At 45.7% G+C, this 141,335-nt stretch overlaps 5 protein-coding genes across 15 annotated transcripts; 2 read left to right on the top strand and 3 right to left on the bottom strand.

Moving 5' to 3' along the window:
- Positions 1-43,824: 43,824 nt before the first annotated feature.
- Positions 43,825-84,171, top strand: tnrc6a (trinucleotide repeat containing adaptor 6A). 9 transcript variants are annotated; one of them, XM_088936807.1, is made up of 25 exons: positions 43,825-43,974; positions 45,379-45,426; positions 50,307-50,397; positions 50,776-50,797; positions 61,226-61,549; positions 63,112-63,159; positions 66,698-69,355; positions 70,337-70,543; positions 70,890-71,065; positions 71,526-71,606; positions 71,918-71,969; positions 72,259-72,401; positions 73,099-73,269; positions 73,471-73,605; positions 73,722-73,850; positions 74,739-74,813; positions 75,437-75,650; positions 77,275-77,412; positions 77,862-78,023; positions 78,275-78,415; positions 79,221-79,328; positions 80,059-80,277; positions 80,931-81,001; positions 81,367-81,506; positions 82,089-84,171. In XM_088936807.1, exons 1-25 carry the CDS (start codon positions 43,970-43,972, stop codon positions 82,462-82,464), a joined length of 5,934 nt encoding a protein of 1,977 aa, XP_088792933.1. In that variant the 5' UTR covers positions 43,825-43,969; the 3' UTR covers positions 82,465-84,171. The 9 variants fall into 9 exon arrangements, with proteins under 9 accessions (XP_088792933.1, XP_088792928.1, XP_088792929.1 ...); XM_088936802.1 differs by having other exon boundaries at positions 75,437-75,884; XM_088936803.1 differs by lacking the exon at positions 63,112-63,159 and having other exon boundaries at positions 75,437-75,884.
- A 466-nt stretch (positions 84,172-84,637) lies between these two features.
- On the bottom strand, positions 84,638-99,266 carry vap (vascular associated protein). Its single transcript, XM_088936813.1, has 10 exons — positions 99,088-99,266; positions 94,654-97,563; positions 93,939-94,051; positions 93,652-93,710; positions 93,212-93,372; positions 91,297-91,459; positions 90,560-90,751; positions 89,038-89,262; positions 87,694-87,847; positions 84,638-84,989 (listed from the first exon to the last, which is right to left on the bottom strand). The coding sequence occupies exons 1-10, from the start codon at positions 99,128-99,130 to the stop codon at positions 84,915-84,917; spliced, it is 4,095 nt and encodes a 1,364-aa protein (XP_088792939.1). The 5' UTR covers positions 99,131-99,266; the 3' UTR covers positions 84,638-84,914.
- Positions 99,267-100,843: 1,577 nt separating this feature from the next.
- Positions 100,844-104,393, bottom strand: LOC148818468 (acyl carrier protein, mitochondrial-like). The gene is made up of 5 exons (XM_088936801.1): positions 104,180-104,393; positions 102,729-102,851; positions 102,507-102,594; positions 101,842-101,954; positions 100,844-101,052 (listed from the first exon to the last, which is right to left on the bottom strand). Exons 1-4 carry the CDS (start codon positions 104,345-104,347, stop codon positions 101,863-101,865), a joined length of 471 nt encoding a protein of 156 aa, XP_088792927.1. The 5' UTR covers positions 104,348-104,393; the 3' UTR covers positions 100,844-101,052; positions 101,842-101,862.
- Positions 104,394-105,131: 738 nt separating this feature from the next.
- Positions 105,132-116,432, bottom strand: palb2 (partner and localizer of BRCA2). 3 transcript variants are annotated; one of them, XM_088936798.1, is made up of 13 exons: positions 116,074-116,432; positions 115,846-115,928; positions 114,875-114,934; positions 114,560-114,656; positions 112,950-114,413; positions 110,380-112,406; positions 109,381-109,545; positions 109,158-109,243; positions 108,485-108,646; positions 107,971-108,090; positions 107,502-107,589; positions 106,174-106,328; positions 105,132-105,715 (listed from the first exon to the last, which is right to left on the bottom strand). In XM_088936798.1, the coding sequence occupies exons 2-13, from the start codon at positions 115,891-115,893 to the stop codon at positions 105,403-105,405; spliced, it is 4,785 nt and encodes a 1,594-aa protein (XP_088792924.1). In that variant the 5' UTR covers positions 115,894-115,928; positions 116,074-116,432; the 3' UTR covers positions 105,132-105,402. The 3 variants fall into 3 exon arrangements, with proteins under 3 accessions (XP_088792924.1, XP_088792925.1, XP_088792923.1); XM_088936799.1 differs by having other exon boundaries at positions 109,158-109,240; XM_088936797.1 differs by lacking the exon at positions 116,074-116,432 and having other exon boundaries at positions 115,846-116,048.
- Positions 116,433-116,565: 133 nt separating this feature from the next.
- dctn5 (dynactin 5) lies at positions 116,566-130,869 on the top strand. The gene is made up of 7 exons (XM_088936800.1): positions 116,566-116,712; positions 116,978-117,046; positions 121,271-121,389; positions 126,019-126,130; positions 129,757-129,859; positions 130,032-130,153; positions 130,591-130,869. Exons 1-6 carry the CDS (start codon positions 116,665-116,667, stop codon positions 130,127-130,129), a joined length of 549 nt encoding a protein of 182 aa, XP_088792926.1. The 5' UTR covers positions 116,566-116,664; the 3' UTR covers positions 130,130-130,153; positions 130,591-130,869.
- Positions 130,870-141,335: the final 10,466 nt, after the last annotated feature.

Here is a 141,335-nt window from a genome sequence, read left to right as displayed (position 1 = left end):
GGAGTGCTGTGGTTTAATAATAGTGTGAATTTACCACTTAATTATGAAAAGGAAAGCTATTCCTGTAGTGTACTACTAGAGACCTTGAGGAGACTCTCTTAGTGCATTTCCAGTAGCTCGCTGGCAAGTGCCCAAAACACATGTGCAGTGTTTACTCTGTAAAGTGGTTAACAACCATTGCAAATGTTTTGCCTGCTGTGTATTGTTCTGCTGAGTGTCCACAACCACGCAGCGGGGGGGTTAGTTTCTATGTTTGCAGTGTAGAAAACACCATGTGACACAGCGACAAGATGTGTTGCTGTGTTAAAGCTTGGCATGTGGGACAACGGTCATTTTTGCAATTGTTTTCCGTGTGTCTCATCTTGGTGAAACAATATTTCCTTATGATGACAGTAACGAAACTTTAGGTGTTAAGTCAGCACTTCATAAGTGCATGTACTGATGTATTGTGCAGTGCTACAGTAATGAGCTTTAGACAGTACATCAAGTACAAGAGTCTCCAACCCCAGGCTTTGAGAGATACATGGCTTTCTTTGTTCATAAAACACTTTCTGGTATTTTATTGGAACAACCCTTGGCTTAATTCGTCTGGATTGACCTGGTCTTAAGCTTTCTCTGAGTGAGGACATGTTAGGAAGCTGAAGAGCTGGGGCATTTCAGGATCAGTGTAGGAGCACACTGACGTAGCAGCGCAGTGTGCATGATATTTTGAGTGCTCTCTCTGTATGTTACCTGGTAAGTATTCAAGCAGGTAACATATTGCTCGGGTGTCTGGTGCTATAAGTAGTTACCTGCTTGTTGGGCCTTGTTCCTCAGCTGCTGAGGGGTAAACTGTGCGGGGCTGTGTTTAAGCTCACCAGACTGAGTTCAGACTGCGATTACCATCACAAAGGCAACAAGAGTAGGCGACATCTCATTGTAATGAATATGTCTGCAGTTTTATGTCCCCGTCGTTTGATGAATTGCTGCAAGGGAAGTCTGAGGGTGTCCTGTGATAGGGCACTTGTCTCAGTGAGTTTCTCCCTCTTACATTAGTGCAGTTGTTCATTGTACATTGTACAAAGTTCATTAAGTGTGTCGTCCTCCATGCTTAACAGGTAAAACAGTATGCGTGAATTTTCCTGCATCTTCTTAATTCTTTTGTTTAGCTTGTTGAGGAAAGTTAATTGTGCCCTTATGAAACATGTAGTCCTTGAAGTAAATGCTGTTTTACTGTGCTTTCAATTTCCGTGTTTGGATATTTCCTTTTTTAATATTTAGATTCCTGCTAAGCAGATCACAGCAGGAATAATTGCTAACCGAAACTGTAAACTAAACAGTTGACTATAGTTTGATGAAAACATTGTAACTGAGGTTGTCCTACCTTATGTTATTTGAAACATGTTGGAATCCGCATGGTTTTAAAAATTAATGGATTTGTAATAGAGCGCACAGAATAGTTTCCATTATTTTAATTTAAGAAAAAATATATTTTTGTTGATAATCACTCTCGGCTCCTGCCACCACCTCTACAATTCATTAATGCGTTGGAATTATGAATTAATTATAAACTTAAATGCAGCTGTTTAAAATTAATGGCTTAAGGTGTATTGGGGGCGGGGGGCATTATTATTGGAGCTGTTGGCCAGATGGAATATTAAAGATGTTGGAATTTGTGCTTGATTGCCTGCAGGAGAGCCTGGCAGTCACAGAGACAGAGGGCTATTGTGTCTGCCAGCGTTTCTCAGGTTTGACATCCGTTCTCACACTATTCCTCGGCTTCCAGCCTTGCCTAGAAGAGCACAGCACTGAATCCCTGCTCCTCATTGCCAAGCCCCCACGGGCACCAGCACCTCTGAGTAATTGAACTGTAGTTACACCTTAGGATATTATCCGTGTAATAAAATGGAAGGCGGAATGGATTTATTCATGGCACGATCATGCGAAACAGAGAGTCGTGGATTGTTCTTGTGTTCTTTCATGTTTTGACATCATCTAAAAATGTAACATTATAACACTGAAATATATACATTTATGACCTAGCTTTTGAAGAGGAGATTGCAGGCGGCAGATCCTGAATAGGAGAGAGAAAATCCATACTTAAACATTAGGAGCTCGCAAGACCGCAGACACCAGAGCAGGGTATAGTAGGCTTCTGTGGGCTCAGTCCTTCTCAGCAGTTGAAGCGGTTCGTTCCTCCCTCTTTACCAAACACTTTCATTTCCAGTCTTGATGCTTTATAAAAGAGAGCATCATCTTACCACGGGTGGTACAGTAATGAATAGTTTTGAGCAGCGAAGGGTTTTAATTTTGAATGAGCTGGTTCATCTAAAATGATAATAATATTTTAGGGGTTTTCATCTTTGTACGGCTCCTTCGTTCTGGGAAACAGATGATAATATAATCGAACCCTGATATCATTCTCCATTTGTGGAGACGTGTGACAGTCTGGGTGCCAGACAGAAGCAGCATGTCTGTGTTACAGCACGGCAAGGTTCTGTTGTCTCTCAGCTGGGCAGTGGGAAAACATGCTGACTTTCCTTCATGGCACCTGCATAGAACAACCCTACCTGATGAGAAAAAAAAAAGAAAATTGTCTCACAGTTCAGTACAATCAGAGCAGATCATATAATAATTATACCAGAGGTTAATTAAAGGAGAGTCTCCATGGCGGAGCAAGAGTTCGGTGCTGAGGTTCACTTTCCTCTGGAGAGATGCACATCCTGCCCAGATGTAGTTTTACGTGTACGGGTCTGTGCAAAACTAATTTCTCTTAATGGAATTCTAACGGAAGTTCGGGAGGCATGAAGGCAGCCAAACTAATTAAGTTCTGCTGCTGCAGCTTGCAACTAATCCTGACATAATTGCCTCAGCTCCCGTACATACCACACATCACTCTCTCCTCTTCCTCACTCACTTTCACATCTCTCCTCCACCCCATCTCAACCTTTGCAGTTACCCCTTTAGTTGCCTTTTCACCAGGCCTGGGAGTCCTAGCCTCTTCCTCCTGTGACCAGGAGGTCGGGTAACGCCAAAGATTTAGCAAAATCCCGTAAACGATGCTGCTGCCACACAATCTTTGGCTGCTGTCATTCCTCATGAGTGTTGGTTAATGGGAAATACGATACCGGCGCTACTTTATCCTTTAATGCAAATCATCTTGTATGTGTCAAGTAATGATTGCTGCTGTTATAAAAATAGCTGAATTAATTAGTTCTAAAGCTGTGCAGTAATAATCTGTTTTTGAGTTAATATCGTCACAGAATGTTTTCTGAGCTCTGTAACAAACCTGTGGTTATTAAAAGCCTTCAATGCAAGCATCTTGAGGTGTTGCAGGCCCAGCTATGGAGAGACAGTGTTATCAGCCAACCTGTCAGCAGAAGCCCACAAGGGGGCCTCTATCACCTGTAATCCTGTATCACACTGGGTGGTGCTTAATTAAGCAGATTATTGGTGTAAGACTTTAAAGTGCACATTCTCACGTGTGTGAGAAGTGATGTTTGAGGATATAACGGGCCTCACGGTGTTAAATGGGGGGGGGATAGGGAGGCAATCTGAGGAGACAGCTGCAGAGTCTTAATTGTGTAAATGTGGAAATAAAGCTTCCTGCATGTTACTTTATTGTGAGGCTTAAGATCATCAGATCCCTGGAGTTACCTTGGTGAAGAGTGGGGTCTGTTACACAAGGGTTTAATCTTTCCAGCACCTTAAAGCAGAGCTTCCTCTGTTGTGATAGAATAGCAGGGGAACCTGTGTTGGAGTGGCTCAGAGAAGAGATCCATCGGGTGGGGTCTGCTGGAAATGTCTTTGGAGGCGAATTATATCCCTGGAGTGGGTGTCAGAAACTCACAGTGCCCTGTCGCTGCTTTCTGTTAATCATTATAGCCATCTTTATTGAATTAGCTCACATGAAAATGTGCTGTGATGACTCCCCCTGCTTAATCAGTGTTAAGACAGCAGTGAAAGGGAGATAAGGCTTCCTCTAATCGCCTTCAAATGACTGCCAAATGGGTACTCTGGAAGCCGTGACAAACGACAGGGAATGATTGAGCTAATTTAGCCGTCTCGCTGCGATCAGGTACTGTCTAGAGAGAGCCGAGTCTTGCTGGTTCTAGAGCTTGGCTGAATTTCATACCCACCGTTGTGCAGCTCCCCTACACTGAAATAATTGTTGCATGCTGTGCGTATGGAACCTATTGATTTTTGTTCTGGACGAGAGACTCGACAGCAAGCTCCAACTGAAAGTCGTTTTCAGCACGTTACAACTACAGTGAGGGGGCTAGTGAGGACAGTGATATCGCCAGCCTTCGAAAAGCGGATCGCCCGTCATAAGGGACAAATGTGGGAATCTGTGTTTTTTTTTAATTTCAGGCATTGGTCTGATTGAATTAACTGGAGTCAAAATGATTCTAAGCGAAGTAACATTAGCAATACGGTAGGGGAAGACAGTCCCCAGGTCAGGAAGAGATTGCATGTTATATAATGTTCATTATAAAGGAGGAAGGCTGGGTGAAAGTGCAGCTAACCAGTAACTCATTCTGATGTATTGTAATTCATTTGTTTAAATGCTATTAATTTATGAAGAAATGCAGTTTGTTGTAATTTGTAACAGAAAGGTTAGGTTGCTTTTTTCCCTGGGGTTTGAGTTTAAAGGGCTTTTTTTACAGTCATGCTTTCGTGCTTTTAGACAACATTCCACAAGCAGTGCTGTGTGCTAAGGCTGTAACATTCGCCACATTGTTTCCTCTTTTGCACTTGACCTTGCTTGTTAAGGTTGGGGTTGTTCAGCTTAGGTAAGGTGTGGATTGAGGTAGACCGGCATGGCTGTAGTTACGAAGGGTGCTGTATTTAGCAGCAGTGGTAACGGCGAGCTTCAGAAGGAGCTGCCGACAACAAGAGCGTTCTATTAGATAGCAAAGTAGTCTTGCCATGTTCCAGCCGAATCTTGATGAACTGCTTCTTAAATCCCTCACAAGCTATACTTCAGCACACTGCATTTCTTTGTATTTATGCTTGTTCCATGAAAACCTCTCAAAGGCTTAAATAGCTTGCCTCAATTACAATTCTCTATTAATTCAATTACCAACCCAGGGCAGATGTGTCGGCAGAGAGCAAACGTGCACACAGGCTTAGCTAACTAATGCATTGAACTGTATTCAGCAATTTGAAAGGAAATAGTCTTGGTGTCGCCCTTCCCCCTGTTTTAATGAAGTGAGAGACCTATCTTTTTGAGATGAAGAATGAGCATCAGCCACCTATTTCTGAAGCTGGAGATTCCGATTCATTCTGCTTGCATGCGAGCTGAGCAACACGGGGGGGGGGGGGGAACAGAATTATACACCGTCTGCCAGCATCAGTTCCTCCCCTTGTTTTTGCTGCCAGTTGTGTGCCTCTTTTGAAGTGGGCAGATCATTATTGTTAACAAAGCTTGCGGTTGAAGCGAAGAAATCGGTATAGCTGGAAAGAGAATTTTCTTAATATTCCTATCAGAATATCCCTTTGTCTGGGTTTGCACACCCCCCTTCCTTTTTCTTTCTCATTCAATCATGCACTTGACATTTGGACTCGTATCAAGGGTGCCGTCGACTCCATTTGTAATTAATATCGCTCTCGCTCGTCATTGTTCGTGATATCTTTTCACTCTGTGCTGCCTGATTGACACTTGCTTTCGCCACATGGCAGCCATGTGCTTCTCTTGCCATCTCCTGTCTCCAGTTCCTCTGTAAGAAAGGTGGGGTCAAGAGGAGCTTGTCTCATGCGATATTAATAGTCCGATATGAATGCCGATAGGAACGTGGACCTGTTTAGAAAATAGTTGTTCTGTTTATTTTTTAATCAAGCAATTGTTTAATTATCTTCTAAAGTTTAATTGGCTCTTTGATCACAGCCTTGTGTGTACCTGCAAGGAGAGATCAAATTGAATCGGAAGAAATGCTGTCTTGCGGATGACATTTGTTGAAGGCTGTGATATGTGGTCTGTCTGGGGAGTTAAATATCATCTCTTCCTTCCCTGTTTCTCTCATAACTTGCTGCCTCCTTTTGGCTGATTCAGTTCTTTAAAGAGTATTTTGTTGGAGCAGATGAGGGATGTATGTATCTCATTACAATGACTTAACCACATACACACACCGCTCTGTCTTCAAATTGGTCAATCGCTCTAGATGAGAAATGTCAGCTTTTCTTGCAAGTAAAATTGCAAGACCACATAACCAGATGTTAAATGACAGATCTAATTTGTGTGCATCCATTTTAAAACAAAGGAAAAAGATCAGCAACAGTCTTACAAAAAGAGGCTGTTTGTTTCTGGCAAATCATCAGTGGCACAAGTTATTTTGGGGTGCTGGCTCTCAACGACACCCCAGTTGTCGCATAGTGGGCTGTTTTAGGTTCTTGTAAAAAGTATAAATGAAGGGAAAAAATGTCAGGCAGAGATAGAGGGAGACAAAGAGGGAAAGGAAGAGGGCTCGGTCATTAGGAGTCAGCCTCTATGTCCGTAAATAAAGCGTGTTCATTAGTACAGCTTTATTTACACAAAGGCATACCTAAAGATTGTAAATTACCATACGTCTCACAAGAGTGCTAGAGAGTATTGCATTCTGGAGGCTATTATGCCCATTCTGAAAGCCTTCGGGGGGCCAGAAACCTCTGATAATGATGTAACAATACGTCTTCATTCAACAAGCAGCAATTTATTCTCATCTATAATTAACTATAATACTTTCCCCTGCCAGAGTAGTTAAAAACTCGATAACAAAACGCCTGCACAACCAGAGACAGGCACCTCACACACGTTCTTCACACATGCATGAAGATACACGGGCAGTGTGCATTCCTGCCATGCACTTACACGCACACGCTGAGTGCGTGAACAGTAGACGCAGACACGTGTGGCTGTGCGTTCCAAGGACGTTTTCTTCTGCAATCTCAGTGCTTTGAAAAAAAGATTAATGTTGCATTGCTTCTGTTCCTCCTGGTTCAGCGTAATTGTCAGTGCTGTGTTGCCCGGCTCTGTGGAGACGCAGGCGGCCAAAAGTGACTGGATGGATTATGTGTGAAATGTGGGTCAGCAATGTGCTGCAGTTCTGTGCTTTAAAACATACATCACCATGCCGAAGGCAAAGAGTTACCACAACTAAAATCCACTTCTGTAATCAGTAGAGCTAATAGTTATTAAGTCCTGTGCTTCTGTTTCGCTGAGGAGTTGATTGGGAATGGAGGATATTTGATGTCAGTTTTGTGCATCATTCTACCAGCCTTTTGCTGGAATCTTCTCTTTGTACCACAAGCAATAAAAAAACTCGCTGTATTAAAATTCTTCATGGGATCTGCACTGAGCCTTGATGTCTTAAGAGATAGACTGTGCTGCAGATAGAATTAACTTTGGCTGCAGCTTCAGCTAGCAGAGAAACAGGGAAAGCTCAGTTGCTTTCAGGGGAAAAAAGATCTTATGTGTTTTGAAGATGAGTCACGATGTCCTTAAAAAACCCTGTAAAAGTACAAAATCTATCTTTGTTACAACTTTGTTATATTTCTCTCCTGGATAGTGAAAAAGTACAGCAGTACGGCGAAAACTCATGTTTGTGGTGCCTTGCGCACAGGCGGAAACATCGATGATTGTGGTACAGTGGGCATTCCGCCTGTCCCAGGCACCTCAAAGGCTGGCTTAGAGGTCCCGTGGCTATGCCCCCCAAAATAAATATTATGTACATCTCAGCTTGATCATTTGTTTTCATTTTCTCCGACAACATTTTGAAGCTTTGTTTTCAGTTGTTTGCAAATACACAAATATTGCTCTCTTAAAACGAGCGCATTGTAAAGCGTGTCACACTCTTAACTTTCATTTCTCCCCTCTTGTGATGTCAGTGTAGAGGGACGATAGTCAAGGGGCTGGAGAGACAGAAGAATGCCAGATCGATCTTTTCCTGGCTAGACTCAAGAAAACCTTTGAGCAAAGAACCTTATGTATGGCAGTGTTAAGTCACTAGTACTGCAACAGATAGAGTTTTTTTCTGTTTCTGTTTTTTCAAGGCTGACTTGAACCAGTACATAGTCTTTAGTGTTTATTTTCCAGATTCCTACCTTCTTTTCAACAGTCATGAGCAGCCACAGAGTCTTCACTCCATAGCTCAACATTTGTTGCCCTTGAAGTTTAGGCTGATTTGTTGTTATGATGAGCTCTCATCGTTTTGAACTTTGTGCGTGACACTACGTACGCCTCCGTTCTGTCAAGAGCACAATTTGTCCGAATGTCTCATTTAATGGCTGGTGAAAATAAAAATATATTGCGCTCCAGGTGTTAAGTTGAGGTGAAATTGTGATGTCATGAGATTTAAAAATAAACCCTGAAAATAAAGAGCTCTTACCATAGTCTGCTGACAATTGCTGATTTAAGCAGGTTTAAAAGCGCGATAAATTCCTTTGAAAACTTGTGTGAAACTTGGATTCATTGTACAGTTTTTCCCATTTTTCTTTCTCAGGCCTGGGTGATTCCTGTAGTTCAGGTTGTAAACGTCTGTCCAGTGATTGCTGACACAGCCAGATGTCTGAGAAGGCTACCCTTGATCTTGGGTAATGTCAGTCCCTAAAATGCACTGAAGGCGTGTATTTCAGGTTGTCAGCAGTCACTTTGCTCGTTATTGGTGTTATCGGTACAAAAGCTGCAGGACTCGCTGCTGAAGCCCAAGTTAAACGGGCTCTGACATTAATGATCAGCATCACCTGCAAACTCTGCCTGAGGGAGCGATGTGGCAGAGCACTCGGCGGCTGTGACACAAAGTGAAGAGCAGCTTCCTTGTTTCAGAATGAGCAGACTTTTAACCGCTTTAAACGGGAAAACAGAATCAGCGTGTGGTAAATTTTTAAAAGTAAATGCCGAAAATGAAAAAGTACGAAATGTAGCCTGGAGACATCTGCTGATATGATCATGGTGTTTTTTAAAGTAATGGAAATTAATTTAAAGACTTCTATGGAATATGGAGTAATTCGGTGAATGGTGTGGACCCTGGGGTGCAGTGAGGAAGACCTGGTAGGATTTGTGTGTGTAGGATGTGGCATCATTGTATAATAATAATAATTGCTTACACTTATACAGCGCTTTTCTGGACACTCCACTCAAAAAGCTTTACAGGTAATGGGGATCCCCTCCACCACCAGTGTGCAGCCCCACCTGGATGAATCGACAGCAGCCATAGTGCGCCAGTACGCTCACCACACATCAGATGTTAGTGGCGAGGAGAACAGAGTATAGGATAGGTGAGATAATGTCCTTTTTAATGGTTTTTGAGAAATAATGCTGTCGCTCTTGGCTGCAAATCATGTGATAGGGTTCAGTGCTCATTGTGATGTGTGCTCTGTAGCTAAGGTCCATAATCTTTATAACTACCCCACACTGTGAGGGCCTCCCCCTCTCATCCTTAATTAAAAGAGCCATGCTTGCTTCTGGGTCTCTGCAGTCGGGACCAGGATGTTCTCATCCTGAATGAGCCCTCTGAAAGGGAGCCAAGAGCTCTGCACTGAGATATTTTAATGGTCTTGTTTTCTGTTCTGATATGAGTAAGCTGGGTATTTTAATTGCAGCTTGTATCTCGTTTCCTGCACCGAAGAACATTAATTTTGTTCTCTTCTTCAGATATTTTGAAAGAAGAAATCAATCAGCTGTGCTGAACATGAGCTGCCGGCTTGATGGTAGTTAACGTCCAACCTTAAAATGCGCCGTATTACTATATTTCAGGATGTCAGAAGTCACTTTTCTTGTTGTCAGCGATTGGCGTTGAAAACAATGTGTAGAATGAAGGGAAAAGTACAGGCTGGGTAACTCAGCTTGCAATTACCATGTGTGAAAGAGGCACCTCCTTGACAGTCTGCAGCATGTTTAAGGAAGGGAGGAAGGGTGACAGTATTCAGAAATCCTGTTAAACTGCTCTCAGTTCCACCTTCCCAGCAGTCACTGTGTCCATCTCGAGAAGCACTTCACACTCCTGCTGCCTTCTTTTAATCCAATTTGACCTGATGTCTAAGTGGATGAGACAGACTCAACTGCAAAAATATGAATACCTATAAATCACTGAGAACTTGAGCTTCAGCACTTGACAAAAGTACCCAAACAGTGTGAGCTCTGAAAACAAATGAGGAAACTGCGAGGAATGTCAATTTTATGTTTCACTGTATAATATAGAGTATATGAATGTTTTTTTTTGCATGCTGGTGGATTAGCTCATTGTGTCTGTGGTGATATTCTTAATCATGGTAGTGGAGCCCAGCGATGTGAGAGCCCATTGGTGTGTCCTGACTTTGTGTACGAGGCATGTTCCTCATGACTCACTGCTACAGTTTTCACAGAAGTTGGATCTGTGTTTAAAAAGACCAACCAACAGATCCGGGATCCTTTAGGATGGCAAGTGGCAGTGCCAGCAATATGGTACAGGCTAAGAGATGCAAATTCTCACAGCTAAAGCCCATTTTTGTTTTTCAATTGTCTTGCAGATAAGGGAAGGCTTCATCTCCTGTCACTGCTTGGAGAAGGACCATTTCCCTGCCGGCCCAGGAAAATCCCATCAGTATGTACCAAAACAACCTCATTTGTGCTGTTGCACACTTTCAGAGGCCCCTGCTCTGAGGCCCCATGTTTTTTTTAAATTCATAACTAGCTCAGGAAAGTCTGTTGTAAAAACGTGCATCAGTACTCAAGCTTGGCGTGTTCTATACTCCCCCCCACCACCTCCTGTGCATGTTAGCTGTAGCATGATGAGCGCGTGGTCAAGAGCAAACAGAGAGGAAAGACAAAACACTCCAGTTCCATCCGATCAAGCTCCACCATCAGGAAATGTATGAAGTGCGGATTGAAAAGGAGCATGAACCACCAGTCCTCCTGTAGCAAAACTGCTTTTGTTGTTGGCATAAAGCAGCAAGTTAACATACAGTGAGCCATAAGAAAGTGCAGTGATTGAACAGTGCAGCTCCACTACAGTTGTACACAAATATGTGCAAGATATTACCTTTGTAGATACACCTAGTTGGATGCTTAAATTCTTTGCATAATTGTAAATACAGAACACGCACAGCTGAAAAGCATTTTAAAGGAACCCTGTAGACTGTATCGTTCTGATCTACGACCAGAAGATGCCCTGGGGAAAGCTATAATTTCATTGGCAGGGGCTGTGCTGCCATAAGTCACGTGTGTGAGTTTGGGAAAGAACGGGACTTTTCCAAGTCTTGGAGAGGAAGGGTGGCGCTCCTGGGAGGTGTTCCTGTAATGCTTCGGAGAACTATGAATCTGGGCAGTGTGTGGCAGACAGTCATATTAGACAGTCTTTCGCCTGAAAGACCAGGGTGGGAGTTAGTTTGGCAGAGAGAAGCACGGGGCTGCACTGTTGTGTGGTTGGATCCAGAGCAGGTCAATTCAGAGTGTGCAGCTAAAGCTATACAGCACTGCGTTCTCTCTTCTGCACTCCCTGCCCTACAAATGCACATTACTATAGCAGAGGTCTGCGAGCTGTAGTGCTCTTTGTTGTCCTGTAATGATTAGTGGAATTACACTTTGTGACTTGGTTTCATGAAGAAATTAGGGTTGTTGATGTGGATTAAAGAGTTGGTGTGGTGTGCGTTGTTCCAGTGCTTTGTTTAAAGTAACACTGTGTATTGTCCCAAGAAATTAGCAATAGCTCTTTGTCAGCAAGCAGCTAAAGTGGAAATTGGGTCATCTGCAATACGATCCTCAACATTAATAGGTAATACTTGCCAATGAAGTCTTCATAGAGAAAAAAAGAGCTCAAGCCATTACATTATGTCTGCAGAATCTCCCTGGATCTTGCGGTGATTAATATGCAGCTCCAGAGCACTAATAGATCCCAGCTGGTCTGATTATTACAGAACAAACAATAAATGTAAATAATTATGCTTTTGATTTAACTTGTTCAAAACACAGAAAACATTACTAGACAGGAACACGCTGCAGAGCCACTGTAAAGAGCCTCGAGAGAGCCTGTTTTAGAATTAATTTCAGCCTGTCTGGGAAGGCTGAGCACACTGTGTCAGCTCGTGCTTTCAGACAGCAGGCTTGTGATGCACCTAGGGCAAGACCAGCCCTGCCAGGTCTGGGGAGTCCAGACATAGTAGAGGAAGCATCTTTGTCGGTTTAGGGCAGTAGTTAGGTCTCTGATTCCTATCCAGGGGGTTGTGGGAGAGGGATGCTGTTGTAACTTTAAGTAAGGTATTTTGCTCAAGCTGGTCTAGTAAATGCCCTGCTGTAGAAACGAATACCCCCCAGGTCATCATTATAAATGTAAATTTGAACTTGGTTGATTTTTCTGGTTAAAAGCCTCACTGCTTTGTGGGATTGATACAGTAACAGTTCTGGGAGAAATGTCTGTTGTTAGGATATATTCTGGGTAGGAGCGCACTGGTCTTGCATCTTGCTGACAGAAAACAAGAACCAAAACAGGTCATTTGAAGTTAAAAATCATCAACACATGTATCATTGAAGTGATTTGCTTTAAGGTCATATGGCATCATTTTGTAACAGCCCATGTAGCTCATGTTGCTCTCCATGTTCCTGAGCTGAATTCTGAGGGTAGTGTAAGACTACAGCAGAAGTGGTCTTTGTAGGTGCTCTTCAAATAGCTGTTGCCCAACTTTCAAACATCACTTGGGTTCTGAGATGATACATGTGCTCTGGGACCCATGTCAGATAGGGTAGCCTTTGAGAAGGAGTTATGTTTGAGAATTAAGCTGATGTCTAAAGTTTTGAAAGATGACACTAATCTGAAGATTAAAAGTGATGCACTGATTTTTCTTCTGCTCAGTGTCTGTTTGCGGTTGCAGCTTGCTTCTGCACTTGGCTGTGCTGGTCTGTTTTATCACACTTGTGTATCTATGCACTCAGTGTCAGAATGGAACAGAAGGGGTGTTCATGGTCTCTTTTGTTTGCAACGTTTTAAAAACAGCCTTCATGTCTTATATACTTAGGAGAAAAGTTCAGACGGCTCTCGGAGGAGGTTGGTAATGCAATTTGTAAAATAACATCAAGTGGTGGTTTGCAAACAGGCATCACCATCCTTGTCCAGCTACCATGTTGCAGAATAAGTGATAAAGCCAATAGCAAAGCCTGTGGGCTGTTTGTATTGCACATGGGCACAGCGCCATCTCCGAGGGTGTGTGTAACATGTCTGTCTAATGGACAGTGTTGAAGAGGGACAATGAGAGCTATTGGCAGAGCAGCAAAGGGTTGTGCTGCATTGGCTTAAAAACAGTCGGTTTGCCAGGCCCATCTGTGTTTGTTTCAGCTGCTATTTGTTACATATTTAGAATCACATACATCATATATCTGTTCCCCAGCATCCCTTTCCCACAGTAATTTACACTTACTGAAGCATTGGACGAACAGACTTCATTAACTAGGGGGGCTGAGCAGGAAAATATGGCATAATTAGGCAACATGTTGTAATCGCTTTGTCTTCCATCTGCTGCAGCACACACACTGTAGCGCTGCCATCAGCTCTCACACACCAGGCCAAGGCCAGTGATTAAATTGTCCTACAGGTTTCCAAAACAATTAACAAGGCCTGCTAATTGTGGCTTTTGAGAACCAGGGATGTGAGTGGCAGTGTTCAGAGGAAAGCCCTTTAAACCTGAGTGCTGTGTGACCACTGTGCTGTTTTGCCTTGTCATTCGCATTATTGGAGGGGTGTCTGTGCCAGATTTGCACTGATTTTGATCTCTTCAACCTAAATAGGTTGATGGTGCACAAGAAAAAATGATGCTATAATGAACAAGTGGCATGAGTGAGGAGGAGAGGGCTGAGGGCAGATGCCAGTGTGGATACAGACAAGACGGCCAGCAACCCAGGCTGCCGAACATGTGTCAGGACTGTGGCACCTTCTCCAGCTGAATACGTACAACTGCACCATCTGCTCAGGTCACCTTCCACACGTGTTCACATTAGGACTACTGTTACGGATCAGTGCGTCCTGTTTTGGGTGCTTCTTTTAAAACGTCATCGTTCTTTTTCTTCATGCACATTTTGGAAATATGCGGTACATTTAGTAATTCTATGCACTGTGGTCTTTTGTGCAGCTGTGCCATTTATAAATGCTCATCTATGTAGAAGGACAGGCTGTGGACTGGACTGACATACTATATATGGGTAGGAAAACATTGTACAAGAACAGATGTGTCTACTTAAATAGAAAAGGTTAGAATGCAGGATGAATGAATATATGCATACATGCAAAGAGAGAGATAGCAGGTGATGCGAAGAAAAGGTGCTTAACTTGGGTGGCAACCCATAGGTCTACTGAGAGATACACGGCGCATCAATTAAAAGAGGCAAAGCATGTGTAATTTATTTGGCGTTTTTTAATCGCTACATAACACAGTGGTTTAATTAGAGGAGTTTCTTCACATTACAGCAGAGCTCCTGAGAGACAGCAGAGGTCAGCTCCTTAGACAGAGCAGAAACAGGAGAGATGGTGTAAAACCTGATCTATCTTTCGTTCTCCTTTTCCCTCTGCCTCGCATACCAGTAATACAGCACAAACAAAGAAGTGTACTGGAAAGGCACAGCGCAGATGATGGGCAGAGAACCAGCTCCACATATCACTCTTTCAAGTCATTCTGCAACTCTGATGTTTTGCGCATCACAAACAATTCAAGCCACCCCCATCTGATCTGTAGCCCAGTCAACACAGGCGAGAATAATAAAGCCCCCACTCTTTCTGTCTCCTCACTCTGCCATGTCTGATTGAATCAATCTGATATTAAATGCTTTTTAATCATGTATTAGATTCAATTCAGCCCAGACTGCAGGGTGGTTCATTTTATTAGCCATGATTAACATTATCTGAAGCACCATTTAGAGCACTTTCAGGGGTCCCATTAGAAAGAAATAAACTTAAAAAGAGCATGCACAGAAAGTGAGGAGATAGGGAGTGCTCCAGCACGATGTTAACGGAGATGGACTTTTCTTAGTGCTCAGCTCCCAGTGCTCACCCAGGCCAGTGTGCCCCATGCGTCACTAAACACTACCCACCCCCCCACCCCCCCCACCATGACTGGCAGCAACAGCTTTAATTTGCAAACAGCATGAGGCTGGCAATTACTTCTCAATGGGAACTGTTTTAGATTTGAATTACATCCCGCGTTCATTAACGTGCGGGCCGTTGCTCAAGTAATTTTGAGCCTTATTTAATTGAAATTAAGCTGCTGAAACTCGGTCGTGTTTTATCAGTCATTGTGTTTATAAATTAAATGCCTCCTTGCTGAGGAGTGGTAATTCTTTTAAACAAATTAACAGCTATCCAGGCCTGCCTTCGCCAGAGCTGATTGTGCAGGATTGACTGGATGCTGCAGGAGTGAGTCTGAAGAGGCTCTTCGCCACACTCTTTAACCCTTCATTTGGCTTCAGCACTCTGTAATAGGCTGGCTGTCCTTGCCTGCAAGTAAAAAAAAAATCTAAAGAAACAAGCACTGCAAAATTAGTATCAGGATCCATTATCCCTCTGTGCTAGAACTGAGCATCCAAAATGCCTCAGTTAATTCATTAATACATGCAGACACTGATAAATAATACATACCATTTTATACACATTGCAGGGTGGCTGTGCGCCACTCCATCAGGCTTTGGGGATGTCCTCTGTGAGAACATTGCAGTGGCAGCGGCTGTCTGGGAGACATGTGAGTTATTGAGAGCAGGCGGCTTGTTTATTAATAGACTCCGGTTCTTAATAAGTGAGCCGTGTTCTTCCAGGAGGTGTGTGTATCACGGGCTGTGTCTGCGGGGGCAGCTCTGCCTGCACCAGAGAGGGAAGGGGCTAGAAACTGGGTCCCCAGCATGAAGTAAAGGGATTGGGGGGTGAACAGAGCCAAGCCACATCCCGCTCCCTCACTGCGGCACCTGGGCTCGTTCTGTTCAGTTCTTGAGGTTGAAAGAGCCTCTGTCTGCTCCCTGAGGGAAGCCAGTGCGCGCTACTGCTAAATCTCGTTTTTCTGTGTCTTGCGTTCTTATTCATTCTGTATCTCACTTATTTTCTTCTCTCTGTCCCCCCCATTAATAACCTCCTGTCGCTCTTGGCCTCTCTTGCCTGCTGCTTGTGTTTGTGAGGGGTGTCTGTGTGACAGTCTGCCAGGGACTCTCCTGCTTCCCCTCCATCCCAAGTGTGTCCTTTCTGCAGTAGACTGAGTCAGTTGAATGTCACCTGCCATGATGAGGAAATTTCATTTTTTGGATTTGACTTCAGAAGGAGTTTTAAATGCAGTAACCTTATTTCCCCTACCTTTGTGGCCACAAGACTGTTTAAAACTCTACTGCTTTTGTATATGTATTTCAGTGGATGTGGAAAATGTATTTGTTCTTCACATGATAATTCTTGGATCTAAGCAAAGGGCTGAAAGAATAAAAGTGCACAATATTCATCTTTAAAGCCCGTGGGGACTGTAGTCCAGGCTGCTGTTTTAAAGAATGCAGTAAGACAGCTTTATCTTGTGAGGGAATCACAATAAAAACCTCAAGCTAGGGTTGCTAATCTCATTTTAGGAATACTGGCCTCATATATTTAGTTACAATAAAGAAATTTGTCACATGACGTTGTTGTAATCCAGTTGGGAGAGAAGAAACGAGGTGCAGAAAGCTCTCTAATTAATATTTGAATACATAAGTCATATTCATCCAGACTTAGCCCAATGGTAGAGAGCTCTCTGTTCCCATCCCTGTCTTTATCTGAGTGACACGCCTGTCTTCAGTCCCCAGTCAGTAGCTCTGGCAGGAATGAAGCACCGTGATCGTCATAGCAGTGGGTGACCTTCGGCCATTGCTCTTGTTGTCCTAAGCAGAGAATTATGCGTAGAACACTTAGCTTTAACCATTATCTTCAGCTGATTTGTAACCAAGTGCATTGCCTTCTTCAAAACAAGCTGATTTTCCACAAACATCCTTCTTGAGGAATTAAGATTATCATTCTGTGTTTATGAATTCCCTGCCAAAATCCACGTCACGGTCCTGCCCTGGTGTGGCCGCTCTCAGAAAGTGCCGAACTCCAGTCTACCCCCCTCACTGTTATCGAGCGGGCTGCCCGCGCTGCTGCACTGTGCTACAGCTCCTCTTCCTCTCAAGAGGCTCCTCTGTTTAGAAGCCTGTCTTTCCCTAGCCCTGGGCTTGTAACTTCAGAAGTCACAATAAATTCATTCAAAGCAAAAAAAAAAAATCCGGAGTCAAATTCAAAACAATAATGGGAAAAAAAGGTTACAAAAGAATCTTTCATCATCCTGACATCAGCAGTGTGAAGTGCCGTAATTAGGCAGACTGGATGCTGCTGCTCCGGTGGCCTGTGAACTGGGCATGTTTGATTATTGTCTCCCCTTGCAGAATGTTAATCAGAGGCCTGTGACTTGTGTTAGGGTTGAAAAGCAGTAGGAGGCTTTGTGTAGAAAATAGAACAGTAAGATGAAGATAGCACCTTAATGAAAACCACTAGTAGTGATTCCTCTCCCCATCTATTTGACTTCAGTAGATTTGTATTTTTTTTTATCCAATTTCCTTTTTTTCTTGTAAACCTTGTTTGGTTTTGTGCAAATTCTAGAGTGCCTGCCCCTATTTATAATAATAATAATTGCTTACACTTATATAGCACTTTTCTGGACACTCCACTCAAAGCGCTTTACAGGTAATGGGGACTCCCCTCCACCACCAGCAATGTGCAGCATCCACCTGGATGTACTAGTATTTTATTTTTTCAAAATGTTGATTGTTTTTTTCACATCACTCTCTCACTGTCGTTTTCCTGCACGTCTGTATTGTGGGATTGGAAAGCACTTTGTGTTGGTCCTCCTGGGGAAACACAGGGTCTCCATAATACAAACAAAGGTAATAGGATGAGAGTCCCGAGACTGGGCCCTGGGTTTCTATCAGGGTTGGCCAAGGTGGGATGCTCCTTTGAATGAGCTTTTGTGGGGCTGGCTTTGAGAAGCTTGAAATTATGTTCCAGAATGGTGCCCTGATAGCTTTTATACGGGCAGAGAAAGAAGACGATTGGGGGAAGGCTGATGTTTGTTCTCCTCCAGCCTCTCTTTTAAGTGGGAGTTGAAAAGAGCAATGATGAACTGGAGATTCGGAAGACGATTACAGATTTTAAGAGAGCTGTCTGCCAGCTTCAATTTAACAGCAGATTTAAAACACACAGGCACACCTAACCGTGGAGCACTGTTCTGCAGTCACGGACGGAAATTGATACTTGACTAGCACGAGCGGCCCGCAGATAGCAGAGGAAGAGCTTAATTGAGATAAGTGCTTAATTTCTCCTGGTTGCGCTGAGTGGTTGACGCACCGTGGAATGACAGGAGAGCAGCCTGGCTGAGTACAAACTGGTGGGGGGGGGGGGAAGAGCCTCCTCCCAGGCTGGCCAGTCCAGGACGTGAGCAAGGTGTAGACTACGGAAACTTGGAGATAAAAAGGCGGAACATGGAGGAAGAGAGACCAGAGGCGCCGCCTCTTTGTCTTCTCGGGCGGACACAGGAGCGCACGATTCCGTCGCGAGGCACAAGCGCAACGTAACGGTGAAAAGACCTTGACACCTAAATCACCTTTCTAAACAAATGAGAGACATAAATATCCCGACTCTTCAGAGCGGTGCTTTATTTATTACCGCCTGCGTTGTTTTTCAACTTGTCCGGCGCGATGCTGGCACTGCCCTGTGGACGCTTTTTCCACACTCTGCTATCAATCTGCTGTAAGCTGGGGGGAGGGGAGAAGAAAATATGAGGTGAGAAAGAAGCATGAATATTTAAATTAACGTCGCACCAAAGCAATAAAAAAATCTGCATGCCGTGCTCAAGGTCTCCTGACAGTCTACTCCCCAGTGCCCACCTCCCCCTCCCAGCAGGCCACACTTCCCCCTTCCCTCCACACCTCTTATATTGAATCTGCGGCGAGAGCAGAATTGACTTGGACTGGAGAAATACGGCTGTGGACTGGAACTGATGTTCTTTAATAAATAGATGATGCATTGCATCTTGAGCCTGCTCCGTTGTTGCCAAGGTAACGGTCGTCATGTCAGCCCATCGCATACTGCGCTCGTCTCTAATGAGCATCTGGCACCGTGCCAGCCCGGCGCCGACTGTACCGCCCCTCCGCCTGCCCTACACTTTCCCTCTCGCTCTTTATGAGTCCCTCTCTGCCGCTCGCCATGCCTACCCATCTCTGCTTGTGATGGTGCTGTTGCCAGTGTTGTTGTGTCTTCATCTGCTTCACCTGTTGGAGCTCCTGCTGTGTGTATACCATGGTGGCTGCTTTCTGAGAAGCTAATGGCACAATGCAGGGCATCACTATATCTGTTGGCAACATGGCATTTACCATGCAAGGTGCTGATGCCCCTTGAGTGCCATGGCCCTAGCAGTGTCTGTGTACAACAGTTCACCACATTCCCCTGCACGCGGTGCTCTTCTGATGTGTCACATGTGCTTTAACTTTTGCTAAGGGTCCCGTCCTGTGACGTATCCCATCCTGGCTTTGCAGTCTTCAGAACAGGCGCTCTTCACTGTTCTGCAGCGATCTGGTGTTGTCGCAGGAAGGGGAGGCCAGGGACGTCGAGTCAGCCAGGTTTGCTGTGCGGGGCTGTGTTTTGTGCTCGAAGGAAGTGAGAGAGGCAGTTGCTGCAACCCCTTAATGAATATCACACATCCCCCGTGGGCGCCTCTGCTGCGAGCCCTGCTGCTGGAGTTTGCTTAGTGGCATGGATCTGTTTATGCTGATGCAATCTACACCCTGGGAAAGCAAACTTCACACTCACTGACAAACTGCACTCAGTTGCATCATTTTGTAGAATGACAGGGTGAATGTCAAAGAAAATCTTCCAGGTTGTGTGTTGTTCACATTTTGACTTGAGCACTCATCACTGTGACGATGACTTCAGTCCTGATGAGTGATTTGATTCTGTGGCCAGGTGTCTTTGTAAATTGGGCCCAGCAGAGACCGGCCCTTCTTCTTTTTAGAATGAAAAAAACACAACTGAGAGAAAACCAGATGTGTGTTGTAAGCTGTGTTGGCAGACCAGTAGGTGGCACTCTTTGCCCTGGACCACAAAGGTGCGGCAACTGGAGGACACTGTTGTAGGTGGTGCTTTCCTTAAACTACGGCTCTGACTGTTTGGCTTTTAAAGATTCAGTGGAACTGTTCATAAAACTAGGGGTGTTATCCTGACATCCTAGCTAAATGTGCGCTTTAATTTGTTAAATTTCTCACTTTTTTGCTCTTTTTCTGCTGTGTAGTGGGGCTGCTGGCAGACAACTACTGCCAGTCACCCACGGTAGTGCTGAACTCGACTCAGATTCTCAGGTTAGTTCGCTTCTAGAAACCAGAGGGGCTGAATGGCTTCCTCTCATTGGCAAATGTCCTTATGTTCTTCAGTCGTGATGCTGTGCTCTTCCTAGAGTTAAGTCTTGCTTTGTGTCCAGAGAATCAGGTCAGGCTCTGGCTCACCAGGGCCTTCTAAGGATAGAGTGCGTACTGAATATGGATGACTGGTTGTTTTTATTATTTAACATGCAGCGCCGCACAGTTCCATCAGCTCCCCTATGCCCTGCTGTCTCCCCATAGACAGTCAGACTCCCGGCCGCAGGGAGACTTTTACCTTTTTTCCTCATCTGCGTCCTGTGGAGCCGCCACTTTCTGCTTCAGCCCCTCGCAGTGTGACAGGCAGGATGTCGACTGTCTTTTCTGCACAACAGCGCCGTGTTGAAGAGGAGTCTGTTTTGCAGCAGGTCGATTTGTTGCAGCAGTGGGCTCGTGTCTGCGAGGCCACTCACTGTGCAGCTGTCGTCTTTAACTGTAAAATAAGGACTTGGTCAGATGGAGGGGGACAAAGATAACCAGAAAAACAAATAAACCTGTGGGCTGTAGAATGCGAAGAGGGTCACCAGAGATCTCGGGCACTAGAAGATCGTCTGTTGGGCTTGCTATGAGCCTGGCCTCCTGTTAGGTGCTGCGGCACGGTGCCTGGTGCACCTTGATGCAATAAAAGATTTATGGGGGCTGCTGTGGAACGCATTATTGAGCATTCATGAATTTTTGAAGGAGAAGAAGGGGCTCTGCAGCACACAAGCAAGATCATCTTCTCCTCAAACCTGTAGCAGTGGGAGAGGGAGGAGGAACAATAAATAAATAAGCACACAGCTCCAGATCAGATTGTTGTGGTACGATTGGTCCTTTTGATCAATGTGTTTTTATTGCATTTTTGTCTTTTCTTATCTTACCGGCCCCGGGTTTATTCCCTTATATATATGCAAGATTAGAATTCCTTGACACTGAAGTTATTGGGTCGACAGAGTGACAGGGTGACAAGTGAATGCCCATCTCACTGCTGTCATTTGAGTGCCGGTACCTAAATGGTGCATCTCTTTAAAATGCATATATGCAGAATAATGTGCCAAAGTCGGCAATAAAACAGACAGTCCTTTATCATTTTTTTTTCCTTTCCTGAGCATAAGGGAAGGACAGGCGTGCTGTTTTCTCCAGGAGATTGAGATGGATGATGAGGGCTGCGCTCATTAGAGTCGGAGAGAGAGCCGAGGTGCCGGAGTCTTGGATTCCAGAAAGGGCTCCTGCGGAAAGATCTCATTAAGAGCCCTGAAAGAGTGGCTCGTGTCAACTCGTTTGTCTGCATCTACCTCTGCCTCTCTGTTGCTCTTCCTCTGGTCCACATAGTTTCTTCCCTGGTTTTCCAGGGAGAAGGCTAGGAGATGAGTAGGGAGGTGTCAGGAGTGATGTGGTCACTATAAACTTTGCTGTTGGTGTCCAGTCATGTGCACCAGCTGCTGCTGCCTTGTCAGAAAGATTTTGCTTTCCAAGTCATCCCCTCATCCTTGCCTCTTTCATTTTCATCATTATGGTCTTCTCTTACCTCTTGACAGTGAACTTTATATGATTAAACTACTTGTGGCATGGTCCTTACGGGCCTGTGTTGCACCAAAAAACAGTAGCATCCAGATCTCTCAACGTGTAACACGTGTAGCTCTGCTCCGCCCCAGTCAGGCTCAGAGCCACACAGTGGCAGTCCACAGATGGTGGCGAACTCCACAGTCCAAAAGATGGGTTCCTCTGGCGTGGCAGACTTCCACAAGGTCTAGGTTTAGAGAGGGGTGATGTCATGTCTAATATGCTTAGTGCCACTGAGCCCTGTTACACATGTTCTCAATGAACTGCAGCTAACATTCATTTTAGCTGGAATATCCAGGTGTAGCTTACATTTAGTGTATTGTTGATAAAACTAAAACAAAAGATAAAGTGTTTGACTTTCAAATTATTTGTAACCTGGTGATCAGTTTACCAGGAGACAAATTAAAGTGAGGAATCTAAGTAAAAAAGTCAGCTTGACACTTGACACTTGACACTACACGTGTGCTGAGTGTTACTCTCAGGTTGCAAAAGCAAACTACAAATGATGAAATGTTCAGGCTGAAGAGTACTTAAGAAAAATACTTGGGTGTTTGTTTTGACACATCATTTACATCTTCTAGACAATGTTTTGAAGCAATAAAAAGGCACATGTTATTTTAGCTAAAAGTATAGAATTTAAATGAAAGAATGTTACACTTGAACTGTAAAATGCACTAGAAAAACCTCCTTGAGAATGTTTTGTACAATTGTTGTCACCACATTGCAAGGAAAATATTACTGCTCGTGCATCAGTCTAGGAAACTGCAGCCAGAATTATTCCTGAGCTTAAAGGCATGTCCTGCAGTGACAGGCTGAAAGAACTGAATCTTTTTAGTCTTGAAGACACAAGACAACCAAGGAATTATGTATTGAGAACTAAATGATTTGATGGATGAATTCGGTACTCCTTTTCAACCGTTTTTATCATATGTTGATTCATAAAATGTTGAACACTCTTGATGTACACCTGCATTTTTGCTCTGCTACATCAACTTTTAGTTACCATTCAGCACTCGGCGTTCTCTGAAGTTAGCCAAATCTTGTGTCTGAGCTGTCGGCCTGTATTAGGGGGTGCAGTTCCAGGATCCCCATATGTGGCAAAGCCCACAGTGCAGGTTCAGATCAGCGCTAATGTTAAGACCTCTGGTGAGTGCGAGTTGCTTTTGAGGAGTAAATCACAGATGTATACAATACAAGGAAAGGCCTAGGGTGCACCCATGTGGAGTCAGGGCTGGTGAAAGCCGGTAAGAGCAGGGGGACCCCAGAATCCTAGTGTGTGGGCCGTTCTCAGTGCTGTGCACGCAGCCACAGGGAATGGTGGCTGTGCACATGGAAGAAGTGGAATATTACACTTACACTTTTCACCACGGAGAAAAATTGGCTCAAAATAAAAGCTACATTTTTGACAGCTCCCTCACCCTCTGTCCATCTCGCTGCCCAAATATCCAGCAATATGAAAGGCTTTGTGTGCTGCATAACAGCTTATCTGGGGCAGCTCTGAAATTACCTATGAGCCAAAAGCAAGCTATCGTGAAGCTGAGCTGATTGAGAGACGGCAGCAATGACTCCCAGGACATCATATTATACCCCTCGTAAAAAAAAAACAAGATATTCTTTAGCTGTCTGCAGTATGCTGTAATATTGTGTACTATGCAGCCACAGCTAGACCCATCTCTTCTTATGTAGGGCGAGTGTTTGTAATAAAATCATGCTCTGCCAGCCAACTGGGAAATTTAAGACCAAGTGTCAGGCATGATACAGATGATATATTTGTAGACTTATAAAATTCTAATTGCTACCTGTGGATGAACAGGCTATGAATTGCTGCAGCTCAGTCTGTATGAATATACAGTACATACAAATGTATAAAGGTAAATTGAAATATTTTTGTTCTTCATCTTTTTTGCTAAACCAGTTTCACTCTGGGATACTGACCCCAGAGAGCAGATCCATTTATGATGTAGTGAATCCTGGAGAGATTTCCCCCCATATCCAGAGACTCGGGGAGACTCTAGCAGGCACTGCTCAGACTAAGACCTCACTTCTTCACTTGTCTGCCTGACACAGAGGTTCCAAAGCAGTCATAGACAGTGAAGTCATTGGAGTTCCTCTGTCTTTACAGGTCCAGTTCTAAAGTCAGGGAGCTCTTCCAAAATAAGCATCAAGAAGTGCTGACTCTCTGGCTTACGTGTCAGCATACCCAACAGCCTTAGTTATGAATACTAAAAAAAAACATTTCTTACTATGGTATTTCAAGAACATTCACGGCTGATATTTCATTGTGTGATGGTGTTTTCAGTGATTTTTTTGAAAATCAAAAAATGATATTGGCCATAGATCTACAGTATGTGCCTGGGTCAGTAGAATATCCCACATTGTGTTCATTCAGACTATATGGCCGTGTGAGCGTTTTGCATTACTTGTATGCATTACAGGGTATGAATTTTGCAAATTTAAACATTTCATAATAATTTCCACTGGGAGTATCCCCACGTGTAGTACAACAGATGATTCAAACAAAATAATATTGAATATTTGTTTTTTGCATGTGGGTTACGTAGTTAAAAGCTAATCATCCAGACAATAGTTATTACTGCTCCAACTGTCTTCCTTTTCCCAACTGCTGCGAGCTGCCTTTACCGTCCTCTGAGGGAACGGTAGATTGCAGCCCGTGTGTCCGAGACGTGCTGAAGGATCTGTCGTGTGGACTGCAGACTCCGGACTGGGCTTGTGAACGGGAGCCCTTTGTCCAGATGGGATTGTTTACGCAGCACTTTGTTTGCAAGGTCAGAATGGAGGGAATGAGCATTGTAACGTACATTCATTTTTTCCATCGGCAAACCTGGGACACAATGACCCTTTGTGCCAACATCACTGCCGTGGTATTTAAAGAGTTTCTGCATTGGCTTGAACTTATCCAACCCCTCCCCCCCTCCCCCATTCCCCCGTTCCCACCGGCACACCCTGGAAATGGAGGTGCTCCTGCTGGGAGAGAGACAATGAGAGAAGGCACGGAGGCTTGAGAGGTGGAGAAGAAAGAGCCAGAGACGGAAAGGAGAGGAAAAGGGAGTGAATGAGAGAAAGAAGGAGGCTTTCTTTTTTTAGAGTGATATCATTCAGAGTCCACTCACAATGCTGATTTAATAACGCCATAATGTCATGATCACCCCAACATGGCATCCTTGCGCTGAGCTAAGAAGAAGGGCCGTATTTGTGCAGGGCTGTTCGTAAGTCATAAGGGTCTGGGTTGCATTCTGTGGCCCAAACTCTCGAGCCGAGCAACTGAGCAAACTAAAGAGAGTGAAGGAGGGAGGAGCAGGGCTAAGACCGTTGCAGCTTCCCCACAGCCCACTGTGTCAGGCAGTGCACTGCATGGCTGGGGGGGGGGAACGGGACAGGAAACCAGAACAATCCTCGCCCACGCTTTGACTTTTTATGGCTTGATGAAAAGGTGTGAGGCACATGGGCAAAAGTTAATTGCAGCACGAAACAATTTTTAATCTTCTTTTACCATCCTGGCCCGTTTTGCAAGGCGTGTCATTCTAGACTTTGACACCTGTGCCCCAAGTTTTGCTGAAGCTCTGCTGCAGTTATTGACATTGACACCTGACCTCTGTTGTGCCGTCTGCCCTTCAGGCCACTTTAAAGGGAGTGGTACTTATCCCTGGCATAGCGGCTTCTCAGAGTTCTGCTGTGTATTCCTGTTGTTACTGCTGTTGTAGACAGCGCAAGTGTGCTGTGATGATCAATGTCCTGGGCCGGCTGAGAAGGAAAGACGTCAATCAGACTACTGCACGCTGACTTCTGTCAGAACAAGGTCAGGCCGTGCACAGGAGGCCGCAGGGGAGAGTATGTACTTATTTGCAGAATGAGATATTTTCCTTACCCAATCATTTTACTTTTTTTAATATCACCCTTCAAAATTGGTTCTAAGGTGCAAAGATTTCACAGCTCATAACTTGTCTGCAAGATGTCTCTGGTGAACTCAAATAAGAAGCACTTCCTCTCTCATAAATCTGTTCCTTCTATCACAGGAAGCTGAATAAAAAAAGGATTCCAACTTTAGAAAAGAAATATTTAAAAATATGAACGAAGAGGCAAAGATTAATATCCAAATTTAGATTTATGTTATTCAAATGACAGCTGAGTGAATAACGAATGTGGATGTAAATTATTGAGCAGTGGGAGGGATCTCAGCATGCAGATCGGATTAATCTGCACAGGATGAAAGTTTTTTTCTTTAAACAGCCAGGGCTTTTTGAAATGTAACAATTTAAAATATGTATGGCATATATGAATGACAATTAGAAAGGTATATGCGTGGCCTTTTGACTTTTCGTTTGCATGTTATTCCAGAGCCTCTCATCTCCCTTTTAAGAGAGCAGAATGGAGATGAATAAATGATGAAGATTTAAATGTGGGTCATCCCAGAAGATAAAGGAGGGTGTAATTATACTGTTCCTGTTGGAGGCCCCAGCATACACCGGATGGGCACCTCTTGGTGTCCTTGTCCTGTTCATTTAATTCTTCTGCAGGGAACGCGTGCTGGAGATGTGAAGCGATATCTTACCGTCGCTGGGGCAGCCTGATGTTTCAGGTCAAGGCTGCTGATGCTGGAAGCTGTAAATCGCTTTGCTGAACAAAGAGCATGGAGGAGGGAGTCTCTTTCCCCCTACATCGCTCTGCTGCAGTGTCGAGCGGCGAGCGGCCGAAAACCTTTCCAGCTTGTGCCCTTGCACAGCTCAACTGCGATCCTTCATTACCCCTGGCGTGTGATATTTCTCATTGCCTTTAACCGCCTTTTTTGGTTCTTTAGAATAGGTGTGGAGGTGTTGGGAAATAAAGTCAGCGGAAACAATATGCTTTAAAAAATGAATTTAGAAAGACATGACAAGGTTGAAAACGTTTTGTCCACCTTTCCTAGGTGCTACATTAGTGGGTGCCAGGCAACGCTAACATCCCAGCTCCACCAGTTTTGTTTACAGTGTGTGAAATACCATTTTTCAAATGTGTTAGCCTTACAGTCTTAAAATTAGCAGACTTTTATTTTAATACTGTTTTTCATTATGTTTACTTACCGTATATATATATAACCTTGTGGCATATAGATGCTTAATGATCACCCAAGAGCCTAAATGCATCACTTGTTTTGGTGCAAAAGTACCCAAACAAGTCTAGAATGCTCTGACAGATTTGTCAAAAATACAACAGACGCCAGAGTCTCCAATCTCTTTTCTGGCTTCCAGTTAACCAGAGGGAATTTGCAGACCTTATTGTTGGGAATGTGCTTATATAATACAGCCTGCCAGCCCCAGACTCATGTCAGCTTTTGTGACCTGAGGAAGGATTCCAATTTCTGATCTTTTAAGACTTTTTGCCTTAGGCTGCACACACAAAGCACACCAAACACTGGGAAAATGGCTCGTTAATGTAACCAAGATGAATAAGATTTTTGAAGGAAGAGCTGATGTGTCTTTTTCAGTCTATTAAATGATATAAGCATATAAATATTGTTGTGCTTTTTAATGTGGAGTTAGTAGTGTCTCCCAATAGTATTTCAATCATCACTGGTTTAAATTAACGCTAAAGATTACATTTTCTGATAATATAATAGCCTGTGGCTACAGACTTGGTAACTACCTGGCTAATAAGCATGTCAGCCCTGAGATCTGTTAACTGGAGAGTCAGCGAGAGGTGCTTCTGCCTTTACCTCCTCTCCTCTGGGGAGCGTCACTCCAGCTGATTCAGAGCTCGTTATCTCGCCCGCCGTCTGAGCTCGTGTACATGCGAACGAGCCCAGAAAAACCTGTTTGTATTTCCTCGCTCGATCCCCGCGATTCCGCTCGGCGTGCGGGTGAAACCGAGGGAGCAGAGGAAAGGGAAAGAGGAGAGATGGAAGGACACGCAGGAGGTGACAAGGGAGCGAGAAGAAGCGAAGAGGTGATAAATGGAGAGAGCAGCTAATGATCTCAGATGGGAGACAGTGCGGGAGGCCAGCTCTACAGGGGTCACGGTACGCAGCAGCACAGCTCCAAAACTCTAATTACGTGCTCACTGCTGGTACCCATGGCACTGTTGAAACACACAAGGTCGCAGTTTTTTCTTTCCTTCCTGCTTTTTGTCTTCTCGGCGTGTGCTAGATTATCTGTCACTGGAGCTTTGCAGGTTTTCATGCCATGTCAGGCTGCCCCTACCTTGCTCACATGCTTAGACGTGGAGAGCACTTGGTGGGACATCATGCTCGATAAGATACACATACATATTTATTTAGTTCTCGCCATCCGTTTTACTTAAAACCAGAATGCAAATAAACAGCAACCTGCCTTCACTGCCTTTGTAGCTGGCCAGATTCATACAGCCAGTTCTAAGGACAGAACACAAAAAATAAACTAGCACCTCTGGGAGTTCATGGCAACGTGAGTCACCTTTCCTCTAGGCTGATTAGCTCTGGTCTTACAGTGATCATTGAAAGGCTTACTGTTGGTTAACATTGAATATTTGTGACGATCCCCCCAGTCGCCTGTTCACTGGGGTTATAGAAATGTGGGATTTCAGACTACTGGATTCATATACTCGCAGTTCCTGTTCCTGACCTTTGGCTGACCCCCTTCAGCCCTGCTCCGATTTAAAAAAAAATAGAAGCAAGAAAACACTCGTGTTCCTCTACAGTGGAGTTCCTCTGGAGGCAGGAGCCCTACTGTCTACACAAGGCCTCCCATTCCATTGGTGTGATCCCAGCCTTCTGTAACATGCTGACAAAACCGAACGTCAGCAAACACTGGGGTCCGGTAGCACTGAGCTGCGAGACGCCGGGCTCTGCAGATTAAAATGCAAATGGTACAAAGTAATCTCCAGAGAATTTGGGGACTTAATGCCTCTCTTCCTTCCGGACCTTATAATTGCACCCCAAAGTCTGGCTTACCCACCCTGTAGCCTCTTGCCCTGACAGTGCTCTTCTTCTCTTGCTTGCGAACATTCTTCTCCTGCACCCTAACAGTCCTGCAGCTACTCCTGACATGGTTCCCCATCAGGCTTTGCTCTGGATTGGCATCCGCCCACTTTGTGGGGCCCAGTGACACCTGCTCAGTACAGGCTGTTAGGGATCACCCCAGCACTGAGCTCTCTAATCGGCAGGAATGATTCAGATCTCATATTTTTTAGGTCATAACACCACCAACACGCCTCCAGAAAAGAAGACCCCTCATTTCCTTATAACTTGCTGAATATTTTTTCATGGGGTAATACTGGGAGCTGTGAAGTACCAGTGGCAGCGGACAAAAGAGGTGACTTTTGGAGTCAGGCTTATTTTGTTTCTCTGTTTCTCTTCATTCCGATCTTTTATTATCTCCTTGGTCTTTCGTAGCTTCTGGTTACTGTAGTACAGGGACCTGTGCTTTACGTGCACAGTATAAAGGTGTACGTGTGTGGCTATGGACTGTAGGTCTCCTGGGTAAACACTCATAGTGGCAAACTATAAATCCAAGGAAGGACATTGCTGAGGAACGGAGCTGCTGCCTCACTCCCTGGTGCAGGAATGGAAGAGACTGGGGTTCACTGGTGTCAGTATGTGTATTCTAGTAGGCGACAGCTTCTTAGAGTCTTCTGTGTACAGGAGGGCCTGGGTTTTCTCCTTCTGTGTGAGATTGGGCGGCACTTGATAAGGCTGGAAAAATTGGACTAGACAGTAGCAAAAGCTGGATCTGAAGGAGCCATTCTTTCACTTTGCTGCTTCATGTTGTGTGTCTCAGTCATGATCTTTGTAACTGTTCTCGGATCACTAACTTTTATCTCACTGTCAATATTTGCCTGGACTACCTATGCCCTATCTGTATTGGACTATTGATATTTGTGCTGCTTACTGTGGGTCTCCCACAAAAACCATACCCAGACCTGGAAAGCTCACAGCAGACAACTGAGAGCAGGATGTCAGACAGACCCCGAGTCCAGGGAGTGCTCTCCTTGTTGTCAAAATCTCGTTTAGACTTGCACTCACTCTCCTTCTAATTACCAGCCCACTGCTCCTCTCTCCTTGAAGCTCTCTGTCTGTGAAGGCTGTTTGGTCTGTCCCCAGAGAGGCTGCACAGACTATTTCAGTGTGCAGAGTTAAGTGCAGTGTAGGGCTCTGTGTTTAGCTTTCAGATTGAAGCTTCTCTTTCTCTTTTAATCTCCGTTTCATTAGGTATTCCATACAAGGCGCTCCTTCCTTCTCTCTCCCTTTTTTTTTTAAAGATAACCTTTATAAGACTTTCCCTGCACGTCTTTCTCATTTAACTGTGGTGCAGTGCTGGAGAGAGAAACGGCTCCAGCCTTACAGAGCTCCTGTGTGTGCATGCCACCTGGGGAAAGCAATCATCCTCAAACACACACACACACAAAGAGCCAGGCTCATGCACAGTGGCAGACACACGAGCATCGACAAATATGCAGGCACACAAAAACACATGTGCACAGCTGTAAGAAATCATTTCTTACAGAAAATGAATAGTTTCTTACAGAAATGAATAGTTTTTGCTTTCCTCTCTTTCTCTCTCTGTCTCTCAGCTCACATCCTCCTCATTTCTCAACAAGGAGTACCAGAGGTACTGTAGTCTGACATGGTGCCTTAATGACACGCAGGCTTTTCATCTGCATTCAGTATCTTCAGACAAAGTCCCACTGTGCTGGAACAAGCACACACACTTGTACAGACTCTTACAAATTCAAATGCACACATGCAGTGACAGCTCCAGAAAGTAGTTCAGAAGGTTTTCTTGTTTTCACAAGGCACCAGCAATGTTTCATGATGTATGAATTATGAAACACTATTCGTCTATGCAAGTGTGTCTGCCATGGGATAGCATCTGTCTGTGTAAGCTCTTTAGAGATTAGTCCAGGATTCCCTTGGCGGTACATGGAAGGGTTTCTGTATCTCTTCTCCCAAACAGATGATGCACCCAGGTGTCAGACACATGCGCACAAACACGCACATAGCCTCCTTGTCAGGATAAACTGTCCGAACACGAGGAAACTTCATCTCTGAGCACGAGCTCCTGTTAGCACATGCAGATAGCCTAACGAGACAGGCAGGAACTTGATTAGCTATAGCCCAGCAAGTGCAAGGGTAGAGGTTAAACAGAGTGTGTGAAACCTCACACAATACCACTCACAGCTTAAGGGATGTGTTGGTCATCACTTGTGAGACTGGTTTCATATAAAACCCCCAACTCCTGCTCTTCCTCATTGATCAACCAGTACTGTTCTCTCTACATTACTATGGTGGGTGACACAGAGGTGACTGAATGGCTGTCTGGGCTACAGTAAAGTGGGTTACATTTTTCAGAATTATGTGCACTCTAAGAAGAAAACGAATAAATCCCACTTTTATTAGCTTTACTCAAAAACTTTTTATTCAAAAGTCTCTGAGAATTTAGCACCTGGCAGTATTTTGGGACAGGAGCTCCGCACAGACCTGTCTGCCTTCTGTTTTTGGAGCCAGAAAATCCCTCCTGTACTCTGCACTTGGAAAGACTTTTTTTTAGCTATAGCTTCTGTCTGTCTTCCCTCTTCTTACAGTTCTCTCCCTTCTCTCTCTCGTCTCTCTGATGATTCCTCTGTTTTTTTTCACTCCCGTTTCTCTCATCTCGGTTCCACGTTTCTGGTTTCTGCCTCCCCCCCCCCCCCTTCTCTCCTTTCACCGTTTAGCATTTTGGTCTTCTCCTCTGCGTGCTTCTGTACCGTGCATTCAGGGAGAGGAAGAGGGTGACATGGAAAATGGGCTGCGGCGAGCGATATCTGTTTCTTTCAGTTGTGATTAGCGGAGATGCATCGACCCTCCAGCACAGACCCACACGACGTTGCCGCAGAGAGAGAGGCAGATGCTGACGAGCAGCAGCCCCGGACGTAGCAGTGTGTACAGAAACACTGCTCACTCCCTTATGATCAGCTATTTTATTAAATCACTTTGGGCATTGTTTTTTTCCACAGTAATTTTGGTCATTGTTAATGGTGAGGGGAAAAGAGCCTTAGGCCATTTGACTACCTGTGTTTGAAATGCCGGTCTTTGATCACATGTGGAGTTTAAGGACAGTTGATTGAGTGGGCTCATTCTTGACTGAACCGAATGACCACTTGGGTTTGCAGCTGGGTTTGTTAACCCCCCTGGGCGCCTAGCACAAAGAACCAAATGTGTTGGCTTCACATTATTTTGCTTTGTTATTGAGATGCAGTTAACAGTGAAACCACCACTGCTGTTAATTGGTGGGGGATGTTACCCAGAGGTAAAATGTTTCCTCCTTGTCTCTCTGACTCCTGGCTCCGTTGGGGGAAGTCTGGGAAGCAGCGCTGCGTCTCTGAGGATGGAGAAGGCCGTCCAGGGCATTCGCATTTGTTTTCGTGCGCAGGCAGCGCAGAAAAAGGGAAGACTGCGAGACAGGAAGGCACCGACCTTGTAAATAAAAGAGCATATTAACTCTTTTTGTAATTATTGTCCAGTACACTGCCTTGAAATTGTGTACACGTGTTTATAGCGCCTTACGTGCCCTTGACCTTGACTTCCTGGAGGACGCAGTTCAAAAAACCGAAACAAAATAGGAGTAGTTATTAATCTACGAAGGCGAATGTACACGGGGTTAGTGGGAATGGGAGGGAGGGGGGGGGGGGGGGGTTGTGGGTTTTGCTGCAGAGAAGGTATTAAAATCTGTAAATGACAGGAATCAGGCTTGTGTGAAAATGATAAATCCCCAGCAGAATGCCGCCTGGATAAATAAGCAGCGTGTTGGAAGTGGCTCTGGGGCGCGGCGGCGCACTGGCCTGAGGAGGCGGCCGGACAGGTAATTGGCTGGATGCGGAATGTAATTCAGCCTCGGCAAATCCATTTCACAGCTGGCAGATTTCCCACTTCTTAAACCCTGACGGAGTGTGGGGCTGGAAAAACATATATATGAGACGGAGAATAGGTGAGGAGGGGGGGGAGCTGGGGAGAGAATTGGAGAGGGGGAGTAGCACGCAGGAATCGGAGGACAGGGATGAAGAGAGCAAAGGGGAAGAACCTGCTAAATAAGAGGATGGAAGAGTAAAAGACGAGGCTGTGGAGAGGCGCGGTAGAATAGGGAAGGGAATGATGGGGTGCTCTGGCGTGGAGAGGAGAGGCAGTGTAAGGAGGAGGGGGAGAGAGGGAGAGGCAGCATGAGAGGAAGGACAGGGAAAGGGATAGAGGTGGTACACTGGGAGAAACAAGCTGCGGAGAGGCAGTGGGAATTGTTTAGGGATTTGGACGGAGCTGGTGAGAGGAGGACTGAGACAGATACAGCAGGAAGAAAGGAGGTTGAGAATAGGAGGGTAGGGAGGGCTGGTGTCAGAGGTGTATAGTGATACAGTAAGAAAGGAGGTGAGAGTATTTCTTCTCTGGCAAGCAGGGACCTGAAATATTTGAAATTTCTAGCATTCTCTCTTCTTTTCCCCGTCTCTCATTTTGCCCCTTTTCCCTTTTCCTTCACTCTCCTGCACTTCATTTCTTGCCTTTTCTTCCCCCCCTCTCTGTGCTCCTCTGTCTCATGTCTCAGAGAACATTTTTTAGAAAAGCCCAGGTTTTGAAAAACTCTAAGAAAAAAACAGTTCTCTGTAAGCTGTCATCATTTTGTTTTAAAAAAGGTAAAGAACTGGGTCACAAATTAATTCTGAAAAATGGATTTGTGTCACTGATTGTACTGCTTTAAAACAGGGGATTACATAAAATGACAGGTAGCCCCACATGGTGTTCCTCTAAAAAGTCACTGGTGGTTCCGTTTTTATCGTTCATCTCAAAAAAATAATTTTAAGGGGTAAAGAAATGAGAGCGGAGGAGGATGGAGAGGGGCGAGGGGTGGGGGTAGTGCTGCTGTTCATGTCCCCTTTCCTCTGTTGTCCCCTCTTGAGGGTGACGTGCTGTGTGTGAGTGTGCGCACAGAGAGGAGGCCGTAGTGCTGGACTGTGAGGTGGCACAGTCACCCCAGCCAGGGTGGCCCTGTGGACTGCAGGGGTAACGGGGTGTTGGCGCAAGGCGATGCGAGGGGCCGAGCCAGCGGAGCACGGTCCTCACCCAGTGTGCGGAGAGTGCCGGCGCCGAGAGCTTCTGTGACTGATGTGGAGAGGTTAATACATTCTTATCTCCTTTAAACTTAATTGCTGTAGTGCTTTACTTGCTGGTGTGTCTAAGAATGTCAACAAAAGCCTGCAGTTTATGCAGACTTCAGCTTCTCACTTCCCGACTCGAGCTGTGTCATTTGAGCATTTTAGACTTGCCTTGCCATCTCTGCACTGACTCCCTGTTGAAATGAAAGTTAACACTGAAAATTGTTAAGGAACAAGTAATAGGTTTATTCCATGCTGAAAAAAAGAAGAAAGAGAACACAACGTTTCGGCCGTGGAGCCTTCTTCAGGTTGTTACCGTAATTCACTGTTGCTGACCTTTTAAAGTTTTCAGTGGTCTAGCGCCTCCTTCACTGAGTTGTCCTCACTATAAATTATAAAAAATCTATAAAAAACCTTTTAGTTTTTTTTATATTATGCTGTCTTGTACCACGTCTGTGCTCCATACCTGCATTAAGAACTGAGTCCATCTGTTGAAATCCAGTCTGAATGTATTAATTTAATTGACTTGAAGCATTGCGTGATTGTTTTTTTGTACTGTTACTTTTTTCTTGTGTCATTTGTTTATATTACAGATACTACGCAGTGTATTTTTTATTTATTTAATTGACTTTAGGTATGTCAATTGTCAGGTCACACCAGGCACTCTTTTAAAATGATGACCTGGAGACACATTAGTACAGTTGGGTATTGACTAGAGCAGTTTAAGAGAAGTACCTCTCTCAAAGATACAACAGCAAGATCCCACATGGTATTGGCCTTCCTGTTTAGAGCCCTAATTACTGCTCCATGCTGCTCTTTTATTACTGTCCAATGTATAACTTTCTCTATTGTACTGTTAATTTTTAGTTTTTACATAAATTAAGTGGTCATGTACCCTATGTTTTTGTTCTGTATAGGGAGGAGTTTATGGCTCTGTCAGAATGTGTGGTGAGTGGGCAGGGCTTGTGTATTAATCTGTGTGAAGGATTCGCATACAGAGTTGGCTTCCACTTGTCTTTCACTAGCACCCTGTCTAATCCCAAGATCATCATACGAAACTGAATTTTCAGATGACCTTCAGCCAATCATCTTATCACCAACTACCTGTTCTACATGGCCCTCTTGTCCACGGTTGTCTTAACCGATCGTAGCAGGGTTCGACGCCTGACACCATGTATTACAACAGTATCACCTGCAGCTACAGTACATACCCTGCACACGAGTACATGGTCCCTCTGGCCATTGGAAGATTACACAAAAGGAGCATCCAGCAGGCTCGATTACTGCCCTCTAGCAGAAAGTGCCTTATCATTTCGATTTGTGAAACAACCGTTCCAGAGCATCAGAGCAGCGAGGATTCTAGATCTCTCCAAACCTGTGTTCTCCATATCGGCTCTCCCAGGCATGATCACTTCATTCTCAGACATACCTAAAGTGTCTCCAAATCTGAAACAGTTTTTTTTCTTATTTCCACTTTTTCCTTACTCGTTCCATTGCAGGTAGCATGCTGATACTGCCCCCCCTCAAACCTCTATACGATAGATGGCATTTATGCACACATCAATCTGTGTGTCGAAAAGGTGCTGTTCAATATGGGTGTGTTTGTGTGCAGTCGGAAGAGTGTGCTTGTGTACTGTGCAGTGTAGATTTCAGGGCTCTTGTTCTGAAGGTTCTCTGCAATGCAAAGAACAGGGCTCTTGCTTTGATTCCTCTGCTCAGTCCATGCTGACAGACTGCACTTGAGAATCTGAGGGGAAGAGCTGTCAGCAGCCGGAGGAGAGACAATCAGCAGCTGTCTGATGGGGCTGAAAACAAGAAAGGTGCAGTAATTTTCCATCACAGTGGAGCTCCTGTTTTAAAAACACTGAGATTCACACAGGTGAACATCAAGGTCTCATTTGCCCACAAAGAGACAGAACAAGGAGTAATACAAAGAAATATAGTGCAGAAAGTGCAGTGCAGATACTGAGTTATACTGAAAAACAAATACTGATATGTATAAATACTATGGCATCAAATAAAATTAACACAAGGTTCCCATGCTGAAACAAGGTGACCCGAAAGACATTTTTTTAATTTAAGAATTAATGTGTTAAATGTTTAAATTCTACGTATGTCCCCGAATTGTACAGAGATGCCAGTACATGCATGTCACCATTAGTTAATGAAATCTCATACAACTTATTGCACAAAAGTCTCAGCTCCTTGTGTGTGTGTGTGTGTGTGTGTGGGCAGTGGACTTACGCAAGTGTATATTTGTTTAGGTGCGTGAGACTGTCTTGTGTGTGTGCTTATACATCTTGGAGTGTCTATGAGAGACTGAGAGACGGAGAGAAAGTGCCTGTTTATGCCTCTCACAAACTGAGCCCTGGTACTTGTCATGCAAAGCTGCTCTCCACCTCCTGCCATGTCTGCCCTGACACAATAGCATCCGTTTTTTCCCAGGCAGTGTGTTAGCCACGGCATTGAGAGCAAGCAGCCTGCTGGCCTGCCTGTATTGACAGAAACCTGACCCCTGAGCCTGACCACAGCGGGCCTACACACACACACGTCACACACTGCGCTGGGTTCTCACTCGGGACACTATGAGCAGCTCTGCTCGACAACACTGATATACAAAACAAAGTGTCAAGCTGAGGAAAGATGAGTCACTGTAACTTTCTCATTGTAATAATAATCAAATTGAACTTTTTTACTTTTCACAAAATATACAACCTAAACCAGAGTTTATCCAACTCTGCAGCAGAGAGGAGAGTCCCCATTTCTCAGGCAGATCAGCACTGCAGAATGCAGAATTTGGAAAGGAATAGTTGTTTCTACCTTCAGTCTCCTTTTGTGTGACAAAGAAGAAGGCAGGAGGTGAAACATATGATGCATTCCAGTTTGTTTTGTTTTCACTGCAGATAGTGTTTGGAAGGTGACAGAAGGTTTGTAGGCATGGAATGCCTCTGTGCTGCTCCTCACAGAACAGCAACAGGCCCAGCCCTGGAATTCCCGAGAAAGAGCAGTGTGGAATGTGCTCAGGCCGGAACATTGTACAGACATGCTGTGTGCTAACCCCTGCGTTTCCTCTGTGTTTTTAGTGCTGCCTAACAAAGCAACTCACTGCTAAGCAGAAAAAAAGACCCTGTGCGCATACAGATGTAATCCTGTACCTGAACCAGCAACGTAACATCATGTGGTTGCCTTTCTGTCTCCTCTTTGAAATGGTTGGCCCTTTATTAACTCTGTTCATCTGCATTACCTTCTAAAGAGGTGCATTAGAAATGAAGACAACGTGCACCACGGTGCCACCTTTTTTTTCCATACTGTACAGCTAAAACATCAGATGGAGGATATAACTGATTAACAAACCAAACTCGCAGAGGCCTAGCTATGCAAAGGACACAGTGTTGCATGCAAAGCCGTGGAAAACCTTTTTAAACTTTAAATCCTCAGATCAATTAATTCCAGTTACCTAACAAAGTTAGATATGTTAAAATCACTCAACCTAAGAAAGGAAAAACATAAGTTCGGTCAATGACATTAGCCTAGATTTCAGCCAGTGATCTGTGGACTGTCACCCTACAGAGCTGTGAGAGGAGGCTTTTACGCTCGAGTTGGACTCATGTGATTTTCTCTTTGGGGATCACTGGAGTATCCTGTCAGCTCTTTACTCTTTTCTTCCCCTCTGTAGAAACCACACTAGCTGCTTCACTTGATACTGTGTAGATGTAGGTGTGTGACCCGAGTTGTAAAAATGTGTGCTTGTTTTGGTGCGGCAGATTTTTCTACAAGTTCACGATTTTAAATACAAGTGTAAATAGTTTAAAAAGGATTGGTTAAGGTTGAGACTTTACAATGCAAACAGATTTGAGATATTTAATTGAAAATGGCAGAGAATACCTTTAAGGGGAAAACATAAAATGTACCAGGAAGCATATATGTGTCTTTGAGTGTGAACACAAATAGAATAAATCTCAGTACTGCAGATCAAAAACTCAGATTATCTCCAAACTGCCGTGTCTGTATATCTGATGTAACAGAGTTTCACAGAGATAGAGAAACACACAAAGAATAATTGTTGTCATGTAATTACAAGAATAGGCCAGGCTGCCAGAGTTCTTTGAATGTGTGAGCTCTGGAGCTATTAATAGGAGCAGCTACATAAGATTTCCACTCAGTGTCACTCTTGCTGTTAAACAAACCGGAATACCCTTGAGAGGGTGAAATTGAGATGACAGTAATCTGGAACAAGACAAAATAGAAGAACACCACTCTTTCTCTTCAGGAATACTGTAGTATGTGCCACAGTCTGTAAGATGAAGTAACCCAAATGAAAGTGTACTACGTTGCACTGTGGTATACATAAAACTCTGTTAAAAATTTACCAGTTTTACTCAGTACTCTGGTTTACCAATGCTATCGGAGTGAAATGCAGTAAACTATGATATAATTTAAGGCAGATACGAAGATTGTTAATAATTACCATGGTATTATTTTTGTGCTTTACACATGTAGTTTTCTCATGACACTTTCTTGAAAAGGAGAGAGGTGCAGTGAAAGGGAGGGACATCGTCTGCACACCGAGTCCTGCAGAGCATCCAGCAGGGTGACGTGGATACTCTTCATGACGTTTGTGTCAGGGGGCCATGGCTTTGCTTGGTTGGTCATCACAGTATTAAAATATAGATACATTTCGAGTAGTAGATTGGAGTTGCTTTGCTGTGATTGTGTACCCTTAACTGTCACTATTTTGTTTTTTTGTCGTTGTGTCTTCGTCGCTGCGATTAACAAGAAGGGATTGTAAAGCACGCACTCCTTCCTGTCTTATTGCATCTCACCTTCACACTTTGTTCAGGCTGTGCCCAGATTTCAACCCTCATTCAGGTTTTTGTGAAAGCAGACACTGCCCGTCTGTGTAGAATTGGGCCCTCTGTAAAAGGGATTACTACAATCAGGAAGAAAACACAGGGAGGATGTTCCAAGCCCTTCTGTTGCAGGCCTTGTCCACTCTGGGCCTGTCGGCTCTGGCAGCTCTCCACAGCCTGACTCTGTTGCCAGGGAGACCAGAGCCCTGTTTACATTCTGAAGTTTGTCTCTAAAAGTACACAGTGACACTCCAGCACTGGTCCTGTTAGCTAGCACAGGAGGAATGCAGAACTGGCAGAGATCCCCGGGTTCTTTTTAAAGCAACAAGACTATATTGTGTATTCCTGGGCTCAGAGGGCTTATTTGATCATGATATTCATGCACAACCCATAATAATGCCAGCAGTTTTGCATTTAAAAGGACATTTCATTTACTATGCAGTTTTTATCAATATCCAGGTATATTTTTTGAAACTGGGAAGTCTGTGTTTGGTGCCTGTGTTTTAAGAAATTTGATCATATCAATTTTACAGACAGCACAGAAATTTAAGGACCAAAAATTCCCAAACCACAAACATTTAAAACATTAAGTACATTTTGATTAAGTACACTTAATCAGAAATATTTAAGGAGAGCCTTTCTCTAGGTTGTGTTAGTTCATTTTGCACTGAGGATTCTGGCCTTGGGTACCTTCTGTGTGGAGTTTGTATACATGTCCACATGGGTTTTCATTGGGAGTTTCCTTCTGCCTTCTAAAGCCTTACTGGCTAGGTTGATTTTTTCTAAATGTGCGTGTGTGTGTGTGTGCTCTACAATGAGCTGGCAGACTGACAGGGTGTAGCCTTCGATTCATCAGAAATGAAGATATTTTTAGTGAGTGAGAGGTGGCACATTTTTAGGCCATGTGTATATCCCTCATGTGCTCTGCTCTGACTTCCTGAGTGGTCCCGCCCACTGGGGGGGAAGCACTTAGCTCTCCTCCTGTTTGGTTAGCAAGCTGTCAGTCTTACGTCTCTTTCTTTCACGGTGAGATGGGATGTGTTTAAACGAGTTCTCAAGTACTCCCTGTTTCCTGTGCTGACAGAGTTAAAAAGGTGGCACTGGCCGGCGGTGCCTGTGTGGCCAAATGGAGAATCCAGTGTCCTCTGTGTACTTGTGCGTCCCTGACTATTCTGAGCTGCCACAGCAGGCTCTTCTCCTTACTCCCTCCTCTCGCCACCGCATTAGCGCACACCCAGACCTCCCCACGTGGTGTCACCTCCCAGCCCCGTCCTGCACGCACTCTGCCTGTCGCTCCATCGTGGCTGAAGGGTGGGGAGACCTTTCATTTCAAAGACTTTTTCCCAAAATCAATAATTTAGGGTGAAGGTGTGTAGAGTAATTGTGCACTTAGCAATATTTTCACTCGTTTCGTTTAAATGGGAAAAACAAAATCACAGTTGATAAAGGGTTACGGTTTTCCTCTGACCAAGAGCTTGAGTTCTTGCTTGTCACTACTTTGGTTCTCATACAAAGCTCTTTGTGGAACTTGGCTGTTTTTTTTTTTCTTCTCTTACTGTTCTTTTCACAATGAATTGAGAGCTGCAAAGAAAGGCCAGTTTCTGGCAAGATGGAATAGGAAAGTTGTCTTCTCATCCTGTGAACAGAGCGAACTCAAATGAACCTTCCCATCGTCGGTAACCTCAGATTTCCCGAGATCCAGACATGTACAGGGCTCTTTTACAAAGATATAAAAATGGATTAAAACAAAACTCTTTTCCAAACACCACAGAAAGTTTAGCCTCACACACACAGAATAAGAACAGATCTTTAAAGTGTGCTTTCCTTCGATCGTCTGTCAGATTGCTCTGAACTGTGGAGGGTCAATAAAATTAATATAAACTGTTACAGTTACAAGTGGATAATTGAAATGAATTAATGAATTTAATGAGTTTAATGAATGCATTGTGAGCCACCCGGGACCCTGGATTCCCAGGTACTTGTGAGCCTACCCCAGTCCTTGTATGATGTCATTAGTTTCAGACAGGAAGACCCAGGAGTGGCCCATCAGCTCCACATAGGTGTCTGCCTGGTTGAGGACACTAACACACACCCATGCCACAAGTGCAGTACAACTAAGAGCTCATAGACAGGAGTAATAGAACAAGCCTGAATTATGCTAGGAATATCACGATTTTAGCAGGAGCAAGGGAATAGGGGCAGAGTACATGGAAAATGTACAGCAATACACTGTGTGATGCATTGAACAAAGACATCGTGGAATAGTTTTAATTACCAGATTCCCTATCCATCATAGATAAGAAAAACAGCAGTTGGTAGGAATGCTTAAAAATAGTCTATTAAGTTTTTTTAGGACTGTGTTGAACTGACTACATTGTTAGACTCAATTGTCATTTAAATAAACTAAAAAATTTTTCTTCAGAAAACTGAATGAGGGCAGTTTGTTTAAGCCTTAGAAACTGATTAAGGTATTCGGTCCTGCTTGACAGTGCGTCATATGTTTAGGAGCCTGGTAAATTCAAGATCACCCCTGCATACAAGCTGATTAGAATGAATTCTCGGATGCCTGTGTATTGGATATGTAGAATAATGTTTAGGGCTTTGGAGTCCTGACTGTACACTGTACAGTATGAACTACTCAGGCACATAAAGAAGGATGTGTACTTAGCTGTGTCACTGTGCTGTTTCACTGTTGTCACAAATGATAGGGCTGTTTTTTGTCAGCCACAAAGCATCTATCTGTCACCGTTACCCTCTTCATCCTTAAGAGGGCCGTGCTGAGCCAGACCGGGCACAATCCATCTCAGGGCGACACACATCAAAGCCGTAATTTAGAGAACCCCATCAAACCCAGCCAGCATGTTCTGGGGGAACACATAGCCTTAACAATGTTATGGTCCTCATTCAGTCCAAAAGCATCTTCATTTCCCCCCAAAACAGAGAAAACGTTCAACACTGGCGGGGGCCCTGATTTTGAGAATGCCCGTCTACCATCGGAGAGGATGTCCTTGGTGGCGAGGGCTGTGACAGCCCAGGGCCTGCCTCGGAAGTGCCCAGCACGGGTAGGGATTACACGAAGGACCGTGCGCCATCCATCCCAGGGCACACACACACACACGCACCCACGCCATCAGAGTGCCTTCGGAAGGGTGGGGAAACCTGGAGCAAACCCGTTCATTTTCAGGGAGAACAAGCTGAGTTCACAGAGAAGGCACCCCAGCATGGAGCTGAACCCCAGAGCCCACTGGAGGCGAGGTTCCACAGAACTTCTTAAAAACATCATGGCTATAAATAATCGGATGATAAGGTCCACGATGTGTGACTGCACAATGACTGGCAACTGAACTGAAATGCATTACATCGATCATTTAAATGTATTGAAACATGTCTCCCCTGGGGAGAAGGGCCAATTAGGAAGGATTCAGATTAAGCAAACAAGCAAGATGGTGCAACATTCACTCTGTGTAAAAAACTATTGGCTTATTATTGGGACATCTTAAAATCTGACATTTTGCATGATGATGCAACTGTGGGCAAAGATAGTAAACCATTTGTATAAATAGGAGAAAAATTCAAATCTGGAATTGCACCTGTTACAAACGAATGCACTGAGAATGTTCAGTCAGGAAAAATAATACTCATAAACTTCAAATTAAGCAATAAATACATTGTGTCCATAGAATGAATTAAAAATTACAAAAAAATCAGTTTAACATAGGTTTCTGTAGAGGTTTTATTGTTTATTTAAAAGCGGAATCTCATGTTTATTAATGTTAATACGCGGTATACATACAACAAATCTTTCTATAAATACTGTACTGCAGTCGGTTTGTTTCAGTACATGATTCAGGCGAGAGTTTCTGCCTCAGAAACACCCAGGAGTACCTTTCTGTTAATTGTGCTCCACTTTCTAATCCCCACGTGTATTGTTAGGAACTCGTACTTATCGAATTGCTCTGTTGCACAGAATGTTTGTCGCTGTTTATGACGATAATCAGAATATCTGTGCAGTTGGCCATGTCTCTTCCACTGCACCACTGTCCATGCTTGTGCCCTGGACGTCATGCAGAAAAAATAATCTGGGATTTGGTGCCAGATTTATAAATACACTTTTTGCCACCTTGAGAAATAACACAGACACATATGCAGCTGTGCATCAATAATTATATCTCTTTACAAAAATTGCTCATTTGCACCTTTTTAGTCGAGATGAAGACTGCTCTGCGCATCGTCTCAATGCATTTAATTCATTATTTTCAACACGAGGTGGAGGGAAACGGAGATTGTTCAGTTACAGTGCTGTTTTCCAAATCCTTTTTTCATCTTATGAATAGAACAATCCTTACAAATACATAGTATATACATTAACTCCAATGTAAGATGGATGTTTATGATTTTTAAATTTGTTAAGAGTATTGATGAAATTCTATTTGTAATTAGTCTAAATTTAACATTTTAAAGGAAAACGTTTACATTTGTTGTATTTCCAAGTTTCTCTCATACTTATTAAAACAAAGTTGAGATTTTTTTTTCTGAAATACTGTATTGTACCTTGAGTCAGTATTGGAGTAAATTGTTGTAAGATAAGCGTGCTTTCTCTCTCTAGTTTCAGTGTGGAAATTAAAGCCCACTTTAGTTTCTTCAGCAACCACTTTTTTATTTTGGTGCTACGTTTAGCCAAAAAACAAAGTCATGCTCTTTTTTTTTTAAAGAAAGCTAAAAAAAATCCTTAGTTCAAGTAGTAACAGTAACTCCTTCAAGAAATCAAGATGGGCGGTCAGGAGAACTGAAATTGTATCCTAAAATATTTTGGAAGAGAGGACTAGGAGGAGGGGTCGACGAGATTAATCTATTGTGTTTCACACGTGTTACAATAGCACGGCTCTCGCCTTGAATATTGCCGCGGCTCCCCCCTCGTCGGCCATTTTGGGCCGCGCTGCTCGGCAGGCGGAGGAAGTGGTCCGGCGAGCCGCGCTCATCCTCTTCCTGCGGGCAGGGGAGGAGGGGGGAGATTGCGAGTGAAGAAAATGGCGGCTGTGCAGGGTGACTGCTTCTCTCCCAGATGCTGCAAACACATTGAACTCCCGTAGCCTTATTAACTGCTTTCACATTCACTCTGTTGCACTTTAAATTCATGAGGTGAGTGCTCCGTTGCGGCCGGTGGGTTGGAAAGCGGCTTTTGCACGGTTCCGTATTTTAATTTCTCGGGATTAAAATGTCCGGAGTTGGCTTGCAGTGGCGAAGGCTGAGGCTGGTTTCAGCGGAAAGCCCGATACGCTCGCAGCTTGTTAACAGTGCTCTTGGCGACTGGGGCTAGAAAATGAAACGCATTCGGCTCGGATGTCGCCGCTGTGAGTTCGGGCTGACTTTTCCTTCGAAGTTGGGGTTTTCGCCGGGTTTTTTTTTTATATATATATATAAACGACATCTCGACGGTAGGTCGCTGTTTATTTTCTGCGGTTTCCGACCCAAGTTGCGTTGCTGTTAACAACCCGGTGCGGCTGTGCATGATGGTGAAAACAACCGGTCATGCAGGGGCCTCGCTGTTTATGGGCTGTTCTGGGATTTTGCGCCGCAGCGGCCGGATCCGGCTTCTCCGGTGCGCGTTGGGCAGTTCGGACCGTGACCGTAACGTTGCAGGAGCCGTGAATTTATTCCGCTATTGTGGGAGTCGCGCTTTTTATGAAGGAAAACAAGGTCGGCGTTGTATCGATTTTAACTGCCTGCGATGGAAATTGCTCTTTTATCGATTTTTGTTCCTTTTGCTTGCCTTTTTAAAAATGGTCAAGATTTCCCCTTTATTGCAATTTTTTTGTGTGTCCCTGCCATCCTCCTCTCGCATCGCCAATTCGTCTCCGGATCCTGCTGCAGATCGTGAATTGAATGAGAGGGGGTATTTTCAGTGACCTTGCGATAGGACTTTTCACTTCGTTGTTCCTTTTGTGTCACTTTAATCGGCGATATACGTTTTAATTCGTTACGGCTGTGTTTGGCGACTCCCGCAAACTTTCATAATTAGATTAGCAATAATTAGTCGTCTGCTGTTTTTCCACCAAATTGTAACTAGGATTGGGTTATATCAAACCCAGCCGTGTTGTATATGCAGTCACTTAAACTGAACACAAATGCCGGTTTTCTAGAGAAGAAAAATGTGCCATAATTACTGATCCCTTTCATTTCACCGAGCACGTATTTTTTTTTTACAAATATCCTGAGTGTAGCTGTGTCTGAGGTGTAACGCCAATGTGTCGTTTCCTGCGTATGCTAGTTGTACAGGAACCGAGAGGAAGTCTGATTTGTTCAATTCAAGCGCGCTAACGGATCTTATTTTAAAGTCTCTTGCCCCGAAAGCAATGATTTTTGTAAGCCGATGCGGACACGTTTTTGTTTGGCGCTGCACTGACGATTCTAGAAACTCGCCCGAGGTGTGTGAACAAGTCTGCGTGTTCACAGCGCTGGCTGGGCTGTGGTGGACGTGGACTCGGTTATCCCAGCGCTGTGCATTTAAAAGGATGACCATTTCCTTGTTTTTTTTTTCCTTAGAGAATTGGAAGCTGTAGCCACCAAAGAAGCTGAAGAGAAGCAAAACAGGTAAGCTTCCCCCCCCCCCCCATCTCGTTGCATCCGACCAGTTTTTCCTTTTTAAGTGTAAATTGCTCCTAGTTTTATTTTTATTGGCTAGACAAGCTGGGCAAAGCCAGGTCACTTCAGCTGTTGCTGGTGCAAGCATATCCAGATCCCTGTGCATTAGAGGGATCCCATCCGCTGAGTCAGCTACGCCAGTTCAAAATGTTGCACAAAGCACCATCTCCCACTCCTGCCTGGTGTTTGTGTAGCTCATTGTAACAATAGTGTGCAAATCGGAATGGGCAAAAACAATGGCCCCCTGGGCTCCCCCCTCCTGTGATCTTTTCTTTGGCAGGGTGAAATGCCTTTCGTTTTCTGTCTGTGCAGATAAAGCATCGTGCTCTGATAACGTACTGACTCCTGCTTTTTTTTTTACACGGGTCAGAGTGGACCAACCTGGAAGATACAGGGGTGTAATCATGAGTGGGTAAAAGTGGGGAGGAAGGAGAAGCACAGAGATTTTACTTTATTCTTCAGTTGCAAAAAGAAAGACATGAGTTTGGGAGGTAGACTGGGAAAATAACGGCGCCCAGCTTAGGAAAAGCTGCGTTTGGTCAGGCCCCAAGAAAAGAGATTGTATGGGTAGCAAACTCTTCCAGGTCAAAGTACAAAGCTTTGAACCGGAACTCATTTAATCCCTGAGAATTATGAAGCAGGTGTCACTCCTGAACTGAGGCGCAGTTGTATTAGCATGGGTTGTTCAAGTGATATATTTGTTTAAAAGATCTCACTATCAGGTGGTTTAGATGTTTGTTTTTTGATTTTGTTGTGCTACACTATTTAGTTTTAGTGCATTAGAGTTTATCAAATGCACAACCATACAGCATGCAGCAGTAGTTGCTGGCAATGAAATGTCTTTTGTGAGCTCAACGGGGTGGGAGGGGGGGTAAAAAATCACAAAATTAGTTACAAAATAAGAGCAAGAAATGTTGTCTTTTCACATTTCACTGGATGTGGGGCCCGTTTCTGACTCTAAACAAGGTCGTGCAAAGTCTGGGATATGAATTGGTAAATGCTTTTTGAAGTGTTTCATTCGGGTGAACAGAATAAGCTTGAGACTTCAAGTAGTTTGCATTCCCAACTCATGATCCCCCAGGTAACAGGTGGTTTTTTAAAGGTTGTGGTAGATGTTTAATGCCTTTATTCCTTTCATTTTTTTAATTTGAGTTGTAAACGTTGCCACTTTAAACTCGTCACATGCAGCATAGTGTAAAAGCGGGTGAATATGGTGAATACACAACTGAAACTGAAATAAAAACCATCTTACTGTAAATGATTTACCTGGAGCTAGCAGGGAGTGTCATTGATGTAAGGTAGTTTTCTGATGCCACACCTCTCCGGCAGGTAGTTAAAGCATTTCTCAGATTCTTGTTGAGAACGTAGTATCTTGAGAATTTACATCGCTGCTCTCTGCAGCAGTAATGGGGGAAAATGGGTTTTCCAATAAAACTCAGTATTGTCATCTTATTTTGAGCTATGTACTGCAAGGTTGAGTTGGAATAGCTGAAAATTGAAGCCTGTTCTGAGTTATCTATGTATAGGATAATTTAAACATCAAGCATAATACTTTTTAACTTTAGAAAATAGTTGGATTTTTTTGCTGAAACCTGATACAAGTTGTGCCATTTTGATAGATTCCTGTGCTTGAAGAATTATGAAAGGAATGTTTGATTGTGGATTTGATTGTACAGATTTAAATAGAGCAAATATAAATTGCACCTCCATTCAGTACTGGCCTTTGTTAGAAGCAATCATAATTACATCTAAATATCATCTATACCTTTTTGTTTATTCATATCTGCTGCATTGTGCCTAAAGAAATGGGGGTATTTATTGAAGTTCTCTGTGCTGTAACAGAGCCAGAAACTGTCATCTTTCGTATTTTAGTGTTTTGAACAAGCTCTCGACTTGCACAAATTTCTTACCCTGTGACAGAGTGTATGTATATACTGTTATCCTAGTTTTTAACACCGAGATCTGTTCTTTTTTCATCAAGTTAGTATTTCACCGTCTGAAATGCCTGTGAGATGAAAGCATGACTTTTTCAGTGAAGTTTAACAGCACATTCCTGTGGTTTCCAGTCCGTCGCAGTCCTGCGCTGCCGCAGTTCTGACTTTTCCTGAAATCTCATCAAGCGCTCTTCACCGAGCTCGGTAAAAAAATAGAGATGCAGTTTAAGGGGTTGCTTTCCGGGCACATGCAGTATAGAAGTCGTTAAGTTTTACTATCTTGATTTTATGCATGTCTAATTTACATTGTGCACTGATCTGCCTTTTGTTATCCTTGAAAGTCAGTAGGCATCCGAATCCCCATCTGATAGCGATTCAGCTTGATTTACATTCCTCTGATTGACTGGAAAGATAATAAACGTGTAATATAAACATGTCATTGCTGTTGTTCACTCCGAGGTGTATCTCTCTGATCCAGAGGTGGGTTGCACGCCACTGTGTTAAGAGGATTGTTTTACTAATTGATACTTATGTTGTAAAGACCCCCCCCCCCCATGTGTGGTTTGTACAGCTCGGTAGGTTTAATGCTGTAACTTGCAGAAGCATTAGCCTTATTTTTCCAATCAAATGCATGCATTTAAACGAGCACATCCTTGCTTTTAAAACTGCAGTGCCTTCTTAATGTGTTTTTCCTTGATGAAATTTCAGTGTGGAGGGATTTTATGCTCGAACTCGGCACTCTTGACACCAGAGCGCTTGAGTAAGGTGGTTCTGAAAGGGGACTTCGGTTGGTGTGGTCACCTGTGCTCATTGTCCCACAGTCATAAACAGATGGTACTTCAGGACCCTCCTGCAGCTGAGGTGGCCATCTGGTTAAACACTCGACAGCGCCGTGATGGACAGGGTGAAAGTGCAGGACCTTGAGGTCTTCCAGCTGACTGACCATGGGCTGGCGAGAGTACAGCGATGCTTTTCCTAGTATGTTATTAAACTCTAGTATTGAAAAGTATTGTATTTTTTAGTCAGACCTGCAGGTTGGTCATGCACAGGGGGTCCCGTTCGCAGCTCCCAACGTGGGTATTGACATGCTACCAGCAGTTCACATCATGGCTGAGGTTGCTGGTTAAATACATCTTGGCTTGCGTGATTTCGAAGGGTTGGTGTATTTTCCTTTTCGTGCGCGGGAGAGCCTTGTGAAGTTGTACGTTTATATGAGTGCTGATTGTGAATTCCGTGTCGTTGGGGCGGTGTGTTTTCGCAGGTGATTTTTTTTTGCAGTGGGCACGCTTGAAGGCGAACCAGCAGAGGTTTGGGTGGGGGTGCAGTACGCTCATGGACTGTAGCGCAAGGCATATCCCAGACGGGTTTCCTGCTGTGGCTAATTTTGGGTAGCGTCTTCTGAGGTTGGGACTGCTTGTTGTGCCTAAGCCTGAGGGGAATATGGCAGACTTTTCTCTGGGAGAACAATCCCATCATTGCTGGGGGAAACCACCAATTGCTGGATGCAAAAACAGCAAGTTATTGAGCTGCAGTGATGATCTGAAAGAGTTATCAGGTTGAGTTATTGTTTTCAAGGGCAAATGAGGGCAGTAACCCCAAATGAATGGGGTCCTCATTCTTAAAACCTTTTGTAAAAGGTGCTGTTCATGTAACCGCAAAGATTTGTAGATGTTTTTTTGGTCCGTATATTGTCAACAGCTATGAAGTTGGGTACACGAGGAATCAAACAAGTCTCCAGCTCTTACACGAGTTCCTACCTTTGAAAAAGCAAGGCCTGAATTTGAGACGGTAAGCTCTGGCTCATGTGTTTCAAATATGCATTAGTCATCAACTACAAAACATCTCTGGATTTTAGAAAAGAAATGAGGCATGCATCTTCATCAGTGGTGTTCAGGGTGGTTTGTGCTGAGAGTGTTGGTGTTCAAGCCCTTGAACACCAACATTCTCAGCACAAACCAAATGGTCAACAGTTGACAGAAGCAAAGCTGTTGGTTTATTAATTAAAGCATTTTCAACGAGGTCTTGCCAGCTGCTATGCATGTTTTGCTGGGCCATCTGGTCAGAAATGCCGTGCATGTTGTGGTGTCATAGCTGGGCTTTGTTACTGCTGCAGGATTGGAATAAACACCAGGAACCCAGTTATACTGTTTTAGTGTTATGTTTTTAAGGGGGGAGCTAAAGGCGTTGAAGGAGAGCAACAATTTTTGCAACTCTGAAGACGTTTTAAAATAGTCATTCTTTGTTGTATGATTTTGTTTTGAGTGGCACACTTTGTGAATTGGCTATTACAGATATGAGGATTCCAGGATTCAGATTAGTATTGAAAGCCATATATATTGGGAGTGGGTCAGGATTCCCAGCTTTTCCTCAGTCTCTACTGCTATTTCAGGGTTTTGCTGTCAAGGTTAAGACGCATTCTGGTTCTCCTTTACAAATTTTCTTTGTATACGAAAGAGATCGGTGGTTCGATCACAGGTGTGGTTTGGACGTTTTACTGTTGAGAAAGTATAGAAACGCATCGTGATCTGTTTCGTTAGCTTCTCTGGTGATCCTAATTTGAGTGGGAATAATTTTTTAGAAGTTCTCTCCAGAGATGGACCTTTTGCAAGTTTGTTTCTGAGGGTTCTGTTCTGTAAACCAAGGAGAGAGACGTCTGCCCTACAGGAGTAGCTGTTTATAGAGTAGTAATTCAGCAGTTCGTAGCAGTGTAATCCCTTAAGGAGATTAGGGGGAGCTTTCCCTGTTTTCTAATTGCGTTACTGCATCAAGTACTTTGTTATACTAAAAGGGAACTTGCAGTGGTTTGAGGGGGTGGGCTGTGTTTTTTGCCTTGGTAATTGTGGAGAAATGGAGCCTGGGTACAGTGAACGATGACATTCTTTCTCCCTTCCTTAGGGATATAGTGCAAGAAAAGGAAGGACAGTTGATGGAAGAAAGGAAAAAGAGAAAAGACGACAAGAAAAAGAAGGACGCTGGTTTAAAGAAGGTGGGTTGTTCTTCTGGCTTTAAGGCTCGATTCCTGCCAAATAGAGAAGGCTTTGTGTGAACCCGGCTTTTCTGATAAAACTTGCATGTTTATACAGATCTTTGGTTTAAAAAAAAATACACTTCCCAGCCTTTAAAAGGACAGCACAGCATTGCCAAGCTTTTCTTGTCATCTGCGTTTGTGAGCAGTTCTGTGCCTGTGCTCAGCAGTGTAAGGACTGTGTCAGTTTGCCCTTGAGAATTCAGAGGGCACCAGAGTCCAGTTAACCTGCAGTAATGTAGCCTCGCCATATGACTGTCTTTTGAGGTTCTCCCAGTTTTTTTTCCCCCCCTTTCATTTGCAACAGACTTCTTAAACTTGTTTTTCTTTTGTTTTCAGGCCATTGAACAAAAAAACAAAGGTAGGTAGTTGGAACTTTAAAAGCTGCATTTTCTGTTTTCTGCCTGCCCTGCCCCCCTGCTGCTGAATGCTAAGGAGCGGTTGATAGCTCAAACTTTTTCTGACCTTGTCTTCCCTGTGTTGTCAGCGGCTTAAAAGGAAAGTCAGTGGTGTGACTGGCAGTTCAGCTGTTGCCAGACAGGAAGGTTTTTATGGGCCTGGAGGAGGGAGGGAATGTTTTAATAAACCTTCCATTTTAACAAGTAGGGTTTTGCATTCATTAGCGTCTCATTTGAAATTCTCGCTTAAAACGTTGGATTGAGATGCACATTAATCTTTAGCTAAGTTTTCTACAGCAAATCCAGCAGGCTCTGTCGCACAGACCTTGGACACCAGAAACTTCTCGCAAGTTTCTTGGGTTTATAAAGACTTTGCTAGTTTAGTGATCCGATCGGACTTGCGTAACCCTGAATTGTACAGGGAGGGTTAAGATGTATTTGTGTAGCCATGTACATTATCAGTCTTTTCTTCAGAAATTCCCAGGGCTTGATTTAAGGCCGTTCTTCAGGAAGTAGGAAATGGGTTGGGGGATAGGGTGCAGCAAACGCTGTTGTTTTGTTAAAATAATGTGAACTACAGAGTACCTGCAGTTTCAAGAACAAAAGTGGGTCTGTTTTTCAGAAAGAAAAATGGTAAACTTTGCTCCAGGAATTTCTCAGCAGCCCCGAGCTGTTGCGTTTCAGAAGCACGTTTCCTGGAAGAGTCCTGAGGAAGCAGACTGTTGTGCTTTTGCATATCATTGGGTGAACAGGGCTGTAGTCAGAAAAATCTTTACCTACAGATTGTGGTGTTGATGTAAACCTGCTGTAAAGGGACTGGGAAGAGGAAATTGATTCTTGATGGTATAAGTTTGGATTTGAAAAGGGGGAAGGGGCTGCTTGGGTCCGCCATGGGTTGGGTAAAACAAAAGCATGGCAAGAAAAGAGCAGTTTGTTCCAAGCCTACAGTGTGTCTTATGACAGATCTTAGATAGATTTAGATCTTAGATATACCAGATGAGAATGTTGTGGATGTGCGTTTCTCATAAGCACTGTGTGCTGGGGAATCATCTGTGTGATCATTTGGCAACAAACGAGTTGTGACCTTGACAACATGAGGGCTCGCCTAGCCAATAAGTACCCAGGCAAAGCCCATCTGTTTGGCTGCACACCCTGTTATTTCTGTTTGACTAGATGGGGAAATGTACTTTCTCCCAGTCCTGTTGTTAAATATATTCCCCAATATATAATTCTGTAAAGATTTCCTTCTAAGAAAGCAAGACCATGATATAATGAAGCCAGAATGATTAGAGTATGGTTGCCTGGTTTGTTTTGTTGCGTTACCTGATACCAGACAGTAAGGGAACAGGAAAAAGGTGCCTGTAGTTTTGTTTTGGGTTCTTCCGATGCTGTTCTTAGGGCTCTGTAGGTGCTTCAGATTAGTTTGCAGGCTTTTTTCCCAGTTTGTTTGTCTACCTTTAATGACATGCACAAAAAGAGTTTTTGGAGACATTTGCTTCATAGGTTTGTTGTTCCCTAATTGAGTCTTCAAATTAGTTTAGGCAGGTTTTGAAGGGTGGAATGGGATAATAAGCATGTTCCAAGTCTCTGCCATCCCTCCAGTCCTCCCACCTAGCCTGCGGCTTATCTGAAACACCAGATGGTCTTCGGCTTTGGTCTCTTGTGTTTGCTTCATGGAGGGCAAGAAACTGTTTAAAATCTTTTCTGCCCCTTTTGCAATAACCATTAAAAAATTAAGTATAATAAATGGTCTGTGTGCCCATGGCCCTTAAAGTCCTGTGGGGCTTTTATGGTCTTCCTGCTTAGATCACAATGCATTTCTAATAGGTTAGGCTGGATCCACTGGGGCTGTGGTTAAATGATCCATTGTAACCCACAAACAGGCACAGTTTTAACACCTGAGAGAAGACGGGTTACCTCCACCTTCTCCATTTCAACTGTTCTCTCAGCTTGGCCATTTCCTTAGTTCTATCAAGATGTATCTTAATAATAATAGAATATTGACCTCAAGACAAGATCCACTGCACTCTCACTCTTTCAGTGATGTTAAATTGGCCCAGACCATCTGAATGACACTTGCGCATTACAGTTTGCTTGTTGACCTGGTAATGTAGAAAGTGGTTTATATTACATGTGTTTTGCAGCTGCTACAATTTACAGCAAACATGCTTTGCAGTTGAGCTTATTTATGAAAATTGATATAGTCACAAGTGTGATGTTTTGTTCCTTTAGCAGTTAGTCTACAGTAATGCTTAACAAGCTTTCGAGACTCGTGTTATGCCGTGGATCCATGTGATGTAACGTTGCACCGGTGCTATTGAACGTTTTTTAACTTGTCGTGTGCCAATGTATTTATAGGACATTATGCAGACAATGAGTAAATTAATCGGAGTTAATATGCATTAAATCATGCTACAAAGTAGTTTGCTAGTGCAGTTACTTTCTTAAAGGGTAGGCTCTGAACTTTGAGCTAAAAAAGACAGCCTTGAAAAAGCATTCATTCATGATTTGGCATTTCACATTTTTATAACTTTGTGATGGCCTATTGTGCCTAACAATTGAAACGGTAATATTGCAGTCTTTTAAAGGGAAAGTGGCCAATAAACCACAGTTTACTTTGAGCCCTGAGTTAGCTTGTTCTGTGGGAGAGACTGTCCCTGCACCGTGCCTGCAGGATGGAAATATTGCAGTTTTGACCACGAACTGTACAGTTTGAGACTTTTAAGCTAGAAATCATTTTAGAGCGACCTAACGTCGGTGGAAAAATCGTTCTTTTGTTAAGAGGGTTTGGTTCAACTGAAGTTTGCTTAGTACTAGGTGTGCATAGAGGCTTTTAGTTTTTCCTCTCATTTATCCATTCATGGTTTGCAACCAAGGAATGTTTGCGTGTTTTAACCTGCCTATACTGATCGTTAGAAAAGCATATAAAGTTACTTAAGAGATGATAAAGAAGCCATGTCTTCAAAACAGAGAGCTGCATGTTCCAATTTTTAAGTTTTAATTCTTGAATCTCAACTCAGAACGGTATAGACTTTCTTGTATGCCTCTCTGGCTCTACAGATTTAATCCCCTCCTTCAATCCCTAAATAAATTGTAATCCTATTTGAAGCCTGAGAAATGTCGAAACTACTTGTCTGTTGTATTCTGCATGTGGGTTTAAAATTGTGCCAGTTCTCCATATGTATCCTTAAACTTTTTCATGCACCTGCTTTGATTTCTTTTCTGTTGCTGTTTGACAAGTGCTCATTGTCTACCAGCTACTGTTGTGTGTGCTTTTTGCCTTTGGGAGTTACCACCTCTGGACTTTAAAAAAAAAACTGGTTGCATGTTGTGCAACAAAGCCCTTCGCAACTGGACAAATCTGAAGCAAACACAGGGCTGCTGCTCTTGATAGACCCTCCTTTGATCCTTTTGCCCAGATATCCGATAGAGGGTTAATTTTTAGATTTTTAAATTGCAGATGTCACCTTTGCTACAATCTGTCAGTCATTTAAAAAAGCAAATATTGAATTTTCTTTTGGAATCTGTTATATTTGCTGTTATTTTGCTGTGCCTCTCTTCCTGACAGAACTGAAGGAGATAAGATAGGCATTTATTTATACATATCTAGTGGCAGGTTTCCCTATGTTTACGGTCACTGTGCTTTGACCCTCATCCTGTTTATTGAAGCTGTTCTATAAAAAGTTGCAAAGAGGCTTGGCTCTCCTTTTTATTGGTGATTATCCTAATATTTAACAGAACCTGAAGTTTACTTTTATTGTAGAACAGCCAATTAGATGACAGAGGAGAGTTCCAGTTTGTTTTTTTAAAGTTCCTGGTCATGTTTTGCTTTGCCCGAAAACGTGAAGGACAGAGTTCGACCACGGCTGTCAATGCTGGCTTTGAACGAGGTTCGGAAAATGGAAACTTTTTGTAAGATTAATACTGCAGTCTGCAATCCTAATCACAGGCTTGGTTTGTTTACTAAACCCTCTGGCAGTTGCTAGGCGATGACCACTCACAACACTGAGCGAAACACAGTAAAGCCACTGATAAAGGCATGCTGCCTTGAACCATAGTGAAACTGAATCCAGCCCCAGGGCAAACCTTGTTCACATCCATTTACAGGGAGAGGAAGCAGTAGAAACCGGGAAAACAAAACCAAGGAACAGTGTGGTTTGAGGGATAGTAGACACGAAAATAGTTGGACTGCTTTAGTAAAAGACAGTTCTCCCGTTTTATTTTTCTGTGCTTGGTGATGCAGACAGTCCACTTCAGAGCTATTTGTTGGTGTCTTCTGCCCTCGGGTAGTAATCGAGCATTGATCAAATTGTCAGGTTTCCACTTGACTCTGTGCTGTAGTTTCTTTAATGTTTAGTCATTACTATGTGGTCTCATTATCTGGTGAATTTTCCTGACTGCAGCCTGTGTCCTCATGCAGATCTGAACTACATTTCTAAGGAAGGAAAAAAAAAATAATCTGAGCACTGAAACTCTTAGTGAGCCATTCATGAAGGCTCTGCTAGAACAACAGACACTCCTCCCCCTTAATTAGAAGTAGAAGTTTAATTCTAAAGTGTTTTGCGTGAATTGTAGGTTCTGGGAATATCGCAACATTAAACGGAACTGCTGCCAGCAACCTATTAAATGAAAAGGGAAAGGAGCTCAGCTGTTTTGCAGGGCAGACTGCCGTGACCTGTGCCATGCTCCTGTCTTTAGGTAGCACTGGACCAAAGGTGTTGAAGGTGCTTGACACATGCCTGTCCTGTTTGCACGATAAGGCTCTAAACAAACCCTGTAGGGCCCCAAGTACATACCATAGCTTGTTAATGGTCAATCCTTCAAACTTTTCATGAAAATCCAAGTTGTAAATGGGCCTGCAAAGCCGCGGTGACCAGGCAGAAGAGAAGTAGAAGGTTTTAACCTATTAACGGATGTCCCAGGTGCTGACGTCTGTACGGGCTTTCAACATGGTTACAACACCCTCAAGTTAAACCTGCATCATGATGATTACATTTTAATTTTTTTTCACAAAGTGTGCCACATGGTAGTGATCTGCTATATCCTCTAAATCCGGCAATTCAGTTTTTTCACGGCAGTGAAATTTAAAAAAAATAACTATCACAGGACCAGCTGCAACAATGCAAATCATACTCAATTTCCAGTTCCAGGTTGGTGGTCTGGAATGCAAGTTTATCCAGCTTGTTTTGTGATTATAGTAGAAGTGCGTGCTCACCTGACCGTAAATTTACTGCCAAAAATGACATGCACAGCACAAAGTAATCCGTATCCAGTTCATATTCATTATTTTAAATAAATTACATCTGTAAAAAGGCAAGTTTATCTCTCTGGAATTCTAGGATCCCCACTAATCAGACTGAATTTTGAGGATATGTGATTGAAAGAGAATTTAATAGCATGATTGAATTCAAAGTAGAAAATGGCTAACATTCATGACTGCAAACTCAAGGTTTGTTCTAATGATCCATGTGAACTGGGTTAACAGCAGATAACCATCAGGAAATGTGAAAGAGCTGATGGAATAGTCTTGCTGTTTACTTCAGCAATTATGCACTGGATTTGTCTTGGCAACACTAATAGTTTGTGAGTAACATAGTGTAATGTGTTACTTTGCATGGTACTTTAGTTTTTTCCAGTAACAAGAACAAAACACCAGTAATAAACTGGAATATTGCTTGGTAAAGCTTGTTGGAGAGGTTAGTAAGTGGTGTTTTCTCAGTACTTTTTTGCTGCGTTCATGGACGTGAGGCTGACAACCATACAAAAACAAGTCTACATCTGAGTTTTTAAAAAACCATCCGCATACCAGGCTAAAATTTCCTGAACCGTACGTCTCAAACAGATGCACTTAGTGGCTTTGAGAAATGGAGTCCTTTCAGTTTAAACGACGTGATTTAAGAATTTTCCAGCCATTTACTGAAGAATGTGAGTGAGCATGTCTCGCAGGTTTTAAGCTTTGAAAATACGCTGTGTTTTGGTAGTCCGCAACAAGTGCAACAGTTTGGCAAGAGGGTTTGTTGTGGGTGTAAAATTAGTGTGAGGCAGCACTACATCTTTTTGCTCTTCTTTGTGTAACATTGACATAGGGGAAAAATCCAGGCTTATATATCAGAGTAGCTTGTTAGTGCGTTTTGCACAGGATTACCACCACAAATTAAGAATGTCCACTAGCCATCTGCCTTGTTTCATTTGTGCATCAACAAGTGAAGATATTTTAAGAAACGTTGCGTATACCTCTAATCAGTGATAGGAGGCACTTAAATAGTGGAAAAGCAACTTCTGTCCTCTGTAGCCTTAGTGTATAAATGCTACCCAAAGTCCTTGCATACCCTTGAGCTTCTCTGTAGGCTGTTCAGTATTCCCTGCAAAGCGTTATCAGTCTTATCTCTATGTAAACTAGGTAATCACTAGTGCAGAGATTATATGCTGTGTATCCAGTACTTGGAGCACCTAGCAGAAGAGGCAAAGACATGTTTAAGGAGGCAGGATTTTCATTTTTCAGTTTTCGTGCCATTACTGCTCTTGAAGGCCTTGGTGGTTTATTGTCCTGAGTCACTGTACGTTGAAGATCCAGCTAACCTAAATTCCTGCCCCATCTTTGTGAGGAACCTGCATGTTTAAGGACAAGGAGGAATCAGTTCAAATTACATATGCAGGTTATTTAATTTGATGTTAAAGGGCCATCAAAGGGTTTATTCATCAAAATTAATCTTGATGCCAGTAAAGTTCAGTTTGCCATAGGAATAAAAACATGTTTAAGAGGACTTTGACTCTAATTGTTGAAAATTCCCTGAGATAATGACAATCAGCTGTTAGGAGGAATATGTGAAGTTTTGAGGATATCAAGTTTTTTTGCTTTATTTGTGAAAGGTGGAACTATGAATACTGGAATTCTAGACGACTACAGGTAGTTTGTAATATATCAAGTGTTTGTCTTGGGTTTAACGTAACCTAATTGACAGTGTGCAGATCCCAGTGCTCTGTTACAATTTTACTTCAAGCTCAGGCAAGCTGTGAAATATTTCTGTGGTTAGAGGGACACTTATGAAAAAGCTGTCTGTTGGTAGAGCTCTGCCGAGTCCTCTCCCCACAGTTATTCACAGACCCTTCGGTGTTTGATGTGCTAGTATATCACTACAATTAAGGCATAAAAAAGGGGAGAAGGAGAGGGGAGAGGAGCTGCAGCAGGGTTAGAAAGCGCCCACATGAGAGAATCCCAGAGCATGTGTAGACTTTTCTTTTTTAGCCTTTCCGAGGGGCGCCCGATGAGTCAGTTCAGCCCTACGTAATAGAAATACGCATTGCTTTCCTCCGCTCTTCCTCCAGAATCTTAAGGCAGCGGTAGTCAGTCTTTTGTATTTCGTCTGCCCTGCTGTACCCAGCGCGCCGGGGGCCGCAGCCCTTTCTTCTTTCCTTGCCCTGCAAAACAAAATTCCAGCGGCCCTGCAGCTTGCGTGTGCCGGCACGAAGGCTCGGCTTCCTCCGCCTGCCGGTCCGCATTCCACAGCTGACAGCCCGGCACCGCGCGAAAGGAAGCGGCTTACTGCAGAAACGAGACGCAAAGCCGGAGCTCTTGCAGGCAGAACGTTAACGCTGGTGCAGGCGCCTGCCCCCTGCCCTGTATCCTGCTATTTTAAATCTTGATTCTGCAATACCTCGGGATAGAGCGGCTAGTCGCCTGCAGTTGATTTGTGTGGGCAGCTGCTGGAAAGATCCCCCCCCCCCCTGCCGCCCCCACCCCCTTCCTTGTAGCCTGTGTTGTAGCTTCTCTCTGGGGCCCCCCACTACAGGCTGCAGGAGGAGTTGGCAAGCCTTGCTCTTGGAGCGGTAAAATGACACCATGCTTCTCCTCCATTTTCTAATGAAATCTTCCGAGTGGGAAAGCAACAGAAGTTGGAAACGAAACGTCGGCCTTTCCAAACTTATTCTTGAAATCTGCGAGCGGGGTGGGCAGGAGGAGGAGGAGGAGGTGGGAAAACGGCTGATGCCATGCGATTTCCCCTCGGCTGTCAATTGTCGTTTTTCTCCTTCCTTGTGCAGGTTTGTTAACGAGCCGTGCGTGTCGTCTGTCGCTCGCTCATAGTCCTGCGAGGCGCTCTGGCCGGACGGGCGCTCCGTAGCCGAGCTAAAGCGTTTAAAAGTTTAAAAAGACTCGGGGAAGCCTGGGCGGGCTGTGTGACGTGCGTGGAACAAGCAGAGCAGTTGCTTTAAAAAAAAAAAGTGTCTGAATCGCGCTTGGTATGGCAGTGGATCTAGCTAGAGGGAACCTGTCGGGAAAGGTCACAGGTTTTTAATGCAGCGTGTGGGTCCCCAGGTTTGCATTGCAGCTGATCTTTTTTTTAACGTCGGCATTAATTACTGTGCTGTGAAATGTGCTGAAATTATCGAGGGGGGGGAAAAAAGAGCCAGAGGGGTCTCCTTTTCGTTCCGGCGGTGTGCAGTCGATGAGGGGCTTGGGAGATGAAAGGGAAATCTCTGATGAGCAATATCTGGGGTCATGACTCGTTGCTGCCATAATTAGTGTCTGTGTACTTTATTTCATACCAGGCAGACCGCAGTGGCACTGCAAGAGAAGGAGGGTTCAAGGCTCAAAAGGACAAGTGCCCTTGCACGGGCTTATCGCAAACAGTAGTATACTTTCTGATACAGAACCCTGTTTAGAAAAAAAAAAGAGAAGGGTTTTGCTCACATGGTGTCTGGCTCTTTTAGAATGAAAGTTTAAGTAGGACTCTTGCGAAATCAGCTGTTTTCGACAGGTGACGAATTTTTCCTTTTGTGTAAACCTGAAACAAGTTACGTGTATACAGAAAAGCCACAATAAAGGAGTTTAATGAGTAAAATGTAGCAGCACAGTTAATTCAGTTCACTGAAATTATGTAATCAATTATGCTTTTTTTGCTTGTAGCAAATGTTGAACATCCTTAAATCTGTCCTTCATTCAAATATTTCGTTAGGGCAAAGGGATTTTCTTACAGTCAAGTACCCAGAACACTTTTTTACTGTAAGATTTTTTAAAAGATTTTACTGTATTAGGATCTGTTTACATAGCATTGTCCTGCAGTTTCTGATCTATTTTTTCAGTGTTAACATATTTAACTCTCCTTATTTTTTTATTCACATTTGTCTTTAAATATTTTCAATTTGTTTAAACCCTTTTGAAGTAGGCTATGTCTATTTAAGATTTTTTTTCAAATGTAGAGTATTTGGAAACTTGTCTAAAGGCGAATTTTAAGATCTCAACCCTTTTGAAGTAATTAATGAGGTCTGTCATTTCCAAAACAAGCCAGTGGCAATGGACATGCCTTTCTGCATACGTAACCTTTTTTTAAAAAACCATTCCACTTCTGTAGAGGCCTGAGCTGGAGGTGCTTTTCCCCCCTCAACACTATCTCAACACTGAATCAAAATGTTCATTTTGTAACTGCTCCTTTTTTTTAGTGAGTGAAACAAAATTAAAAAGAAATTTCTGGGCCGCCTGTCTGTGGCTGACCTATTGCTTTCTGTCCAAAGAGGTTCTGTTGCTATGGAGAGAAATAGTTCTTAGCCAGAGCCTGTTATATAAATGGACACTCCAGATTTTTGCTTTAATACGGTACACACTTGTCATCAAACTGTTCTGGGGCTGTACATTATTAGTGTCGGGTAGGAATTGACAGATTATTGATGTGAAGCGTGTAGCATCCCGTATTTTGTATTTGCTGGCTTGGCACCTAATAATGGCTTTAACGTGGGAAGGGGGGTTGTGCTGAGGTGGTCCCAACAGAACAACTGGTTTACTTCCTGTTGGTTTTTCTAATTAAAGCAAACCCCTTTGCAGTCCCTGTGCTCTGGAGCTGATGTTTGTCTGGGCCATTTTGCTGCCTGCTGGTTGTCACTCTCCATTCATCTGTGAAATTGAGTAGAATTAGGGCACTGCTGTGGCAGAGGGTGGGGGTGTAGAGGCTAGTGTTAGCTTGCAGTAGCAGCCTGTAATAAATACGCATTTTCTGTGTCCTTGAAACCGATACTGCTTTTCTGTGTCTGTGCGTTTTCCATTGCAATGAAAGCTCTTGTGATACAGCAGCGTTGGGTTTCTCCTGGCACGCAAGCCACTCGTGCTCATGTCAGATTCCTGTTTTCCTAGCTTAAGAGTGATGGAAACGCTGTCTAATTTGGCAAAACAATGTTTAGCATTGTATGTTTAACTGCATAGAGAGAAGTAATTAAAAAAATTGTCAATGGTAAAAGCTTTCAGTCTAAACTTTTCGCTTTTACTGGTAATGCCGACTAGGAAGTGCAGTGCAATAAAAGACCCAGACTACAGGATGTCTCGGTAAATAGCGGTATAAAACAATGCCTGTTTTTGACTTTTGAATGTCTGGCTCAGTCGTTTTTTCTCCCCTTGGTTCCAGTGCCAGAACATATCAAGTCCAGTTTAAGCCAGCCTCAGCCTGCCAACCCGAACAGCGGCACTTCCACCGTAACCAGCACCGTCAGCAATGCCAAGCGGGCCCCAGCCAGCAGCCAGCCGCAAGCCCCGCCTCGATACCCGCCCCGCGAAGTTCCGCCGCGTTTCCGCCAGCACGAGCAGAAGCAGCTGCTGAGGCGGGGTCAGCCTCTCCCTGTCCTTGCTGCCAACCTGGGAACCAGAGCGCAGCCCTCCTCCGGCCAGCCAGGGGGCGCTCCGCCAGCCAGTGAGGGGTCGCTGCAGAACGGCACCAAGGCCCACCACCCAGGTAGGGTCCCTCCAGCCTAGTCTGCAACAGCCCCTCGGCTGCACACCAAAAAACACCACGTCTGCTTGTGAGCGCTGACCGAGCTTCCGGGCTGTGTAATTCAGTCAAGCACAGTACCAGCCTCAAACCTCATAAGCCAGTCTGTTAGAAAATAAAAGGCTAACACCAGCCTTTGCGATGATCACATCAGTTTTCCACCAGGCAGACCTTGATTCTGCTAAACTCACAGAAGCGTCTGCCAAGCAAGACCTGCTGCACCTTCGAGTTATTCTGCTACAACTACAGGAGTACACACGAGCTAAGAGGAAGTAGGTTTACACAAGCCCACTGGTCAGAGTAGGTGCTACCGAAGCCTTGCATAATGCATGCTGACTGCCGTCTTCATAAGCCTGAAAGAGCTCAGTCATATTAATGCCATTACAGAAGGTGAACACCGTTTTGCAAGGTGGCACAGAGTCATGCACGCACCTTGTTCAGCATGATGTGCACAGGCTGTACCTGATTCTTACTTCACAGGGAACTGGCTTTTAAAATGCGTTACAAGGCTTAAAATAAACATCCTGAAAATAGACCTGCAGAAGGACAGCACATCGGTCTTGCACAACTTTGCTGGTGGTTTTGTAAATCGTTCAGTTACATCTTCACAAAATGGGAACAGGCGGAGATGAAGCAAGGTTTGTGTGGCTTAGAGAGCTTGGAGAGTTTTAGGTATGCTTTATTTTCCCCCCAGTAAGTCATCCTTCGCTCTCTTGAACCCCATTTAAACTATTCCCCCACACACAGGAGAACAGACTGCCAGGAACATTGAGCTATCTGCTGAAGTGTGTAAAATGGGAAGGTCTCAAACAGTATATGAAAGCACTGAAGTGAAAAAAGAGGAGTCCTTAAATATGCAAAGCTCTAAATGTTTTTCTGTATTAACAGGAGAATGAAAGTCTTAATGATTGATAAGATGTTAAACTTGGAAAAGAATTTAGTTTTGAAAATGCACAGCTTCTCTGTCCATTTGGTACTTAAATGTTTTATTGCTTGGTGCTTTCCAGAAGCCTTTTGTATCAATGTTTTGTGTATCGCTAAATTGAATCATGGAATGAATTGTACAGGAGGTAGGCTTTTAAGTATGAACTTCTAAATACTGTTAAGTGTGTTCTAACCACAGTGGATAACGGATTTGTACTGCGGTGTGTATTATAAGATCTGTATCTAGCGGAGTGGGAGGGGCACATGTTTTGCAGGTGTGCCCTTGTTGCTTGAAAATGTTATTGCGTATAATTTATTATAACAAAACTGACTTGCAAACTAAGAACCACTGTTTATAATACGGTAAGTAACAGTTTTTTTTACAGCGGTTCTCCCATGGACCATTTTTGCAGGGAAGTGCACATTGAGAAGGGTTGACCCTGTGCTGGATAGCATGTTATTACTAATGTCGGTAAACACAGGGTCATGAACTTTAACCCCTGTGAACTCAGTTTTCTTAGCAGGCTGGTCAGAACAGCTCTTTCTTTTTCACTCACTCTCATATCTCTCTTCTTGTGGTCTTGCTTTTTTTTGTTTCGTAGGCATGCCTCCCATACGGGATTTGGTCAGCCACTCCCCTAACCAGACAGGTGATTACAATTTTTTTACCCCACTCTGGTTTCTTGGTGTCCCAGTGGACTTTAAATTGTTCTGAACAGGTTTATGCAATGTGCTAGGTGGCAGAAAAAAAGTCACTTGAATTGCAAGCTTTTGCTGTATTTTCATATTTTGATTAGATGAAGGGAGTGATTTTTTTTTTTTAAGCCATGGGCCTGGTAGGGAGCTTGGAATTTGTCATCACATTTTGATTACTGATCAGGAATGACCAGGTAGTTTCATTGTTAAGCAAAAATCCTTGATTACTGTATATTTCGGATGTCTTCCCCCCCCCCCCCCCCCCCAGTTTTGTACTGGGGAAGCACTTGAAATATAAAAGTTTATTCATCCAGTTACAAGTGGGTAATCACCATGTTATGAAGTCCTGTAAAGAGTGTGCTGTGGGTGTAATAAACAGGAGCCAGTCAGCTTTGCAACTGGATACATATTCAGTACATGACTTTAGAAAGGTTTTTGCCCCATTTAAGGTGGAACAGTGACAGTCTTGTGTGAGCAAGCCCCTATATATCCAATACAGTGCAGAATCTAGATTTTCATGAAATTCGGCTTTGGTAAACCTTAAGTGTACTGATTTTTAGTTTTAGTTACTGTGGTGAAATCAGTGTTTCAGAGCCCTGAGCTTTCACTCTTAACTTTCTGTATGTTTTTTGTATTGCAACAGTCTATCCTCTTGTGTATGGCAGTAGTCAAATCAAGTGACTTTGATATGAAGGGTGATGGCTGCTCACACCATTGTGCTTTGCCTTTGGTCTTACTTTGCTTGATCTCATTCACTTTAAAAATTCAGATTTTCCATCTCCGCTGCTGCTATGCTGCATGCTTTTCTTCTGTAACTTTGCTTGTGCGATTCTGAGCCCAGTACTTCACAAATACAATACATCTGCTCCAGCTTTGACATTTCATACTTTTTTGCTCTGAAATGTCTTTGGCAGTGTTATGTTGAGGCATCATTCTGGAACCTCACAAAGAATGTGGCAATAGAAGTATTCATGCGAAGGGTACTGTTATTTCCAAATGCATATTCACAATATTGTGTGCTGTAAAAAAAAAAAGCCAGCTATCTCCTACTTACCGCTCTCTGTAAATATTTATATTTGGAACAGCGGTACTGTAATGAATGAAAGAATAGTTTCAGAACACAGCTTGTAATGATTTAAGAGCATTGTTGTGAAAAAGTACCTGGGGAGACTCAAAAGGGTGAAAATGAACAACTGTTGTAAGGCTCAGATAATGTGCATAATGCAGCCAAGTGATCCGATTTTGATTGCTTGTAGGTCGCGTATGTCTATGGAAAGGGCAGAAGGTGTAGGATCTGGATTGTTTTAAAAAAAATCTCTGCTGGGGTCTTCTAGTTGGATTACCCTGAGTGCTTCCTTGCTCCTGCTTTATGTGGGTCAGAGTTGGTGTTTACAGGGTTAATATTTGATGTGCCCCTCAGCTCTCTTATCTTTCCTGCAAGTCGGCGTCCTGTTGTGTAGAAGGGATATGGGGGCTGCACTGTCAGTTTAGTGTTCAGCGCCCTCTGCCGTGCAGTACTGGAGTCTGCTGTGCATGCTGTACACCGTGACTGGAATAGTTAAACACTTTTTCTGGAAGACAAAAGGAAACAAGAAACCCGAACAGCACAGGAAACATCAGCACCGCTGTAACAGCGCAACCGGACTACTGCCAAGACCAAGTGCATTTGTGCTAGTCTGTTTTATAATGGAATTGTTTTTGATTTGTTTTGCTCTACGCAGCCTTATGCCATTCACATACTTGAACTGAAATCAAAAGCTTCTACAAACGCTAATTTCGTAGCAAAATGTTCAGCATACTTCAAAGCATTTATCCAACAGCATGTGAGTACAGCAGGCGTATGTCCGATGATAGAGAAGGTCTGTTCTGTTTTGGCAGCAGTCCTCCCCTCTGCCTTTTTTTGGGACGTCTGCAGAAAAGCTTGCGCATTGCTGTTTGGTTACTGTTGCTGTGATTTCTGTTGGCAGCGTTTCAGTATCGACTTGTGTGCACTGGTGCAGGCTGCAGTTCACCTTTCTTTTAAAAAAAAATTGAGCATGAAATAAAAGCTAAGGGAAAAAAGCAGTCAAGCCTGTTTTTTGTAGTGTTTTGGAGAAATATTGATTAAAAGAGGAATCTTGTGTGCCCGTGTGCTTTTGTTAAGATGCGTCTCTCGCCCTAGACTGGAAGGGAGATGAATCTGAGACTTGGCAAGCGAACAAGAGTTCTTAAGGGAGCTTTGGCAGCCATCTTGCAGTGCAGTTGGAAAGCGCAGTCTAGCAGAAATATGGAAGTTTAATTTCAGGTCGGTGCCGGAGACAGAGAGCGAGACGGGAGTGTTTGCGAAGATGCCGATGAGGGTGAATGGGTGGGGGTGGGGGGGGGCTAGCAGTTGGCGTGGGGGTCACCCCAGCAGTGGAGTGAGAGGAGAACCCCGATGAGGAAAGAAAAGGGGGAGAAAACCCTCCTTGGCTGCTGTACCCTTTTTTCTTCCCTTTCCGCGCACTGCTGGGCTCATGCTGCTGGTACAAAATGGCGACAGCTGCGTTGCGATGGGGAGGGCTGCGCTTTCGGCTGGCACGTTTCGGGCTCCGGCAGGACAGGGTACGGGGGTCGAGGGCTGGGGATGGGACGCGTGCGTGTGGGCAGCCCTGTCCTGTGGATCTGCAGAAGTACGCTGACCAGAGCACAGTGGAAGCAGGGATATCCTTTAGAAAGAGAATCTGCACCCTGCCCTGCTTGCTGTTTGCAGCTCCGAGTCTGATGTTTTGTTTTAAGTGCACTATGGGTTTAATTGGCGTTGCTGTCTGTGTGCCGTCTGCAGCAATTGTTTTTGGACAGAGGGGTGTGTCAGCGCTATCTTGTCTGTAAATTTAGTTTTAAGAATGGACACATTTTATTTTCCTATGGAGTAGAGATATTAGAAGTTTGTTGGATGGAGAAATACAACTTGACATCTTTTGAGCACTCTGAAGCCTTATTGTACAACGCACAGCCTTGAAGGGAAATGATCAAATTCTTTATCAAACCTGCAAAGATAAATCGAATAGTATTGCAGTGTTATTCTTCCAGTTCTGTAGGATTAAAATGCAGTGGTCTGTGTTTTCTCTTCAGTTTAAGTGGCGTTTTCTTATTAAACATTTAATTCCTCATTACACAGTCTTGTTTGTTTGTGGTCTTTGTCTTCTACTATTTATAATTCTAAGAATTATACATTTTTTTCATAAATAAAGGGTGAGCCAGGAATTCATAAAAAGGAATTCAACAGTCTTTCCCCAGTCCCACTTGGTACTGAAAGAACTATCCTCCCATACGTGCCATTACTCAATGACGGACATTTCCTAAAATCTAAATTACGAATAATGCAGTATGTTGGGCATGTGTTGTTACTTTGGCTTTCATTTAAATTCTGTCAAGGTGGAGTTTCCTTCAAAGATGCACTGGATGTAAGTATAAAGGGAGGTTCAGTCTTGGCAGGAATTAACGTGCTTTTCTATTTCTGTCGCTCCTCAGATTTGAATCGCAGTGGTCTGGGATCTCATTATGAAAATTCCCACTGGGGTTCCGGCTCAACTGGCAGCGATTCGAACACCAACTGGGACAAAGTCATCGTAGACGGCTGCGACAAGGAAGCCTGGCCTTCTATCACTGGTAGCGACCCAGAGTTAGCCTCAGAATGTATGGACACTGACTCTGCCTCAAGCTCTGGGTCTGAGAAAAACCTTAGTATAATGGCTTCTGGGAACACTGGTGGTGACGGCGATGGCAGTAGGCACGGCAGTGGACATGGTTCTCATTTTATGGTTGCAAATGGCAGCAATAACGTGGGCAATGGGAGTATTAAGGGGCCATGGGGCTCATCCTCTGGCTCAATGCTAAGCACATGTCAAGGCCCCGGTGAGAATCCCAACAGCAAGCTAACAGAAAGTAGCCATGGTAAATTAAACGCATGGGGTACCCTAGGTTCCTCAACCAATGGAGGTAATCCAAGCACTTTGAACCCAAATGCCAACCATGGTGCCTGGCCTGTTTTGGAAAACAGTGGGCATAATCAGCACGGGTCTGTGGGCAACGGAAACGGCAACACCAGTATCCAACGTAGCACCATAGGTCAGACGCCTGGCAGTCAGAGTATTAACTCTAAGGGGGGTGTCTCCACCCATGCATCCTGGGGCAGCCTCCAGGACAACACCCCCGAGTCTGAAGTCAATGGTACAAGTAAGGTTTCGTTAAGCGGGCAACCTCAAAACCTTAACACTGAAATGAATGGACCAAATAACACTACTAACTTGATGACCTCTAGTTTACCAAACTCTACTGGTTCAATGCAGATGAACGAACTGCCTACAGGGCAACGAGCCTGGCGCGTGGGCACAGGGAGCTCCACTCAGCTCCAGGCCTCTTCAGTTTCTAATGGCACTTCCATTTCTCAGCAAGGCAACAGCGAGGGAATAAATGGTACGGCATGGGGAGCTCCACCAGGCACTAACTATTCTGGAGACAAATGCCCAGTTCCTAAAGGCCAAGCTGTGGGTGACACTGTGAATGCAACTCTAATGCAGTCTGGGATTAACGGATCAGCTGCAGGCGCTGCTTCTTTTAAGAATAATAATAACGGGGTGGGGGGTCGTGGAGGGGGGTGGGACTCGGGGGCGGCTTGGGGAGCAGGGAATGGTGTTGGCCCTGTGGGGATCCCTCGCCCCTGGGGGAGCGCCTCCTCGTCATCCTCATCTTCCTCCTCCTCCTCCTCTTCAAACACTGGCACTAAGGTCTCCAAGGGAGAGTGGAACAGCCTGCCCAACAACAATCAGCATTCCAACGATGGCGGAAATGGGAGCAGGAAGGGAACAAATGGCTGGAAGTCTCTGGAGGACGATGCTCTAGGGGTCGGGGGCAGCAACGGGCAGGCATCCCAATCGAGTGAGCAGGGCGGCATGTGGGCCAAGTCGGGTGGCAGCGAGGGCAGCGGTGAAAGCACGGGCAGCCGCAGCGACAGAATGAGCGGAGATGTGCCCCGTGGTCGAGACCGCAGAAAGGCAAACCCCCAGGGGCCGGTACAGAACGTGATCTCCAGGTCCGACCTGGACCCCCGTGTCCTGTCCAACACGGGCTGGGGCCAGACCCCAATCCGACAGAACACTGCCTGGGACATTGAGGCCACCTCGTGCAACGACAAAAAGACTGACAACGGGACGGAGGCGTGGGGCGGCTCCGTCTCCCAGGCATCTGACTCAGGGGGATGGGGGGACGGGCCCGGCGCCAACAGCAACGATACCTCATCAGTATCTGGGTGGGCCGATCCAAAGCCTGCCCCTGGGTGGGGAGACACCAAAGGCTCTAGTGGCCAAGGGGGGTGGGAGGACAATTCTGCTGCTACGGGAGTGGGCAAGAGCAATCAGTCTTGGGGAAGTAGCAAAGAAGACAAGTCTTCTACATGGAGTGATGCACAAAAGGTCAAACAGGGATGGATGGAAGGACAGAAATCTAACCAGGGTTGGGGGACTCCTTCTGGAGCAGGGTGGGGAGGAGACGCTCCACGGGGGAACCACTGGGGCGACCCTCCTAAGCCAGGTTCAGGCGGCTGGGACAGTGACAGCGACCGCTCGGGATCTGGCTGGAGCGAGACAGGCCGCGCTGGCAGTAGCAACACCTGGAGGGGCAGCGGAGGGGGCAACTCTCCCAATACCGCAGGACCATCTGGCTGGGGAGATCCTAATAAGGCTAACAATCAGGGCCAGGGATGGGGAGAACCTCCCAAACCCAGCCATCCTGCCCAGGGCTGGGGCGATACCGGCAAGCCCCGCAACTCCCCCGACTGGAACAAGCCGCAGGATGTGACAGCAGGGCCACCCTCTTCCTGGGGCACTGGTACCTCACAGCCAGGGCCCTCTACCCCCAACAAGCCATCGGGTTGGCTTGGGGGGCCCATCCCGGCCCCCCCAAAAGAGGAGGAGTCCACAGGTTGGGAGGAGCCCTCCCCAGAGTCAATCAGGCGCAAGATGGAGATTGATGATGGCACCTCAGCCTGGGGGGACCCCAGCAAGTACAAGTACAACAATGTGAACATGTGGAACAAGAACAGCGTTGCTGACCAGGAAACACAAGCTTCCTCACAGCAACAGCCCCCACAGCCTCTACCGCCACCAAGTGCCATACCCAGCAAGGAGAAGGGTAAGTGACTCGGCATCTTCTGCGCTTTCATCTCTAGGCTTTTGCCTTAGTGAAGATTTATTGGCTTATGACTAATTCCTTTTAACTTATTCGTTTAGCTTGTTTTAAGCAGGTAACCCTAACTGTTTGGGGCCCAGCTCTGTGCTGGAGGTAGAATGTTTCTCAATAGGAAAGTGTGGCATTTCTGTACAACCAGCCCTTTTAACTATTGATGTTATCATGGACCAGAAATGCCCCGCACCTTATCCAAATAAACTTGGGTGTATTGCCCTGCTTCTCTAGACCCCTTTTGAGAAAGGGATTACATTATACATGTGGAATTTTGAACTGGATCACTTCCCTGCAAAATCTACACCCAGATACACAGAGCACTTTGCCCAGAGCTGATGGGTGGAGAATCCCAATACTATGAACCACACACCTGTTTGAAAGGATACAGGTGATGTAAGCCTTTTGAAAAAGTTCTGTCCAGGATAAAACCAGCGTGTTGGAAAGTAGTTTGAAGAAAGTTCTGCCGAATTATTTCTTCCAGCCAAGCTGTGCAAGGGGAAAAACAGGCTTGAGTTTCATCATCGCTGATGCTGCAGTCATATGGTGGCAACTTGAGCAGCAGCCTACATAGCAGTGTTGCTATTTTTAAAGGGGAATTTAGAGCATGGGTTTTTTTACATTCAATGAAAGGAAGCTGTGTGTGACATAACAAATGTTATGTCACTGTGAGTGGGGGAAAAATGTTTGGATGTTCAGACTGGCATCAGAAAAGGAGCTACAATAATGTCTGACTTTGGAAAGGTTGAGATTTTAGTTTAAGTTTTTGAAGAGAAGCAGCAAAAATGTTTGGAAGAGCCTATATTATATCTCTCCTGAAGCAAAAGTGCCCGTTTTGTGTGTGCTGAAAATCTTTTATCGAGGTTTAAAAAAAATCATAATACACTTTAATATCTTGCAAAATTGATTCTTAAATGTTTGTCTATGCCACAGGGTGGGGCGAGCCATACAGAGCACCGCCCAAAGCAGAGTCTTCATGGGGAGAGCCTACTGGTCCCCCCATGGCTGTGGACAACGGCACATCGGCCTGGGGCAAGCCCATGGACACGGGTACGAGCTGGGAGGAAGCTGGTGTGGAGAGTGCGGGCACAGGCAGCTGGAGTGGCACCGCAGTGGGACAGCAGCCACCACATAAACCTGGTGAGTCTGTGTCCTTTCTGTTGTGGGGAGCATAGCAAGTGGGGGCCACCTTCTAACTGGGCAGGAGATATCCACGAACAGTTTGGGGAAAGACAGATAGGGTTTAAGCAAATACTACAGGGGTGGGTGGGCGACCGCTGTCACCCTGCTCTGCTTAGCCTGTTCCAGGCTTCACTGCCTGTAGAAATCCTGTCATTTCCAGACATCCAGAAAGTGTTTTGTGCAGTTTTTCACCACACCCACACAAGTGTGGAGGTGCGTGTGTGAAGAGAACCCGCATGTTCTTTTTGCCCTTTGTTAATTGTGCTGGTCAGTGACTTGTGTGCCATCTGTGTCGTGATGCTAGGACCCAAACCTATGCAAGATGGCTGGTGTGGCGAAGAGATGCCCATGCCAAGTATGCGCCACTCGAGCTGGGAAGATGAGGAGGATGTCGAGATTGGGATGTGGAATAACACTCCTACCCAAGAGATGAACCAGTCTGGGAACTGGCCTTCGTGCATGAAGAAGATGCCTCCAAAGGTGAGTGGGGGGTGGTGATTTCCCAATTCTTGTTTTTCCCCGTTACAGCGACCACATGTATGTGGTCAGGAGTGACTAACATCTCAAAAGGCATTAGGCCTCAGAAGGCAGGAGTCCTTGTGGTACAGATTCTACATACAGACGTGATTACTGATCTGAAAAAGTGGTTTTGCGTTAGAATAAGGTATTTTCCCTGAGCTGGGCATTTTTTTTTATTCAGGATCTGTCAGCAGGAGAGCTGCTGTGAAAAATACTTAAGACCATTCTGAAAAGTAGAAAGAAATGTTCTGGTATTGGAACTAACAGTGCTCGCTGGGAGGCTTCATCGCGGGTTTTCTTCTTTTCAACGTGGAATTAACCTCTGCTTATTCTTAAGCGCTTTTATTAGAAATTTAATGCTGTGAATGTAGTTGAATTTTAAAATGAGTCTCATTCAAGGCAATTTTGGATTTTTCTCTAGGGCAATATTAAAGGAGGCAACAAGCAGGACGATGTATGGATCAATCAATTTGTGAAGCAATTTAACAATATTGGTTTCTCTGTAAGTATTGCTTTCAAGGTTTCAGTGTACAGTTGGTTAAGGCAAACAAGATAGTGGCAAACTTCACCCAGTCTTGCATGGGAGTAATTATCTTTTTTTGCCTTGATAAAATTACTATAATAGAAAAAGATCCTGTTTATCCCCAAGATCCCATAGCACTTTATATTCAGAGCTAATGGGACGTGTGTGAAAAGGAGAAAAGGAAACTGGCTAGGGCTCATTTTAATTTCATAAAGTCAATGGAAAGATTTACTGCCTCAGATATGAATGCATGGCTTCAGGCAAATGGAAATGTTTGTTTTTTTTTACAGAGGGAATCTTCAGACGAACCCTTGAAGAGCAATAAGATGGAATTGCCTGGAGGTGTGTTTTGTGTTTATTTACAGTTTTTAAAAATTAGGATTGACAGAGATGCTTATTATATAACAGCTGTCCAGAGTTTTTCAAGCGATTTATTGCATTGATTAAATGCTTGCAAAAAATTGCAAGATAGGGTAATTGTTACATATTAAACATTGTATAAAGATGCATTTAGGAAATGGCTAAAAATATACTTTACGTGTAGTGTTAAGTCATCAGCTTGAGTTTTTGTTGCAATCTCTGTTGGGCTAGTTTATGGAGGTATGGAATATTAAGGTTCTGCTGTTCGCAGGAATGTTACCTGACAAGCGCATGGATATGGATAAGCACGGTCTGAATATTGGAGAGTATAATGGTGTGATTGGAAAGAGCCCTGGCTCACGCCATCAGATTTCCAAAGAGTCTTCCATGGAGCGCAGTCCCTACTTTGATAAGGTGAGAACCAGGCAAATGAGACACAGCCACAGAGCTCTCTCTCCCATGTGGCACCGCTGCTGGAAATCCAAAGCTACATCAGGCTTTCTTCATTTGACCACAGCACCTTAGATATAGATTCAGTCTTCAAGTTAAGAGCTTTGCATGAAATGCTTACCGGCTTTATTAGAGCTTGGAATAATACTGCAGATCAGAGGAATACTGTGTGTCCAGCCAGTTGACACTGCTTGGTTGTGCAGCTGTCAATTTGCAGGTGTTTCTGCCTTGTTTTTTTCTACTTCTTAGGCTTCAGTGCTCCCTGACTAAACTGATTTAATAAGAAAGGTCAAAACATGATGCACCAGAGGCACAGAAGAGATCAAATTTTAGAGTGTTAATTTTAACATTGCAGCTCTGTTAATGTTATAACCGTTGGAATAGCTTTTGTCACTATTGTTGACACAGGTTAACAACCAAGCATAGGTTATATTTGTTTTGTTGTATTATACCAAAATATTACCTGGGACGTGGTTGGGGGACACTGTAGCTTTTTGCATTAGTTCTTGGAGCTGGTTATTCTAACTTGGATTTTCTTTCCTTTCTGCTCTGCTCTCTCTTCCCTGATGACACTGGGTTTTCATCTGGTATCTTAATACCCCTGCTCCTGACGCTGCTGTGCCTCTCTCTGCCTCTTTGCTTGCTGGTTGGTGCTCTGCAGCTATCTCTATCCCTGTCTGGTCAAGATGGCATTGTAGCAGAAGAGCCACAAAATGTACAGTTTTCATCTAATCAAAATATGAAGCTTCCCCCTTCAAACAATGCACTACCTAATCAGAGTCCTGGCTCTGTGTCGGGGCTGAGCCTCCAAAACTTGAATTCGGTCAGACAGGTGAGTTAAACAGGCCTTTGGTTATAGGGAATCGGTAAATTGTTTAAAATGCATTAGGTCACCAAATAAAGCACATTTTAAGCGTTATAGCTGTGTATGTTATTTCAGTTGTTTTGGTGACCAGCTTCATTCTGTTACGCGCTTTCTAAGGGATAATTGTGAACCAGTGTGACATTTTGTTTCCTCTCATGTGTGTTGTAGAATGTCAATCCCGGGTTCAGTGGCAGTAATGCAGCAGCACAAGCCAGGAGCACACAACAGCCTCCAGCACAACCTCTGAACTCATCTCAGCCTAATCTCCGCGCACAAGTGCCTCCTCCATTGCTTTCCCCTCAGGTAACTCCCGTGGTAAAAATGTCAGTTGCAACACAAAAGTGGCCTCACTTCAAAGCAAGCTTGGGGCCGGTTCATGTCCTTAATCTGAGTTTAATGACATTTCTCTTTTTCCTCAGGTTCCAGCATCATTGTTGAAATATCCTCCAAACAATGGAGGTCTGAACCCTCTGTTCGGGCCACAGCAGGTAGCTATGCTGAACCAGCTTTCCCAGCTCACCCAGCTCTCCCACATCTCTCAGCTGCAGGTGTGTAGAACGAGCCAGGCGGTTTAAGCATTGAGAAAACTTGGAAGGGGTCGTTGACTGAGTCAACCTGTCATTTAAACAGAGAATGGACTTCTGAGTGTACTAACTGTGTTTTTTTTTAAATGAAAAATCAGGTCTTTTAACAAATCCTAATGCCTTTTCTGTTTAAAAAAAAACTTAATTTCAGAGTAAATGACATTTACTTTTTTGTCATTTACTTTGCACAGAGGTCTTCTCAGCTCCTGCTGTTATTTAGAATGGACACCGCGGTCCCTATTTCTATTTTAAGAGGATATCTCTTCCCCTACTCTCAAGAAGAGCAATACCAGTGCAGTGGTGATAACCTTTAACAAAGACATATAATTCCCAGTTCATACAAACAGGTGTGGGCTCTGTGCTATTTAGTTGACAAGCTATACCTGAGAACTGGGTGTTGCACAGTAAAGTGGTTTAAAATGTGTTTTAGGTTGAACAGAAAGCCTTTTGCTTTTTATTTTTGGGTGGTAAGAGGCAATTTTGGGGTTACACTAGTACTCTACAAGTAGCGCCTTGCTTTTCCAGATGTGCAGGAGTTGGGAAGAGAGGAAATGGCAGTGAACTCTAACTGGCTTGCTGCCTCTTGAAGTTCTGAAGGGTGTAAATCTAATTCAACGTGCTTGACAAACTGTGGAGGGGAAAAAAAACAAGTTTGTACGGACCGAAGCTCCGCTTCGGACAGAAAAGCATACAGGAGGTTCAGCACCTCTCTCTTTTGAGTAACCTGTTGGTTCTAGCAACCTGACAAGAAAAAAGTGCCTCCTGTTCTCGCTTCCAAATGGCTGTATTTTCTTTCAAATAAGCAGTGAGTTTCAAGCGATGTTGACGCGTCTCCATGCTTGATCATTTCAGCGCCTCCTCCTTCAGCAGAAGGTACAGAACCAGAGAAACATGCCTATTGGTGGCCGTCAGCAGCAGGACCAGCAGGTATGGCTTAGTTGGGCTGTCGCACTTTTTACTTGTTACTTCCATCGTTACACTGATACCAGTGCTTGGTTTTTTTTCCCCAACTCGAGCCGTAGTTATGGAAAGCTCTAAGAACATGAGAAAGGTTAGGAATGAGAGGAGGATTTGTCGGGCTGTTTCACATTCTTCAGGGGTCATGTCACTGGCAGGCTGTGACTAAGTTTCTCCGAGCAGCATGCTTGGCTCAGTGTCAGCCGCAGGGGGTGGAGTTGGGGTTTGTTGGCCAAACCACTCCCTGCTCCTGCTTCCCCAGCCCCAGCAGTGTCACTAAGGGGCATGACAGCTCAGCTGAGGTGCTGAGCCTCCTGTCTTGAAAGAAGCTTAGCTTGTTGGAGGCTGTGTGCACTTGCTCAGTCACCTTGAGTGTTCAACAGAATGGATGTGTATATAATGAAAAGAATAGTAATTTTACTCTTCTGTATGCATCTTTATTTACAACTGACTTTGATTTTCCACCCCATTGATGGAAACTTTCTCTACCTAGCCCATTGTCTCACAATGATGCTCGTTCGCTCTGGATGGTTCTCTCTCTGCTCTGCGTATTCCACGTCCTCACTGCTCCTTCCTTGTCCTCCGCGTCGCAGGGTCGCCCTCTAGGCACTGCTCACCAGATGATGCCGCCCCCGCGCCACCTGGACCCCTCCCTGATGAAGCAGCAGCAGCAGCAGCCTTCCCCCCAGCCGTCATCTCTGCACCAGCCTGGCCTCAAATCCTACCTGGAGAACTTCATGCCCCACAATGCATCTGACTTGCAGAAAGAGCAGAACACACTCAATTCATTCAGTAATTTCCCTATAGGTGGGTTTCCTTCCCATCCTAACCTAGGGCAGGCTGACTCTCTGTTGCACCAAGCTGTGAAGCACCCTCTGTCTGGTTCAGACGGTTCAGGCTGTTACCCAGCTGGCAGTAGCCACAGTCATAGCCTTTTTAGCCCTCCACTGAGCAATGGCCATGCTGGGCCAGGCTCGCCCATCTACCACCGGGCAGGGAGGACCTTTGCCAGCAACGAAAACCACACTTTATCAACAAGAGGTGAATAAGCCTGCTTTTCTTAACCTACCTATCCAGCTCCCTGCATCCATCCTTTTCTGCATTTCTTCAGAAAGCGTTCATTACAAGAAGGTGGGGTGGGGAGGTTATGTCTTGCTTTATCAATGGTGTGACATTGATCAGCTTAGGTGGAAGGGAAAATGAAAGTGTTCCTTAAAGCAACTTGATACATTGCCTGGTGCAAGCCTTTTCTCTAGCCTTTTGATACTGATAGGCTGCCTTTTGTGTATAATGGTTATGGAATACTTGGTCCTTTTATGAACCAGGCTTTTTGCACCCTTTTTTTTTGCACTTAGATGTGTTCATATAAGCTTTTAACCAACGCATACATGTAAAATCAAAGTGGTCACACCAGGACTCCATAAAAAAGCTGAAGCTTGCCATGTTTGACCAGACCAGTACCCTTGGTTTATATGGAGCACCAGAATATCTTAAGAAGTGCAAGATAGACTTTTTACAGAGTGCTTTACAACCAGATGAGCCTTTCTTATCAATTTGTCCAGTCACCCTACCATAGACTTGCTATGCATTGCTTTGCACATTGCCTGCGGCCCAGCATATTTGCTGACCTATATCTAAGTGACAGAATACAAGGACAGGTGGAAATTCTATATATTGTTTTGTTCTGGCTAATAAAATCACACATACCCAGAACAAAACATATATAAAAATGGATCATGTTTGAAATGTGCTGTGTACGGTACAGCATCACCTGTCAGAGCTTAAAATGAGTATTTTGCTTGTTTTACTCTATAAATTTAAGGATGATCAGCAGGATTCTCAAAGCAAATCCAGTCCGGTGCTTAAATGTATGTTTGTGTTGCAGAATGTCATGATCAACTATCAGACAACAGCCAGTAGGTTAGAGACTTGTCTTTACCTAACTGCTTAACCAGTCCTCACTAAAATTCTCACTCTGAAGAGCGTGACATGTTTCATGCCAGCCGAGAAACATAGCGTAAACTTCACCATTTCACGTTTGACGTGAACTTGAGGCTTGGCTGTTTTATTAACAGATTGGATAGCAATGAGAAAATTGTGTCTGGAACCAGTCGTGAGAGAGGCGGGGATTCTTCGCATTTTATGTCCTCCACTCTGGTGCACTGTTATACTGGATTTTCTTTGAAAGCGAATTCAAAGGGGTTGTAGCGCAGAGGCCGGCCAGTTAGGATTTGTTTGCGGATGCAGGTAGAGAAATGTGCCTGGAGTGATGGCGAACCCCAATCCCCTGCTGTGCTGTGCAATGTGGGTCTCTTCTGCCTCCCATGTCTCCCCCGCTCACCTCCAAGAAGCCAGGCAACACGTGCTGCCCATGCTGTTCTCCTGTCATTTATTAAATTAATAGTTCAATTCTGTTTACCCTTCCATGCAGGCTTGAACTCAAACTTGAATGTAAGCAACCTGGATATTGGCAGTATTAGTTTTAAAGAGCCACAGTCCCGGCTGAAGAAATGGACTGCCTTGGACATTTCCGTTAACCCATCTCTAGATCAAAACTCCAGCAAACCTGGTATGTATCATCAGTGCAATGCACGTCATCAGGTTTTTTTTTCAATAATCCGATGTCAACCCAGTTGGAAACACCTGACACCTGTCCTTGTGTAAACTGCATGTTCTCCCCATGTTTGTGTGGGTTTCTGCCAGTGCTGTTTCCCAGTTCCCAAGTGCATAGAAGTTAGGTTTGATCGAGAAATTGAACCAAATGGATATGATGGGATAATTTATCATTTTCTCGACTCGAGTACAGTAGTCCTTTTCCCTTTCTGAAGTCTTAAAGCTGTACTTCATAATGGTTAAACTATAATGCTTGGTCCCTGATGCCTTATTCACTGTCGTAGAGCATTGGTAAAGTTGTTCTGTGCAGATCCCTATGATTGGAAGATAGTGGAGAATAGTGATCAGGTTGATAGGAGTTCAGACATTAAATAGAAGGAACATAACTTTTGGGTTTTTTTACAGGTGCTATTCCTTCTGGGCTGAGGCTTGAAGATTCCCCCTTTGGTCCATATGACTTCATGAACACCAGTAACTCTCCTGTCAGCCCTCCTGGTTCTGTGGGAGACGGCTGGCCCAACCGTGCCAAATCGCCTCATGGCTCCAGCAATGTCAACTGGCCACCAGGTATTTTAACACTGTGTTTTACAGCCCTCAGTGTCCTTACTGGGCAGTACCTGTGGATTAATTTGTGAAGTCCTTTGAGCTTTTGTATAAAACTCTTGTTCTTTTAATGTTTGTAAATAATTCTAAACATTGTTGGGACTTCCTAACTTCCTATTTTACTGTATAACAGGCCTGTTCTCTGACAATATACGGTATAGGACAATATATTTCCTACAGTTAGAAGCTATAACCTATTTTTCCTTATTTTGAAGAATTTCGCCCTGGTGAGCCTTGGAAAGGATATCCAAACATTGACCCTGAAACTGACCCTTACGTCACGCCTGGCAGTGTGATTAATAATCTCTCCATTAATACTGTCCGGGACGTTGACCACCTCAGGGACAGGAACAATGGTATGTTAGACAAAACAATATAGTTTATTCTCGGAAGTAGTAGTCTTTTTTTTGGGTTAATGTCTTAATTAATCTGTATGGTTGTGTATAGCGTTATGCCAACCAATCCTGTGTCCTAACCTGCCAAGGTCAGCATTATAGGAATTCTCTCATTACCTGTACATTGATAACTCTTGCTATATACTGTCTGGTATCAACAGCAAATCTGTTGAATATTTTTGGCCCTGCAGCTAATGTTTGATAGAGATTTTGTCTGCTTTGATCTCTATTGTTAAACCTCTATACTCCATCTAAAAGCACAGTGTAATTATTCCTCTGGTTTTATTTAAAAGATTTCCTTCTTGAAACTGTTCTTTGAATGGAAAAAGGTGTTAAATGCTGAATATTACACATAGGAGTAACAATAATGCATGAAAGCTATTCATATATGGGGAAAAATAGCTAGCATGTTCATACTGAGGTCTAGTATCTAACTGGGCCAGAGCTTATCCTGATTTACACATTTAGACTAACTCCCCAAGGGTAGGATGGTAGAATTTTTAGTGTTACTCCCAGGGATGCTGTTGTCTGCACAGGGGTCAAGTTGGAGCAGCTGGGATGAAGCACCTTTTTCAAGGTTCAGCAGCAGTCTCTGTAGCTTTCATTTTTGAAATCCACAACAATGACCACTGCTTCATAAGTGCCTGTATAAATGCAGTTACATTTCTTAATTTTTTTAATGTTAGTGTCTTTTAAACTTCATTTGAACTTGGTTTATTTGGTGTCCTGTTAGACCAGAATATTAACTCCGTTCTTCTCCCCGAAGGGTCAACCTCATCTCTAAACACCACGCTGCCTTCAACTAGTGCCTGGTCATCCATTCGTGCCTCCAACTACAGTGGTTCCCTCAGCAGTACAGCACAAAGCACTTCAGGTCGGTGTCAGAATGGGCGAGGGTCTTAGGCAGAACAGATTGAGGCTTCATGGTTAGAAATTCTTTCAAACGAGGGCTATGATCCAGTGTGAGTCATGGTCACCCTTCCAGTCGGCTGCAGCGTGGGGAAGAGGCAGGTGAGAATCTGTACTTCCTGCTTGAGTCTTATCTGGAGCCCGGCAGGCCAGCCCTGGTCCTAAACAGCCACATTCTAGAAGGCCTTATAGGTCATGCAGAAACCAATTTCTACATTCTGGAATAATTCTGTCTTTCTATAATGAATGATTTAATATGGCATTCAAAGACCACAGTTGTATTGTTAGTCCATAATAGCGCCAATTAATTGTTCAAGATTCATTGTTTTCCAAGTCTGCACAGATTGATTTAAGGCAGGTCCGGAAGACCTACTTTATCTAGATCTTCCAGGTTCTAAAAAAAGATCATCCCTGATGTACAGCGATGGAGAATTGTAGGGTTTTTTCAGTACACGGGGCAGCCTCCTCCCAGAAAGATGGGTTAAGTTTAAGAATCCATGCTTTTGAGATAATTTTGTTCTACGAGAAGCAACTGTATCGACAGTATTTGTATTGCATTTTTCTGTGTGCTTTCATGAAATCTTTGTGGGTACCACCTGTGTCCTGTCTAGACCATTTATCAGATCAGCATCAGTTTTTGAATGCTCTCACTGGGTCAGTGCTAATCCGGCCTCTTGTGTTCTCCCCATCAACAGCCAGAAACAGTGACTCCAAATCCACATGGTCTCCTGGTCCAGTCACTAACACCTCTCTGGCTCATGAGCTGTGGAAGGTTCCTCTGCCACCGAAAGGCATCACCGCTCCGTCCCGTCCACCCCCCGGCCTGACCGGCCAGAAGCCCCCATCGTCGTGGGACAACAGCTCACTGCGCCTAGGGGGAGGCTGGGGAAGCTCCGACTCCAGATACACCCCCGGTGAGTGCATGCGAGTGCCAGGAAGCAGCTCTGAGCGACAGTCTTGATGCATCAGACTTTGGGTCACAACTCATTTTATGCTGCCTGTTAGTAGAGTACAAAAATAAGTGTAGGTTCAGTGAGGGGTTCACAGCCTGGCTGTAGAAACTGGGGGGAGACCGGTATGTCTGGCCGCTCAGAGAAGACAAGCTCCCGACAGGGAGTAGTGGAGACAGATGCACTGCGAGAAGTACTCTGGGATTAGATGAGCTTTCTCCCCAAAATTAAATCTGATTCCAGAATTCCCACATCTGCCAGAACTGGAGCAGCTTCCAATCCTGCTGGGAGTGGAAACTCAATAGAGCTGCAACCCAATATTGTTAATTCATCGGTCTTCGCCAATAAAGCTCTTTCGATTTGAAGAACACCCCTGCGTTCAAAAGCGCGAGTCCTGCTTGTATAGTTATATAATTGCTTGGTAATATTTCCGAGCAAAAGGCAAGCATCCACCCTTGTAGGATGTGTATAGGCTCAAGAATTAGAGACGTATTTTGCTGCCAGAGCTCAGCTGAGCTTGTAGGGACCTGCAAGACAGTCTCCTGGTTTGGGGAGTGGAATGCTTCTTTGGCACATCTGATAGGAAAACCAGCTCACAGTTTTATTTTTATTCACAGGTTCGAGTTGGGGCGACAACAGCTCAGGGAGAACAACTAATTGGCTTGTTCTCAAAAATCTCACACCTCAGGTATGTACATTTTGGGTCTGCCTACCACAGATGTACCTGCGTTGGTGTTGGTATTGTAGCTGTTAGTCATAAAGGTCAAACCTTCGATTTGACCTTTTCTTATTTCACAGTTCTTATAATCTCATACAGCCTTCAGTCTCTTCAAACCCAGACAGAAGAAGGTCTGTTGTACTTTCTAACAGCTTTTTGCATGTTGTCTTAAAAGTTCTTTGTTTTGAAAACTGTGCAAAACCAGGTTACATTTGTGTTGATGGTCACATTTTTATGGAATCAAGTTCTGATTCTGTGGAAGATAAAGGCTCTTAAGTATGCTGATGTTGGCCCTGGTCTTGCATGTTTAGTAACATTGTTCTTGTTTGGATCAGATTGATGGCTCCACTCTGCGAACTTTGTGCATGCAGCACGGTCCACTGATAACATTCCACCTGAACCTGCCCCACGGCAATGCTGTAGTCTGCTACAGTTCAAAGGAGGAGGCAGCCAAGGCACAAAAATCTCTGCACATGTGAGTACATCCCATTTTAAACCAGAGCTTCAGGTGTCTCCCACTGTCGTTGGGTCATGGCATGGATATCACATGACTCTTCCGAAAATGTTCTTTTTGTAATGCGTAACGTTGGGGACGCTTCTTGGTCTAGTTAGTTTCTCTGCCAGCACATCCCCTTGTGGAGTTTTAGATCAAGATTGAAATGCTGATTTAGGATTATTTTCCACTCAGACTAATGGAAAAGAGAAGCATACTTATTCATTTCCCACTAGATAGTACCTGCATTACGGAGTGTGCCCTGCTGTAAGAGTCAACGTCAGCTGCTGTCAAGCTGTTTTCTCCACAGTTGCATGGCAGTAGGCTGTGTGGTGCACAGTTCAGTGTCACACATCACAGAGTGCAATATTTGACCCGTCAGGCAGCTGGCGGTATGCACATACGTTAGACAGGTCTAGGCAGAGGGTCTTAACAGTTGCAAGATCAACTTAACAGTTGTGACTTAAGCCCTTCAAGTCCATGAACATCAAGAATACGCCTTTGTCCTTATTTCACTTTCCCTTTCCCGTCATTAACCGATGTTTCACAATGCTTTATCCTCAGGTGCGTTTTAGGGAACACTACTATTCTTGCTGAGTTTGCTAGTGAAGAGGAAATTAGCCGTTTCTTTGCACAAGGCCAGTCCATGACTGCCTCGCCCGGCTGGCAGGCTCTGGGTGTCTCTCAGAACCGGATCGGATCCATTGAGAGTTCCCACCCTTTCTCCAACCGCAATGATCCAAATCACTGGAACGGTGCTGGGCTGTCAGGAGCTGGCAGTGGAGACCTTCACGGCACTTCCCTTTGGGGTGCTTCTAACTATTCCACTAGCCTATGGGGGAACCCCAGTGGCAGTGAGGGCCGGGGAATCGGCAGCCCATCCCCCATCAACTCCTTCCTTCCTGTCGACCACTTGACAGGAGCTGGAGACTCCATCTAAAACACCTTTCACCTTCTGACTTAAGAACTGTGACCTCAACGTGTAAAAACAAATAATAAGAAGAAAACAAACGGCACTAGTTTGGACTTTTCTTTTCCACCTTCAAAAAAAAAAAAAGACGGGGTCACCCTGTGGAAACAAGTTACTTTTTCTGCACATTTTTCCACTTTGTTTTAGCCCAAAACATATCAGTTCGAATACTTGAATCATACAGGCCAATATTATAATGTGAAAGGATATATTTACACTTCCAGGTAGTGCTCTTCATACGAGAAAAAAAACTGCTTCAAATGAGCTCATTTAATGTTTTTTCATCATGTTTATTTGAATTCCAATTTTTAATTTGTTTTTCTTTTTATTGCATTTGTTTGCTGACAATGTTGGAGTATGAGCTTTTTTTTAACTTTGCACTGAATGTCGTTTTTCTCAGTATAATCTGCAATATCGAGGGAGCCGACAGTTCCAGTGTAGTTGTTTACTCAAGGATGTTCTTAAGTGTGCGCTCTACTATGCCTTGATATATGTCTACCTTATTGTGGTAGTGTGGAGTTTAAGATCAAGATATAAATGCTGACTTAGGATTATTTGATGATATTAAAAGAAAAAAAAGTATTGCACCAATTTTTTGTGTTTAAAACTAAAGAATTTAGCTCTGCAGTCTAAAAAACTGTAGCCACAGCTGTGACTTGCAAACCCAGCCTGCAAGCCAGGGGGAACAGCACTTTCAAATAGGCTTTCAATTTTGTTTAGGAGGCACCCATGTCGTGCCCTCTTGTTTACAGACTTTTTTGAGGAAAAAAGTGTTTACTCTTCCTTCATTTTAAAAATAAAGTGTAAAAAAGTTAAAAAAATATAAAAAAGAAAAAGTACTAAAAAAAACACAAAAGAAAAAAAAGATGGAAATTATATTGAGGATGAAGACGAAGCTTTCTATCTCTGGGAATACTGATCAGTGTTTGGCCATGTTTGGTTTATTTTTTTTAATCTTATTCCTCTCGTCTGCTAAATAACGAGCATGGTTCTCAGGAAATATACCCAGTTTCCCCCAGTAGAAACTCCTGTAGTTTCTTGTAGGAAAATCCAACTTTTAGCACTGAAACTACTTATAGCTCTGTAAGTTTTTCTCTGCCAAATAACTGCTTTAAGCTGGAGATGTTCTACATTACTGCTTTCTGAAATGCTGTCTTTTTATTAGTGAGTGGAGGTGGTTTGCTGAATCGCTATCTTTGTCGTTTTTCTTCCCTTTATTCCCATTATGAGTGGCTCAGTGTTTTTTGCTCTTTGTGACTTTAACTGTTGTACTTTAAAAAAAAGAGAAAAGCCGAAATCCGTAACTATGCATACTGTAACCAGATACATGGCTTACAGAATCATTTTTTTGTTGTTGTAAAAAAGTTTTAAATGTTTAAGACGTAATTACAGATACGTTGTTTGCAAAACCTTTTCTCACCTTGCCACAAATGGTGTTCTAAACAAAAAAAAAAGCCTCGTTTGGTCGTTCAAGAGACGAAACAAGGTTGAGATTTTATAACAGTGCAAAAGTCGCCCACATTTCATTGCCTTGATTCTAATTGTGTCCGAAGATGCAACAAGTCAAGTGGCTTTTAACTGTTTACAAATAGAATGTGATTGTAATGTGTACAGTTTGGTTGTGTTGAATTCTGAAGTTCCTTACAATATTAATAAATCATGACGTTTTGGCTGCTCAGTACGTGTTTATTGTTGTTGTTGTTGTTGTTTATTTTTGAACGCAGGTTTGTCTTTTGAAATGCCAAGCCTCAGTAATGAAGAGGCTCTGGAAGGCTAGAACAGTGGTGAATGTAATCTTTTACTGGTAGTTAAATGCGTGCAGAAAAAAAATGTACATTATATATATATATACAAACTATTTACAATATTGATTTAGTTACTACAATGATGCACAACTGATAAAAAGCTTCAACAAGAGAAAGAAGTCAGCATTAGGCTAAGCCATGGACCTTAATTCTTTTGTTTTTAGGTAGTATTCTTGTGTTTTAGCTTTATCTCAAAAGGTAGAACTTGCAGCTATTTTAAAAAAGGTGTTTTTGAAAAGTTCTCCAGAGTGAATACAATTCAACCCTTAGTCAAAAGAAATCTTGAGTATTACACAGGCTTAATAGTGGAGTGCCAGTATTTGAACCATTATTAAGTACATTCTACCAAATATGATTTATTTGCTTAACCCCAGACTTGAGTTGCGCATATTGTTACAAACTAGAATACAGGTTGCTTTTAAAAAAATATATGAAAATTAAAGTTAAAAGCCTTGGATTTGCACTTAGTGTATATACAGTACTGAATAAGTTGTACTTGGTATGTATACTTTATAAATAGCAAGGGGAATGCTGTGGATGTTGAGATGCGTTTTGGATAGTCCACTGTAACGTGACTTGTATTTAGCTGTTTTGTTTGGGGGCTCGTGGTTTTCTTTAAGCAGTCCAGGTTCTCTCCAGGTCTACCAGCTCCATTCCCTCGCAGTATGAGTGAGGCCGATGTGTCTTGCTCTGAAATAGAGATGTGGGGTTGAGGCATTATCTATTGCAAGTTGTAACACAACATTGAAAATGCCCCCAGCTCATCTAGATGTAGATGTAGTGCTGAGCATAGGTGGCTTGGGTACTTTGTTTTTTGTGAGTAGACTTGTTCTGTGCCCAAGGTAGCGATCTTTGTTTTCCCGTGAGCTTTTGGTGTGCGTCTCTGTGTGACCATGGTTCTGAGTCGTTTCAGCAACACTGATCTGAAAAGGCCCCCCCCAGGCGACTTGATTTTTCCATAGCAAGAGGAGCTAATGAACACAGAATAGGGAAAAGCCAGTGGCGCCTACAAAGTCTTTTTTTTTTGTTTTGTTTTGTAACATTCTGCCTTCTGGTTTTCATCCGCTTTACTGTGTAATGTGGTAAAGAGCTGTTTGATGTAGGACAATACTGTCTCACAGGGGCATTGTGAAAGGCCTACTGTGATGCCAAATGGGATTGGGTGGGGAGGGGAGAGGGGACTGCTTCTTGTGTAAAGGCTGAACAATGTGTGTGCTGGAAATGTCACCTGTGCATAAACAGCTACTATGAGGGAAAGTGAAAATGGCAATGTACAATCCCCATTGTTCCTCTGCAGTCCTTTTTGTATTGGCAGGTAGAAGTGGAGGAATTAGGGTTGGTCAGACATTCTACTTTTGTATGGGTAAATGTAATTCTTTTAAAATGTGTCCACTATAAGCAAATTTAATGCACCCTTGTCTTTTCAATGGTTCCTACTGTTTAACAATGTGCTAATTTGACTTTTCATACTGTGAGCATTGCTGTCTTGTCATTTTGTAAACCCTAAAAAAAAAGCTTTAGTAAAAGCAGCACAAACAAAAAAACAAAAAAAATTAGCCTGGAATCTTTTTGACTTCTACTATGGGGGTGGGGAATAAGACAGAAAACTCTATGCAGTGTGAAGTTCACAAGGCTGCCGTGCCCATGTGTGTTTGCTTTAAACAATCCTGGCTTCCTGGAGCAGTAAGAGGATTGAAAACTTCATACAACACGTGTGCCATGACTTAAAGTTGTACATGAAAATGAATAAATTGGCCAGCTGTAGCAGAGCATTTCTTTGCGATATTACAGTTCACAGGTGCCCCCAAGCGGACTGTGAATAGCAAATGGAATACTGCGGATTGTTTGTTTTTTTTTTAAGATGAAAAGTTTGAAGTGCTCACTTACAATTCTGCTGTTATGCACATTGCTTCGGTAGACTGTTTAAACAATGTATAGAAAACAATAAGTCTAAATTACCAACTGTTCTTAAATGAACCGGAAGCACCCTTTTACAGTCTTCCTGGGGTCATTTGAGAATTTTATCTTGGGGAACTGCACTTTTTGAAGGACAATCCTTATTTTTATTGGTAAGAATTTTGACTAAAGAATAATACAAGGTAGAAACTGTCAATTGTGTGATGAATGTTTCCACTGATGCTGTCATTTTATTTTTTCTTCATTGCTTGCGTTTAAATTTTAGTGCTCTTAAATATGTAAAATGGTGTAGACTAGACATTAGGTCTTTTGTTGACTGTACTTGTAGACTGATAACTGTTTGTAAAGTCACGCTGATCTCTGCATCAGAACATGAAGCTGTATAACTCGGGTACAACCCACAATAAAACCGTAACAATGTTGATGTCTGTTTTCTTTCCTTGAATTTTGCATTTTATTCTGTGTAAGGCTTTGTTGCCTGAAGGCCTGTGTTAGAATAAATGCTATTTAAACCAATAAAATATTTTGTAAATATTCCAATTTTGTCTGTGCACTTCAGAGGCACATTTTGTTTTACTATGCAGTGTTTGAGCACCAAAAACTATTCACCACACTTCACCGTTCAGCCTGCAGTACACAATTTAGGGGACATTCATGCTTTCCTGCAGCTGTGTCCACATCCACCTGTGAGTATTAGCAGCCTTTGGACCGTTTCTTTGCAGCCCTGGTCCTTATTTAAAGTTCCAAAAAAACATATCAGCCTATGGTAACTTAGCTTTTCTCCATTTCTCCCACACTGCATCTCAACAAAATGGAATGAAGAAACCAGAGAGCGCAGGGTGTGTGCTTCACATGTCTCACCACAACAGCTGTGGCCTCAATATGTCGACATTTCTTAATGAGTTGTGTCTGTCTGGCTGCCCTGCGATGGACTAGCGTCCCATCAAGGGTGTATCTCGCAAGCACTGGGTGCAAGGCCCTGGATAGGCTCCAGCTCCCCTGCGACCCCAAGTGGGATAAAACGGTTGGAAAATGGATGTAATTGCACCCTTGAAAAATACTGGCACTTGACCAGTGAAGCATTTACCTGTACTTGTCTGTAGGACCTGTCCTGCTGCTATTGCAGTAAGCTGTTATTCACTTGTAACTGACACGTTTTTAAGTGAATCATTTTATAGGACAACTACATTTTTTATAATCACTGTTGTAAAATTATAAATAGGGGTCTGATTAATGTCTGCTTCAACACTCGCTAGAAGTAAGACCATCATGAGGAGCTGGAGGTTGGCAGGGACTTGTCATTTCAGTAGTAGAAATCTCTGGGTCTCAACAAAGTTCTCACCACCTCCAGTACACATGACAGCAGAGTTTACTTGACCCCCGGGAAGCAGCACAGGTCACACTCCCTCTAGTGAGCGCTGGGTTAGAGGCATTCGTCCCCCCTGTCCCCCTGTGTGCAGGTGTTTGTGTGACTCACCGCTCTCTGAATGCCCAGCTGGTGGAGGAGGGGGAAGGGTGTCCACTGAATGGGCTCGATGGGCCAGCTGCAGACGGAGAGGTCGCTGGCCTTCCCCGAGTCGGCCATGCAGTCGTTGATGCTGCCATCGCTTAGGCCCCAATTGTAATGGGAGCTACAGCCAAAAGGGACAATGTAAAGAGAGGGATAATGTTAGCAAGCTCTGTTTCAAATCTTGGAAACATCTAGGGTTGCAGCATGCACACAAATTGCTCTTGGGGAAAAAAACAATTGCATGGCATCGTAACATTTCTGTACTTGCAGTGTTTTCAGTGTAACAGAGGAGACCTGCATTGCAAGCAAGAATTATTTGCTAGAAAAGACCAGATTACCCTTGTGAGAAATACCACATTTCACCACCAGAGGGTGCTGTTGGCTGCCTTTTCTTTTGACCTTCTAGCAACTGGTTCCAGAACCTGATCTCTTCTTTCTCACGCATGAGGGACTTCAGTGTATAAGTATACAGTGTTTAGTGTATAAAGGGCTTTAGTTCCCTTTACCTGACATTAAAAAAAAAAATACTGCTTTTCAACATGTAAATTAAGTCCTAGTACCTTATATAACCCCAAAACCTCATGGTCAGTGAAACTCGTCAGAAAATGGTCTTGGCAGAACCAAACAACACTTGTAAGAAGGTTTTCCGTTTAACTGGAACATCTGCTGAGGCTGGTCTGCAACAAGAGGTAAGGATGTAGAGCCTGGGATATACACACACGCTGCTGAAAACAAAGGCTGTTTTCCACAGGAGCTGCCAGCGGTTGGTGGTGATGTTGTTCTAGGCCTGCTGTGTTAAGATGCCCTTTGACTCTGTCCATGCAGGGGAAGGGTGGGAGGAGGGAGCAAAGCGAGAGAAAATCCTAATCCACCCACAGTGGAGAAGGGACTCGGCTTTGATGGGAATGTTGTTCTAAGGGATTCCCGCCCAGTCCATTGTGTGGATGCTCCAGTTTGTTTTTGCAGAGCTCTAACCACCAGCTGCCCCGCCTGCCACCGCAGGATACCACTGAGGGCATGTGGGCAAGTCCTGTTGCATTAGATGGCAGCAGTGTGGCATTTCGATGCCTATGATAACCTCTAGGCACTTCAGCTAGTGCAGTAAGCCTGTTTCAGTTGTCTTTCTGCCTTGAGTGACACTGTATAAAATAATTAGTAAATCGAGACTCTTGAGCATTTAACTTTTCTCTCTACGTAAAAGTGAGATTGTAAGCGCTAAAGATCTCATTTTAAGAAATTGTGGCAAACAAGTCCAATTAAATGTGGGTTTAAAATTAAATCGGCAGAGTCCCAGGAGGCACCCCCTCTTACCTGCGTGAGTAAACGGTGTTCAGGTGAGCCCCACTGCCGGGGTAGGTGGAGCTGATGGAGAGGGAGTCGTCGTGGTAACAGCAGGTGCGATCAAGCGCGCGCAGGTGCAGTAGCTCGTCGGAGCGGCTGAAAGCCGGGTTGTCCAGGGAGTCTGCAGCTGAGCCAGGCCAGGACTGAGCCCAGAACCGGCCCGACAGGTCATCGAAACGGCTGAACCTGCAATAACTACAGCATAAAACACTTTAAGCACTGCAGGTCTCTGGACACCACACAGCACATGCATGTCTGCAATTAGCTTCATTCACAGCTTGTTTACACTGAGCACTACCCTCTATCAAAGTGCTCTGCAAAGTCACAAATTTATCAGGTGTACAGGCAGAGGAATATCTAAGAATAACATGACACCCCACCTCCCACAAGTGGAAACAGTAGACCTACCACCCATCAGCTATCAGTGGGGAGGAGAGCAGAGTGATGAGGCCAGTTCAGAGATGGGGATTATTACTGGTAAAGGCCAGGGAAAAAATTTTGAGGACATCTCAAATAAGTTTCCAGCTATAAAGCCCTCTAATTCCTTCCCACCCGCTACTGTGAAGCTGCTTGCAAGAGCCTGAAGTGCCAGGAGAGAGTGGGTTGGGCTCTCGCTGGCTCTCCTGCGATGTAGGCGAAGTGCTGGGCTGTTATTTCCAGAGGGCAGGAGAGGGCGCGAGAGTGCTGGGGTCCCTGTCTGCCTGTTCCTTCCTGCTGCGTGTGTGTCACGCTGTGTCTCGGACACAGGAAGTGGGGGATGAGCAGAGGCAGGATGCATGAATTCTGGAGAGAAGCTCCTCTCCCTCAGTCCCCCTTTTCTTCCTCATTCCAGATCAAAGTTATTATATACAGCCGAAGGGCTAACAAGATGGGGCACTTAGAGTTGCCCCCTGTGCAAACTGAGCTAATAATCATTTATTTATCATGTATTTATTGTCAGCAGCCATAATACCACTAGCAGCCCACTGCAGGCTAAAGGTGAACTAGGTGACTGCCTAGCCACAGGAGGCCGCCAGGGGGCCCCCTCTCACTGTGCAACACAATATTATTATTATTATCATCATCATCATTGTCAACCCAAACCCAAGGATGCAGTACAGTGATAAAGAAATAAAAAGTAAAAAACAAATCAAACAGAGCATACAGTTTTACACAGATAGAATTCTGGCCACTCAGACAGGCCCTGGTAAAGGGGCGAGTGTCGAGTTTGGATCATGATCCTCCCCTCTCCATGCTATTCCCGAGACGCCCCTGTGCTCTTCCTGACCTGCTCACATGTTGGGCGCTTGAGTGAACCTCTAGCTCGTTGTAGGATCTCTGGGTGTAGATGCCTCTGCTGAACATCCCTCTCTATCAGCCAACCCCAGGGCGCTAGCCTGTCTTCGGGGGCTGTGGGTTAAGAGTTCCTCTCCCTGCCTCACTAGGGTGTCGGCTCCTCTCCCCCTCCGTTTCCGCTGGCACGGCCCCTGGGCCACACGGACCGCGCTCCTACCTGCTGCGGGTCTGGTCCACCTTGGCCCGGATCAGCATGGCCTTGAAGCGCCGGAGCGCCAGGCAGGAGAGGGCGGCCATGAGCCCCGCCAAGGACAGCAGCGCCCCCAGGGCAATGCCCACTAGCCTCTGCCGCGTCATCCTGTAGTCGCACCTGCGGCCCATGAACCAGAAATCCTCCCCTACTGGGCACCTGCGGGACAGGGGCAGGGGTGAGCCGGGGAGACACAGCCTCTACACTACCCCCCGCCTGCAGCAGAAACAAGGTCATAATGCATACAGGATGGACCTTGGCTCTTGCTCCTGCTGGATTCCTAGTTACAGCCAGACCGGCCTCATCAGGGTCTGGACTAGAGGGCTCAACCTGCATCCCGAACAAATCCTTCACTGGTTTGGCCACCCGGGAAACCAGACTTTTTCGGGTTTATTCAACACTCGTGGATCCCAGCAAGTGGTAGCTAAAATATTCTATGAATTGAGTTAACATAACAGGGTTCCAGTGCTTTTATAGGACTGTAGAGTTGCAGGCATGTGTGATGATTTTTTTTAGTTGAATGAATTCCCTATGACATTTTCACTAGCTAGAAAAAAATCTCAGCATTGACAAAAAAAAGTCTAGTCAAAAAGCATGAGTTTCCCTAAACCCATTTAATTCTTGACCCCCTATTTCAGGTACCAGATGTCATTTTCTTTTATGTCTGCAGCTACAATCACAGCAGAGTGCCCTGTGTTACTCACTGGCACAGCGGCTGCTGACCGCTTTGGTGGGTGCAGATGCCGCTGTGCTTGCAGTAGTCTGCGTGGCACAGCGAGGAGCAGCTGGTGTTGCCCCATCCAGCAAGCTGGCACTGGAACCCGGGTGGGCACTGGAACAGCCAGGTGCACAGATCAGACTGCAGCTCTGTGTTGGTGGGGGGGAAGGGAGAGAATCAGCAACAAACACAGACACTACACCGCAAACCTGAGTTTGATTCAGTCCTTAATGAAAGGCCAGCAGGATATGTTCTTTATGGACGAGAAACAAAACAAAGGTGAGTGCAGACTAATTGGAGCTCCAGTGACAGCTGCCTACTTGGCAAATGAATCTGACCGCTACCGATCACGAGCAGAGAGAGACGAAGGGATGAGATAAGTGCAAATGAGAGGAGGACATTCAGCCCACATAGCTCATTAGGCTTTAAGAGCTAATTGGTCTGAGGATCTCCTCCAGTTGTTTCTTGAAAGAAGTCAGGGTATCATCATGACACACATCAGACAACATGGCTGGGAAACTTGTTCCTGACTCCCCCCAGCCCTTTGCATTAATTAAAGCTTCTTGTCCTTGGTTTGAAATCACTTCCCCCTAGTTTTTAGTTGTGTCCCATAGTTGGTGTTTCACTGATGACTTTGAGGAAGGCCACGGAGCTGACTTTGTGGATTTTGAATAAGTGAATCGGGTCCCCTTGTAGTCCACTCTGTTCAAAACAGAAAAGACCCATCATCTTTATCCTGTCAGGGTAGGACAGTGCAGATCGGTGGGGGGCATTAATCACGTTGGCAAGACAATGTATTGCGTTGTCATCAAAGCCATGTTTAAATTTCAGTTTCACACAGTGAGACAGAGCAAGAGAAGAATAACAGTATTATCTAGGCAGTGAGACCTTTCCACACCACTCCACTGGAGAACTCTGGAGCAGCCAGATCCTGACCTGTAGTGGGTAGGCCACCAGGATCAACATTACAATTCCAGCGGAGGTGTTGAGAGAGGGTGTAGGAAGAAAGCCCGAGACAGAGGAAAGAGATGCTCACAGAACCGGAGGGTGGGGCCAGAGCTGTCCTGCAGTCAGGAGGAGGAAGCGGCTGAGGTCCAGAGGCCACAAGCTTATCTCAACGTCTACTGTGTGAAACTGTCAACGCAGCGCACTCCCAGCCCCCCCACGCACAGCAAAACAACTTCAGCTGACAACAGCCATGTGTTTCACACTCATCGCTGTGCATCCACTGATTCTGGAACATTTTTATAACTTTCCTTCCTCCACTAGAAGAGAGATGACCAATCTTACATGTCATACTTTCAATCAGCAATGGACCACATGTTATTAAAGTTGAAGTAAGGATCAGTCACCTGCAGTCCTCCAGTGTGTGCAGAGTGTGTTGCTATCTTTAGTTCTTATGATCTCTATTGTGCTTGACTGAACTAGTCACTTGCTGAAGTGGTTAAGATGAAATTGCTCAAGGTGTGTGGAGGAGTTTAACGGTGACCAGAAAACCTGCTGGACTGTGGCTCTCCAGAAGCTGGGCTGGCTATGCCTGAGCAAGAATCAGTCCAACCACATACTGCTGTTACCCCCCCCGTAAGCTGGGGTATACAGATCGCACCCTCAGACACACAAGTCAGTTATAGAGATGTTAAGGCCTGGCTGTGTTTCAGAGGAACATGCACAGCTCCAGTGTCAACCTCAAGGCCAAAGTGTGAGACTTGACATCCCTGCTATTACAGAACAAAGTGACTGTAGATCAACAGGTATATGAAGTAGATAAAAATAGATTGGAAAAAAACATGCATTAAAAACACATGGATTCTCATTTTTTTCAAACATCTGCACAAGACAAAAAGCTCAGATCTCCCCTAGAGCAAGAATCCACACGTCCCGTGGCACTCTGGCACACCCACCTCCGACAGTGATGCTGCGGACCCTGTCCCCACTGACGTACAGCCCACGCCGTACTGCCTCACTCAGACCCGTGCTGTTCAACAGCCACCCTGGGCGCCCCAGCCAGGACAGCGCTGACCCAGTGCCAAACTGGGCATCACACTGCACCTCTGCTGTCCTACTGTGGAGAGAGAGAGCGAGAGGGGTGGGCAAGGGACACAGCCTCAGGCAGAGGAATGACAGAGAGCAAGGACAGTAGATGGGCTAGAGATCTCATCCACCAAAAGAACAGATTTTCTTCTGTTGGAAAAAATACCTACACACCAAAAATAAAAAACCCAGATCCAAGTATAACAGCGCTGACATACTGTATATACACATGCACTAGAGTATCTAGAGTACATGACAGAAATACAGAGACGAGACACATAAACAGAGACGCACACAATGCTGTCTGTACCTGGTCACGTAGGCCTGCATGCCACGATATCCAGACAGAGACTGGAGAAATGGTTCCACCTGCAGAACAACAGCAGCTCTGTGAGAGAAGAGCATCACGCTGCCTCTGCTAATGCACCCATGTAATTTGTCACACAGAAGGAGACAGTGGCTCTGATTAGCCCCCCCCCACATCATTCCAAACAAACACCACCTTTTAGTGGTCTCGAAATATTTATTTACATAAAGCGTATAATCATCTATTCAAAGAGCTTCTCTTGCCTGTGGATAACATTGTCAGTGCTTTACCTGTTTGACTGCGTCCTGCTCCAGGTTTTCAGGGTGCAGAGATTTCGGGGGACCCTTGTCTCCCCCTGACTCCCTCTCCAGCACAATCAGCAGACGGACTTGGACTATTTCTTCTGGACATCAGAAAATGAGAAAGTGCTTCATTCTCACACATGCACATACCAATACAAATACTTGTAAATATGCAATACAGGATTTTCCATTTACTGAAAGATACAGGTTTTGATTGACTAAAAGTCACATGTAAATGTGAATTACATGTGATTACATTCAATTAAATGTGAATGTAAATCAGAGTTCCACATGAAAAAGCTGAAAGGATTTAAAGGTTTAACTCCTAATAAATGCAAATCTCTTTTACTACTGACTTTTACAACAGAACACAATGGACACAGGAGTCCGGTCACTTTAAGAAGGCAGAGACAGTCTAATCAGGGGTGGGCGAACCTGTTCCTGGACAGCCAGTGTTTCTGCAGGTTTTCTAGATCCCCGCTGCTGGGGTGCTGAGAGAAACTGTTACATTGGTCTCATTCGGGCAGCGACGAGACGATTTAGATGAATGAGAGTCAAGGAAAGATAAAAGTCTGCAGAGGCACCAGTCATCCAGGCCCAGGATTCCCCATCCCTGGTATAAACTTGAGTCTCCGTGTGTGCGTGTGCGTGTGCTGCCGAAGGCAAGACGCTACACAGGGGCGACAGCTGCCCTTGGACTGACCTTTGATGATGGGAGGCTGGTCCTCTGTGATGAAAACCCTCCCCTTGCTCCCCACAGCCCTGGGATTAAGGGATGTGCTGGGGGTTTTGTCTGTGAGCCACGGTCCTGGAGGAGTGCTAGATGATACCCCCTTAGGAGAAGAGGGTACGACAGCTGGGGAGCGGGAGGTTGTTAAAGAAGAATGAGCCCTGGTGCTCACAGATGTGGTAGGCACTGGAACTGAAGAGGTTCTGTTGGTCGTCTTGTTAGGAATGAGCCCAGTGGACCCCACAGGCGCAGCGGCTGTAGGAACTGAAGAAGAGGGAAGGCTAATGTTCCTGTTAAAAGCCTTTGTTGGAAAAGTACCTCTGGAATCTGACCTCCTCCCACTCTTTCCTTCCGACACTGTGGGGCTGAGTGTCTCAGGTACAATGGGTGTCCTTGAGGTGGGGGCCGCAGACAACGGAAAGATGGGACTCCCTCTTGCTCCTGAGTCAGTGACAGTGTCACCCCCAGCTGGACTGGCGTAAACAGAAGGTGACACCACACCGTGATGCGCTGATGGGGTGTGAGAGCTCAAATCCAGACCCTTCCTGGTGGGCCTGGAGCTCTCAGGATCCGCTGGGTTAGTTGGGTCTTTGGGAGAAGCCGTGATGGCACGGGTAGGTGAAAAGAAGTGGGAGTGTCCCTCGGGACTTCTGGGGACGGCCCCCCACTGTCTCGACTGCGTCAGGGGACTCTCCGATGTGCTGGTCACCAGCATGGTGCCTCGCAGGACTGTCGTCTCCGCCTCCAGGCGAGGATCAAGTGCAGGAGGGTCGCTCGGAGAAGGAGGGGAGGAATCCGTCTCGGGAAGAGGTGAATGCCCCCGTGGCTCAATGGAGGAAGAGGAAGATGGAAATGAGGGGTGGCTGGTTGCTATGCGATCCACTATAGTGTCCGTGCCCGTGGATGGCAGTGAGGTAGAGTAGGAGCTCCCTGAGAATGGGCTTGGATTGGTGTCCCTTCTGGAGGTGGCGAAAGGCTCAGGGAATGCTGTTGCAGAGGTGAGGCCATATCTGTCAGCTGACACAGAGGTGCCTGTCTCAGCCTGGGGTGGTACAGAGCTGTGGGGATGTGGCGAATGGTCAAGAGCCTTGCCTGTGCTGCCCACTGATCCTGGCTCTGTTGTGTGGGTCACAGTGGCAGGACTTGAAAACTGGTCAAACTGGGGCAGGGGTCGCTCTGACTGAGTCCTCAGTGTGGGGGATAACTCCTGAGGGGTCCCTGCGTTGACACTGGTCTCCACTTCCCAGAATGCTGTTCCTGCCCGTGGGGAGACAGCCATATCAGCACTGACTGTCTCTCCTGGAACAGCAGGACGCAAGGACACGCTCTGGTCCTCTGTGACAGAGTTACCAGCAGGTGATCTGGGGTTGAACCCCTGTGTCGAGACAGGCGTCAGGACATCTTCGTCAGACACACCTCTCAAAGAGACATTACACCCCTTGTCTTCAGACAAGCTTCTGGTAACCAGAGTAACCACCTTGTGTGGAGATGAGCTGGCAACTACGTCCCCTCTCTCTGTGATCATCACACTGCTTTGGTTTCCTGTGCTGGACGTCCCCTCTCTTTGTCCTTGGTCCGTGTCTGCATCAGTGTCGTGCACTGGGGGCACTTTCACGCCAAATTCTGGTTCAGTCACATGTAATAAAACCCCACCATCCACCGGAAACGAGGAATGTGCATCTGTGAGCCCGAGGTGGGCTCCTCCCCGGGGGGACAGCTGCACAGAGGTGGCGGTGGTTTCTAGAGCAACTGAGTGAGACGCCATCGTTGTTACGCCCTGCCAACTCACAGTCGAGTCAGTTCCAGTGAAGGTTACCCCAGGGGTGTGGCTGTAATGCTCTATACTCAAGTCAGAGACCGGCTTGCTGACATCTCTGCTCTCCACATCAGTTGTTCTCCGAGTCCCCTCGAGCAAGGATTTCAGGCCAGTCTGATCTTGCGCTGCCTCTGTTGCAGAAGGGTAGCACCCGGGACACGCAAGACCGGGAGAGGCGTTGGCTACAGGAGGGGAAGCTGTGCCCCGAGGAAAGGTGTCCATGGTTTTTTGCTGTTGCCCCGTGGTGGCATCGGTGGGATCAGTGGCCCGATGACGCTGGTCAGTCTGCAGCTCAGAAGGCATCTGATGAAGGCCTGGGGTACCGCTGGGCACAGTTAGTGTGTGACGGGCACTCTGGAGGACGATTACAGTAGAGGAGGGCGCAGGATCAACAGCTTGAGACCCATCGGCTCCTGCGAATGGAGTGAGGCCTGTCACCCTGGGCACAGCCTTGCTGCCCAGAGCCCTGATGGACAGATACCAGCTCAGAGACAAAGAGGCGGGGGCAGAGGTGTCACCAGCGGATGGAGCAGGCGGGTCAGTACGGAGAGCTGGCAGGGGCTCTGTACCAGGGGGAGTGGCCTTTACAGCCCGGTTTGCCCCCTGGGTACTGGGCCACGCTGGGCGGTCTACCTCCTTCGCCTGGCTCGCAGTCAAAGAGCCGAGAACAGGGGTAATCTCTGAAAGAGATAGAGCCGCAGCAGACGTATCCGGGTTATTATTCCACTCTTCCTGCGCAGGGGGGGCCACTTCCTTATCAGATGTGGCAGATGTGCCGGGGCTGAGCCAGAGGGTGGGGGCTGTACTCGGGTTGCGGAATGCCGTGACCGTGCCAAGACCCCCACCTTTCTCCTGGGCTCCCAGCAAGAGCGGTGTGAGCCCCCTGCCACCCGGGGGTGCCTCCGAAGACCCCGGACTCCCCGGTTTCCTCCGGTGCTGGTGCTGGGTGCCCTCAGAATTTCTGGGAATGCCTGAAACGTAGGACAAAGGGGTATCCTGGCAGGAGGAAGGAGCAGGCCAGGGTGATGCAGTCGGTGATGGATGCTCCTCTGAGGAATTCCCCATTTCTACACAGCAGGACAAAAAAAATAACAACAACAGAGCTGAATTTCTATGTAGTGCTGATAGGAGGAGCACTGCTGTTGGTCAAGGTCCCGGCTTCTTGCTCACTGCATCAGAATGTGCAAACCAGGGACACACAGAGATTTTATTTATATCCCAGTGTGTTTCAAACAATCCAGTTTGAATCCAGCAGAGAATTGACTCCAGTGAAATACCAACACAATACGTCTCCCTGGCATCTCTACATCTAACACAATTTCTACGGTGCTTTTCACTTGCCTCACGCCGGTTTTAATTAAAAACAGGGGTGGTACTAAAAAAATCGGAGTTAAATGCAACGCGCAAATACAGTGCACGCATATTCTGCAAGAACGACAGAAATGGAAAAATCCTTAGACTACAGAAATACATATATTTTTTCTTAATTCGGGCATTGATGCTATCAAAGATGTTTGTATTGGGGGGGGGAACAGCAAATGGGACTTTAACAGTGACGTTATAGTTATACTATTCTTACATGCGGTGGTGCGCAACACTGATTCCGAGGGAAATTTCAGGCGGACTTACCGGAGGACTGGTACCGCAGATTCACGGACAGCCGAGCTACTGAGGGGTCAGTTACCGCCCAGGTGAGGACAGTTCTGCCTGGGCCGGACAGCAGAGCCAAGCTACCGGGTCCACAAGCGCACCGCTCCTCGCCGCCCTCAAAACCCACCCTAAGGCAGGACCCCTGATCCATTGATACGATTTTCACCTGTACCGTTTGATGGGAGAATATAACCTACGTACAGCTCCTGTCCGGAGAGTCTGGATCGCTAAAGGATTTAGTGGGAGGAGGAGGGGTATTTGTGGGGTCATCGGAATATATATTCGGCGGTATAGAGTACTGTAACCGCTGCTCCGCTTTTGTAAGTCTAGCGTCTCCCCACAATCGCGGTGTACCCAGCCATAGAGACACCCCGTAAAAACAACACGAATGGAGTATCTTCGAGTAACGCGCTCCTCCCAGAGCAGAGAACTCGAGTTTTAATAACACGGCGAACTGCTTTGGCTCCCTTACACCTCAAAACCCTCTTTTAAAAAAGAAAAAATGATGTCGTGGCTTTTCAAGAACTGTCTAAAAAAATTTAAATTAATGAAATACCTCGTATTTCTTACGAGAGGGACACACGACTTGAACTCGAACCCAGTTAATAAACTCTGGTGTCACCTAATTATACCCCAGTCCTGCCCCCCGCAAGGACGAACTTACTGAGCACTAAAGTGCTTCATCGTCAGGGTTTTATTCAGCAATACCAATGACCAAAACTGATTTCAAGGACAACCAGGACGTCAGTAAAATGTGTTTATATATTCCCTCAAAGGTCTTGTGGGTTTAAACCAACATTTTATTGAGACTTAACCGGTAGTTGTTGTTTTTTTCACCCCGCGTCGCCCGAAAAACACAAAGCAGGCAAAATAAAACACTCGCTGGAAAAAAAGGGCCCTGTCCCCAGTGTCTGTGACCTGTCCGGAGTCCAGTCTCTTACCTGTACGGACAGCGAGCAGGAGCAGAGCGATGTGGAGCCGCATGGTGCTGTCGCGCACATCCCACGGCGGAATGTGACGGCTGTCCGTGTTCCATACAGAAGATTGGTATCGCCTCTCCGAAAAGGTCCCCCCGACACGGACGGATAAGTGTGGGCAAGCGGGGCGAGAGACACCCGCAGACCAGAGAAGACCCCCCACTTTCCGGACTGAACGCGAACGCACGGTCGCGCCCCCACCCCCCGTTCCTCTTCACGCCACTGGACAGGACTGTCGGGGCCGTCTCTCCCTTCGCTTTTCCTCCCGGCTGTAAAGGAAATCCCACTGTCGACAAATGAGACACACGTGTGCAGGGAACGCAGGCGTCGTGCTCCGCCCGGAGAGAGGAAACAGCGGGGCGAGAGAGCGGCGGCGGCGGCTCTCGGACCAGCTGCCCGTCATTAACCTGCAGCCCGCAGCGGTTCCGTCCAGCCCGGCCTCGTCACTGTAAAGCCGGTGCCTCAGTGTTTTTTTCTTGCCCACCATTCTTGATATACTGCAGATTTAAATCCGGGTCAGGAAGCAATTAGGGTTTATGACAGGAGAAGACGGGAAGGTCCTGGAGTTTTAATTAGTACTAGAATGCGGACCTCGGGCAAGGAAGCGTTTACTGGGTTTCGAAAACACGTGGGCGAACAGTAAATGAAGTACATAATGTGGGCACAGGGCCAGGGTTGGTTTATTAATACTCTCTATGAAAACTTCCCTCAGTGCACGCAGCATGTCTTTTAGTAGGCCCCAGTCCTGAGTGGTAGAGGAGTGTGGAGATTGTGCACACCCAAACACAAAGGAAAGACCACCTTAACGATCCTGTTTAGACAAAAAAGGATTTAAAGTCCTGGGTAACTGCTCACGTGTTCCCCGTGATTTTATTCCGTCTTCAGCTTCTTGCAACCTTCTGACATGCACCCAGTGGCACTGTACTGACAGTTTTTCCTCCTGCTGTGGTCTTGTACCATCTGCAGGCAGCTGTGAGCTCCGTGCTCCACCAGGTAAAGATCACCAGATAGTCTAAGACACGTTGGGACAGTTGGAAAGACAAATGGAAATACAGCTAGTAATAAAAGGATAACATGAGGAGCTACAGTATAGGGAGAGAACTGGGCCCTTGTAATAGAGCAAGGCAGGGGGATACCTGGCAACACAGATTCCCCCCCCCCCCCCCGAGCTTGCCTCTCTTTGGTACAGTCCACTTGCACACTGCTGAAGCACAGAGGACACCTTCACTGTGGCTTTCACACAGTAGCAGGAGAAAGAACAGTCTCAGACACATATTCTATTGGTGCACAACCACGCAAAATTACATCATTTATTAATCACTATACCAAATCCAGCACTTTCTGAAACAGTTCTGCAACAGAATGAGACGGGTGGCTGTTCATCATTTTACAACTTATCAGCAACATTGAAAGACTAGTCTGCTGAGCCACAACATACAGGACCGGAGCACATACCTTGGTCATGGTGTGGGTCTCACCTGCCCCCACCATGGTCAGACTGAGAAACTGCACTGTGAAATAGCCCAATTAAAATTGTTTTACAACCAAAATAAAACGTTTCAGAGGACAGGCATGCTCCATTCTTTCAAAAATATCCAGAACCCAACAGGATTGAGAGGTACTCTGACAAACAGTGGACACGTCGGTGAATTTCTCCCTACCGCCACCAGGTGGCACCAAAGACCAAGCCCTCTGCTTTAACAGAACAAAAAAGAACAGGTTTAGTATTACATTTTTTTTATTTTCCAAACTCTTGACAAGTTGTAGGTTTTTTTTTTTAAATACAGTGTGGACAGCATACGCGGCATCTGACACTGCAAAGCCATGAACAGCACAAACAGCTTCTGAAAAACAATGTTTTTTAACTGGAAAATATCTCCACCTGAGACAGGTCCTCTCAGGTCACAGGGCAGCGGGGGCAGGGTTTCCCTGCAAAAAGAAGAGCAGCTGTCACTGCAGAGTCCTGCCATGTGCTCAGATACCTCTTACAGCAGCTAGAGACAATGGGACTGAATGCTGGCTGTAGGGTGACAAATACCTAACCTGAACATACAGAGCAGCATTAGTACAGGGGTCTAAGTAGTGCGGTGGCTCTGTGGCTAAGATCTGTGAGTGGCCGGCAGAGGAATCCTACTCCGTTGGGCCCCTGAGCAAGGCCCTTAACCCCAGCTGCTCCAGGGGCGCCGTCTAAATGGCTGACCCTGCGCTCTGACCCCAAGCTTCTCTCCCTGTCTGTGTGTCTCATGGAGAGCAAGCTGGGGTATGTGAAAAGACAAATTCCTAATACAAGAAATTGTATATGGCCAATACAGTGATCTAACCCAAGTCCCAGAAAGCTCAATCCCCTGTCCTATAGGTCAACTGTTTCGACATACTGGGAGCAGCAGCGAGTTACTGATCAAATAAACTATTTAACAATTAATCCGTTCAATTACAGGCATCTGATCCTTGAGGGTGGAGGAGTATTCAGGTTCTAGTCTCAGATGATCTCTAAACCTAATTTAGAAAGGCACCGGAGTTTGGGGATCACAGTGAAATAGTTGCAGCTCTTTCAAAACTGGAAATTTAAGACAAACCTAGTGAGCCTGTGGAACTGGGGTTCTTCACAGCCAGGGCTGGAGACACCCCATCACGCAGGCACCCGTTCGCAGTGAAGCTCCCATCTGTGTGAGCTCTAGCAACAAGGGCTGTTACCCTGGAAGGGCGCTGGAAACTGACCTGCTCTGGGGGCAAGCGCTGTCACTCGTACACGTCCTTCTTGTCTGAGATGTACATTACAATATCTTCGGGGGTCATCAGCTTCTCCGCATCCACGTCTGGGATCTCAAATCCTGCAAACCACCCCCCCCCAGACAACAGCACGTCCATTAACGAGGGCGGATCGAGAGAAAACGAGCCATGCCTGATCCACAGTGCATTCTCCCCTCCCCACCATGCAAAAACACACCTGAAAGGGCCCATCTATATACAAGCACTACTTCTACAATCCAAGATGTGCAGTACACAATATGCTTTACTACATGCTGCTGGGAAATGGGCAAGAGCTGACCTTTTCCACCACTGTAGAGAAAACCCACTTGCTTTACACATGGAAACCTCACCTCTGACCAGTTAAACCAACAAGACAGCAGGGTACAAGTCTCAACTACAAATCTCATTATGGAAAGATGAGCCACCAGCAGAATTCAGATAGAAGTTCACAGTCTTCAGGTAACATTGCACACCGATTGTTCTGACTTTATATTTTATATACTGGAGTTAGTGGTTGCCCTATTAGAGTAATAACAGGCGCGCTGGCAGAGACATGGCCTACTCTGGCTTTGTAACAAAGGCACTGCCTGATTTATAAACAGGTAGAAGGACTGCACGGCAACTACACTCACCAAACTCATCCTCCATGGCCATTATGATCTCCACCTGGTCCAGGCTGTCCAACCCCAAGTCCTTTATGAAGTGGGAAGTTACAGTCAGCTAGAAAAATCAGAAATAAAAAAATAAATAAATAACAAACGAGACTAGCAGGCAAATCCGAGCAAGAGCTCACTTTAAAACCCCAGAAACTCCCCCCCCCGGCAGCACTGGGGAGCAGGAAAGCGCAGACTTACTTGCTCTGGGTTGACCTTGTCGTACAGTTTCAGGACATACAGGACGCGGTCCTCGATGTTTCCCAGTGTGAGGGGTGGCTGGTCCCCATAACGTCGGCACAGCTGGACCACGGAGCCGGAGATCTGGAGAGAGAGGCAGGAAGAGGCATGCCGTCAGAATCAGAGCACAGACTGGGGGCACGGGAGACGCAGATTAAGTACACCAAACAGGGCAGAGAGAGAGAGCAAGAGCTGAACATCCTCAGCTTCGGTTCCCAAGAGTCATCAGGCTCCCTGCTAGTCCCCAAACTGAACAAGCATGGCAGCAGCACTGCGTCAGCGTGCGTAGGTAATATTTATTCCATGCTGAATGGAAAAGAGAAGAGACTCAATGTTTCAGGTCTCTCTCACCCGAAGAAGGCTCCACAGCCGAAACACTGTCTCTTGTCAGCATGGAACAAACCTTTACCTGTTCCTTTGCATCAAATTGAACAGCCAAAGTCCTTCAACTGATCCATGACACATTTTACCAGGACTAGCTTCATCAGAGATTTAACGCTCTTGTAAAACCTCACTGGATCAGCCTCAGGGAGCAGTGCCGAAGCCCCCCCCAGCTCCTTCTGGTTCTCTGACCGCCTCCGAACAGCAGACACAAGCCGAACCGCAGGGACGGTCAAATATCCCGAGCTTCCAATTCATATTTACTGTGGAAAACTCAGGCTGTATGTCTTGGTTGTTCAGGCTTCTTTGCGATTTCAGTCCTGGGCGGTACAGCAGTGTCTCAGGACTAACGATGATGAAAACGTGGACAGGTCCATTTGACTCGAGGAGGAGGACGGGCTGGAGCTAGAGAAACGATGTCATTTCTGCAAGAGCTGGGCTTTCAAAGGAATGCCCTGAACCATGTCGACACACAGCTCCGCCAGTCACACTGCCGCTATCCAGGCGTCCCAACCCTAATTCTGAAGGTCAGCGAGCCTGAGAAGTATATTCCAGCCGTACGCACCCAAATATCACTTTTACCTTACAGATTTTACACTGTCTGGGCCGGCGCCTAAAAACTGATGTCTATAACAGCGTGCGGCGAAAAATAAAGGGCAACCACAACCAACCACAACCAAACTGAAAGAAAGAGTAAATACATTTCGCAAATAAGGAAACCGCAATCTTCCTTCACTTAATGATGCAGTTTCCAGCTCACGCAACTTTATATGTTAAGACGGCACTGCAAGTCTTACAAAACACCGAGCCAAAAATATCATGGGCTAGCGTGTAATTCATAAAGCATCTTTATTGCTGCTAATAATGCATGCAAATGACCGAACACCTAAGCACCCCGGGCGAACATTCGCCTTTCCTTCTCACGCAGACAGAACAGAGCAGCGCTGCAGATGCACTGGTGAGAGACACGGTCTAGGTCACTGCACAATCCAGTACTGCTAGGCCGATCAATGTTACCCGGGCGGCATTACCTCTGTCTGGTAGACCTGCCGTGTTTTCCGGCTGCAGGAGAGAAGGGAGAAGGGTCGCTGGCTGGGGAGCGGTGCAGCGGCGGCTCTGACAGCAGTGCTTCCCAAGCACAGCCTCACAGAGGACTGGGAGAGCGAGCGGACACACCGGCCGAGGACACGGGACGCCATAACTGACAACCAAGATCGATCCCACAATGCAAAGCGACCGGAGCCACTTGCCTGCTTGAGAAGGCGACGGGAACGAGATCGCCGTTAAAGGCACATGCGCACAACTGACTCCATTTTGGATCAACACTGAATCCCATAAGAGCCAACATGGCGGACATCTCTGCGGCTAATTCATTACCCCCGCTATGTCTTTGTTCGTAGTACTTGGTCTTTTACTTTGTGCTTCTTTTTAATTTGCACACCTACAACTTTCTCTTGAGTTTATAATTACGATTTAAGTTAAACCACTAACATTTTTTTTGGTGAACTGATAAGTTTACTCGGTCCCCATTGTTCTTAAGAGAGTTTTTGAAAAGTTGCCCACTTTCTTTCTAAAAGAAATGAATGAGCAAATTATCCTTTAGGGTTCTGCTGGCTTTATATGCTGCACCTGCAGAAAGAATTATAATGGTATAGCAGTCTTTTATGACACCCCAAAAATATAATGTATTTCTCTTTTATAAGTTATTTCTCCATATCAGCCACGAATAATGGCATGAAGTCTCTGTGCAATGTTAATGCATGCTATTCAATTAGTTCTGTACAAGGCCTATATTTTAAAGAAGGCATAACAATATGTAGGAACAATATTTAGGGTTTAATGTTGAGTTTAGACTGGTTATTTTCAGTTTATTAGAAATCGACCTCCCTCAATTCTACAGCAGAACAAACCATAAATATCGCACAGAGCTGAGGGCAAACATTTTTTCTTACATACAGGTAGAAGAAGACCAATGGGAAACCATTTTAAACAATAAGAAAACTTTTTAATAACCTTTTTTGTTTCTTAAAACTGACAGAGAACGCGTCTTTTTTTTTTTCACAATCACATTTGGGAAATCATTTCGAAACGGCAGTCGAGTCTCAAAACTTTTGTGTCCATGTTAAAATGAGCTAAGAGTGTAAACTAGACCCGCCCAGAACCTGCAGAGATTTCTCTGCTAAAGTGTTTAAAATCCAGCCCTTTTTGTTTTTTCTCCCTCGACCCTGGCTTTCTTTCTAAAACGTGACACCTGTCAAGTCTGTGAAGTCGCTGGAGTGCGTTCCTGTCCCGAGGGCTCAGTGACGTCAGGGCTCTGTATATTAGGGTGCTGTTCAGCAGGCTCAGGGCTGCCCAGAGGGGTGTATTGGTACAGGGAGACATCCCCATTGAGGTGTCCTGCCAGCAGGGAGTGGGGTCCCCCCCAGCGAGCCACCTGCCAGCCACCCCCCGCCAGCCCTGGGAGCAGGCTGGCGCCGCCCTCGGCGTCCTGGAGCTCCCACAGCACCAGCGCCCCCAAGTGGAACACGGCGGCCACTGAGGTCCCACACACGTCCCCCCCCACCAACCTGCGAGGAGAAAGAGACAAACTCAACCCCAATCCCGCTTCAGGCAGCCCACAGTGCCAAAAACATTCACGTGTACAGAATTACTGGCAGCCCCGGGGGTGCTGTCTGCGTGGAGTTTGCATGTTCTCACTGCATTTGTGTGGGTTTCCACCCGCAGTGCAACGGCAGGCCGGGAGGTGAATTGGCTCCTGGGAAACCTGGCCCTGGTGTGAGTGTGTGCGTGTTTGCGTCTGTGTGTCTGCCCCGTGAGGGACTGGCGTCCCGTCCGGGGTGTACCCCGCCCAGCGCCAGCTGCTTGCCGCGACAGACCCCTGTGACCCTATACTGGATAAAGGAGTTAGAAAATGGATAATCACTGCAAGCAATTTCAAAACCGAATGAGCAGACAAACAAAAAGAATCGTGTTCCGGTAATCACGCCTCTGTGATGTACGATCGAAGCCCGCTGCAGTGACCTACCGCCCCGCGCACTGCGCCGGCCGAGCGAGGCTGTGGACCGGGCTGGTTCTGGCCGTGACGGGATTGGTGGCGACCAGAGAGAACGGCTCCTGCTCCTGCTCTTCCGGGTCGGGGGAGCCGGCCCAGGCGTGCCGCAGCAGCACAAACAGCAGGCCCTGAGACACAGAGGGGCAGACGCTTCTGTTCACAGGCACTCCACAGAGAAAAGCACCCAAAATAAGCCAGCAGCCACATCACCCTGCCACTCGCCACTGGCAACCCACTGGAGCTCAGCAGGTGGGAGCTGGCCAGTACCTCGATGGGAGACCTCCTGGGAAAAGGTTGCAGCTGGAAGAGGTGTTAGTGGGGCCAGCAGGGGGCGCTCACCCTGCAGTCCATGTAGGTCCTAATGCCCCAGTATAGTGATGGGGACACTATACTGTAAAAAAGGCGACCTCCTTTGGATGAGACATAAAACCGAAGTCCTGACTCTGTGTGGTCATTAAAAATCCCAGGGCGTTTCTCGAAAAGAGTAGGGGTGTAACCCCGGCGTCCTGGCCAAATTTCCCATTGGCCCTTCCCAATCATGGTCTCCTAAAAATCCCCATCTATGAACTGGCTCCATCACTCTGTTTTCCTCCCCACTGAGAGCTGGTGTGTGGGGAGTGGGGATTACCTGTAAGCGCTTTGAGTGGAGTGTCCAGAAAAGCGCTATATAAGCGTAAGCAATTATTATTATTATTAAAATAACATTCCAGCTGGGCCTCTTCCCAGCTATACCAGGGCGTTCATCTTATTTCACACAGCTGTCTCTAAATCAAAAGGAGACATGCCTGCTTGATGAGGACAGGATCACCAACTGGTGATCGACTGATCTGTTGAGTTCACAATTCATAGCATGACTAAAAATCCTTCATACTGCTGCCTTCGGTTCTCTACTATTCTGGGTGGAAAAAAGAGAAACTCCCCCGAGGGCAGAGGTGTACAGTAAGTGCAGAGTAACATAAGGACTCTACAAAAAAGAGGAGACTTGTGACTCACTGCAACCATTTGACTGGTAGTAGCTTATTGAGAAAGCGATCCCGTCCAGCCATGCTCCCAAAAATCAGTTTAAACAACATGGCTTTGAAGCTCGTTCCATACCTCTACCACCCTTTGTGTAAACACACCTCCTTGTTACCGTGCCATGGTCTTTTTGTGCTGCTCAGTGAAAGTCAGATCCCTGTCCAATGGCTTTTCCCAGTGTGGATCCCCCCTGGTCCCTCTGTGCAAAAAATGTTTTGGCTGTTCTAAATCTCCTAACTTTTACAGAGTGTCCAACGGCAGACCAGCAGCGCAGAAAGCCTTACATTGTGGGAGTATCCTTGGAGGCACACCGTCCCGGGATCGTACAACCCCAGAGACATCCTCCGCAACAGCTGTCCCGTCCTCATGTTCCTGAAAGGAAAGAGAAATATGTTAAAAAACAAATCACATAAAATCAAGACCTGGCCAGACTGTGGACCATGTACTTCGATGGTAGCTAGTAGCTTCTAGTCTTAAAAATACCATTAAAAGCCACCTATGAATGAAAATTCTCCTTTACTTAACAAGGATTTAATTTTTTTTTTTACCATTCAATTTTAATACAAGCCTGAAGGTGTTTAAATACAGACACCAACATGTGACAGGCAGCCAGCTCTCTCCCTGCCTGGGAGGAGCCTGTGGTCCAGGTCCCTACAAGCTTGTTACTGGCCGGCCTCTGGCCCACGCCCTGTTCGCTGCCCAGCCTGTAGCACGCACCACTGCGACCGTCACTGCTGAGGCCCTGCTTCTCACCACAGAGCGATGCTGCCTGCGGCGGCCGTGGAGCCAATCAGAGCGTCCGTCTGCCCCTCTACCGCAGCCAGCGCCTGGACAGACTGTCCCGCAGAGTCCAGGGAGAGCGTCCTGACCGGCCTGCAAGACAGATCCCAATACTGACACCGACTGCTGCACTGATTTCAACAGCAAAGCACCCGACAAGAACAGTACTACAGTACCTACATATAATATATGTGCATATACAATACATACTGTGCTACAGTACAATAACAGCAATACTAACAAATACAAATACTGAGTCCAGTAAAGATTCTGATACTAAAAAGATCTAAACTATACTAAAATTTATATCTATACAAGTATACACGTGGACATACTGTATGGATACTGACACTGATATGAACAGACCTTAAATGTGTCATTTGCCAGATCTTACATTTCAGTTTAAATAAGAAGCAAACAACCAAAGTCAACACATTTCGTCAAGAATGCCAAAAAAAAACCTGGATGAGTGTCCGTGTTATCGTACCTGCCTTGCTCTGAAAGACTGAACAGATCCACAGTCTGCCTGGATGCAGTGTCCACAGAGCAGGCCACTCTGCGCCCAGACAGTCCCAGCACAGCTTGGACCTGCCCAGCGGTCAGCGGAAACTGGGAGAAGGGCCCGTCCACACTGTCACAGCTCAGCACCCTGCAGACACGCACAGCCAAGTCACACACTGTCTGACAACGGAAAACCTGTACATTTTGCACTGAAATTTCGGAAAGGAACAGCTACAACTTGACGAGCAGCGATATCACCCTGCAACTCACCAGTGGCAGCCCACTGAAGCTCAGCAGCTGTGAGCCTGGTCAGTACCTGGATGGGAGACCTCCTGGGAAAGCTAAAGTTGCTGCTGGTAGAGGTATAAGAAGGGCCAGTAGGGGGCGCTCACCCTACGGTCTGTGTGAGTCCTAATGCCCCAGTATAGTGACGGGGACACTATACTGTAAACAGGCGCCGCTCTTCGAGATGTAAAACCGAGGTCCTGACTCTGTGATCATTAAAAATCTCAGGGCGTCTCTCGAAAAGAGTAGGGGTGTAACCCCAGTGTTCTGGACAAATTTCCCTCTGGGCTTTAACCAACCATGGCCTCCTAAAAATCCCCTCTTTAAATCAACAGATAAAAAACCTTTAGCCTCCTCTACCCGTCTCGCCGTACCTGGCTCCAGTGCCCTCCGGCTGTCCCAGAGTGACGAGCAGCAGTCCTGGCGCGGCAGGCAGGGGCAGCAGTCCGGCCACCGGCTGCTGAGGCACACAGAGCAGGGGTGAGCAGAGTGTTTCGGGGAGACGGTCGAGGCGTGGCAGAAGCGGAAGAAGGGGCAGGACCAGTCTCGGCGCCCGGCGGGGGGAACCGGGTGGGAAAGTGAAAGGAGGGGGGGTACCTCGGCGAAGGTCCAGGTGTGGAGCAGGCCCCAGCTCCGGGGGCCGCTCGGGCCCCACAGGGTCACGGCTCGCCGCCCCGCCGTCGCCACGCACTCCCGCGGGCCGCCGTCCGCGCCGCGGCAGCCCACGCCGCACACGTCCACCAGACACGGGCCCGCCGGCTCCTGCACACAGAAGCACAGGCTCACCCTCCGTGTTTCACACGGCGTTGCCAGCTCGGTCCGACACCATCCTCGGCAGCCTGAACCGCACCGCTTTTTTTAGATCTCGGGGTTAGGAAGAATCGCCATCGAAGGGGGCATTTCAAACCGTGATGAAGGTCAAACCTACCCAGCAACTTGTAAACTTTACATCGCAAATAAACCAAATGTCCAGGTGTGCTCTTCGCCATGTTCGGCGATTCAGAACAAGGCAGCAAAACGTCTGGTGACATGTTGTGGCCCTGTGACACTGTACACAAGCAGGTTTGCGTATACTTAATCCGATAGAAATATTGCTCTCGACTTTGAGACGGTTTCGCAGACAAATACTACTTGTTAACTACGCACGCAGATCACGTGCGAAAGTTTATGCGGTGAAATGTCTGCTGCACAACCTGTACTTGTCCGCTCGTCAGTACGGTGACTAGTGAGCGGGAAGGGCCGCTTCACATCCCAATTCTCCCGAACTCTCGACAACGTGGCGACTGACAGTACTTTCACAAAGTTCACCATTTTGGGCCAAATTGTACCGTCAACTAATTTATTTTGGCGCCGAGATTTAATAACCGGGTTTGAAAAACTGGGGACCGCAGTTCCCCTTTAGTTACAAAACAATTTAGACTTCTCTGGTTAGCCAGTTTCAGAAAAATCTCAAATTTGATCGTTGGCGGTAGGATCTGGCCTATAGTGCCTTTTGAATGCAGAAACACATTCTCTTGCCATGTGTAAGACGTGAGGAAGAGACCGAATATTTCACGGGCAGACTAATTTGCTCACACTGAGCCACGGAGTCGGTACCTTCAGAGTGTGCTTGAGCCGCAGGCCGGCGGGAGACGTCTGGGGGCTCCTGGGGCAGGCTGTGGCGCCCCCCGCGCCCCGCGGCCGTTCTGTGACCGGCTCCGCCCCGAGACGAGGCTCTGGCGGGGTCCCCGCTGAGCTGTGACTCAGGACCGGCAGCGGGGACCCCGAGGGACTGCCCCACAGGGAGTCGTTCAAGTAGCCGTCCAGGCTGAGCTGGGGAGACTCCTCTCCCTGAGGGGCCGGCGGCTGTGGGAGCCGAGCGTCCAGGGAGGCCGGCGAGGGGCTCTCCGCGGGGCGGGTGGGCCGCGAGTGGCGGTGTATGCCGGGACTCCGAGAGGGGGAGCGCTGCTGGTGGCCGGGGGCTGCAGGGGGGTCGCACGGGGGGTGGAGAAAGTGTTCCGGCTCTCCGCTGGCAGGGCGCTCTTTCCTACTGGGCAGTGCTAGCGTGGACCCACAGCTCGGGAGGAACGAGGACGGAGAAGATCCGGAGATCCGCGCAGGCTGGGGCCTGGGAACGACGTCAACCCCGTCTCCTCCGTCCCCAACCCCCTGTGAGAGACGCCCGGTGTCGGCGCTGGGGATCTCCGCGGGGCAGGGAAGAACCAGTTGTGCACAAGGCGGCTCCAAGGGGAGGGGTGATGTGACCGTGGGCTCAGCAGGGGGAGCCAGGGCAGGGTCAACACAGCGGGCGCTTGGCGTCTCGGAGCGAGACGGCGAGTGTGGCACGGCATCGGTGGGCCAGTGCCCCTCGGCAGCCCGCTCTTTCACAGCCGCCCCCACGCCCTGCGATCCAGGGGGGTGGCACGTGCCCGGCGGAGGCAGCGATCCCGGTGAGGAGAGCGCAGGCTGGGAACAGGGGGAGGGAGAAGACCGCAGAGCCACGGGGAGGGCAGGGGTGTGCCCAAGCGAGGGGAAGGCTGTGTCCAGGAGGCTGTAGGAGGAGGCATCTCCCCTCTGACTGTGCAAGGTGAGGACCGGGGTAAGATTCAGGATGTGTGGAGAATGAGCTGGCACAGTCGGCCCAGAGACCTCCATCACGCCGCGAGCCTGGTCTCCGGGCTCAAAGGAACCTTCACAACCAGAACAGCCCGAAGGAAGTGAAGGAACTTTCTCAGCTGCCCAGCTCTCTGACTCGCTCAAAGCACTCTCCTCTTGCGTGCCGATTTCGCCACTATTCCTGCCAGCCCATTCCGATTTCGACGTAGCTCTGGCTTCTGCAAGGACGTCACGCGTCACGGCGGGAGACGGTGCCTCGCGAGTCCTGCCACACGGTACAGACATCGGAACCCCAGGCTTCCCTGGGGATTCTGACCCAACCCCTCCCCCGGCTGCTGAGCTGCCTGCTCCGTCTCCTTCCCCTGGTGCTGCCGCCCGGAGCGATGATGGAATTCCTCCGGAGCCGAGGGCCGTGTCCTCGGCAGAGCATGGAGCGCGCCCCTGTGCAACACCCGCGCTCCGCAGGACTGAGCGAGCAGCTCTGGCCGTGGGCTCTGCCCCGTCCCCTGCTCGGCCACAGGCCCCACTGCCCCCGTCAACAGCAGCCCCCACGCCCAGTGCTGAGGCCAGAGCAGGAGCCCCAGTCGGACCTCTGCCCACCGACTCCACGGCTGGGGCCACCCTCGGTCCCATGAGGTCGCCCGGCCCCCCCGCAGGGACCGCGGGAGTCTGCGCCCGGGATTCCACCGGGTCGGAGTTCCCGGGGGTACAGGGACCCCTCAGATCTGCTGGTGGGTCCAGGGGGAGGCGGCGACTTTCAGCAGCCAGGCGGCGGGTGTAGTAGGGGGAAGCACAGGACGCGACGGGCGCGGGGCGGGCAGCGACCGACATCGTCAGCTTCTTCAACTTGAGGCGCCCAAACTCCTCGTCGGGAAGGTGGAAGTCCTTGACGTCGAACTGGGAGAGCAGGGAGCGCAGGCGGAGCACGCTGTCGCCGAGACCAGGCAGCCACGGGCTGCCCTGCGAGGGACGGGACAGCGGGCGGAGGGCCCTGCACGGCCCTCTGGGTAGAGGAGAGCACCCCACGTCTGCAAAGGAGAAACGCAGAGACCAGTCTTAGCTGTTAACAGTGTCAGCAAGCAATTTACTGGGGATTCTCATATTGCTAGCAGTTTTGAAAACTAATTAATATAGACCTTGGACATAGAGTAATGCCTAATACAAAACCCTGCAGGTCACAAAACTATGGATAATTCATTGATTCAAAGTTTTCTTTCTTTTTAAGCCACGGGACAACTTTAGATGCCAGATTTGTACAGTCTATATCTTCACAAGCACTGGGCATGTAGGCCAATGTAGTTTTCTAGCACTGCTCGCTCATTTCTAAGACGATAAGGACGTTAATTAGCGTGCTCTGAAAAAGAGGAAACCCATCCGAAAGTGGCGTCAGTTCCAGTATCCTGGGTATAGGATCCCAGTGCGTTAAACAACGGCAGTGAGTTCTAGACCTCCACAACTCTTTGTGTAAAGATTTTCCTACTTCACTTCAAACTCCACCCTAGCAAAGTCAAAGAGAACAATCCCATCCCGAAAGCTGGGGACTAGGTATGACTGAAATATAACTCCGTTACCTCCTTTTTGCTGGTCCACTGCAATACTCTGCAAACCACTGTGCTCTTGCTCCTGGCTGTTGGCTGGCTTACACTTGCCCTGGAAGATGGGATATAACTCCATTTTGGTTTTCCCAGAATGGGAATCTCCAGGCGATCCCTTGCTCCCAGAAGCTGGGGGGTTTTCAGAACCCCAGTGAGGGAGTGATTCCAGTTCTGATTTTTGGCGTGGCCCTCTTCCTCGTCCCTTCCCTCTGGCCGGCCTCATGACTCTGGCCATCTCAGGCTTGGTGGCCACAGCCCCTGGGGTTGCAGGCGAGGACAGCGCCCCCTGGCTACCCCCCGGCTCTGACGCCAAGTGGCCAGAGCTGGTCGGACCCGTGCCTGCGCGCGGTCCAGACGGGGGGGCAGGGGAAGAGCCCTGGCTGTCCTGCCCTGGGCTAGCCTCCTTCCTCGCCCCGCCTCGGCCGCGCACACTGCTCCTCCTCCTCCTCCTGCCCCAGCTCAGCTGGCTCTCGATCACGGCCTCCAGGTCCACCCTGCTCTGCGAGGAGGCCATGCGCCGGGTGGTCCGGACGTAGTACTCCACGGGGAAGAGCAGCCCCTCGATGAGCGTGCACGAGCCCAGGGCTCCAGCTTCTGCAGAATCCTGGGAAGGAGGAGGGAGGCAGTCCGCGGAAGTGGTTTTTCCCTGCTTAGGACCCTCCTTCTCCAACCTCGAGATCCCATTTAGCAACCCTGACTCTGTTGCTTTTGTCTCGCAGGGACCCAGGGCTGGAGTACAGTCAGGCTGCGAGGTGCACTGATTTTGCCCTGTCTGCTCGATTAGCGTCTGAGTGTCCACACCCTGGCTGGGGTCTTCAGGGCTCTGCAGAGGAACCGCGCCACGCGCACTGTTGCTGGGAGGCTCTCCCGGATCGCCGAGCAAAGACCCATTCTCCCTCAGATTGCTTTGCAGTCCACCAGCCTCCCTGTCCCCTCTCCCCCAGCACTGATCCCGGGATCCTACTCCTTCGCAGGATTGCCCGGAGAGCGGCTCCCCTCCGGTTTGTCTTGTTCCAGTGCTGGACTGGAACACCGGGGAACTGGGGCGCTCTCCCTCCTCTGAGCCAGCAGGCTTGGGGTCAATCTCCCGGCTCTCCGTTCCCGAGATCCCGCGGCCGGGCCCCGCCCCGTCCTCTCGGCTCAGCCGGCTCCTTCGCAAGCGCAGGCGGTGCGCGGGCAGGCGCCGGGGCCCCCCGCTGGGGGCCGTGGCCGTCTCCTGACACATCGGGCCGCAGGGCCGCTGGTCGGGGCTCGCGGACGGCGAGGGGGAGACCCACGTCCCTCCTGCCTCGCTGACACCGCCGGAGGAGCGGAGCTCCTGTGAGAGAAGGCTACACCGGTCATCTGTGCCCCCAGGCTGGTCAGCAGAGTCTCCGATGTCCAGCAGGTCTCTGGGGTCTTCAGCAAAACGGGGTGCTTCCACCCCTAGAGATCCCGCAACTGCAAGAAGAAATCAAGAAGTATAAAGGGACAAATACCACACTGTGATTGAAGGGGTTTTCCATTTGTTGAACTACTTTGATTGACTGGTGTTTGCATCTGGGGCCTGACCGGCCAGCAGCATATCGATCCTGGGAGAAACTCACCCGAGCAAGAGGACTGCTGGGCTGAGCCCGGTTCTTCCTGAGGCTCCGCGATTCCGCTCCTCTCGTGCCTCCGGACCACCTCGGATCGCTCCGCGCGCTGCAGGGAGATCACAGAGCGGTAAGCAAAGCCCGTTAGGATTAATCAAGCACGGGCTGTCTGTCCTCTCACTGTCAGAGGGGTCAGAGGAGTGACACACACACGTAGCGGTCATCACGCACTGAGGCTTTAGTTCAAATTCCCCGAGACAAAAAACACCGCTGCTATTTCAGCGTCCGTTTCAGCGCGTGAAGCTGTCAGCCGGCGGCGCTGCTCACCTGCAGTCTCTGGACAGTCCTGAGGTACTCCTTCTTAAGCAAAGCCAGTCTTTCCTTCAGCTACAAGACACACAAAGTCCAATTAGACGTTACAAACAAAAGGAAATCTGCAGAGTCAAAAATACACAGAATGCCATTCTCCCTACTTGTTTCTAATGTTTCTTGTTTCTATAGTGGTACGTATTCCTGCCTCTCGTGCGGGAGACCAGGGTTCAATTCCCCGATAGGAAAAATGATGGTTTTTCGGGATGTGCGAGTATGGACCGCGTTTCCCAAGCCGTTGAAGCTAATACCCTGCCGTCTTTCGGGAAGCAGTGGGATGAGACCCTTGGTTCAGCTAGCTACTAACTCCAAAAGAGGCTGAATGACCACCCAGGGCTTTCTCTCCAATCACCTCCTGCTCTTCCAGCAACGCTACTGGGAAAGACAGACAAGTTGCTGGGTTGTCCCGGTCCCCAGTGGACCACAGGGGCTTCCCTGTCCTGGTTCTGCAGGGTATTGGTGTGCGGTGGCTCTGTGGCTAAGGATCTGCGCCTGTGGCTGGAAGGTTGCTGGTTCAAATCCCGCTGCCAGCAGAGGAATCCTACTCCGTTTGGCCCCTGAGCAAGGCCCTTAACCCCAACTGCTCCAGGGGCGCCGTCTAAATGGCTGACCCTGCGCTCTGACCCCAAGCTTAACCCTTGACTGACTGAGTAATAGGGTTACTTTTACCTCTTTGCCTGTTTTCAGCTCTTACACTTGCTACCTTTTTAACTTTGATTAACCAGAAGGCACAAAGGACTTAAGCTTGACAACCCTGGCATTTTATTCCTTCTGTACCATCGTTACTTCCACATTTGTTAACTGATTCTGCAACACGGGCCGCATCCAATAGTAAATCATAAAGTGCCTTCAGACAGAACAAGCACAGTGTGCAGTGCCAGAGACGGTGTTCCACCGTGTTCAAACGTCCAGAAAGATGAAACACAGACCTCCTCCTTGTCGCTGGAGATCACCGCTGCGGTCCGACTTCTGTCCATCCTGAGACCGCCGACAGTGCGACAGAGACTCCTCACTGACGGGAAACACATCAAAGGACACAACTCAGAGGACAGGTCCGCCTTCTCTACGTCATACATCGATTTAGATGTCCCCGTTAAGCAGATGAAATATTTCACCACACAAAACAGCTTTCGCAAACGCAGGGTGCCACGACTTACCGGCGCAGCGGTCGTTTTTTTCTGACAAAATTACAAGTCTGATTTTGTCAAATCACACTAAAAGAGTCCAGTACCAGACCACGGAGGAGACGACGAGTTAAAACGCAACTGCCTCAGCTCACCGGGCTCGTCTCGTCAAAAAATGACATCGAGACATGCGGCTGTCTAAAAATGCATAGTCCGCAAAACGAAACGACTTTTAATGATCTTTCGACATCACGCAAGCCGCGTGAAAGGTTTTGACGGGTTTTAATGTTTGAGCACATTCCCGCAACTTCACCGGCAAGGCCATACTAATCACTGACGGACACAGCTGGCAAGTTGCAGCGCTTGCTTTTTGGATCCTGTCAGAGGCAGACAGACGTTAAGCCACAGAGAAGATACCCTGAAACTGTCATGGCATGTTGATGCCCTAAAAAGACGAAGAGGTGTTTTCGTGCGTCTGCGGGAAGAGGAATCGGTGCTCGGCTCCCTCTGCCTGGCTGGGTGCCGTAGTGCGTTTCCGGAAGAGAGCGGAAGCAGGGAGTGGATCAACCAAAACACAGCGCCGACCCGGTTTTCACTTTTATTACTATCATCAATTGTTCTGCCATGGAGCTGTGTGAAATACTGTACAACAAAGCCGAGTACATTGAAACGGTACTGTTTGCCTTTGCATATTATGCTAACTAGACGCTTACAATATACGATTAAGTGTTTATCTGGTTGAAAATGAATGCTAAAAACCGTCCAGTCCAGAGAATACATTAACATATACAGACTGTAAAACCAATAAAAGATGATGTGTACAGATTTTTTTTTTTAAAAACGATGTTTGAAGAAATACACTAAATGTAAGCAGGGGTTTGGCGTTTTCTTTCTAGTAAGCTAAATCCGTAATCGCTTGGTCTGAATTGTCTGGCAGGCGTCCGGGAACAAGGTGAGCCGGCAGTCCGTTCTGTGTGGGAGTCAGAACATCGTGCTGAACGGCAAAGTGAGTAATCGTGCTATTGTATTTTCTGCATCCATGGAATATTTCCATCTCTCGTTGACCCACAGCCCGTTAATCAGCTCTGGTCTTACAGTCGCACTCCGGCGTCACACTTAAATCTTCTGTGTGCGTAGACTGGAAACTCGGGAGCTTTGGGCAGTTGAGCAAGTCACTTGGTTCAGGGCTGTGGTCTTTGAGTTATAGGGCGTTGATGGTTTCATTTCAAACATCTCTGAACTAGCTAATTGAACAGCCTTGCCTATTACAGTGATAACAATAAAAGTGTTCCAGGCGTCTTGATATTGACGATTTAGGGGGGACCGACAGCACCCGTGTGTGTGGAGTTGCTCAGTATCCTCTGCTGCTGGGGTTTCCAGTCCTGGGAAGCTGCACACCTGCTGGCTTTTCTTCCACATGAGCACTCAAATAATTGAATCCTTTATCGCCCCGATAGTCAGTTTATTTTGAACTCCCTAATTGTAGCTCAGTTCCTAAGCACGTCAGAGGTGGCCTTTTAAACTAGTGCATTTCAGAAGTGAGGTAAGATCTCTAACCTTTTTAGTAAAGAAAAAAAACTTGCAATGCTTCCAAACGAGCAACTTGTTCGTTTCCGTTAAGGATTCGTTTAGGAACAGAATCTGCAGCAGCACTGGGAACCCCAGCTGTATTGGGAACACTGGGTTGCTCATCCCGTGATGGGGACAGGCAATTTCAGTCTTTGAGGAGGGGAGTCCGGCAGTTGTTCTTAATGAGAACTGATTAAGACATACAAAAACTGGATTGATTTTTACCCACATAAATAAATACAGGGATGGAATAAAAAACTACTCGAGTACTATATGTTGCTGGTCTGCAGGTCAGTGAAAAGTATTCAGCCACATACAGGCTGACTGTTTATATGCATATTACTCTCTTTTTAACTCCTTTTTACTGTATTGCTTCAGATTATTATTATAGCAGGACTCTCAAACTCAGACTTCTGGAGGGCCTGCCATTTTCTTGCTTTTGGTCCACCCATGTTTCCAGTTACACTCTGCTCTACCTAATTACCTGCATACTTGCAATACCTTTAACTAGGCTTTGAGGTTATTTATATGTAATTGTAGCTGTAATGGAGTAAATGCTTTGTATCATCACCTGTATCAGCCTCTATCGACCAGATACAGTGCCTTGCGAAAGTATTCGGCCCCCTTGAACTTTTCAACCTTTTGCCACATTTCAGGCTTCAAACATAAAGATATAAATTTTTTTTTTATGTGAAGAATCACCAACATGTGGGACACAGTTGTGAAGTGGAACGAAATCTATTGGATTTTTGAAACTTTTTTAACTAATAAAAAAATGAAAAGTGGGGCGTGCAAAATTATTCGGCCCCTTTACTTTCAGTGCAGCAAACTCACTCCAGAAGTTCAGCGAGGATCTCTGAATGATCCAATGTTGTCCTAAATGACTGATGGTGATAAATAGAATCCACCTGTGTGTAATCAAGTCTCTGTATAAATGCACCTGCTCTGTGATAGTCTCAAGGTTCTGTTGAAAGCGCAGAGAGCATCATGAAGACCAAGGAACACACCAGGCAGGTCCATAATACTGTTGTGGAGAAGTTTAAAGCCGGATTTGGATACAAAAAGATTTCCCAAGCTTCAAACATCCCAAGGAGCACTGTGCAAGCGATCATCTTGAAATGGAAGGAGTATCAGACCACTGCAAATCTACCAAGACCTAGCCGTCCCTCTAAACTTTCAGCTCAGACAAGGAGAAGACTGATCAGAGATGCAGCCAAGAGGCCCATGATCACTCTGGATGAACTGCAGAGAACTACAGCTGAGGTGGGAGAGTCTGTCCATAGGACAACAATCAGTCTTACACTGCACAAATCTGGCCTTTATGGAAGAGTGGCAAGAAGAAAGCCATTTCTCAAAGATATCCATAAAAAGTCTCGTCTAAAGTTTGCCACAAGCCACCTGGGAGACACCCCAAACATGTGGAAGAAGGTGCTCTGGTCAGATGAAACCAAAATCGAACTTTTTGGCCACAATGCAAAACGATATGTTTGGCGTAAAAGCAACACAGCTCATCACCCTCAACGCACCATCCCCACTGTCAAACATGGTGGTGGCAGCATCATGGTTTGGGCCTGCTTTTCTTCAGCAGGGACAGGGAAGATGGTTAAAATTGAGGGGAAGATGGATGCAGCCAAATACAGGACCATTCTGGATGAAAACCTGTTGGAGTCTGCAAAAGACCTGAAACTGGGACGGAGATTTATCTTCCAACAAGACAATGATCCCAAACATACAGCAAAATCTACAAAGGAATGGTTCACAAATAAACGTATCCAGGTGTTTGAATGGCCAAGTCAAAGTCCAGACCTGAATCCAATCGAGAATCTGTGGAAAGAGCTGAAAACTGCTGTTCACAAACGCTCTCCATCCAACCTCACTGAGCTCGAGCTGTTTTGCAAGGAAGAATGGGCAAGAATTTCAGTCTCTCGATGTGCAAAACTGATAGAGACATACCCCAAGCGACTTGCAGCTGTAATCGCAGCAAAAGGTGGCTCTACAAAGTATTAACGCAAGGGGGCCGAATAATTTTGCACGCCCCACTTTTCATTTTTTTATTAGTTAAAAAAGTTTCAAAAATCCAATAGATTTCGTTCCACTTCACAATTGTGTCCCACTTGTTGGTGATTCTTCACATAAAATAAAAAATTTATATCTTTATGTTTGAAGCCTGAAATGTGGCAAAAGGTTGAAAAGTTCAAGGGGGCCGAATACTTTCGCAAGGCACTGTATATCTCGACTGCTGCCACAACGGGGCTCGAGCTATACTATATACTAGACCAGCAGCCATATCACTCTGCAACTCACCACTGGCCACCCACTAAAGCTCAGCAGGTGGGAGCCTGGTCAGTACCTGGATGGGAGACCTCCTGGGAAAAACTAAGGTTGCTGCTGGAAGAGGTGTTAGTGGGGCCAGCAGGGGGCGCTCACCCTGTGGTCTGTGTGGGTTCTAATGCCCCAGTATAGTGACGGGGACACTATACTGTAAATAGGAGCCATCATTCGGATGAGATGTAAAACCAAGGTCCTGACTCTCTGTGGTCATTAAAAATCCCAGGCCGTTTCTTGAAAAGAGTAGGGGTGTAACCCTGGCGTCCTGGCCAAATTTCACATTGGCCCTTACCGATCATGGCCTCCTAATAATCCCCATCTCTGAATTGGCTTCATCACTCTGTTCTCCTCCCCACTAATAGCTGGTGTGTGGGGAGCGTTCTGGCGCACTATGGCTGCCGTCGCATCATCCAGGTGGGGCTGCACACTGGTGGAGGTGGAGGGGAGTCCCCATTACCTGTAAAGCGCTTTGAGTGGAGTGTCCAGAAAAGCGCTATATAAGTGTAAGCAATTATTAATAATTATTATTATTATACTTCGGGACACAATTCACCTTGGCCACCCATCAGGTTCTGATAGGAGGTATGGCAGTATCAGAACACTGACCAGTAGATTCAAAAACAGTTCCTTCCCCCAAGCAGTCCACATCATAAACAGCTCAAATTAGCACCTGCACTTTAAGGTACTGCACTGTTTGCACTATGTCCTGTCTTGCCTGTATTATAACGTCTATTGTCTAAATGTATTGTCCATATCCGTTTGTCATTTGTTTTTCTCCACTGTTACTGGGTACAGCTGAATGAGTAAGCATTCCAATACACTTGTTATATATGGCAAATAAAAAATCTCGAATCTGTACAAGACCTTAAGAATAATCATATACACGCCTTATTTAGAAAATAAGTGTTTGATTGATTACTTAGGGTGGAACAAAAAATAGAAAACACTAGTTTTTCCACAAACTGGGTTTGAGTCCTGTGTATTATAGTGATGGGGAAAGAAAGAAGACGTGTCATTTAACGTAATTTCTAAAATCAAAATAGCAATATTGGCCTCTCCAGACGCAGTGGTGCCTTGGAGTTTGTGCTCGCTGTGGGAGCAGTTGTGCCAGTGATGATCTGTAGAGAAGTGAAGTGTACAGTAAAATTCTTATTTTACTGTACACTTCACTTCTCTACAGATCATCATAGTTGTACTAGGGCTGCAGTAATGTTGACATCTGACTCAAGGCCTTTCCCAACATTGTATCCTGCAGTTGTGTGTTTGAATTAAAATATAGATTGCTGACTCTCTCTTTCTCCCCCTCCCTCCCTGTCTGTCTCTCTGTCCCTAGACTATCGTGATGAATGACTGCATCATCAGGGGGGACCTCGCTAATGTCCGGGTGGGGCGACACTGTGTCATCAAAAGCCGCAGTGTTATCCGGCCACCTTTTAAGAAGTTCAGCAAAGGGTGAGTCTCTCTGCTGCCTCGACCCACCTCCTGAATGGTCAGCCCACGGTCACTCATAGGCGTGGGTTAGCAGTGGTGAGCTTTAAAGGGAAGAAACAGAAATCGAAACAAGAACATGTAAGCCCTCAAAACATTCTGTCCAATTTATAGGCAGGGAAGTATTACAAAAAATTAACTCTTTCTTTAAAAGGGTCTTCACCTATCAGAATTCTAAGATAAACCTGCAGTAAAAAGCACACTTTGAGTTCCAAATACTAACTATATCTAGTACATAGAGCAGGCTTGTTATGCAACACAATGTAAGAGCAAGATACCATCAAATGGGCTCTTGATGGTTAAGGAGATTAATCCTACAGAATTTTGTTTTTTACTGGCAGAAATATTTCGCTGTGTGCAGTTAGTCTGATGAACCACTAGAGAGCAGCAGTTAGCTGCATCACAGATACTGCAAAGTGCCAGAGAGAGTGATGGAGATGCCAGATAGGGGTAGAGACCACATTTTTTATGTCATTTTACTGTGTTTTTTCCTCCCATTGTGGGTGCGGATATTAACCATCAAGAATAAGAATGATTATAGGAGATAAAGCACACTGTGAGCATTAACATTAAATACACTGTCATCACAATAGGTGAGATACACAGTAGTTTGAGAGCTGTCTGTAAAGGAGGCAGGTGACAGTAAAAAATATATATATCTACACGCTTGGTTAAGTCAGTACTCCAAGTAATGAGCTTGTGTGTTTGTCCTTAGAGATGCTACGCCTGTGTTTCCTCCCCATTTGCTTTGTTCTTCTGTGGTGCCGACAGCTGAAATAATTAGGCCTGGAAGTCCATAACCAGAATCTCCTGAGAGCGCACTGGGTTTGCGTAACCAATTAGCAAAGCCCCACACTCAGCACACTGTGACAAACCCAAGAACATACTGACTTGCAGTGGAGGGAGTTAATAATAATACTTGCTTACACTTATATAGCGGTAATGTGGACACTCCACTTAAAGCGCTTTACAGGTAATGGGGATCCCCTCCACCCCCTCCAGTGTGCAGCCCCCACCTGGAGTTACATGCCAACACGGTTGTCAGTTTCTGCCCTTTTGGACCGGTCTTGCCTGACTCTGACAGAAAGGGGAGCCTGAAGAGCCCGTTTGCTCAAGGGGGGGTGTGTGAGTGAAAGCTAATCCCCACGGCTTCTGATCGCAGATGAGGCAGCCTGAAGGTGAGGCCGCGGGATTAGCTGTACTGCCGCTCCTCTCAGGTTGCCCGCGATATTAAAGACGAAATGGAAGAGGAGGAAAACAAAAATCCAACAAACATAAACTCGAGCTGGGCATTTTCCCCCCGGTCTTGAGCTGCAGTGAGGCCTCGCTGTGTGCTGGGAATTCGGGGTCTCATTCCCCCTCCCCCCCCAGTGATGGTTCAAGACCGTTGCTGTGCCTACTGACCCCCCCCACCCCGATGATGGTTCAAGGTGTTGCCATGCCTACTGACCCCCCCCCCCCCAGATTTATGTGCAGCAGACAAAAAAAAGCACAACACTCATCAAGTAAATGAGAGGTGCTGGGACTGTTGTGATTCTGGTGTTGCTGGGCTCAGTGTGTCATTATTTTGACATCATAGCTTGTCCTATACCCTGGCAGGAAGGTTAATCTTTGTTGTTCCGCCCTGTTTTTCCTATCAGACTGTTCACTGTTTTTTATTAAGAAAATATACTTAACGCTGGAGAATCCCGAGTGTGAACTACAGTTCTGTGGTGAAAGGCAACCAGTTGCACATGGTGCTGTAGAACAGGGCAGAATGATTGAAGAAAGAAGCCAAGGCAACAGGTCACAGGAGACTCTCCTCTCCTGCACTCCTGGCTGGTTAGCCTTGGCCTTGTCCCAGAGGTCACCCCAGTGATGTGTTTCTTAGGAAAGTGACAACTCTGTAGAAAACAAAGTATTGTCTACTTAGTCTGGAGGTAAGATACTTGAAGCATTGGTAAGAAAGCCTAATAACCTCACTTTATTTAAAAATGTTTCAAAAATGGCTCTTGTCTAGATTTCCTGTTATGAATGCAATAGTGTGTGAGTGCAGTCTTGTTGTTGGTATTAGGTCAGAAAAAGATTGGGAGAGTTTTCTGGAAATGCCCTACCCCGTGTAGTATTATTAACAATGTACTGTGGGAACACACTAACACAAAAATGACTACAGGTCATCTTAAATAATGTGATCAGTGTGTGTGAGAGGGGAGTATAAGAATCAAAAATCTGAATGGGCAAGCATTTTAAGTGGCTTTGTTAAAAATAAGGCACCTGCCTGGTCCGAGATGGAACTTTCTCAGCTTTTCCCCCTGCTCTATAAATAGAAAGTGTTGTTACGTTGATAAAAACAATGAGTCATTCCACTATCGGGAATACCTTGTCCTTTTCTCTCAGGGTGATAAGGAGGGCTCTTGTCAACCCAAAACTCTGCTTCCTGAAGCCTGTTCTTGGCATTCTGAGGAATGTCCACAGAATAGAAAGAGCAGTGCTGTAGGACCCAGAGCCTGCTGGGACTGTGCTGAACAAGAGGCACCTTGGACTTTTAATATACACATTTGTTAACTCTACGTAACAGAGAACCACAAGACAATGAGGGAAGAGGGTTGGATCAGAGGGTTACCTCTGGACTGAACTGTTTGTACTGCAGGTATTATTTTTGCAATTGTTCAGTGTAATTATTTTTGTATCAAACATCTCTTGTTTAATGGAACTGGCCGTTATGCTGAAGTGGTCAAATGACACTGTTTTACCCAAGACTCAGAACAGTGAGAACTGCAGTGTTGCACAATAAAGACATCCTGTATACTGATATTTGTGACTCAGTAAATAATTGTATAAGACTCAGAGGAAAGGCTGACGTTTGTCAGTACCTTTCAGGGTTTTTGAATACTTGTATCAAGTTCCCTCCTAAGTCCCTCGGTTAAAGACTAAAGAGATACACCTCCTTTAACCTGTGTGTGTACCACATTCTGGTTAATCCTGGAATTGTTTTAGTTGAATTCTGTTTGATCTTTCTCCAGAGAAGCAATATCCATTTTGTAAAATGGTAACTGGAATTGTACAAATCTCCTGAACGAGATCTTTCTAACGCAGATGTTGAAAATATACACCTGGAGTAAAAATGTGGGAGCTGTCCTAGCTATAGCTGCAACAGCAGTGCTGTTCATGGACAGGACAGATGCCCGTGTGATGAAAATGCTACACTCACAGATTGAGTGAGCGTGCTATGCAGCAGAGCTTCACTAGACTACATAAAGATTAAGTTTATGTGTAAGTTAGTGGCACTGGACACCTGTGTTGTTTGTTATAAACTACTGCTACTCACCTCATGTGCTGCATATGAACTTACTTGCCAACACATGGTGTTTGTAACTTGTAGAAAGTTGTGCATACTTGGACATCTACAACTTCAGCTTATAGTTTAGCTCCTGAGTTACATGATTATGCAGTACATGCAGGCAAAGCTCAGAACTGTGCTTTATACCAGCAGTAGAATACGATGTGTACTTTATTTATGGCTTATGGTATATTGGTAAAACAGAATGATGATATGTTAGACTATATCAGCAGTGTACTGCAAATCTGGGGTGAGTTTAGTTGGTTACTGTGTCAGCCTATTCTGTCTCAGTGGGACTGAAGAGCTCTCAACTCAGAAACACCCAGACTGTGACCCCAGACTGATGTGTTGGAATACATAATACATAAGCAAGACTGACTGCAGAAATACTGGGGCAGACCAGGTGGCCTGGGCATTTCCTGTCTCACACCTGCCTGTTCCTGATCTTGGTATTCAGGAAGAGTATCCACCCATCCATTTTCGAACTGCTTCAACCAATTAAGGTTCAGGGGAAGGTAGAGCCTAACCCGATAAAGTAAGGGCACAAGGCAGGATACACACTGGACAGGAAGCCAGGCCATCACAGGGCAGAGACAAACACAAGCTTGCACACACTCATACCAGGGCCAGTTCTCCCAGAAGCCAATTAACCTACCAGCATATTTTTGGACAGTGCGAAGAAACCCCCACCAACACAAAGAGAACACACAAACTGCGCACAGACAGGTCTGGAATTGAACCCCTTGGCCCCAGTGCACAACACAGCAGTGCTAACCACTGTGTTGAGTGGAGAGCAGTGGATAAGTCTCCAAAAAGGTGACTGCATGGGCCCCTGTGCCTTGTGGTGAGTCAGACAGTCCCGATTCTGGTTCTGACAGCAGCCAGCGACTGCCCTACTAACCCTCGCCTTTTCCATCATAAGTTACTGCCTCCATTCACGTATGATGTGTAAGAATCGTCATTGATATGTTTATTGTGGTGTGTGTTTCGCAATTTACACAAACGTCTTACGTTTCTAGTAATCCATTAATTTTTGTTTTCAACTGAAATTACTTAATTGCATCAATAGTCAGAATACTAACCATTGCTGTTAGATAACACCATGAAAAATGTACAATCAGGACATCTCCACAGCCAAGATTAAACTACTCTTATTGTTTTTTTTAAATCTCCAAAAATCAATATTAAAAACAGAGATGATGGGAAAAAATCTGTTGATGGAGCCGGAGACATGTCTCCCCATGACCTGTGTTGTGTGTGCTTCCTCCCTGCAGAGTGGCCTTCTTCCCCCTTCACATTGGGGACCATGTGTTCATCGAGGAGGACTGTGTGGTCAACGCAGCGCAGATTGGGTCGTACGTCCACATAGGCAAGAACTGCGTCATCGTGAGTGCATATCTGTATCCCACAGGGTTCGCCTCTTCCCTTGGCTTTGTGTGGGTTTTTGCACAAACGAAAGCAGTGCCATTATGTGCTCTTTAAATGTTTTGCTGTGGGTTTTCATGAATAAACATCCTGTTAGTTGTTGAGCTTGCTCTTGCAAGGATATGTTTCAAGGTTTTGGAAAGCAATTCCGGGTATCTGCAAAGAGCTTAAAATGCAGCACGGTTTGCACAGGAGACTTCAAAAGCACCATGAACACCACCGTTTTTTTGCGCCTGGCTTTCTTTTAATGTTCTTTATCAGAGCGTTTCTTATTTTCACTGAGGGTTGGGTTGTTTTTTTTTTAAGAAAAGCTCCATTAACAAATTTTGCAGAAAAGCCCTGCAACTGCACGAACAGCTTCTGAATTGCACTCACAAATACAAGTACCACACACGAGTCTGCTGGGAGTTTCAACACCTTCTCTCACCTGGCTAGATCTGCCTGATTTCCTCAGGCGAAGTAGTGGCGGCCTCTCGCTGAGCCTGAAATAATGGCTTTACAATTGAGTATTGCGTTCATAGCCATCTAATCTTCATTCTGCCCAGACTCTGCAGCGCACTGGCAGTGCAGACTGGTGTTATTACTTCAGGCAACATTTGTTCAAGGTTTCGACAGATGGGGGCTCTATTGTTAATGAATGTTTGCTGCTGGGCAGCAGAAGGTGCCCCTTTCATCTTTCGCACTCTCCCAGCTCTTTCATTCTCTTGTCATTGCCCTCTGTTTTCCCCAATCATCTTGCATTTGTCACTGTGTCTTTTTGCGGCTTGTCTGCAGGGGTTGTATAATACCACTGGCATGGGCCCGACCTTTACGAAATCCTGCTAATGCTTCAGAATTAATTGCTCAGTGTAAACATTAGATTAAACTTTACTTAACCCACATGTGAGACAGGCAGAGTAATTTGGTGAGTGGTTTTCACTTCCTCTATCAAGCCACTGCTCCCCAAACAGTAGGGCCTCTGTGACCTCGACTCAGCCTCATCTTGGACATATGCATCTGCTGTAGAGGTCTCTGTGCACTCCTAGTGACTCTGTAGTTGTTTGTAAGGGGAAAAGTGTTTTCAGTACAGAACAAAAATTAATAAGCAGAGATTTACATGCTCTCAATAGAGGTCTGCAGTTAGAGCCACTAATTAGCTTGCAATCAATTAAGCTGGCCATCAAAGCAGTTCAGTTATCCTTTTTATCGCAAGAATGCCTGTTTCTCATGGAAAATAACATGAAAGCCTTGCCGAATGCTATTTAAATAGTTCACAAAGAAACACTGCTTCACGGTCTTTCCCATCTCTAGTATAGTGGAACATCTCCTGGGCTTATTAATTGAATAAATGCGATCAAACGAATGAGATACAATCTACCAGCTGCACTCTCTAATGATGAACAATCAGTTCAGTAATGCAGTCTGAAGCCTGTTTACTACCCCATATGTGAAGCAGGGCAGAGAGTGAAAAGAAAGTGCTCTTGAAACTGTGAGCCAAATAAAGCTGTGTCCGTAGAAACTAGCCAAACACCAACATCATGCAGGAATTTTGAGTGCAGTTACAGCTCTGAGATGCTGGGAAAGCAAGACAAGCACAGTGCCATCCAGAAGGATATCACGCAGTGTTGCTTTTCAGGAGTGTATTCCCATAAAATCTCCTGTGCTGTTGTCACAGTGGCAAGAGGCAGAATCCCAGAGATCCTTCGCTTCTGACAGAAACACAAATCCCACTGCAAAGCCTTTTCCTAGATCAGTACACAGAAATGGCAAACCACAGCTTCTGCTCGCTTGTGATCTGGATCTCCTGTTTGCTGGAAGCAAATGCTAGTTTTTATTTTTAGAATAAACATTTTTTCCCCCTAACTGTTTTATTGGTAGCAGTAATATTAGTCTTCGTCTTCTCCCATTCCACAAAAAGCCCTTATGTGGAGGAGCTGCTGAGGTTCCCTGACCTTACCCACAAGGGGAGCATCTGATATCCTCCCACTTGATTTCTAAATTTAGATTGTCTGGTGTCACCCTCCAGAGATTTCTGGAGTGCTGGGAGACAGATGTCGCTGCATGTCGCTCTGTGCAGTTCTTAACGGGGGCTGGGTAAATTGTCAGCACATTAAGTGATCCTCCATGTTGTGTAGATTGTTCTTATCAGCACTAGAAAATGTACAGTACAGAACATGGCGAAATTCTGCAGCAACCCCTGCCTACATGACATAAGGTAGGAGAACAAAATGTTTGTCTTGGGAGGATTAACTGTGAACACTGTCCTCCACTGTGGGGTGAAAGAGCAAAGATTCGAGTGAGCTCAGCAGTGTTCAGTTAAGGACAGTGTACGATAGAAATGTCAGATAAGCTTCAGACACTGAACAGCGCCTTCCCGTTCATTCGTGCTGTATTTCTCCATCTCTTTTTACTGTGCTGTTTACCTGCAGCTCATTTTATCCACAACTACAGGCTTCTAATGGTGTGGTAAACGCTGTTCTTCAGCGTTCACATTTATATTCAAACTGGGGGGGGGAAGACAGACATTAAATTCCTGACATGTTTGGAAAGATGAGTAATGTCAAGTGTAAAAAGGAGGCTTTTTGCTGTTCATAGCTTCATAAACTGCACCAGTAATGGTTACACGTCCCAGCTGGAACTTTCCCACAGATGCTTCCCGACAGACGTGCAAGTAGTGAAGTCCGCACTGACCAGTCCGTGCTGAGGGAGGTTGGGGTGGGGAGGAGGGAGGGGGGGAATGATCGAGTGAACACGTTTATGTGCAGGCTGCCGTGCAGCTGGGACACCTGCCAGTGGCAGATAACAGAGTTGAAGCAGCACAGCCGCCATTGTTAAAAGTGAAAGACTCAGGGGATCTGGGTCACTGGTATTGCAACAGAAAGCAATACAGTGGCCATATGCGTGTACTGTGTTCTGATTAGATAAAGTCCTGTCTTATCAGGGGAACACGCGAAGGGGGGCAGCTGGTTTACCTGAGCGTGCATCTGTAAGCCCAGCACGCTTGTTTACCAGGCTCCGCTCACACAGCTAGGCCTGGAGGAGGGGCTCGTATTGCACATTGCCAAAGCTCTTCTCATCACCATTAGGTCTGTGCTAGGCTTTCAGGGGTGCAAGGAGTGCAGAGCCGGAAAGCGAACGCAGTCTGTGGGCTGGTGAGAAACATCTTTCTGTTCACTGTAACCCTGCTGCTCTATATCCATTCGAACATCACACAAAAGAAAGCTCATATGGACAGCACATGCTATCGCTGTTGATAGACCATGAAAATCTTTAAACGAAAAGCGCTCAATTCTAGGGCCCAGCACACATGCACGCACAACAGAGCCTTCCCAGTATTGGACACCCATGGAAAACAGAACGCCATGGGAAAGGAATATGCTCTTCTGAAGCAGGAATACAAGACTAAAATGTGACAGGTAGAAAATGTCATTAGTACCAATCTGCAGCCAGATCACAGGTATAACAGAGATTTATATGACTGCTATACATAGGGAAAGGTATGAAAACATGCTATGTACCAGGTCAAGATTAAAGGAGACTAGGGAAAACTACCCCTGTTCCACAGAAAGGAGCCCTGGTCTTCTCACGCTGTTTTCCTTGTGTTTCAGGGCCGGCGGTGCGTTCTCAAGGACTGCTGTAAGATTATGGACAACACCGTCCTGCCGCCCGAGAGCGTGGTGCCTCCGTTCACCGTGTTCTCCGGCTGCCCCGGTGAGAGACAGAGGACGAGGGGTAGCAAACAGACACCCATTCTAGCAGTTCACAGAGAATGTCAATTTTGCATTTAGTGTTCTAGAGAAGTGTTCAGTACCTTCTCTTTTCATCTGCCCGTCCCCGGCTCTCGGTGGGCCTCAGGTTAACTGTCTCTCCGTTTCTGCCCCAGGCCTGTTCATGGGAGAGCTGCCAGAGTGCACCCAGGAGCTCATGATCGATGTCACCAAGAGCTACTACCAGAAGTTCCTCCCCCTCAGTCAGATTTAACTTATGAAATGGACCAGTCCACATGTACGTACCACATGGACTCTCGCAGCTTCACCCCACGGTGATCTCACTGCTTTCGCCCCTGGCATGAAAGGGGAAGACTTTCTGAAAAGTAGAAATGCTGTGCACATAAATTGTTTTCCGTTACGCAAAGATGTATTTAAGGTAAAACGTACAGTGGGATTTAATTTGAGCTGAATCCTTTTAATCTTAATCATCCGTGGTCTCCATTTTCTGCATGACTTTCTGCGGACTAATTTGATGGCTAGTCTCATATCAGTGTGTCAGCGCTGCATGGTGATTGTCTCGACACAAATACTAAAGCATGAAAATCAACATTTACAATTTTGTTTTAAGTCTTTCTCACTTGTATTGCAGAGTTTACTTGGCAGTGCATTTTTCAGATGGCACTGCACAAGGAACCACACAGCTCATCATAACTCTCTCTGTACCCTTTCCAGGTTTCAGACCCTGTGCATAAAGAGTGGAGGTAGCAGTGCCAGTATGTGTTGGTAACAGAGCTGAGAAACCCCTGGGACCTGACTGTGCCACAGCCGGACCTTCACACGGCACTAGGCAAAGGAAAAAAACTTTCTGACACAAACAAGGGAAACTGAATTATTTAACGTCAGTACTTATAGTTTGCAGAACCCAGTTTCTCCCTTATCCTGTAAATGCAACACTAAATTATAACTCCTGTGGCAGAGCAGATTTCTTGCAAATAAAAAAAACAGTAAAGGTCGTTGTGTTTATCTGAACTTCTGCTTAGGTGATGTGGTTCTAAAACCTGTGTTCCCTGTAAGCCAAAATGCAAATCAGTATTGACACTCTAAAGACCCTGTTTTCCTTCTCTCTCTTTGACATTACTCTCCTAGCGAGTGGGTGGTAACGTAGCACACTGTGAAACCGAATCCCCTGGTATATTTGTGCATCAGTTGGCCTGAGGCGTTTTTTAAGATCAAACAATAGCCCACACAGGTTTGCGTTTAGGGAAAGAAAAACACAAATCGTCTTGCTGGAGACTGAAAGAATACTCCGGGATCAGGGTGTTCTGAATCCTTGTTTGAGAAACACCAGGTTAAACAGATTGGTTTATCTCTGGATCAACGTGGGAGAGGCTGGGATGCCCTGTAAGTCAATATGGTTGACTTTCTAGGTAACCCTAGTGTGTTTTGTGACACTGCTGCCCCCAGCCTCTCTGATACTATTAAGAACTACTGATCAGCAATTAGCTTTTTCAAACCATTCTTCCATGTGGTTTTAGTTAAAGCCTAAAGTTGTTTTTTTTAGCCAGGACACTGTAGGATTCCATTTATTTATTTTAAACTTTAGGCTTTGTTGTGGAGGTGTGACGGTGATAATTTTTTATGCTTTCGTTTCATGATGTGTTAACATTTGGGGTCTATAGCTCTACTGTGTCTCCGAGTGGAGATTTTTTCATCCAGATTGTTTGGACTCGCGTTGTCCTGGACAGAAAAAAGGAACAAAATGTAATATCATACATCAGAGAAGTCACCGATGTAATAATGCCTACGTGCAGACTATGTAGAAGTGTACGGTATGTGTACAACAAATGTGTACTCTTTAATAATATAAGCTTTATGAGAAAAATGGTGTAGTAAGTGGTATAGTCCTACGTGAAATGTGAAAAGACATTTTCCATGCTGGTGAGGGAGTGCAGCCCTTGAGTGTGTGAGTAGTAGTAAGTAGGTAATTAAAGAGCTGCCTGAAACCCACTCTTGAATTATCAGTCCACTCGTCGGATTGCAGAGGCTGTGGCATGTTCCTGAGCACTGGGCAGCAGCCTTAAACAGTGGAGTGGAGCTGAAAGGCTCTGTTCTGTATTTCTGAGGAACCTGTGCTCAGGCAGGACACGCAGGCAAACACCAGCACCACTCAGTCCTCTCACAGTAGTAACGAGCTGGGCTGGCAGCCGTAGGAATCCTTCTCATTTGATTTTTTTTTGCCCAGTTACAAAACTCTAGGCTTTGTGTAGTTTAAACCACATGAAGAATGGCTTTAAAAAGCTAATTGTTGAGCAGCACGGGTTTTGGACATAGCAGGTCTGATTTTTGCAGGGATACATTCGATTTCAAAATGTGGAGAGCAGGCAGAGAACAAGTTTCACAGTTCATTCACTTTAGCCATTGCAAAATTCTCCCTAGTAATGAGTACATCGAACATCTCGGCATACTTTCCTCCTCTTTCAGTTAAACATGTTCACTACCTCCAGACCCTGAATAAACTCATTAGTGCATCGTCTTGTACCAGCGTAACATGCAGTACATTTTCATGTGAGTCTTGCAGCCAGACTCCCCTTAGTCTGTTTTGGACGTCTGTTATAGCTCCAATTGCTCGAGCTGTGCATCTGGAGTGGCAGAAACCAGGAATCCTAGAGAGAATCCCTTTGCTGATATAATTGTGTGCCTGAGACAGTGTGGTAGTGACAACAGAGCATGAAGTACAAGCTGTCAGAGCTCAAAAGGGCCTTTGTGTTAGCACTTGCTTGTGTAAATATGTCAGTCCACCTGTTATTCATGGTTTTTGGAAGCTTGTCGTGCTCAGGCTGCACACTACAGTATGTGAGGCTGTCTTACAGAGAGTGCTATATGGCCCCAAATGGCATTTTGAGTGTTGACATGTTGACAGTCAATTCTCACCTTGTTCTCCAAGCTCTGTCTGGCACATGGCCTGGGAAGTATTAACATTTGATTCTTCCAGAACGAAGCTGCCAGGCGCTTGTATTAGAAACTGCAGCACATTTTGAGCTGAAACAATAGGGAACAAACAAAAATGAGAACAAGAGCCACTTCTCTGTCAAAGAGATCTACAGTAGGAGTATGAAATTTTGCAAAGTGAGAGCCATGTCATCATAGCTGATATCCTGTTTCTTTCAACAAATTCCTGGAAGTCCTTGGAGTAATTAGCTAGTACCCACCAGATGGGCTTGGGCTAAATGGGTCAATGTCCTCCTTTCACTGGTTACTGTGAGGTCATGTAAATTTCTCCTCTTGTGGCTATGCAGACTGAGCCACAATGACTAATCTGGTTACAGAACTGTAGCTTCAGACATCAACAAGGATTTCTGTAGCTAGCTTTTCTTTTCTCTGACTTTCGAAATGATGAAGTTCTGCTGCATATGCGTGTAAGAGGAGTATTGGTCTTGGCCACTAAGTCTAGGAAGAGATAGTATAGTTTGGTAGAGTGGTTTTCCTCTAGCAATATATTAATTGTAGAAATATGAAAGCAAGTTCTCACGCATACAGAAGAGATACTAGACACAATGTGATGGCTACTCAAACAGGAGTCCCTTCCTAGTGGGGTGTGCAGGTGTGTTTCCATTCCACACAATGCAATTTCTAAACGTTTAATTTTTTTATACTTGTAAAGGCAGTATTAGGTTTTAACTCAAAAGACAGAAATGTACTATGACAGGCAGCAGAAAAAAACTGTACCGTGTCAGCGTTTTATAAGCAAAGCAATTGAGTGACCCTGCTGTGTTTGTTCTTTTTGACAAATATTGCCAGACAAAAGCTTCTTGATGGCTTGCTGTCTCCCGAGGGCCTGTCCACAGTGCACACTCTCTGGTGTGGGCTCTCCTTCTCTCACAGAGGCCCTGTGCACACTTTCAGGGTTCTCTCCACGCGAATCCTGAGGGGAAGGAGCACTTGTTGAAATAACCAGGGGCTCAGCTCGTCGGCGATCAGAAGCTGGCTTCCAGCAGGCAATCATTAGAGCTGACTGCCTGTCATATACATGTATCTGCGGAACTGAGAGCATTAAACACAATGGTTCTGCCATTTTGTGTCTGCCATTATCGCCAATGTATGTTGAGTTTTTTTAGCACAAATGTAAAGCAAAAAAGACAGGGGTTTGATCTGCATGATGTCACAAACTGTCCTCTTGTAGGAACACCCTCTGCACTCATCTTTTTCCCAGAGCAGGGCAAGTAGAGCTATGCACTCTTTCTTTTTTCTTTTCATCATGTATGTATCTTAGGTACCTTTCTAACTCGCCGATACCCTCTTGAGTTTTTTAACTCTTTTGGACAATGAGGATTATTTAACGCTCCTGACTTGTTTTTTAATCTTATGCTCGTATGTTGTTTTTTTTTTGGTTAAGGGATTAATTTTGCGTTAAATGTGTTATGTGTGGTGTATGTCTTTTTACCTGCCTGCAAGGCAAATCTGGGCCAAATCCATTTGGGCCAATAAAGTTCAGCACAGAGAAAGGGTTAGAACAGAGGAACAAAGTCACCTGAGCCTCATTCTTTAAGAACAAACTATTGACAGAACGTGACCTAATTTATGGCTTTATTATGACTATTTATCTGCAGCCCAAGAGCCCTTCTCAATTGCCAGAGCTGGCTGTTTGCTCAGTCTGGCACTGGACTGATTAGCCTCTGGCGAAAACCACTGTTTTATCGCAAAACCAACCCCAGTCGCTGTGAAGACACATGTGGCACATGGTCCAGTGGCATTTGCCTGCTGTTGCAATAGTTTGGTTCTTGACTAAGCAAGGGGAGATTAACTGGGCCCTCGAAAAACACTTCTTTCACAGTGCTGATAGCGTATCACAAAGTACTGATGGCTTGCTGATTGCAAAACCTTACAGGATTTCATCTGGGACAGAGCCCGAAATTTCTGGAGAAACTGTTTGTCAGATCTGATGAAAGCAGTGAAAGGGTGTCTGACATTGACAAGTATCCTTGTCCACCTATCACAAGCTTATAATCTCCTGATTTATTCAACCTCTTACAGAACAAATGAAAAGGGGAACAACCTTTTTCTTACTTTACGTTATAAAACCACAAGGACGGAGTTCCAGTTTTCTAAATTTGGAGTTCGAATGCAGGAATTTTAGGGTTGCTCATTCATCTGTGGGGCAGATGTTAATTGGCTCAAGAAAGCACTTCCGACGTCGGTAGGAAAAAACATTAAAGCCAGATCCGGGAATCTTTTCTGAAAGATGTTCTGAAGGCATGTTCTGTTTTTTGTAGGGTGAGGGGGCTGTGTATTGGTGATTGCTGTTGAGGGATTCGGAGTGGGTTAAATTCTAAAAGACAGAAGGGTATACCGTGGACTCTGTTCTGCTGTTTGTTCTGCAGTGTTATTAAGAGACATAATGGGAAAAAGGTTTCTCCACATGATCAGTCCTGCTAATCTGATGTCCCCACTTTGATGTCCTACATATGCACACCACCCAGTCTCTGTCTCAGGAGAAAGCCTTTATGATCTCTTCAAGCTGTCTGCCATTACTGTGCAGTGTCCACTTCCCTGCTTGCCCTCCACTGCCTCTGTCTAGCTGTCCTGCCCAGCTCCACTTTTACAAGAGAACAAACCCAAGTGTTGTACGACGGCCTACATATGCCGTGGTTGCTCAAACTGGCACTGTCACCATGATTGCAACTCCATGCGTGTGCCCAACACTTTTTTTTTTTGTCTTACAGGACTGTGTGTTTTCATTTTGTCTCCCTCTTTTATTGAAAGGGTTGTATTTTCAGCAGAATACCTATGCAGGAAGCACTACTTACTAAGCCTGTGATGTGTGCTGTGCAGGGCATGTACGAAGTGCTTCTTAATCCATTGGCTCCAGTCTCTTTACTCTTTCAGTATCACATGAGCACACATTAGTGCTTTGCATGTCCGAAGTAAACGCAAGTAGTGCTCATATTTCTTATATATGCATCACGCAATGCATACAGAAACAGAAGCCTTAGGTAGTAGCACAACACTGTTTACGAATGTCTGGAAGCATACACATAACATTTCTAGCATCTCCTTGTGACACCTATTTTGTTGCAGGCGCGTTTTCCTGTTTACAACAGTAGCACAGTGTACATGCTGTCTGGGAGGAGCTCCTGGTGAGAGCAGTGGACATCTGGCCCAGGGGTGTGAGCAGAGGAGCAGGCCTGATTGCCAATCACGTACTGCTGCTTGCAGGCAACAGAGGACAGTCTGTGCTTACATGGCCGGCGTCATGCTCACTCCGATTCAGGCTGCATTACCTCCCTCGACCCTACGCCCCCCTGACCAGAGCAGTGTTCTGCACCTGCAGGATCCAGTGATCATGAATTAAGGAGGAGAAAGGAGGGGAGGCTGGGGGGGAGGCAGTCAGAGCCCATGCATATTGAGGATCTCCTGGCCTCCTCTGATGCCTGCCGCTGCCCCTTGACGTGTCTCAGTTACGTCAGAGTTTCCAGTCTACAGTTTTCTGTGACACCAAGAGCCCCAGGAGCTCCCCACAATAGGTGAGCCAGCCTGACATGCTCTCTTGGCACTGTGCATTCTGGGAAGGAGAGGGAAGGCTGGGAGGCTGACTGTGGGAGTGAGGACTGAGCTCCTCCTCACTGTTTTCTGCTAGAGTCTGGAAACAAGTGTTGCAATATCAATATCTGTCATGGATTGGGTTATTCATCTTTTGAGTAGCTTTCTTAGAAGGTGCAGAGCATGTCATCCCTTTTATGTGTAAGAGATAAGGACTTTAATGACCCCACTGCCTGAGGCCTCTACAACCCTAAGCTTTGACCAGAGAGAATGTGTGGTATATTGACGGCTGCAGTGGTCAACCACTCAGTCCCTACAGGGGCCACTTCTGAAGTTTAAGTTCTGCCCTCTTTAAATTTGAACTGATTGCACAAAACACAGTAGATAAAACTCCTTATAAATCCTACAGAACATTGGGTTATATGACTGTATATGGTAAATGACTGTATATATGACTATGTGGTAAAACTGTTCGAAAATAACAGCCAAAGAAAGTTCACAAGTTTACAGTCTTATCTATCCCCTTCTCATTTGGGCTCACAAAACACAGTTGTGGAGATTTTTGCAGACTCCCTCAGCCCACTCCTGTTGAGAGTCACTCAGGACTAAAAATTTTATTTTTACTTGTGTCCCCAGGTCATTGTGATGCTGCTGACTTTGAAAGTGTCCCCCTGAGTTGACTTGTTTAAGGCCTGGATTTTGAACACTTTAAATCAAGTTTTCTTTTAATCTTCTCTAGTCCAGGCTAAGAAGATTCAGGCTCCTAAGTTTATTCTAGTATGACATTCCCTCCAGGCCTGAAGTAGCCTTCACAGAGCAGCAATATCTTCCCTGTACAGCACGGTGACCAAAAAGTGCTGAGACCGAGTTCTGTTTGCCTTGTGGATGGGGAAACTGTAACCATTTACTCCATAAACCCCCCTCTTCACCGATGACAGTGGGTAGATATTCAGAGTTATATAACATTATAACACTGCACCAAAAGAGAGCCACAGCATGCCCCTTTCCTCATTAATCAGATTAAATCAGAAAAGGAGGACACAGGTAATAGAATACATCACGCACAGTGTTCTGCATCAAATTTGCCTTCATTTCAGCAGAAGGCCTGTCGAAATACCCACTCACTGGCTATAGAGTGCCAAGCTCTTTCCTCTGAGAGAACACTTTGTCCAGCCCTGCCTTAGTACTGGGCTTAGAGAGCCACAGACCTGATGCCTTGATGACTAAACACTTGGAAACAGAGATACTTTAGGTCAATGAAGTGATTGATTATCTTAGTGAAAAAAGGTTTCGAGTGGATTTAAAGCAGGGAGGCCCTGTGTGTAAGAACCAGCACTGAATTAAAGCACTGGTTAAAAATGGTGTGATAAAGTAATATGCAATAGGAGAGGCTGGTAATACATGGTCATTTTCACAGACAAAGCCCTCTCAGCTCGGCAGCTAAACAGGAGTTAGTGGTGGAAGTACAATGGGACACCAGTACAGGTTGTAATGGATGATGCCTTCAAATGAATACACACACTGACTAAAAAACCCTGTTGAAGAACTTCATCTTGAACAGCACTGCGGCATGCTCACCCATTTCTCTCTGGAGAAATGCATTCCTGACCGGAGTTCTGTCCGGGTGTGAGGAGCACAGATCTCTCTGCTGCGCAGGGCCCAAGCACGCACAGCCCCAGCTCCCCAGCCTAGACAGTGGATAGCTCCGCCTCACCTTAAAACTAGGTTCTCTGCCAAGGGAGAATTCTAGATGATACCAGTGATGGGTTCAGGTCTGCTCTGCCACTGCCAGGATTCGAGCACAAGCACTCACAGGCCCTGAGCCACACAGTGCCACTCAATATAATAGCCAGCAGCTATATCACCCTGCAACTCACAACTGACAGCCTACTGAAGCTAAGCAGGTGTGAGCCTGGTCAGTACCTGGATGGGAGACCTCCTAGGAAAAACTAAGGTTGCTGCTGGAAAAGGTGTTAGTGGGGCCAGTAGGGGACGCTCACCCTGCGGTCCGTGTGGGTCCTAATGCCTCAGTATAGTGACGGGGACACTATACTGTAAACAGGTGCCGTCCTTCAGATGAGACATAAAACAGAGGTCCTGACTCTCTGTGGTCATTAAAAATCCCAGGGCATTTCTTGAAAAGAGTAGGGGTGTAACCCCGGCGTCCTGGCCAAATTTCCCATTGGCCCTTACCAATCATGGCCTCCTAATAAAGCCTATGAACTGGCTTCATTACTCTGCTCCCCTCCCCACTGATAGCTAGTGTGTGGTGAGCGTTCTGGCGCACTATGGCTGCCGTCGCATCATCCAGGTGGGGCTGCACATTGGTGGTGGTGGAGGGGATCCCTATTACCTGTGAAGAACTTTGAGTGGAGTGTCCAGAAAAGTGCTATATAAGTGTATGCAATTATTATTATTATTATAATATAGACAGCAGAGACTTCCTCTGTGCCACCACACCAGATCCTCCACACTCTAGATTTCAGAGTTGGGTGATGTAATTTCTGTAATTGCCGCAGCACAATGAGCCCTGTTACCCAGGGATGGTAAACTATTGCTATTAAAGACCAGTTCTGTTGAATGTACTAACCTGGACCTCACAGCAAACCATAAAGAAAGTTCAATCAAATCAAGTCAAACATACAAATCACTGAGGTCACTGCCGATCAGTAAGAGGGGAAAACTATGAGCACTGATTCATGGGGCACCAGCATGGATTGTGTGTAAATGAAAACGAGCAACATGTAAATAAATATAAAGAAACAAGAAATAAAACAAACCATACTGCAATACGACGATAAATGTGCACAAATTGTCATGCTGATTAAATAATTTGAAATGACACTTTGAATTTAATTACGCGAATCAAGACGTTTTTCTTCTGCAATGACCGAGCACCTGCAATGAAACTCTTATGGTCAATAGAATTGAAAGAGTTAACATAAAAAAGTCAGACTTAAGTGTGTCTGCTGTGCCACCCAATACTTCACATCGTGTTTATTTTAGAAAAAGCCGTAGTCTTGGTTTGGCGCCCTGATTGTACATCAGAACTTCTGATTTTTAATGGAACAGCCCAATCTAATTGCTTTCTCGTTTTTCACACAATCGCAAACCCCATGACATGCACTAAGATAAAAAGCAAGAACGCAGTGACCTCATCGGCCCAGGGTGTTCCTCTGCCTGGTTGTTGGTCAACACGTCCCTGCGCGCCTCGCCCCGGCAGAGACCCCCAGGCAACAGCCCTACTGAAGAATCATCGATCACTGTAGCTGACATTATGGGCTCCCCCATAGGCAACACAGGCAGAAGCTGTCTCAAAATGGGCAGAGGATTGTCAGAGGATCAATGGAACTTGATTCCATTGGACTGCCCTGGTCCATTCTTAATTTTAGCTCAGACTTTCACACCTAAAACGTGACAGCAGCAGCTGACACACCTGTAGTTATTTCATAGTGAATCTTTTGCTTTGAGGATCAGTAGCGCTCTACAAGCGTTCAGTCCTAGGCTCAGTCATCACGATGTTATTTTCAGCCTTATTTTCAAGCAGGAGAAAGGACATAAGAGGGTTTTTGTTCCTTATCTTGCTGACCCTTGTTAAGCCATAGCTGGAGCAATGCTCTGCAAAACCGCACTCTCAGGAGCAGATGACCTCACCCTGGGTTTTGTTCAGGAAGAGTGATTAAATCCCTTTATTCAAATAAGCTGTATATTTAGTTTGGGACAAAGCCTGGTATTCATTAAATTTTATCGCTGTGATTAATGGGCATTTCTTCGTTTGTACAACCGATACCCAGGAGAAAAAGGCAAACAGCTTTTCTTTTGAGATAAAGCCCTGAAGAGCACAGACCCCGGTTTCTGTTTCAGGTTCTTAAGAAGCAGGTACACAAGCAGCAGTGCCCTCGCCACATCTGAGTGGCAGAGGTGCCACTGTCCCAGCCTGGGCATCTCCTGCCTCTGCCGGATCACAATCATCACTGCTGCTCTGACCTTGCCAAGTGGGTGCCTGGCTGTGCCCGCAAGACCCTTCCAGTATGTACAGTTGTGAGAAAAAGTTTGTGAACCCTTGGGAATTATCTGGATTTCTGCAGGAATGGCTCCTAAAATGTGATCTGATCTTCATCTAATGGAACAATCTCTTGATTGTTTCAACCATTTGTTCAATAAAGATAGGACAATGTAAAACGTTGTGTGTGTTGTTTGTTAAATAAGACTGTATTTATTATTATGACTTACAGTAGATGAAGATCAGATCACATTTTAGGAGCCATTCGTGCAGAAATCCAGATAATTCCAAGGGGTTCACAAACTGTTTCTCACAGCTGCAAGATGTGTCACAACAGTTCACTTCTGAGAAGACCTGCTTTAGAAACATGAGCAAAAGCTCATGATGATGAAAGCTGACATCTGCCTCTTCTGGTTACACCTATTTTCCTGTATTCCTTGCCGTCTCTCTCATTCTCTGCTTCTCTCTCAAACTCCTGTCCCCCTATTTCGCCATCTCCCTCTCCAACCCGCCCTATTAAGCTTTGTCCTTGCTATCCCTACTTTCTCTGTCCCTGGGCCTGAAATCTGTCTCTCTGAGACACCCCTGTGCCCTACTGACACAGAAGAGGGAAGCAGACATCAGAGTGCTTTCTGCTGAAGTTGTGCTTTTATCAACGGCATTCAAGGCTGTCAGATAGGACTGCACTGGCAGCTGCCCAGTGTCCAGGGCCCAGACTTGAAAGCAAGGTGACATGCACCTTTAGATTTGAGACAGTTCCAAATGCAGCCGATACAGGCGTGCGATAGTGCCGAAGCACCGTCACGTACATCACATAGTGTACATGTCTCAGAACACCGGGACATGTGGCCATGCAGGACAGGGAGCAGAGTGATCACCAAGCTGCAGGACTGACTCTGGCAAAACCTAGCCACAAAAGTGTTGCTCACAGAGAGGT

The sequence above is a fragment of the Atractosteus spatula genome, chromosome 18 (genome assembly GCF_055471065.1).
Source record: "Atractosteus spatula isolate fAtrSpa1 chromosome 18, fAtrSpa1.hap1, whole genome shotgun sequence".
Classification (NCBI taxonomy): domain Eukaryota; kingdom Metazoa; phylum Chordata; class Actinopteri; order Semionotiformes; family Lepisosteidae; genus Atractosteus; species Atractosteus spatula.
Note: the sequence above shows the minus strand (reverse complement) of the source record. Positions and strands in the feature narration are given on the sequence as shown.

Excerpts from the sequence above, each read along its gene's own strand:
- tnrc6a (XM_088936802.1), top strand. Across the intron at positions 75,885-77,274 it reads CCACACTTTATCAACAAGAG|GCTTGAACTCAAACTTGAAT; the intron begins GTGAATAAGCCT and ends CCTTCCATGCAG. Across the intron at positions 79,329-80,058 it reads TACAGCACAAAGCACTTCAG|CCAGAAACAGTGACTCCAAA; the intron begins GTCGGTGTCAGA and ends CCCCATCAACAG.
- vap (XM_088936813.1), bottom strand. The coding sequence starts at position 99,130 with ATGCGGCTCCACATCGCTCTGCTCCTGCTCGCTGTCCGTACAG. Across the intron at positions 90,752-91,296 it reads GGTCAGCAGCCGCTGTGCCA|GTGCCCAGTAGGGGAGGATT; the intron begins GTGAGTAACACA and ends CCTGTCCCGCAG. Across the intron at positions 89,263-90,559 it reads GTGGACCAGACCCGCAGCAG|TTATTGCAGGTTCAGCCGTT; the intron begins GTAGGAGCGCGG and ends TTTATGCTGTAG.
- LOC148818468 (XM_088936801.1), bottom strand. The coding sequence starts at position 104,347 with ATGGCGTCCCGTGTCCTCGGCCGGTGTGTCCGCTCGCTCTCCCAGTCC. Across the intron at positions 102,852-104,179 it reads GGCAGGTCTACCAGACAGAG|ATCTCCGGCTCCGTGGTCCA; the intron begins GTAATGCCGCCC and ends CTCTCTCTCCAG. Across the intron at positions 102,595-102,728 it reads ACAAGGTCAACCCAGAGCAA|CTGACTGTAACTTCCCACTT; the intron begins GTAAGTCTGCGC and ends TGATTTTTCTAG.
- palb2 (XM_088936797.1), bottom strand. The coding sequence starts at position 115,992 with ATGTATGACGTAGAGAAGGCGGACCTGTCCTCTGAGTTGTGTCCTTTG. Across the intron at positions 114,414-114,559 it reads CCAGCAGTCCTCTTGCTCGG|TTGCGGGATCTCTAGGGGTG; the intron begins GTGAGTTTCTCC and ends TTCTTCTTGCAG. Across the intron at positions 105,716-106,173 it reads CCGGCGCAGTGCGCGGGGCG|GTTGGTGGGGGGGGACGTGT; the intron begins GTAGGTCACTGC and ends TTCTCCTCGCAG.
- dctn5 (XM_088936800.1), top strand. The coding sequence starts at position 116,665 with ATGGAGCTGTGTGAAATACTGTACAACAAAGCCGAGTACATTGAAACG. Across the intron at positions 117,047-121,270 it reads ACATCGTGCTGAACGGCAAA|ACTATCGTGATGAATGACTG; the intron begins GTGAGTAATCGT and ends CTCTGTCCCTAG. Across the intron at positions 126,131-129,756 it reads TAGGCAAGAACTGCGTCATC|GGCCGGCGGTGCGTTCTCAA; the intron begins GTGAGTGCATAT and ends CTTGTGTTTCAG.